The sequence below is a fragment of the Echiichthys vipera genome (assembly GCF_963691815.1).
Source record: "Echiichthys vipera genome assembly, chromosome: 15".
NCBI lineage: Eukaryota > Metazoa > Chordata > Actinopteri > Perciformes > Trachinidae > Echiichthys > Echiichthys vipera.
The window spans coordinates 22,441,705-22,551,408 of NC_139840.1; the positions used below are offsets into that span (position 1 = coordinate 22,441,705).

Consider the following 109,704-nt stretch of genomic DNA (forward strand, 5'->3'; position numbering starts at 1 on the left):
CTGGTTCAGGTTGTAGAGGCCTGCGGTTTGGTCAGCATGTATTAATGTTTTTTTATTCACAGCCGACTGTGAACTTGTACGTGTTGGAGGAGACTTATCACATATCTTTTTTGCCTCATAAACATTATACACGCTCAAAGGCCAACTCTCAAACTCACGTATACACCTCCGTCTTAACCACACGGGTTTTTCCGAGCTTGGCGAAATGCATTGATAAGCAAATACACACACACACACACACACACACACACACACAGCAGTGTGAAATTGGGTCAGCAGTGGAGAGTGGGCTTTAATGCTGAGCACATACGCTCTCCAAAACTGATCTGCATATTCATGTGGGTGGCTATCAAAATGGCACACACTCACACACACACACACAAGTAGACACGCAAAAATACATGCGCACACATAAATAAGTACATGCATATATACACTGGCCAGAACTTAACCATCCCACACACGTGCCCACATGCACACACGCATGCAAATGCACACGCGCAGACAACAAAAGACAGAAAACCCTGAATCTCATGGACATAACAACTGTCGAGGAGCCACAGGGGGCATTTATGTTATACTCATTCTAATTCTGTGGCTAAAAATGAGCTTCTTCCTCTCCCAGCTGTACCATGTCAATCATTTTATTTTTCCTCCTTTCACCTCTCTTCCTCCATTCCCTCTCTTTCTCCCGCTGGCAAGAAATGCTATGACCATCTTTCATAGCACAGCGAAGTCCGGCTGAACAGCTTTCATTACTTCACAAGTTGTGAGTGAGTGGTGAGATTGTCAAAAAGTGCTCACACTTCTCCAAGTAAAATAAAGGATATTTGAGCACCAGAAACAGACGAGAAAAAGGAATCGTTCTGCTGCTGAGTTTGGTAGATGGTTGGAGGAGGAGAGGCAGAGAGTAAGTAAAAAAGAAAAAGTATGAAAAATAGCCGGAAATGGAAGAAAAGGAGGAAGATGGAGGGAGAATGAGCGGTCGCTCCCCACGGATATACTTGTCAAAAAACCCTACTTTGCGTTTCTGACTTTTTCAGCGATGAACAACAGTTTTCTCTGACAAAGCATTTTCCTGCTTATTTGCAGACGGAGGGAGGAGACAGGGCTCAAGTTGGAACGTGAGAAACTGAAAGGATGTAACAAAGGATTCAGAGCCAGTAAGCAGATAGCTCTGAAGGCCGCTAGGGGCCGCGGAGAGGAGGGGGCTGAAGGGAAGAGAGGGAAGGGCTGGTGGTGGTGGTGGTGGTGTCTTTTGAAGAGAGAGATGGTAGGAAAAGAGAAAGGAGGAGACTGAGAGAATGAGACAGAGAGGGAGAGAGAGTGTGTCTCCTGTGTATGTGCTTGGGGACCCACACATTGAGGCCTGAGCATGTGATTTATTTCAGCATACTAATGTCTCTTTGATCTCCTCTGCTTAAAAAACACCCTGCTGGGAGTGTGGGCACACACACACTTATACACACGCACACTCCAATACGTGCACACAAATGCATATGTATTTATATACAAGGCAGCACACACCCGTACATACCTGCGAGCACACACACCACATTAATATTGTTATGTCCCCTCGACTGACTGCTGAGCAGGACTCATTTATGCACACACACATTTACTCCGAGGCGTCTAATCTACTTTAACTATCTTCAAATCCATAGAGATCCAATTACAAAGATAGAGGGATATTTGTTTTTCTCTATGCATCCTAAAAGACTAATTAAATTTTCATGTAAAGATGAAATTATTTGATACAACACAAACGTCTTTTCATTTTCATAATTGTAATGTGATACGTTTTAATTGGGGATCCTGTGACTGTTTCTGACTACCTCAGCCGCATTTTACAGGCCCTTTAATCGTGTACGACGATTAAACCAGTCGCACACACACACACAAAATAAACAGAATAGTGGCTTACTCTACTTACCTTTCTGTCTTGTATCATTTCATCATTATTCCAAGTTGGGGTCATGCAGGCTAGAGCGTATCCCAGAATGCACTGGGCAGAAGGCAGTCAATCAAAGAGCTAACCAACGATTACTCAAATGGAGATTATTCAGACCTGCTGAGTTGTTTGTCTTGTACGTCTCCCCTTGAAAAAGAAAAAGGAAAGTGCCATACATCACTATGTTAATGTCAGAGTGATGCATTTTCAGAGAGCATTACAGATGACAGCGTACAGTAGCTAAAGAAATATAAAAACTTAAAGGTCCAGTGCTGTAAAAAGTGAGATTTCTGCATCTTTTATAATAAAACAGGTGAGATGTTTTATGAATACTTTGAAAGTATCAAAACGCTCAATCCACAGAGAAATGCACACAGCCCGTATTTAGAAACTGTGTCTTTAAACGAGCTGATAGAACTTCCTGTACTGTTGTGATGTCACAATGTGGAAAGTGCTGCTACAGTCATTCTGGCTGCAATGGCGGTGCTAAGACTCCAAGAGCGCATGTGTGAAAATACCCAGAAACACTGACCAATCAGAGCAGACTGGGCTTTTAAATACTGAAGCATGTAAACATGTTCTGGCAGAAACTAAACATACAAGTATGAACCTGAAAATCATCATTATTAATCAGAATATGGGAGCTTAAATGAAGAAGGAGTTTAAATAAATCATAATCACATCTGCAAGTGGTCATTCACCATCAATATGTATTCATACAGAATACAGAAATAGGTCTATTAGGACCACTACGTCAGCCCCACTATAGCAGCTCAGTGAGGCTATACGTAAGTGATGTTTTATTTTCTTGTTATATGATGTGTTGGTTGTGACCTTGCTAGTTTTAACTGCTTTTTCGGAGTAGCTTTACTTCTCCAAAACTGTTTTCCAACTTTTCCATGTGTGACGTAGTTGGTATCTTGCAGAGCTATGATAGAGACTCAAATAATGTGAATCGGTGGCACCATCAAGCTGCTACGTCTGTTTTTAAAGAGGAGGGTTGGAAAACGCAGAAGAGCCGAGCGCCTGCATGCACCGCTGTCCCTAAAGCTGCCGCTGGAGGTGTTCATCAGGGAGAAGAGCTGGAGTTTCTGACAGAATCCATGTATCGACTGAGACGAGGGGCTAGAAGAGGGGTAGGCAATTCTGGTCCTGGAGAGCCACTGTCCTGCATGTTTTAGGTTTCTCCCTGCCCTAACACACCTGAGTCTAACAATAATCAAACTGTGACAAGCTTCAGCTGCTTGATAACAAGCAAATCATTACAATCAGGTGTGTTAGAGCAGAGAGAAACCTAAAACATGCAGGACAGTGGTGCTCCAGGACCAGAATTGCCCACCCCTGGGCTAGCTTAACGTCCTGTTTCAAGCCTGAGCAGTATGGACGCATGCAGAAAGAACCTGTATAACAAGCTACATTATATTATCAAGTAAATGTGTCCTAATTGCAAATTGAAGATATATAAAATCTTAATAAAAATAATATCTAAACAAAATAGGATTTTAGCTCATCCCCAACCTCTAACACTACACTAAAACTTTAAAAGTCTCATGAAGGCCATGGGAAAACCAAAACTTAGTTCTCACTCTGTTTTCTATATTTTGGATCATACCTATTGTTTTTGATGAAATTATTATTATTTTTCTATTGCGCCGTCGCATTTCTGAGGGGCTTAAGATGCACGTAGGCTCAGAGGACATGTCACACAGGTCAGAAGTGGTGAAAATTCCAAAGTTCAAAAGTCATTGGGGTCGGGCGTGGCCAGTGGGCGCCATAGCACCCCCAAACACATGCCATGGTTGGGATAAAGTTCTTTTGATGTTCAGGAAATTCGGTGGGATCATTGCTCTTATCTTAAAGAGCACATGTACATTTTGGAACTTTTGTCCACTGGAGAGGAAGTCGGCCATTTGGGATTTTGTGCGCCAATTTTCATTTTCCGAACAGGTATTTGAGGACTTAAGGATAGCGCAAAAAATGTCGAAATGTTTCACCCACATTCAAACTAGTAATTACTTCAATTTGATGCCACAATTTGCCTTGGGCGTGGCACGTCTGCTCTATAGCGCCCTCTCATTACTTTTAGCCTTTTTGAGGAGCTAATCAAAAAGTTGCTCATGCATCATTAGTGTCTAATGTACTAACGTTACGTAATGCCTGATATCGGTCTTGGGCTTGTGTGTGTTAAATTGGCTCGAGGGCGCCCCTAGAATATTTCAAAGTCACTGCCCCCACCTTTAAATTGGATGCCGACGTACGAAATTTGGTAGGCAGATGTATAGTATGGAGACTTGAAAAAAGTCCAACAGGAAGTCGCCATTTTGGATTTACTGTGGCATTTTTTTCGCAAAGTGAAGCCAGATGGACGTGTTGTACTTTAACAAACTCCTCCAAGAGAATTAACCTGAGTAACAAATGTGGTAGGATGCATCTAAAGACCTTTGTGATGAGGTGACTGGAAATAGGATGTTGTTGTAGCTCAACTTCACATTGTCCAATCTGCCCCAAATTTCCCAAGCTGGATAACAGTCCAGGCCTGAAGACATCTATATGCTAAAATTGAGTCATAGTCATAGCGCCACCTACTGACAACAGGAAGTCAGCTTTATGTGTCAAACTTCATCACATTTTGAGGGGCTTGGGATTCTCAAAAACTCACTAAAACTGGCACACAGGTCAGAAACGGCAAAAAAATTGCAAAGTTCTGCAGTACATTGGGCTTGTGTGTGGCCAGCGGGCTCCATACTGCCCCAAACCCACGCCATGGTTGGGAAAAAGTTATTTTGTTCTTCAAATCAGATCATTGCTCTTATCTTGAAGAACATATGAACATTTTTTCAATTTTTTGGGGCCCAACAGAAAGTCGGCCATCTTGGATTTTGTGCATTAATTTTCATTTTCCTTTTATTTGCCTTTGGGATGCACAAATATGCACGAAACTGTGGACGTATGTTCAAACCAATTATGCTTTTGATTTGATGTTATAATGTGACTGTGGCACATCTGGTCTATAGTGCCCCCTAATTACTCTGAGCACTTGAATACATTTTTTTCATCTTCAGCAGAAGGCTCCCTGCACCCAGATACACCACACCCCTCTCTGTAATACGGACTCACTCATAAGCAATCTGTTCTTTGTACATACCTGTCTATATATATATATATATATATACTGTTTTATATTTCTGTTTTTACAAATATATAGTATATTGTATGTATGCAGTATATTTTTGTTGTTAAATATGTTGTTTGTATAGCTGGAGTTTTGTAAAAACATTTGCACAACAGGAACTGAACCCAGAACACCTGAGTGTGAAGCAGGAGTCCCAACCTCGAGTCCATCTGCAACAGCAGGGTGTGGACATCAAGCTCAGTCGTGAACTGATCCAACTCAGCTGGCAGAAAGACGTCTTTATAAAGATTGATTCTGCAGATTCTTCCAACAGTCTGATCTTCACCAAACGGAATTATCTTCTCATCTAAAATCTCTCAGAAAGTTCTGGTAGCTCTGCTGGATCAGAAGCAGGTTTGGAAACAGAAGGGTTGTGAATTTAAATCTTTTAAAAGAAGAAGAAACAAACTTCCTCCATTCAGAGTTGAACCCAGAGGTCCTGGGTGTATACTAGGAGTCCTGTCCTCTGGACTGTCAGGGACAGCAAGACTACCAGGACCATCAGACCTGGTTCCACCTGTAAATCGTGAGACCAGCAGCTGAAGACACTCAACAACTCAATGACTGCAAAGTCAGAAGTCAGAGTTTTGTCTCTCAGGACTGATGGAGGTGAAGGTTCTGCAGAGTCCTCCTTCAGTCTGATCTGATCGTCTTTCTCTCTCTGGTTGTTAGACTCCATCAGCACAGGAGACGGTTCAGTGGAGGAGGACGCCCCCTTCCAACCAGGAGACACTGCAGCCACGGGTTCAAACTCCACCTGAGGTATATCACACGACCACTCAAACACCAAAGTGTTCAATCCTGTGTTCACAAATGCCTGTGTTGCTATTTCTTGTCGATTTCAGTTTCAACTTGCACCAAAGAAGAGGTAAGCCCAACCCGTAGTAGCGGGGAAATATTAATGTATAAAAACAAACTTTAAATGTAGAATATAACATTACAGGTGAACTCAATATCCTCGTAATGAAGAAGTCAAACTTTATTTAAAAAAATTAATAAAATAATAAATAAAATACACTTATTTCTATATTTTTATTCACCTGTATTTATTTATTTATTCATTTGTGACCATTTATTAATGAGGTAGGAGGTCCTATCTATTCATGCATTTCTTTCATATGTATTTATTGAGACTTCAGTCCTGTTTATTGGAGCTGTGTCCAGACTCCCCCTGAGGACACGCAGGAGCACAGCAGCCTCGTGTTTCCAAGGTAGACAGCGCCATCTTGTGGTTACTATGACGCTGCAGGGAGGGGGCGTGGACAAAGCAGGAGGACTTTAGTCTGGACTTGTTTCTTTGTTTCTTTGAGGTGTCTCACATCAGGAAATCAAAGGCGGACATGGTTCACGAGGAGCTGGCGGCGCGTCTCAACGACAGCGAGTATAAAAACTGGCTGAAGGCCGGGCAGTGTCTGCGCGCTCTGAGGGGGGGTCTGCACCCCTTCATCGCCCAGAGCATGAGAGCTTTCCACGGGGACTTACTCAATCAAAACACGCTGCTGAGGAAACCGTGCGAGACTTCTAGGTGCAGAGCGAGAGGGAACCAGGTCAGTGCGTGACCTGCTTTGGTCTGGTTAGGCATCACTCACTAACTCACTGTGGTGTCTTATAGATTATTTCACAGTAACATCCGACATGTGTCCAAGGTTATTTCCTGTTGAGGGAATGTGAATGTGAGTGATATCAACTAACTGGAAGTTATCATCACCTGCTATGAAAACCAAGAGAAAACAATAAAGTGGATTCATGTTTATTTACTAGTTCTTCAAGGGAAGCATCACATCCATGAAGCTAAATGCTCCAAATCTCCACCAAACTTTAATCCCTTCAAATTTGAATTTCGTAACTATTTTGAGTCTATCCAGATTATCAATAATAAGAAATGTAATTATACCACAGATACATGACTTTTTTTAAAGATTTATAACAGTATAGCCCTCGTCTTAACTGAAGTTCTTTACATGTATCTATTTTGACTTTATTTTTTTCTCTATGCCTTTGTATCTTATTAAGTATTCTTGTGTAATGTCATTATAATTTAATGTGTATTGTTTTCTGAAAGGAGAACTGACTTTGTCTTTACACACATATCTATCTTTGTCAAGTATGATGCCACACTGTTCTGTTTGAACTATATTCGTTCCAATTGCAAATAAAGAAAAAGACCTAACAGGAAGTTAACAAGGACCCAGGCTGTTGCCTAGCAATAAAGTTCCATTTCATTACATTTCAACTTTTTTTTAATTATTTTTGAATATTCAATGTATTTATTACTTATCTTACATGTTCCAGACTTATACACAATACCAAGAGATGGATTTCTAAATGAAGAAATAATAATAACTTAAATTAAAATGTACAAAAACAGTAAAACATAAAAAATAATGAATAATCGTGTTTTCTTTTAAAAGATTCAATATATGCAAAACAACTAAAAGTTGACGTAAGATGACGACAAAGAGAAAGACAATGGCCGCAGAAAACCGTCTAAAAAAAGTGCACAATGACCATGAAGTGACCCAAAATTACTACAAAATGGCCAAAAGTAGACTTTTTTAATTTTGGTGTCTGGTTCCTACGTGGACAGAGTGGGGGGCCTCTAATATGTCTGTAACCAGGGGCCCATTGTCTCATCATCCATCCATGAACAGCTTGAGTCCTTGTTAACTTCCTGTTGGTTGATGTCACTCAAATGAACCCTAACAGGAAATACACTAGGACACATTTTGCATTTGTGAAATGGTCTGTAGATGGGATTACAGAGCGACTGTTACCCAGTTATTATGAGTCTATTGCGGCTGTATTGCATCTTCAGTCATGACAACACTTCCCCACAGTAACTGAATCCTAATTGTGTGTTTGTGTAGCTTTCTTCAGCGTGTCGTGCGTGTTCAGAGTGGCAGGCTGTGATCCTGCAACACCACAGACAGCCAGGTACCACGGTGAACTGGGACAACTGTTTCCCTCCCAACTGGAGGACGGACTTCTGGGAACTGGCCAAGGTAGTCTAGACACTTCACTTAGGGCGCACTCACACTGTCCGTCCGTACCGTGCTTCGTGCTTTAGGGTACCTGTCCCCCCCTCCAGGCCTGTTTGTACTCACACTACCTGGGCCTCGCGAGAATGCTTCTTGCTGCCTAAACGTCATCACGCCGTAACACGTCACACGCATCGATTAATCTTTCCATAGACCTCAGAGTTTTTTTGCGTCTTGTCGACTGTTTTTGAATATTTTCATCCGACCAAATCTGCAGTAAACACTCCACCTCCGCATCACGCCAATGTGAACCTTTCGTCGCCATTATATTCAAAGGCCGCACATGGTCCGTCCTTCTTTTTTCTATGTCTCAACAAGCGCACATAAAATGACCTCAGAACCGCCGTAGGCCTCGTGCGCGTACATGTGCAAATGTGCTTTACAAAAGCCCACCTCTCCCAAACGGGCCGTGAACGGCAAGCGGACCATGCCTCGGCCCGATACTCTTGCACTCACACTGGTCAAACGAACTAGACTCTAGATGTGAAACGTGCTTGAGCCCGGTACGGATGGACAGTGTGAGTGCGCCCTTAAATCTGCTGTGACTGGCATTTATATAGACGTGTGTATTTATATATACAGTTTATATTAGGGCTGGGACTTCAACGCGTTAAGTAAGGTTGATTAATTAATTACAGAAAAAAACACAATAAGAAAACAACTAACTATATACAAGTAATAGAGGAAATAATCAAGAGAATAATTGAAAATGAAAATAATCTTGCTTGCAGGATTAGGTTGTAACAAGTAAAGCTCCATTTGGACGAATTATTGTCTATCATCAAGCATTTTTTTGACTTTTTAGAACAATATGACGGACTGAAGATTCAGCTGAAGGTGTGAGTCTAATGGATTTCTCTCCCTCTGCAGGCCTACATGCCACGGGGTCAGGGGAAAGTGAAGGGGGCGGATCAATGCGACGCCTCTGCTCTGTTGAACCTTATCAACTACTGTGACTGTTTCCGGTCTGTGGATCCGAAATTTGTGAGAGAGGTAAACAGTCACATTGGGCTTTTACTCCTTCCATGAAGATTTTTTGGTTTGCTGATCTGTTAACTCTCTCACATCACCGTCGTATCCACCCAAATCCACCGTCCAACTGTTCAAATACGTGACAATATACACACATACAGAATAATCACACATTTGCATCACACATAATGTAGCGAAACATAAAACATACCTCACTGGTTGCACATAAAGTGTATAATCTTCACAACGGGGTGAAATATATCTTAAAAATCTTAAAGGGGCCCTACTATTCTCTTTTTCAGGTTCATGTTTTGGGTTTCTACTAGAACACATTTGCATGTTTTAAGCTCAGTCTGCTCTGATTGATCAGCACTTCCTGGTCTCCTCCCTGCTGTTCCTTATTACTGCCGCTAGCATGTAGCTACATGTAGTAAACAGTGGACTTTGGGGCAACAAAGCAGAAATTTCCATCATCAGAAATCCCAAATAAGGTTTTATAAAATAAACAAAACACAACCGGACATGTTGTAGCAGGAGTGTGGTCTCAATTCAGGGAGTATTGAGCAACGCAAGCAACAAATATTACAGCTTTCTCTGCTGCTAGCACGTAGCTACATAGCTAGTAAACAGCAGCCTGTAGCTGTACTTTGTGGGCGTGCCCGGCGTGCTGTGCCTGGTGCAGATGACCTTATTTGAAAAACCTTCAGGCATGATGTCAAACCGCTGAGAAAGTAGTCTGTGCATATCTCAAAAATACGTTTTAAGGTTTCATGTTACCAGTTTGACTCTTTATGTAGTCTTTTTGGTCATTCAAACACACGACTCAGCCTGTGAGGTTTACCAAGACCATTGATAAAGAGTCCACTGCTTGATGTCAGCTTGACCTCCACTTCCATTTTTTTAAACTTTACTTGCATCTGTACTAAAATAAGTCCCCTTTAAACTTTAGCAGAGTATAAAAACTTCTAAAGCTTAACTTGAAAATGCAACTAAAAGCGTCCCAGCACAACATAAAATGTAACTCCAGTGCAGTGTTTTTCCAAAACACATCAATATTCATGAAAATAAATCATTGCATATGCAAACTGTTAAGTCTAGTGATCGACCGATATGGGTTTTTCCAACGGGCGATGCAGATATTTAGAGAGCAGGGCGGCCGATGATGATGTATAACGCCCGTATCATGTTGTGTGGTTCCAGGTGATCCGCTTCAGGAACGAGCTGGTGCATTCATGTGAGTTACGTGTGAAGGATGAATGGATGAGGCACTACCAGACTACCATGAGAAAGCTTTTGTGGCACTTCAGCCACGTACCACAAATGGTAAAAGTTGGCCAAGAGATCGAGAAGGTGAGCGTGTGTTTGTGTTTGGAAGTCGCAGCTGCATCCGTGTTGCTTTTTGCGTCACAGCTTGTGTTCATGTGTTCATCCAGATGCTGAGCGTTAACTTGTCAATATGTGTCTCCGGTTTGGACCGAATGGATTCTGCGGACATGGATGGAATAGAAAGTGATTCTGTCAGCCAATGGGAGACCAACGCCGATTTAATCAGCCAATGGGAGGCAGAGTTGCTTCAAGAGAGGCTGCAGGAGTTACTGCATGCTGATGATGATAATACAAAGACACAGGTGAGTAGAACAAATGCTTCCATGTACACTTATAAATAATGCGTAGGAGTGAAATGACCGACTCTGTCTCTTCCTCAGGATACCGAGCAGCTGAAGAGGCTGGGCGTTTTTCTGCAGGCCAACAGAGATCTGGGCGAGAGGTTTTCTGCAGAGCTCCGAGCCATCGACTCACTGGAGGCCAGAGAATAAGGAGGAGGAAGAGGTGAAAAAGAGAACGAGCTGAATACCGTGCACTAGGACTTTATATGTCTTAAGTCAAGGATTAAAGCAGATTGAGGGATTTGCGTCATGGTTATAACAATGGTTATGATGAAAATGACAACAGAGACAGTAATTACACTTTTTCACTTTTTGTGGTTTGTTCCACAACCTTTTACTTACCTTTTTATCAAAATTCACTTGCATAAATTATGTTTGGAACTGTATTTTTATTTTCTATGTCAAGTTTGTGGTAAATGTGCTGCACAGCAATTGATTGTTGATGCCTGTGTTTTATTCCGCGTTGGAAGAGAAGCAGACGGAATAAACTGATGATGGCAAACGTGTCGTGCTTGTGGTTTTTTTCCCTTTTTACTTTTTCATTTTGCGTAACATTCATTCATCTTCAACAGCTTGTCCCTGTCGGGGGGGCGGGGGGGGCTGGAGCTGATCCCAGCTGACATCGGGCGTGAGGCGGGGTACACCCTGGACAGGTCGCCAGTCTATCGCAGTACACATAGAGATGCACAGAGACACACAACCATCCACACTCACATTCACACCTACGGGCAATTTAGGGTCATCAATGAACCTACCACCTGCATGTCTTTGGACTGTGGGAGGAAACCGGAGAACCCGGAGAAAACCTACACAGACACGGGGAGAACATGCAAACTCCACACAGAAGGGCCCCAGCCGGGATTTGAACCAGGAACCCTCTCGCTGTGAGGCGACAGTGCTATCCACCATAATGAAAATGTCAATTAATAAATTGACTAAATCCATCGACTTATTCCTGATTCAGTGGATGATAGATCTATCTTATTTTGGCCTTGAAATGATCATATAGCTATGAAATAATCACTGTTCATAAAAAAGATTAGCAATGACCTAAAAGGTGAACTCTGGTGCTTTATCTTATCTCCACACTGTGAGCAAGCTACAGTCACAATAAGTAAATGTTTATCATGTCTACACACACTCCTCAGTAGAGTAAGCTTATGAGGCTTTCATTTAATCATGTTAATTAGCCTAATATATTTCCAGTAATGACTAGTGCTTTACTGTCTGGATAACAAGCCCTAAAGGTTAGAAAAGCGAGGCAGAAAAGCGTGAGGTCGTCGTAAATCTGGGTGGAGGAAAGTGAAAGAGCCTTCATTAGCACCAATGACCCGTCATAACTCCTCACAGCCGCTCAGTGGAGCTGCTCGGAGGCCGGCAGATCAGACTTGTACTGGGAATTTGATCAGGACATTTCCTGCAAAAAAAGAGGCTTCCACACAGAAACGTCCCTCAGTAAAGAAAGTTCTGAAACTACATATATATATTGTGGGAATTTCGTTTTTGCGTTCAAGGAGCGTTGTGAATTATATGCAATGCTTCTCTTTTCGAACGGGGGTGTTAGGACGAGAGAGAAATGTGGGTGAATTCTGTGGATGGTGGAAATTAAAGTGTAATTCTGGTGTGCAGTCATCCCATTGTCTTTTTCTGCAAATTTGGTCAAATAAGCCATCGAGACAGTTTTTCCGTGTATGAACGGGGCAGCACGGTGAGGGCATTTAAATGCCTTTTTTAACCACTAATACTGCTCAAAATAACAGCAAACCTCTGCAGTAGCATGAAAAGAGTCCTGACACAGAAAACAAAGCACCAATGGGCTCCTTCCTTTTGGACTGACTTTGGTAATTCACTTGAATGGACTACTATGAGAGGAGCTGGTATGTATCTATCTATCTATCTATGTATCTATCTATGTATCTATGTATCTATGTATCTATCTATCTATGTATCTATCTATGTATCTATCTATCTATCTATCTATCTATCTATCTATGTATCTATCTATGTATCTATCTATCTATCTATCTATCTATGTATCTATCTATCTATCTATCTATCTATCTATCTATCTATCTATGTATCTATCTATCTATCTATCTATCTATCTATCTATCTATCTATGTATCTATCTATCTATCTATCTATCTATCTATCTATCTATGTATCTATCTATCTATCTATCGATCTGTCTATCTATGTATCTATCTATCTATCTATCTATCTATGTATCTATCTATCTATCTATCTATCTATGTATCTATCTATCTATCTATCTATCTATGTATCTATCTATCTATCTATGTATCTATCTATGTATTTATCTATCTATCTATCTATCTATCTATCTATGTATCTATCTATCTATCTATCTATATCTATCTATCTATCTATGTATCTATCTATCTATCTATCTATCTATCTATCTATCTATCTATCTATCTATCTATCTATGTATCTATCTATGTATCTATCTATCTATCTATCTATCTATGTATCTATCTATGTATCTATCTATCTATCTATCTATCTATCTATCTATGTATCTATCTATCTATCTATCGATCTGTCTATCTATGTATCTATCTATCTATCTATCTATCTATGTATCTATCTATCTATCTATCTATGTATCTATCTATCTATCTATCTATCTATCTATCTATCTATCTATGTATCTATCTATCTATCTATCTATCTATGTATCTATGTATCTATCTATCTATCTATCTATCTATCTATCTATCTATGTATCTATCTATCTATCTATCTATCTATCTATCTATCTATCTATCTATCTATCTATCTATCTATCTATCTATCTATCTATCTATCTATCTATCTATCTATGTATCTATCTATCTATCTATCTATCTATCTATCTATCTATGTATCTATCTATCTATCTATCTATCTATCTATCTATCTATCTATCTATCTATCTATGTATCTATCTATCTATCTATCTATCTATGTATCTATCTGTCTATCTATCTATCTATCTATCTATCTATCTATGTATCTATCTATCTATCTATCTATCTATCTATGTATCTATCTATCTATCTATCTATCTATCTATCTATCTATCTATCTATCTATCTATCTATCTATCTATCTATCTATCTATCTATCTATCTATCTATCTATCTATCTATGTATCTATCTATCTATCTATCTATCTATCTATCTATCTATCTATGTATCTATCTATCTATCTATCTATCTATCTATCTATCTATCTATCTATCTATCTATCTATCTATCTATGTATCTATCTATCTATCTATCTATGTATCTATCTATCTATCTATCTATCTATCTATCTATGTATCTATGTATCTATCTATCTATCTATGTATCTATCTGTCTATCTATCTATCTATCTATCTATCTATCTATCTATGTATCTATCTATCTATCTATCTATCTATCTATTTATCTATCTATCTATCTATCTATCTTATTCAATTTCAGTTCAAAGGAACTTGAAGCAAGTGAGAAGCAAACAAACCAAAATTTACATATAGACCTATTCAAAGATATAAACATAAACATTCTAAATGTTTCCAAGTTTATTTCCTGTTGCGGTGTATGTGAATGACATCATCCAACAGGAAGTTAACAAGGACCAAGGCTGTTGCCTAGCAATGGAATTCCATTAAAAAGGTCTCTAAAGTACTAAAGTGTAAACCTGAATATGAAAAGTTGTATTCAGTATATATCAAAATATGTGCAGTTTAATTTAATAAAAAATGAACAAAACATTTTATGGATTCATTATCAACGTCTAATTTTATCTTTATACTTTTTTAGATTACATATTTATTGCTAAGGTGACCCGTTCTTTTGTCGAACATTTCTTTGACACTGTGTTAATCTGATATATGACCAATAAAACCGAAACTTAAACATTTTTATTGGACTCTTTCATAGAGATGAAGAACTTCACTTCCAATCGTTGCCAGTTAGCACCCCGCCCGTGCAATGGCGGGTTTGTTTGGTGGAAAGAGAGCAGATTCACGTGCCTCTTTGCACTACAACCCTTTTAGCAAGAAAATCATTTTTTACCCCAGAACGTCTGCCTCCAAATGAGTCCTCATCCAAATACCACTGCCAAGAGTTTACTTCCACATCACAGTGTGGATTGGAAAGGAAGGGGACATGAACTCAGTGGATTGGGAAGAAAAGTGGTGGACAACTGGTTCCTGCCAGTTATATCGTTAAGACGGCTGCCCAGAAAAGCCTCCTGCAGATGAGCCACTGCAACGGTGCAGTTTCAGGACATATGGACTACCACGCATGCCTGCTTGTGGACCATCAAGGTGGGAATTGAGAGAATCACTTTAATTAACCTCTATGGGAGGAAGAGTGTGCTGACTAATGGTAAATCTAGTGTCACTGGTACTCAAACTCTCTCTGGTGGTACTCGAAGGAATCTCCAAAATAAACGTTATAAATGACGTACCACCTCAGAAAATATAAATAAGAAGAAGAAAGAAGAAGAAGAATTCCTTTATTAATCCCACAAGTGGAAATTCATTTTTTTCACACATGCACCAACAGGACCTTTATACATGCAATTAATGGAGAGATGTTAGAGCGAGGGGCTGCCAAATGGATCGGCGCCCCGAGCAGTTGGGGGTTCGGTGCCTTGCTCAACAGCACCTCGCTGCCCAGACCAATCATTTTACCTCTGTTCACTCTCTTCCATCACAGTTAAGCTCGTAATTCGGCTCTAATTACATGACTGAACTATTTGATCAAACATACCAAGAGGTGTCATTGATTTCCTACCTGCCAGTCACCTAGCATTCTTAAAATGTGGTTCAGGCTCTGTAGGTAACCTATCAAAGCTAGGGTTGCAGAGGGGTGGGACATTTCTGGTAAATTGCTGGAAACTTTCCAGCAACAAAAATATGACAAGAAATGCTAGACTTATTTTAAATAACATTTCGAGAATCCTAAAAGTTCCCTTCAAAGATTCCTTGTGTACCACTGGAGGGAGCTTGAGTACCACCAGTGGTACTAGTACCACAGTTTGAGAACCAGTGACTTAAGGGAAATTGTACTTATTTCTCGCATAAATATTATTGTAACCAATTGCTTTAACATATAATTGTACTTGTAATAACTTAACTCTATCATGCAGTTATGTTAATATGAATATTACATGGCCAAAACAGGTCAGGCACCAGTATTCCTGGTCTATGAGGAATACAAAGGAGTAATGGTCATTCTTCAAGGTGGAGGTGACGCAGTTAGCATGCTAATCCTGACAACTAGCTTCCGGGACGAGGTGACGGCCAGAGGCTAGCTGTCACTCAAGAGGACGCGCCCCTAATTATTTATAAACATTAACCTCCAATAAAAGTTTTTGGCACTTCCGTATTGGATCAACCCGCCTTGTGAACTACCTGTTAGTGAAGTCACTCATTCCTTATTGGTTGAGACCTCTCGTTTCATCATGGTTGCGTCAGACCAACTTTTCTTCCGGTTATGTTTTCTTTACTTTACTTTTACGGAGAGAAGAAGCGTCCGCAGCTGGATGGCGTTTCACTGGCGGCATGGAGACCTTTCGGGACTTTGAAAGAGAGAAACACAAGAACTGGTTCAAAGGTGTGGTGGCGCTGAGGTGCCTTCAGAAACCGTTAGAGCGATTAATCGACGCGGAAATTGGACATTTTCACCTGGAGCTGTTCAATAAATGCGACGCGAAGGTGTGTGTGAAAACCTGTGATTTGAAAAGCTGGAAACCACGACCAAACGAGGTATGAACACGAATGGGTCGGTGCTGTGTGACACATGTGGTGAATAAAGTGAATGTGTTGTTACTAGGTTACCAACGTTTCATCAGACAGCAGCCTGTGTCCCTGAAGTTGAGCTAACGTTAAGTGTGTATTTGTTTATTTGTTCCGAACAAGCAAAGACATAAAATAGGAAAACAACAACAAAAATAACATACTTTTTTTTTCTTAACAGCTGAGAAAGGAGTGAGAAGAATAACATATTTATTTATCCATTCCATATTTAATCATTAATTAATTAATTATAATAATTATTATTATTACTATTAATAGAATAATTATTATTATTACTATTAATACCATTGCTTATAATAATAATAATAATAATAATAACTATAATGAAAATGTTTCAAAAGTAATTTAATGTATTATCAACTACACACCATATGAATTAGACCATAGCCACATTTAACCATAAACATTTTTAGACGCATACAGACATATGTATACATACAACTGATAACCCAAAAAATAAATAATAAAGTTTGCTAGGAACAAGAGCAGAGAAGTAACTTTACAGCGTTTATTTTTATTAGGGATCGACCAATACCGATTTTCTTTCATCCTGCAGATTTTCTCGAGCCGATATTTGGAGCCAGTACTCCTTTTGCTCCCTCAATTTACATCATAAAAATGACGCAATGATGAAAACTAATGTTACAAGTCTCAAATTTAAAAAAAATGAACATTTATTGAACTTAAAAAAGGCGTCTCCAGCAACACGGAGCTGCCTGTGGACGCCGTCTGTAAATAACGCCGGGAAAAAACGACCGGCGAACACAGCAGCCCACATCGGCCGGTACTAATACACCTAAAAAGCGCAAATATCGTCCAGCCGATGTATCGGTCTATCATCAATTTTATGTTGGCTATTATCATGTCACGGACTAATTAAATATTTCCTCAAAGATACAAGTGTCAGTGTTCACTTTAACCGTGCTAATGTAGCTTTAACTTGCTAGCCTAGTTAATTTTATTCAGTTCAATTTAATTCAAATCAATTTTATTTACAGTGCCATTTAACAAAAGTTATCTCAATACCCTTACATATTGAGTAGTTCAAGACCACACGGACTTATTCATGCAACAATTCCCCCATGAGCAGCAACAAGTCACTGAATTAGGAGCTGGGCAACGTTCCATTTTTAAATTACGAGTAATATTTGTCCATCCAACAAGCTGCTAAAAAATTGAGATTTGACGTTGATCATAATCACTTTTGTGAAACTGAAATTGAAACTACCCACCTGTTTTTCCATTGCAAAGACTTTTGGGAGGATTTAAAGGAGTGGCTCTCAACCAAAATCCCACTTCTCACTCCTCACAAGAGAAAATATTGTGTTTGTCGTTACTATGAAAGACATTAAGACTGACTGGATTTGTATCAATATGAGACTGATGGCAATGTTTTTCATCCAAGCCTCCAAATGGAGGAAAACAAAGCCCCTTTTTCTGTTTTAACACCAACCCCATCTATTTCCACCTCATTGGTCAAAACAAAATCCCAACTGAAAAGGAAAGACATTACACAACGTGGGTGCAACATATTCACGTACAGTCTTGCAGATGTGCTTTAAACTAATGAAAGGGAAACATGTAAGATCTCTCCTCCATGCATCAATGAGGAGATGAAGGTGTCTTCATCTCTAGTGACCACAGAATACGTCCGATTCACTCTGATTTTATTTAATTATTTTCTTTTATTATTTTTGCATACAATTTCAACTTATCCTTTCTATCCAGTGTGCCTTAAATGTATGTTAAGAGGTGTTAACGTCATGTTTTCTATGTCTTTATATTGTAAATTAATTTTCTCAATAAAAAAAGAATAAAGTTACTTCTTCAATCTTGTATGGTCCATGTTAATATCCATTTTAACAGTACAATTACTATAAGTATTAACCATAAGGCCTACTGTAAGTAAGTAATGGTTAAAGATGTACCCTGTAAGATTTTCATCTATTTAATTGTCTTTTAAGTTCCTATCTATCAAAAGGAGGTAAAACAATGGGGGGGGGGGGGGGGGGGTGTCATGTGACCCACTAATGAAAGCACTTGTTGCCTCTTTGCTGAGTGTCTGTGGAGACGTTCCCTCTCTAAATGGAAATACGCCACCATGTCAGTGACGCTGCTGCAGGGGTAGGTCTGCAGATGGAGCTTGTCACTTCCAGTTATGCTGCCTAGGCTTGTAAAGGGAAATTGGGAACTTCCAACTTCTGCGTCAGGCTTCTAGTAAGAACAGAAGTGTAATAGGAATGTGTGTGTGTGTGTGTGTGTGTGGGGGGGGGGTTAAGAGGGGAACATATAGGGGAAGGACCGGAAGTAGAAAGGTGAATGTGTGTCATTAAAGTTTCAAAACAAGCACAAAAAAAAAAGTCAACATGCATAGCGACCGTGAACATGAGGGAGGCCCTGAAAGAACAGGCTGCAGTAACACCTTATCGCCAAAGAGGCCGCTAGAAACAAGTCATCTCAATTTTTTACGGATTATGATTTTAAAACACTTTGCTTTTTTTGGGAAATGCTCTTGCAGGCAGGCTGGAGATGTGCCTCAGAGAAGTTTTTTGTCTTTAATTTCATGCTTCTGGTTGCAGAGACCTCCTTTCGACTGCGAGGCATGTTGTCTTTGGAGAGACGCCATACTGGACAACCACACCAGTCCGCGGGGGGAAGGTGATGTGGGTGAACAGTAAACCCCACCTGTGGTCCCGAGACAAATGGGAAGTGGCTAAGGTAAGTTTGCAGGCTTCATGACTTTATTATTATTATTATTATTATTACTAAAAATTGGTTTGGTGTTTGGTTATCACACAAATGACACCGTTTTCTGTTTTCAGGTGTACATGCCAGGTGGTCACAAGGACCATTATTTAATCGGGGACTTTGACATTGCTGCACTTCTGTGTGTCATGAAACAATGCAAGCACTTCGAGCACTTTAGGCTTGCCGCAGTGTGTGACAAGGTGAATACTTATTTACACACACACACAAAATGAACCTGCACATAAAAATAAATGTGCTGTAGGACGTCTAACTTTCTCCGCAGTCACTTATTCAAAAGGCCAAAATAGCCAGTTACACAACAGTACAGCTGTATTTATGTTAATGTTGTCGAGTGCATGCAGCTCTGTTTTCTCAGCACGGAAAAAGAGAATGTGAGACGACCCTCTGATTGGTTTAATTGTTCTTGTATTATTATACCATTTCTTTTTATCTTTTTGTTTTATTTATTTGTGCCTTTGTAAAGCTGCATACTTTACAAAGGCATAGAAATAGTTGCTCTCGACAGGAAACATCATGATCTGTGATCAAAGCGCAATTTTATTTGTGTAGTTGTCTGAGAAAATAAAAAAATATGAATTTGAATGAACAAATTTTGGGTTTAGTTTGAAACCCGATGCAGTCATTTCTCGAAACCCTCCTTACCTTTACTAACATCTATAAGGACTACGTCTTTTTTGTATTTTTTAAACTGTGCACAGGTGTCCAACGTCCGAAACGATCTCTACCATGCACCGAGTCCCCAGCTGGAGCAAGAGGTTTTGACTGATTTCCTGAATCGTATCCGAGAACTGGGTGAGGCGCTGGCAATACACGACCCTGAGTTCAGGAGCCTGTCTGAAGACATCACTGAGGTGTGTGTGTGTGTGTGTGACCTTTTTTCTCTCGTACTGTGTATTCCATGCTGTCACAGGAATTACACAAAATCAAATTAAAGGTAGCAAGTGTTACTTTATCATACTCTGAATTCCCCTCATGGGAATGTCATTAGTTTTTTCAGGGATTTGATCATAAACAAAAGCATAATATATAAATAAAAAATGACCTCATGATGGCACGTGACATGTTTCATTTAAAACCACAAATGTCAACCTCATGGGGGTGCTAGAATAAGTCCAAAAAGTTGAATTCCTGCACACTGACTTACTTGCAATAATGGTTTAATAAATAGCAATGTTTCGGTGCTAGAACTTGATCAGGCAAACAGTTATCAGTGAGTAGTAGGTCATCTATTGGCTGCCGGTCTGCAGTCAATCCTAGAAATCACCTCAGGCCTCTAAGGATCATGGATGTCTGTACACATTCCCTGCAAATCCATCCAAATAGTTTTCAAGACATTTCACAAAAAGGCTAAAAAGTTTTTGATGAAAGTTTGACGCTGACAGTCAAAAAGACAGAGGGCGTTCACTGCAGATGCAAGCTGCAGAGACAGTGTTTGTGTAATTACTCTCACTGCCAGAGGGGGGAGACAAAAGTTATCCACTGCAGGAATACAGTAGATTTTGTTGTTGAGTGCAATAAAGAGGGTTATACTCCGCTTTGAACTACTCTGCTTCCAGATTCAGAACCTCGACTATATGCTGATGTTGCCTGAAACACTTCTGAATGAGATACGCTTGGTAAGACGCACGAAACGCACTTGTAAAATGCTGTCTTTTCTTTTTAAAAACACTAATTCTGTATAAATGTTTGATCTCAGACTGCTGTTCATTCCAAAAACGTATTTTTATCTATGGCTTCTTTTCAGCCATGATTTTGTGTGTGTGCGTGCAAGATTCAACTAAACGTTTACACATGAACGCATTGTGCTCTTCAACCTTAGGCTGTTGCTGAGGAGCAAGCTGAACATTGTCTTACCAGGATGAAGCTGGAGAAGATGGAGAGACAGTTCGCTCAGCTCATGTGTTTGGTGAGACATATTTGCAGGATAGGTTCACATTTGTTCTAGTCTGTTTTGAGACAAAACTCACATGCCAATATGTAGTTTTAGATAATTATTGGTTTCAGTGTGTTCACTCCACAGCTAACAACAAGCTTACAAAGCGTATGAACGAAGACGAAAGCACAGCATTTTATTATTGGAACAAATAGAGTTTACTTCCGGACATCTTAGATTACATTTTTCTTGGAGATTTCGGGTAGTGGTGAATAAACCTTGAGTCAGAACACACCTGCTCATGCTATTATTTTATCATGTACAGTACAAAGGTCCCCTGTTTTTATTATTCAAGTAGACCCCTGCACATAACATAACCATTCACACGAACACAAACACTGCTCATTGATTTATTAAAACATTAATGTTTATCATTTGTGGACATGCTTGTGCCTCTTTAGACTGGACCGGATTACTACGCCCTGACTCATAACCCACGTGGTTTATGTGTGGTCTTCAATAATGAGAACTTCCAGGGAACAGAGCTGAAAAAACGAGTAGGGACTCAGGAGGACGCGAGTATGTATCTTTGTTTTTTGTTATCTGATTTGTTTAGGTTTATCTGTTGGTTACCTATCACCAGTCGGGATTAAAGAGGCTCAGAGTTTATACTTATTACACATGATATGATGATCTAAAATATGAAAATCTACCGGTATGTCTCAATTTGTCTCTCTTTTATGTGACACAGGAGCTCTGCACACAGTGTTCACCCGCCTCGGCTTCACCATGGTGGTACATGACGACTTGACTTCAGTACAGATGCAACTTGAACTAAGTGAGCTCGGCACAAGGAACTTTTCAGACGAGGACGCTTTGGTGAGCACTGTCACACCTTCACCACTGTGATATTAGTCACTACTGCATTTGCTTTGGTTTTTGCTCTAAAGAATAGTTAATAGAAACACTCTTGATTTTATTCAGTGAGTTAAAGAAGATCAATATATAAATATTAACATACTTCGTTTTTTAGTCTTTACAGAAAGATCATAACAACTCTCCTGTTTATGCAAAAATATATGAAGCTATACAGTCAGAAGCCCCGCCCAGAAATAGTCTGGTACATAGCCCCCCATAAAACCACATCTTCTCATGTTTTACACTTTGGTTTTTGTACAGCTTAAACAACTGAGATATAACGTGGTAATTAGTGAACTTTAGAGGTACGAGTAGGCAGATTTTATTTCCCTTAGCGAGGCCCAAGGTTCCTCATTTCCAGTCTCTATGCTACTAAGCATAAGAGCTGCTGTTTCAGATGATGTTAAAAAAAGTCTTTAATTTAATGAGCAAAGGTTTTAAATATTCCCTCTGCAGTATTGTTAGTTATAAAATGTTTTTGTAGTTGATTGCAGGCTGTCAGGAGAAGTTTAACACGTAAAATTGTGATATTTGTGACATTAATGCGTGTGCACAGGATACTTCTTTTTGTTTCAGTCAGCACCACTGGACCTAAAGCAAACACTGTCACTACTGCTAGTGAAAATCGTTTTCAGTCGGATGAAACCGTTTTTAAATAAAACATGTCTGCCTCTGATCTCAGGTGGTGTGCGTTCTTTCCCATGGAGAAGAGGGAACCGTCTACGGGACGGATATCCAGCACGTGCCCTTACGAGAACTGACACAACCCTTCACCAGCGGAAGAGCTCCCACCTTGGCAGGAAAGCCCAAACTGTTCTTCATCCAAGCGTGTCAGGGGAGCAGCTTTATCAGAGGATCTTTGCCGTGTCCCCCGAGGCAACGAGTGTTGGAGGCAGACGGAGGGAGCCACCTGCAGGAAGACGCGGGTCCTGTGCACGGTAATACGGTGCCTTGGGAGGCTGACTTCCTGCTGGGCATGGCCACCATGATGGGTTGCAAGTCATTTAGAAACACTTCCACAGGCTCCATCTACATCCAGGAGCTGTGCAGACAGCTGATGAAGTCAGCAGAAAGGTGAGACACGCCTTCACCCGGAATTTAAAATGCTAGTTAGTATATATCGGAACACAATGCTCACATTGCCAAGACATAGACCAGGATTTACTCAAAATATCTCTCTTTACACCTGGGGTGGGGAACCCTGCTTCTGGAGGGCCACTGTCCTGCATCTTTCAGGTTTCTCTCTGCTCCAACACACCTGAGTCTAATGATTTGCTCGTTATCAAGCAGCTGAATCTCGTCAGCGGTTTAATAACCGTTAGTCTCAGGTGCGTTAGAGCAGGGAGAAACCTAAAACATGCAGGACAGTGGCTCTGCCCCCCCACCGCTTTACACTCTCTTTAAAATATATAGTGTCTATTTGAACCCTGATGACAATTGTCACACGGCAGCTATACGACTATTTACAACCGTCGGAGTAGGTTTAAGCTACAAAACAGCGTACAAATTGCATCTGTCATTGAAATATACCCACACTTTCATCACGGTTTATGATTTGTAACATTTTTTCCTCTGTTTTCTGTGCAGCGCGGAGAAAGATGACATACTCACTGTGCTGACCCGTGTGAACAGGGAGGTCAGCAGAGGAGAATTTTTAAGCTACAAACAGATGCCAGAGCCCAAATACACCCTCACCAAGAAGCTTGTCCTCAAATGTGTGTGAGCCGACCGGGGACCAAGTGCAAAAATGCAGAAAATGTGCCAAACTCAGAGAGAGTCACAACGGTTTTCTTGTGTTTTTTTTGTTATTTCATATCTGCATGGTACAGCTGGTTGGATGAATTTGATTGTCAGTGTTGTAGTTAAAGGTATATTATGTAGGAACACACCTGCAGCTCTCCTCCCCGACTTGTTCTCAACCTGTGATAAGTAGCTAATTCTGGGCAAAAGATGAAGGCTTTCTAGCGCGTATTTAGTCAATGAAATGTACACACAGCAGCACATATTTCACCACCAGCAATCGCCACTGGTGGGAATCATGGATGTGTTAAGATACAGCGTTATGTTTATGTAATACATATTTAATTATGTTTTAAGTCATGTGGGAAAGAAAAACACAAGATGTATTTATGCCAAAATACTATTTTAGATGCTAAATTCTATAAATATATTATTTAAAGCCCTTTTATTCTAAAATAAGACACTTCCTCCGGTTTGAATAAGACACACAAATGTTCTGTGAGCTATCTTATTTTATTTGTGCTGCCTTGGACTGCAGAGGACAGACAAGATCATTTTTGCTTTTAAGGTTGTTGTTGGTATTGGTATGTTTTGCTGTATCATGCTCTGCTGTGATCCTCCTCTTTTGTGTGTTTGCACTTGTTCTAGTTGATTGTCAAATTGGAGCTCTTAGAAATGAACTCACTCCACTGCACTCTACACTTTATCGCTTTTGAAAAAAAGCTTCTGTTAAATATGGCATTGTAATGTGAAAGCACTAGTGCGTCACTGCGTCCTGACTTTCCCAACAGCCTCCCTCCTCCAAGGTAAAAAGATTTTTTTTTCCATATTCAAATTACAAGAGTCTGTGTTTTAATTAAACACATTTTATTATACAATTATTTTGTATTGTATTCATTTTATTATTTTGACTGCATGTAACAAAAAAGTAAATGCTCAAGTTCAACACCTCAACAGTGTATTTAAGACATGGATCCTTCAATGTGAAGCATTAACGTGTTGTATTTTTGAGTAGATTTATTGTTAGATTATAGATCCAATGTATTGTTTGACATAGAAAAGCTCAAAGTTTGATGTAGGACTTTGGTTCGAATAACAAGAGCAAGATGTCCCGTCACAATCTACCAATGAATGCAGGCGACCACGTGATTTAGTGAGATTTTCACAGTATTTTTAGACGGTGTGGCTTGGGTGACGCCCCGTCTGCATCAGAAGGACATGAAACCACTTTAATGAAGTATTTGAAATAGGCTCTGGAGAGAGCTCTGGAGAGAGCACCGACTCAAACCGCAGCTAGGTCCGAGTCTTTGGTTGTTGTGCGTATGTGTGGGTGTTTGGGCTGGTGGTGGGCTGGGTGCACATATCTGCTGACATTCATGATCTTTACCACTTTAGCTGTGAATGTTTGCACCACATCCGCTTTCTCAAAGATAGTATTGACTGGTAAAGGTTATACCTGTCTTAAGGTAAATTTGCTGCCATTAGTCTGGACTTTTTAGACTCTTTTAAGCTTTAAAAACTCCACCACCCTGCCCCCGGCTTAACTGTGGACTACCACAGTGTTCATGTGAATTTAAACTTCTATATAAAGTCTGATTAGCAGTTAGATCTAAGCCAAAGCCTGTCTTTGTGAAACCAGCTCCAGATTGTGTAATAAAGCTGCTGCTGAGAACAACAGACAGTATTCTTCATGTCACGCTATAGTGTGACAGAGGTGTGTGCATACGCTGTGGCTGTGTTTGTAACTGCGTGCTTTCACATTGGACAGAGAAAAGCGAGTATTCCGCTCAGACGTGAGCTGCAGCTGCATGACAGAAAAAAAGTGTGAAAACCAGAAAAGCTTTTCCTGCCTCAGCCTTTCACACGCTCCTCTGCTGCTACAGCCTGCTGCACCTCCACCCCTCATTTAAACACACACACACACACACACACACACTGGTGCCTGTCCCAGAGGCAACATGGAGAGGGAGGGGATGCCGGTCCGGTCTATTTACTACGGGAGAATTGGAATCGAGGCCACGGAGAGGCTGCTGGAGAGGTTCGGACACGACGGCAGCTTTCTGCTGAGAGACAGCGAGACCGTGCAGGGGGCCTACTGTCTGTGCGTGAGGTGAGCTGAGGGTGGAGCGGCACAAAGACGCACCAAAGGGGACGTTTTTCATTCAGTGTTCTGGTGCATCGGGTGCACTGAGCATGTGTTATTTCTGTGGATTCATGATATTCCCAGTGGTTTACAGACATACACAGGTTTTTAACGAAAAAATGCACAAAAATTAGTAGAAAATTAGATCAGAATCAATCAAGTAAGTGTGACACATACAAGTAAGTGTGACTCAATTGAATTTACATACGCAGAAATAGACATACAGCTAAAAAACAAGGATAACAGAAATGAACTAGGGTATACATAAACATAAATAAATATTGTGTATAGATATAAGTATATACATACAAATCATAAACATGATAAAAGTGTAATGGTGCCGAGTGCAAAGGGTGCTGTGATAACTATGGGACTATTGACAGATGAGTTTACAGGTAAATAGACTGTCTTATAGTTTTATTTATTTATTTCTGCTGCATTTGTGTGTGTGAACAGTGAAATGATATTTTTCTATAATAATATTTTGAGTGATTATTATGAGATTTGTTCATTTTTAAATGCTTTTCATGGAAATAAGCATTTCATAATCATTCCAGCGGCAGTTTCAGACACAACACATTCCCATTATGTGAGACGAGAGTGAAGAGTAGTATTCCCACAAACGATACTTTTACTTTCACAATACAATCACTGATCTGAAACAAAACTGTCTATTTTGGTCTAAATGTATTTGAAGGTGCTGCAGATGTCTTTTTAAGGTGTTGCCATCAACACATTTTACTACAGTAAAACTCAACGTACAGCAGCACAAATAAAAACAAACAAAATGTGAACAATAAAACTATTTAAAGCACAAACAAATGGAGATGGACAGTGTGTTCACGTTGCTATAGTACGAAGCTAAAAACATGCACAATAATATGGTCACAGTGGTGGAAGAAGAATTAAAATATTTCGTTTTTTCAAAGTAGCAAAAGCCCACGACAACGAGAAAAATAATAAATATATATAAAAGTGCGGCATTCAGAAGATTATACTTAAGTCTTAGAAGCACTAAAAGTACCAAAAGTGAAAGTTCTCATTATACAAAATGGCTCCATTCTAAGTGTTAGAGTTGTAAATTTAATGAATAGGGTTTGTTTCTGATTCATTACGGTCAAAGCAGCATCGTGAATGTTGTCAATATGTCATTTTAACAACTGTATTTACTATTTTCATCTACGTTTGACAATCTTGGTCTGAAAACTAACTGTAGATAAACAGATAAATAGTGAAGTGGAAACAAAAACATCTGACATGTAGTAAAATAAGTAACAAAACGTTGTACTTGATGTACTTAGTTACATTCGTCCCACTGTATACTGGGGACTAATATACAAACTTGCTTCAAGTGGTTCAGCAAAAATACCTAAAAAGTCATTTTGGAATATAGATCATCTAGTAAGGATGAACCCTGGGCGCCTCCCCAGGGAGGTGTTCTAGGCACGTCCAGCTGGGAGGAGGCCTCGGGGAAGACCCAGGACCAGGTGGAGAGATTAGATCTCCACACTGGCCTGGGAACGCCTCAGGATCCCCCAGTTAGAGCTGGTTAATGTGGCCCGGGAAAGGGAAGTTTGGGGTCCTCTGCTAAAGCTGCTGCCCCCGAGACCTGACCCCGGATAAGAGGCTGAAGATGAGATGAGATGAGATGAGATTATAGTATGTTAAACTGATGAGGTAATAAGAATAACAGCCATCAAAGTCTTTGTTATTTCTCAAAATATGAGCAGAACGTGCTTGAAATAGGTGAATTCATTATACCACATTTTGAAAGACAAGCAGAGCGAATAGCTTGTGAAAAAGAGGAAAAAAGGCAAAATTGTGCAGAAAAAAACAAATGATAATATAATGTATCTTTGCTCCAGGGTGTCGAGACACACACAATTCACATTTAATCGTCGCATTGAAACCCGTGTGTTCACTTTCAAAGTTTCAGATTTTCACAGCGAATCATTCAAACTCTTGAAACTTTCTGTTTCGCAGGAAAGCACCGTTTGTGCACACCTACAGAGTTGTACGCTCCACTGACGGCTGGTGCCTTCAGGTGGGTGAACATCTCTGCACCACACACACACACACACACACACACACACACACACACACACACACACACACACACACACACACACACACACTATCACACACAACGCACACTTTCTTTAACGCACACGTTCTTTATTGATTTGTTATTCATTAAGTGTGTGTGTGTGTGTGTGTGTGTGTGTGTGTGTGTGTGTGTGTGTGTGTGTGTGTGTGTGTGTGTGTGTGTGTGTGATTAGCAGGATTCAGGAGTCAGACTGCAGCGTTTTAGGACTCTGGAAACGCTGATAGAGTGCTACAGAAGAGGTGCCCCCTCTGATGTCGGTATAGCCCCCCTCACAGAGCCTCTGGACAAAACACAGCTACAGTACACCAGCTCTGGACAAGGTAATACACACACTTGTTACACTGCAGTTCATACACTCACACGTGCACAAACAGAGTTCCTGTGCAGCGATGACATGTTTCAAGCCTAACACCTTTTCACTGGTGTCCTCCACAGAGTTTGTCTACATGGAAAGGTGCAACAGCAGCAGCTCGGTCTATTGAGGCCGTGCCTTTAGTGTGACATTAATCAGGTGGACACACAAGAATGGCAGAAACATGCAGAACGTGGCACAAGGATCCGTCTAATGTCTAAAAGATTGTTTCAGATTTATTTTCACCAGTATTTGTGGAAGGCCTCAGTATTAAGACTCTGGCCATCTGTGTGTATCATGATGTTTTGTGTCATATAAGAAAGAAATTTTTTACACATTCCTGGTATTGTCATGTTTCTGTCAACACAGACACCGAGCTGATGGGGTTTATATCTGAATGGGGAAGTCACACTTGAGTACAGTGACCTGCTTGACTTGTGTGGTTTGTCTGCATACATTTTATCACATTATCATATTAGGAAGTCACTGCAGCAGAGTCTAACAGTACAGGAATAGTAGCATGTGCATTTTTCTATTAATTCATGTTCTTCTCGGACGATATCTAACCTACAAGCTCATATTCACGTCTTATAATGAACGTATTGATCTCAATCTGATGTCGACAAAAGAAAAATGTGTGTCTGCTGGTTGGTCTTTAGGTTCAACCAGCAGCGTTACAGTCAATTCTCTTTGACTGTAACTGTAACTGTAAATATCTGTTGCAGATGTCTTATTTATCACACTTTGACACAGGCTCCACTTTCTGCAAACTTGAGTCTGAGCTCATATATTTCCGGTCTAAAGTATTCCACTCAACATGTTATGTGCACAAATACACTGCCACGACGGTTATAAACAACTCCGACCCTCGACTGTGGCCTCATAGGAAGCACTATTTGAGTTGACGTGGTTACTGTCAGAGCGCTGCAACAAGCCCCGTTCTCTTTTGCTTTATTAATTGCAACGGCTCTAAAATCTTCCAGTTTTGTCTCAACGTGTCAGTCTGTTTTACTGTGAACTGATGTCTCCTGTGCTTGAAAGTCACTTTGCTTTATGGTTAACTTTCATATCATTGTTTTCACACTTTATTTAATGCTAATTTGAGTCTTTTTTTTTTTAAATAAACGTTTTAACGGTTTTATCCGTATGCTTTATCTGTTATTTTTTCGGGTTATCTTAATGTTGAATTTTCACTTTTGCTGTTGTTTTATCCTTTGTAGTCTCCCATAAAAGCAGTGTGGGCTGCTCTCATTGGACCACCCTGTATGAATAAAGGATGAATACTTCAATTTCAAATGAGAACATGATAATATAGTGTATCAATCCACTTTATTTCACACCAAAAAAGGTTTTGTAGAAGCACTTTACAATTCAGCACCGGCTATAACCAGCTCAGGCAGAGCAACATTTAAAAGTGACTTTGTTTACATTATTATTTAATAAACTCGACAACCAAGCAGAGCATAACATTCCTTTATATGACATCTTTAGCGGCATTTTAGTTTTTTTTTTTTTTACATGTTTTAAAATATATCCACACGTGTTGAACAACCGTTCTGACTGGACTGAGCGACATAAAACCACACACTCTTTGCGCTAGTTGCAGAATGGAAATGTCGTATGAAAATGCGCCTGGCAGTGCACGGCGTAAGATGTCAGGTGTTTTATTTCATTTGAATGTGTCCTTCCCAGATTGCTTTATAATGTCTTTGCAGGCTTTTGCTCTGTGACCTCCACCTCTGAGATCTCCTCCACCGGCTCAGCTGACGGGGCAGAGTGGAAGAGCTGAAAATAACACCAAAATAAAACATACACATAAGTGTTTATGGTTTGGTGAGTGGTAAAATGTGTGTGTGTGTGTGTGTGTGTGTGTGTGTGTGTGTGTGTGTGTGTGTGTGTGTGTGTGTGTGTGTGTGTGTGTGTGAGTGTGTGTGTGTGTGTGTGTGTGTGTGTGTGTGTGTGTGTGTGTGAGGTGTGTGTGTGTGTGTAGGGGATTGCACTTACGTTGAATGTGTCATTTTTTTCAAGAAACTGTTTGTACTTTGCCGGGGGGCGAGGAATCGGAGGAAACAGAATCTTAGTCACCCTGAAACGCACACACACACACACATACACACACATACACACACACACACACACACACACACACACACACACACACACACACACACACACATACACACACACACACACACACACACACACACACATACACAAACACACACACACACACACACACACACACACACACACACACACACACACACATACACAAACACACACACACACACACACACACACACACAAACACACAGCCAAACTCAGCCTTAAGCACAAATGTCAATACACATTTTAAACTCTTTCTGCTGCCATTTCCATTGTATAAAATAATAATAATCCATATGCATTTTGTAGGGATGGGTGTGATTACTCATTATTACGAAGGAACTCGAGATTTTTTTTTCTTTTACGACGCAGAGCTGTGCCGCGCGTTGTTTACTTTCTGAGCTTTGCTTCGACGCTGTTAGCTGTCATACACTTAGTTGATCTGATCGGTTGATTTGACCCGTATGTTCGTGAAAGTCAGATGGTTTATCCAATCAGCAACCAGTGTTTTCGCCCCTTCCCAAAAGATCTCCAAACGAGTTCCCGTCTGAATATGTGAATTCCACTGGTGCACGGGAAATACAGCTGTTTTTTCAGGAGCTTATTATATATTTTATTCGATGTAGATAGAGATCGTTGATATCAAGACACATAAGATGCTTTCTAGAAATAGATTCCCCTCTTCGAGGAATCAATCGCCTGTCAAGTAACTCATGTGACCACTCAATCTAGGGAAATGTTGCTCATAGTCATCCTTTGTTTTAGAACTAATACTTGATCAAAACAAAAGTGAAACTGCCACTGAAAGAAGAAACAAAGCGTATCCTGACTGCACCACTACAAGACTTTTAAAGTGGTCAGTTTGTCGTACTGTTCAAAACAAATCAACTTGCTGTCTTTTGTCGAGCGTCTTGAAGTTTTGGTGTTTTTTCCACGTATTAAAAACAGGAGATGTAAGGTTAGACGGCAGTGGATGGGTCCCAAAACACAGGACTTTCACCTTGGTGAGCAGGGTTAGTTTCCCGTTACCGTTCATGTCGAGGACTTAGCTTAATCTATCCTAACCAAGGCGTTTTAATGCTTAACCCTAACATCACCGTTTGTACGCTAAAACCAGTCATGTAAGGGTAGTTTTGGTGTCTAAACATTACCAACACCTAAAGCAACTGTCGTGGTCGACTTCCGGGTCCGTCGCCATCTGGTGGTCGGCTACGGTTCACCATTTCATAAGATATCACACGAATTTTAGTGAAGAACTTTTCGAAGGGACCTGTTGATGAGAATACATTGTGGATGAAACAGACGTTCAAAAGTGTCGTCGTTGTGCGTCGGTATCAAACTCAGAGGTGGCTTCTCCTCAGGCGGAGCAGCTGAGCTTCGGCTCGCTGCTTCGCCAGGCCTGTCAGCGGTCTCACCTCAGCCCGTATCTCGCTTTGTGTCTCTTATTGTCTTTTATAATAGTAAACAACCTTTTTGAAAAGTTCACACATGGCACTTCAAGCTCCAAGCATCCAGCCAACCCCGATTTGTTTCTGATCTGGGGCTTTTGTTGGACAGCTCCAGAAAGCCATTGGGGTGTGCGGAAAATCATGGCTAAAGTCGAGGGTAGTGGGCGCACTGCATAAGTAATTCAGTTGGAGACAGAACAGTACCTCTGATAGCGCACCAGCAGCAGCAAAGCCAGGAGGATCATGGGTACTCCAAGTGAAATTGAGATGATCACCAGAGTGTTGAACTTGTGAACTGACACTGCTACAAACACACACACCAAAACAAACACACATAAACACAGATGCTGAAAACTGACCATAATTTGTAGATGATTTTAAAAAAGGTCAACCACTACAACACTCACTGACGACGTGACTCCAGTCACTCCACTGAGCAGAAGCTTGACATACATTCATCCTTCTCGACCTCATCCTCACTCTGTAGGTAGTGGCGGGATCTGGATTGGGCTCCGTATAAGACAGCCGGTCTGTAAAGTTTTTGGGTCTTTCCTGTTATTAAAAGATAAGTACTCACATTTATGTAATTTAGATTGTTATTCTTTATGTGCCCCATGAAATAATCCACTAAATCAACATATATATGGAATAATTCACATCCATATCCAAACACAAACCTACTGTACCTGGTCCCCCAAGTCCAGCTGGTATTCAAAGCATGAGGGGTTGGAGTCAATTCGACTGTGGGGCAGATCCCACGTCACCACCAGGCCTTCATCTTTGACTGATGCAGAGATGTTTTGGGGTGGAGACAGGACTTCTGTGGCCAACACAACCACAAAATTAAAATACTGTTTGCTGTTCTGTCCTTTCCCCCGGCCGATATTTGTTTCTGTCGACCGCACCCCGGCCTTTATTTGAGGAACTACAGTAAACGGGGGAAATTTAAATCTAATTTGGTATTCAATCATCAAACACACTCAACGGAATACACTGATAATAAACGTTAAATAAAAAATTCACTACTTTGGTCCAGACGGAAATATCTCAACAACAACTATTAAACGGATTGCCACAGACATTCATGGTGGCCAGAGGATGAATCCTAATGATGGTGGCATTACATGTACAGATATTCATGGATGCAGATCCTGGGGAGATGCGGGGGGGACACCCCCCTCAATCATGACATGAAAGTAGCAGAGGACTTTTTATTTTGAAGCACTTGGATGTGATAAAGTCGAGGGGAAGTATGCAAGAGCAATGGTTTCAATGTGCCAGAAAACAGTAAGAAGAAGTGATGTTGTGAATTTGTTTCAAGAGATGAAATAAATGCAGCAAAAGCTACAAATACATGCACAAATGAATAATAGGGTTGCTCTCATAAAAAACACAATTATCTAAGACTTAAGAGATTAAGATACCTAAGACATTAAGCCTCCTGTTATCCTTGGGGTCAATTACATTAACATTGTCATGATTCTTGTCATGGCAGCCCTCCCTTCTTTTTGTGTTGTGTTGTTTGTCATTCCCTGTCTGTCTGTGTGAGTGTGTGGGAGGAGTTTTGCATTTTTCCCTGATGACCCAGGTGCTGTTCATTTGCCATCAGAGCTCCCTCTGCCCCACCTCGCCACCAGATTGTTTCACCAGTTTGTGGTATACTGGGCTCCTCTGAGATTTTTGCTCTGCCTGTTTTTTTTTACCTTGTGTAGCTAACTCCTTTGTCCTCTCTGCCTGCCTCAGATTGCCCCTTGAGTTTTCTCTTCACCTGTGTATTTTTGCCACGAGGAACTTTGCACTTCCCCCACTTCAGTCAATCAAAGAATATTTGCCGTCTGTGTAAAGCAAATTTACAGTTAAAAGGCACAACTTCAGGTGCCAGGTCCATATTCCAACAGAAGGATCCAAGAGAAAAATCTGTAGCAAGCAGCTTACAGAATTAGGGACTACTGTCTGAAAATGTGTCTAGATCTGGTTGGGTTTACATGCGTTGCTTCCGCTTGCTTGCTTGATAGACTAGAGGAGGAGTTTGCCGTTGGCGTCACACTCAGGGCCTGTTTAGACGAAGTGGATCTAGAAAGGAAACACAAAAGTGGCGTTGCGTTCTCACTTTTTATTCTGTGTTTAGACGAGCGTCTTTGGGGGGAAATCTGCCTGCAAACGGTGATGCAAAAGTGTGTGAAATTCGATGTACTGTGCACGTCAGGTGGAGCTTGTGCATGCGTAGAAACTTCCTTCTAAGTCTCTACCTAATATTGGAGAAGCAGGTCACGTACAGTGTTCTGCAGCATGGTCTACTGCCTCGGCTCCAGCCAGGACACTTGAATGTCCGACTGATGGAAATAGTCAGACATGTTTGTTGTAGTTGTACCTGTACTCTGCACATGGAGGTTACGTAAACATGAACGCAACGTTAGCAGATCAGAGCACACTTTTGCGTTTTTACCCCTTTACACAGAAACACAACAGCTCATCGTTATTACGTTTTCCACTTGAGGGAGGTTTCACTTTTTTTTGCGTTTTTAAGCCCTAAGAACAACGTTGGCGTCTAAACAAAAGGCACAGCTGATAAAATATGTTGTCATTTTCACCAGCGAGCATTGTCTTGTAAACGGGGCCTTGAACTTGCCTCAAAACAAAAGCTGATTGGACGTTCGCTTTGCAAAGACTGATCTGCGAGTAAATTACAATGGAGCTCGCAAGATCAGCACGGTCTCATGAGGCTAGGGTGGGCCCCCACACTCCACTTTCTGCATCCTTGCCGACATGTATGGTTTATTAGACAGCAGCAACAAGAGGTTAACATTTGTAGTTGTAAGTGATTTGTTTCTATTTATCCACTAAGACTCAAGTCGAGAAAATATAAACAAAGGGCTATCTAGTGCATTATTTAAACAGCGGATGCAGCTGAATCCTGTGTTACCTAGCATGTCCACGTCGTATGAGGATGTGTAGACTGTCCACTGGTCGTGCAGGGATATGTTGAAGCGGAGGATAACATTTAACGTCTCATGCTCGTGCAGAATCAAAGACCGTGATCCAACGCTTTCTTCAGGCAAAAAGTTTGGAGAGTGAACTGTTCTATTATCATCACAGATGCTGGGGGAACAGACAGAGAAAGAGATCCCATTCAAAACAATGTATACATTTGTAGAGTTACTATATGCATTATGGGTAAGGTTAAACATTAATACCTGATACTGACAAAGAGCAGAGTATCCTTCTGCAAAGAGAATGACCAGGAGCAGTTGAGGATATTTGTTGGGTGAAGGTAGCACTGAAATCTACCCTCGACCTCGACTGCAGCCTCCTCTACATTATGTTCCTCCTGGATTGCAGGACTCTCTGCAAAGATCTGAAACAGTTCCACAAACATGGAGATAAACTGAATATAGAAATAAGAAACTGCGTCTGCTTTTATTGTGCCTGTGTGGCCTTTGGAAGTTAAACGTTAAAAGTTTGATTCTCACGTCGCCATGGTACTTTTCACCCTGACAGACATCTGGATGGTTGGCCTCCGTCTCTGCTAAAAGAATTGACAGCTTTTCCTTATTTGCTTGAAAACATTTTTCACTCAGAAGTTACGTTTTTAAAACCAGTTCACACACAAACCTAAGCTGAAAGTCCCACATGGAACCAAAGCTAAATGTTTGAATTAAACATAACAACTTTTGGTCAAACTAATATATTCTTTAAATCAATCATTACACACAATGCCTGCTTAAAATACTGTTTTTAAAAAAAGACATTTCACAATTTAACAACTCAAAAAGGATGTTTTTGGATGGAACACAACATCCATATACCAGGTTTGGACCTAGAGTCATGTTTCCATACTTTTAAAACTTAGAAATGCTGAAAACTTTACATGAAAATAAACACATGATCAACCAAAGAAAACGTATGGGTAGAAATATCTACAAACAAAATGAAATACTCAGAACTTCCCATTAAGTGCATTTGATTGTTTGCTTACTGAAGAATTGTGTAAAAGAGTTTCACACACAAATTAGAGATTCATAATTATCAAAGTAATCAGCATTCTGATCACAGGTATTTTCCTTTTTCCTGTTTTCAACACAGTTATCCAGTCTCTAGTCTTTCTATGAGATCTGTGTCAACTGCTTTGAAAAAGGGGAAACTAATGAAAAGGTGTTCAGACGTAAGAAAGTGATGACGATGATCAAGTGGATCTCAGTTTTATTAAGCAATCGAGAAAAACTGTGAAACACTTTGCACAGTCTCTTCTGCAGCACACAACACTTAATTCATCAACATTTTCTGGTATTTCCTCGATTACTGTAAACTGGGGAAGTGGAAACTATGACACCGCCATGATGAAGCAAGATATCCAAACATTTTTTACTCATCAAACTAGAGTCGTTGTGGGACATGTTTTAACTTTAATCTCCATGGATCGTTATTCATTAAGTGTGTGTGTGTGTGTGTGTGTGTGTGTGTGTGTGTGTGTGTGTGTGTGTGTGTGTGTGTGTGTGTGTGTGTGTGTTGTGTGTGTGTGTGTGTGCGTGTCTGTGTGTGTGTGTGTGTGTGTGTGTGTGTGTGGTGTGTGTGTGTGTGTGTGTGTGTGTGTGTGTGTGTGTGTGTGTGTGTGCGTGTGTGCGTGTCTGTGTGTGTGTGTGTGGGTGTGTGTGTGTGTGTGTGTGTGTGTGTGTGTGTGTGTGTGTGTGTGTGAGTCTGTGTGTGTGTGTGTGTGTGTGTGTGTGTGTGTGTGTGTGTGTGTGTGTGTGTGTGTAGTGTCAAAAGTTACCCACCAGTTTGTGAGGCACAAAAAAACAACAAACTGGTCCAAAGTATTGGATGGACAGGAAGCAGTTTCATAGCCAACCTGAGGGATTTATACACACACATGTTTGTTTAGGTCACTTCGGGGGACTATACTTCGACTTAAGCCCTATTTGGACGAATTTTACCTCAGGATATAACAAAACTAACTAAACAGTGATAACAGTGCTTCTTCAAGTGCCTCCATGCTAAAAACCAAACCCACAGTATAAAAAATGCACATAACGTATCCGCAGAGGTCCGTTCTCTGAATTTGATCCAATCGTACTCGCCTCTGGGAGCCGCCATCTTGCCAAACTTTGAGTCCTCCTCATTTCCCTTTTAACAAAAAAGTTTGTTGATGTGATGTTGGGAGGAGGGAGATACGTGTGTGTGGGTGACATTTACAGAATTAGCAACATTGGCACCACTGCCCGGGAGCTAGGCTAACAGAACACGTTTCTAGATAAACAGGACTGGGAGTCAATGTTGAGATTCAGGGAGGGAACTTTTTTTAATTTCTCTTGTCTCTAGCGGAGATTACATCGGCCCTGCCAGTCAAGTGCAGGCAGCGTTTATGATCTATGATTTAATCTGATACAGTACCGAGCTTATAGACTGTAAAACACCGAAACCCTCACAGCCCAAATCTTCCCGCTGCTCCAGATTAGCATCTAGTGTATGTGTCAAAGATAGTGTGCTATATTGCATGTCGTTGTGCATGTGCGGTTATTTAATTAGCATGACAGAGCTAACACATTGTGTTCCTAAACCATTTGTTGGTTCAGTGGACCAAAGAGCAAACCGTCCTCTCACTTACAGTAAAACCCCAGCACAAATGACTGCAGTGCAGGTCGAGATGACGGAGTTAGCATGCTAATCCTGACAACTAGCCTCCGACTAGAAGTGAGGGCCAGAGGCTAACTGTCACTCAAGAGGCTGCGCCCCTAATTATTCATAAACTTTAACCTCCAATAAAATTAAAACTAGCCTGGTACAAAAAAGAATCAATCAAAGTCTAACAAGATGGCGGCTACCAGAGGCGAGTATGATTGGATCAAGTTGAGAGAACAGACCTTGATGAAGATGCTACATCCATTTTTTATACAGTCTATGGGTGATACATAGTTCCTGTGTTTATTTTTAAGCATGGAGGTACTTGAAGAAGCACTGTTATCACTGTTTTTTAGATAATGAATTCCGTTCTTTAGCTTTGTGTTTAGTTAGTTTTGTTATACCCTGAGGTAAATTATTACTGTCAGTGTTGTCATGGAGATATGACCTTAACATAAAGACTCAAATGGATTTTTGTTCCAGACCTGATATGACAGAATATCTACAAACATTTTCCAGAGGGTCGTGTTTGGATGGGATTAGTTTTACCTGAGGTATTTTTCCGGATCATCTTAGAAGGTAAAAATCAACATTAATTTTACTGACATTCTCCGTAATAATTACTGACATGGCCCATTGGACGGGACTAAGATCCCCGATCCGGTGAAAATGACCTTATCCCACATCCCCAAGTAAAACTAATCCCGTCCGAATAGGGCTTTATATTAATTTCTTGGAGCCTTAACCTAACCATAAATACTAATTGTCTTACCCTAACCCTGACCTTAACCTAGCTTTACCCTGCCTACTGAACCCAAACAAAATCAGCTTTCCCACAACTTTTGTCCTGTGTAAGCTGTCCTCTAATAGCTTGTGTTTAGTCTGAACTGTGTCCCCAAAAGTAGCCTAAGTTAGGAATTCACACACACACACACACACACACACACACGCACGCACACACACACACACACACGCACGCACACACACACACACATACACACACACACACACACACACACACACACATTCCACGGAGAAGCTGTCATATCAGTCCCCACTTAGTGATTTCCTGGCTGTTCATACTTCTCCATTTCTTTTAAAATGCTTAAGGTCAGTGACTAACATAAATATGAAATATCAATGGGCGAATAATCAAATACAATCAAGCTTTTCTTCATTAGAGTCTTAACTCTCCTCTCTATCAGCCTACATTTACTGTATTTATGTGTCTTAACAACATACACATTTCCACTGCCTACAAAATCTTTTATATTTTCACCAATAACCATAAAAAAAAGGTACCTTTATTTTTGCTTAAACACGGCTAAACTCTCAAAAATAATAAAGGGATACAGAAGAAATGACATTATAGTACCAAGAAACCCTTACCTCCCGCCGTCCCTCCACCTCTGACTGTCGGTGCTCTCAGTGACTGAAGACTTGAGACATTTCTGGGGAAAGAAGAAGCATGACATCACATACTGTACAAGGTTCAGGAAACAATGGGTTTCTTCCTGTTTTTTAATTTGCATTTCATACACACACTGCAAGATCAAGCGACCTCACACACTCTGCCCTTTTCTCCTTACATCTATATACACTAAAATACTAAGAACAAAGACTCAGTTGAGCTTTTCTTTTAATAAAATTGGTAAATTAAAAGGAAGAGAAGTAACCACATCCAAAAGATCTTAAATATTCTCTTAAAGTGCAAACTCTCTTCTTTTTTTTTTAAAGTAACCGAATAAATAACTTAAATAGATAAAACTTAATGAATCAAACTTAAACTTAAAGGTTGAATATGTAAAATCTTCATGAAAAGCTATATTTTTAGAAAAAATAATACACCCATGGGGCGTTTTGAGGTACAGAATGAAAGTATTGCTTTTCCATTAAAAAATATATATTTAGTCTGAATTAATATTTAAATTTTCTTTTTTACGGGTTTGACAATGACTTTCTGTCAAGTTCTGCCAGGGTTGTCTGTTGTTGGGTGCAGCTACTGTAGGCTGGTACTGGGTGAGTTTTCCAAACCTTTCAGCTGCTTATTTGTCCCAGCAGCTGAGTGACCGGAGACGGGCAAAAAAACAGAGTCAGTATAGGCCAAGCAGTCACTCCATGGACTGAGATAAAGGAGTTCAATGGCATTAAAATGTACGCCGAAATGAGTACCTTTCTCCTTGATCGGTAAGCTAACTTTCATGTTTTCTTAGCTGTAATGGCTAACGCTAACTGTCAGTCAAACTCCTCTGCAATACTGAGCCCCAACCTGGCAACCTGAGGCGTTTTGTTGTTGCGACTACGATCTTGAGACACTAGATGACCGATGTGTCTGCTTATTCTCCGTATTCAACCTTTGAATAAAACTGGTAATATTAAAAGAGGTTGTAGAGTGATTCATTTTTTCTTTTGTAAAGTTAAAGACTTAAAAACACCTTAAATAATCGTGCAGGTGCTGCCCGTCGACTGCTGTGTCACGGACAACAAAACGTAGTTCCCTGACCGGGAATCGAACCCGGGCCGCGGCGGTGAGAGCGCCGAATCCTAACCACTAGACCACCAGGGACTGTTGGCATGTGAAGAAAATACTAGTCTCGGAGTACACTCCTGCACTTCCACTGTCCTTCGCTTCTATTCGCGATCCAATGGGGAAGTACTACACTACCCACAATCCTAAGTATCTCAGCGACGTCTCCGATTGGTGGACCTTGCTGTTACCATGGAAATGGTGATCGTCCTGCGAGCCCGCGAACTGCTACTTCCGCTGAGCTCTGTGTTGTTTGTGTACACGGGCTTGAACCTGTGGCTTTTCTTCAGTTTTCCGAATTTGTTTTTATGCCGAATGAAATGTTTTATGGTCAGAATTCATCTCGTAGCTGGTTGGCTCAGTCCCGGGACTTTAAACTCTTAATATAAGGACTTTCTGAAAAGACAATGGAGTAAATGAATGGGGACTGGGGAGAATTGTTTCCGGGACTTCGAGCTTGAAAGCGAAAGCATTAAAAACTGCTGCGGACGAAGCCAGGGCGAATAACAGACACTGTCCAAGACTTTCCTGACAGTAAGTGACCTCAACTTTATTTAATTACACTCTATTGTTGCAGCTGTGTTTACAAGTATAGTAGCTATTTTGCGGTAAACCTGTGAATATTTTCGTCTGTCCAGGGCTTCGATAGTACTTTTCAGGCCGTTATCCAGTGGTGATAAAAAAAATGTGCTCACCACACTGTAGAAAAACTCAGTCAAGGTCCTGCATTCAGATGTTGCTTAAAAGTAAAAGTACAAAGGTTGATGTACTTAAAGTGCAAAATTGTGCAGAATTGCCTGTATCAGAACAATATTGTATAAGATTATAATTATTGAGAGATTAATGGCATTGCAGTATTTTTATTTACTTTCTGCTGAGTAGCTTAATGGCTCTTGATTGTTAGAGTGCTATTACAATTAGAGCACGACCAATATGGGATTTATGAGAGCAATACCGATACCAATGCTGAGTTTATTTTTAATGATTTTAGAGATAAAATGTCCACATATTATCGATACAGCAGCTGCTACACTACATTTTTGGGCTGGAATGAAAATAGACCTTTTTTTTATGTGGATTGAGCCCGATATGTATATTTAGTATCAGTCAATTGCTGACCATTAAAATAAAAATGAAATATAAACAGAATAAATAGCTATAGGACACCATTTTAATTCACTCCAATCATAGTTTTCTGCATTATATTTTCATATCAGTGCATATTGAAAAACATATATTCCAATACTGTCTGTGATAGGTTAATATATATCTGTATCCAATTCAAATATGTTAGAAAAATCTTTCAGCTTTCACAGTTTGGCTCTATGAACCCAAACCCCCAGTATCGTATACTTGTGTATTTTACAGTACTTAGTTGTTTTTGTCTCTATTTCTCAATGTCAGGTTCAACATGTCAGCCAGAGACACGGTGAGACAAAATAAGATGTCCATTGTGACGATTTTGTGTGGAGACCGCAAGCTAATCCTCAACAAAGTTCATGAGCGTAACCTGATTACTATGCGGGAGTACAACAAGCTTAACAGCATCAACAAAGAAGATGATGAAGGCCACGTCATTGAGATGGTGGATAAGATCATGAACAAAGGAGAGGAGCGCTGCAAAGACTTCCTCAACCTCCTGCAAACTGATGACAGCATTAAAGCAACTTACCCTGAGCTGGAGAATATACTCTCAAATGACACCTGCCTTTTACCTGCGCCTGTCCAAGCTTGTCCCGTAGATGACAGCGGTATGTTCGCTTGGATAGTTTTGGTGCAGAAATGACAAATACCAGCCTAACGTGCATTTCAAATGAAGTTAACCTCAAGACTTCTCTGTTTGGAGGTGTCACTTTGTTTCCCTCTGATTTCCTCAGATGTTCTGCCACCAGAGAGCAAGATGCAAAAGGAGGTGAGGTTTTCACCTAATATTTTAATAGCACACTATGTAACGAGACATGCTTATTATCTTGTATTAACATATAGAATATCAGCTCTGTAATAATGTGATACATCATAAGATTTCAACCACTAAAGAAAAGTAGAGGTACCTGCTAAGTAAAAGTCTTAGCATAAAATCAGGGGGAATTGCACATTCATTTTATTTAATTTTTTTATTTATTAAATACATCTGGACGATGCACATTAACGAACATAAACAACAGTACACATAAATGTTCCAGATTGTAGCCAGGGGGCTAATTTCCACCTGTAGATCATTAGGCACTATTCAGCACCCCTGCCAGGAAATGCACCCCTCGCATTATAGGTGATATTCTGGATCAGAAGGCTGTTGTTTCCACCTAAAGGAGTAGTTTATATACAGCTAACCCACAACGGTCAGAACATTGGTTACTTACAGTCTTTAAACTATTTTTAAAGAGTTTAAAATCACAAACTTGGGTAATAGTGAACACAAAACAACACCTTTTTGTATATTCTGTGCAAATATAATAATTACAAAATGAATGAAATGGATCTTTTGAGCAAGTTGAATGTATTTGACTCAGCGTTTCCTAAATATAATCCCAGCTTTTCTTGCATTTCATAGGTTCAAAAGTGTGTGCTTTTAATTGGGTTACCTGTATATAAGATACAAACAACAGCCTTCTGATCCAGAATATCACCTATAATGTGAGGGGGTGCATTTCACAGCAGGAGTGCTGAATACGGCACAACACCGGCTCTGTTAGGCAGGTTGTTAGGCAAATCAAACAATGTTTCAAATTTGCTATAAAAAGCAGAGAGAGATAGAAAGAGAGAAAAAGACAAACAGAACAAGTCATTAGTAAATGTTCAAGCAAAGACACAATTCATTATGGCAGCATACCATTAGAGGTGGTTGCATGTTTGGTTAGCTTTAAGCCACACCTTTACTCGGCTCTTAAAGGAGCCAGAGTGGGACGTTCCCTAGTAGTTGGGGTAGTGTGTTCAATACCTCCCTACCTTTGAACGATGTATTGTGCATTATTGCTAGGGAGGTTTTTCTGAAAGGAACCTCACAGTCCCTGTTTACAACGGCTCACGTGGTCCAAGTCTGTCTGTATTTAATAAACTCAGGCCATGTGGTACTTTATAAATTAAGCATATAGAGGAAAATTTACAAAAAATGTTAAAACTCAGTAAGTTATATTTCTCTAAGATGTTGTAATTAACATTACTGCAAATGTGCTGTTGTTAGCCAAAAATGCTAGTGTTCAGTTGTCAACTTGGCCAATAAAACAACAGATAACATTCAAAACAAAACACGGACACGTGAACAGGTTAAAAAGCTAGGAAAAAAAAGGGTAAAAGGCATCCAATTAATACTAAACAGTGTTCAGCAGTTAAAACATGACCATTTAAAATCATTACATCACAGAAGAGCCAAGCAAACGAGAGCCATGCCGACAGTTTCAAGGTTATTTTCTAACGTTTGATAAGAGTCTCTATGCCGTTTATTTAACAGAAAGATGTTACAACTGTTGTTTTCAGGACACGCAGTATGAGTTGAACAGCCGGCCAACCGGCCTCTGCGTCATCATAAACAACGAGAATTTCATGTACAACCCTAAAAGAACAGGAACCAACAAAGATGCTGGTATGTTACCGAACAGACAGAATCACAGTTTTGAACTATTGTCCTGCCATTGTCCCAAACGTGGTATAAGCTTAACTATGGTTTGTTTTTATTAAATTTCCTGCAGAAAGTTTGGCAGAGGTGTTCAGCTGGCTGGGGTTCAGAGCGCTGATGTGTAAAGACCAAAGCAAGGACCAGATGGATCGTGCACTGAAATGCTTTGCTTCTGAGAGCGCCCTCTCTCAGCTGCAGGAGTTCAATGTTCAGGAGTGGTCTGACGGCGGATTCACTGATCTTCAAAAGGCTCCTGAGCACGGCGATGCCTTCGTCTGCTGTATTCTGAGTCACGGAGAGAAGGGTACAGTCCTGGGAGCTGATGGTCAGCCCCTCTCCATTAAACAAATAACTAGAACTTTCAAGGCCACCAACAAATCAAGCCTCACCGGTAAACCCAAAGTGTTCCTGATCCAGGCCTGCCAGGGAACACAGATGCAGCGTGGAGTGTTATTCGAAGATCTGGAGGCTGATGGTTCTCACTGGGCATCCATTCCTGAAGAAGCAGATGTTCTGGTGGCCGTTTCCACTGTTGAAGATCATGTGGCATTAAGACACCCACGAGACGGGAGCTGGTTCATCCAATCTGTGTGTCAGCAGCTAAAGGAGCACTGTCCGAGGTAAAGTTAGTCCTTTGGCTTGAAATTAGGGACAGGCGTTTTAAGTCATTTCAATATTCGAATACTCGCATTACATGACAAACGAGTACTCGGGAGGTCTGGTTTGGTCCGTCATGGAAACAATATATATTAATAGTCTTAATATCACAAACTAACCAAATTCTTTAAAGCAAGTGTTTTGGCGCCTTTAACGTCCAGATATGAATGTAAGACAGGTTCCTGTTGATATGAGTCACTAACTCTTATCTTCCTGTGAACACTTGGAAGGGGTCTGTGTTTCTGGTTATGCATCGATTCCGTTTTGTGCTTTTAAAATAATTTCAAGAGTGTTATGGGGAGCGAGCGGAGAGCAGAAACAGTCTCTCACCAGGCATTGGTTCACGGAGATGAGAGAGAGGACACCATCTGCCTTGATGGCCACTAACCTACTGTTTTTCGCTGTGGATAAGTTTTGTGGAAGGCGAAGGCTTCCGCGAGCAGATTACTGTTATCGTGTGCAAGCCGTCACGGCAAACAACAGCAAAAAAGGATGGAGAAAATGTATCTGTGCGGCAACACTAAGGGCTGATTTGGAACATGTCGGAAAAGGCAACAGCAGTGCCTCGCCGCTGTGGAGAGAATTGATCCCCACGTAACATGTTTAGGGGGGCCTCACTCTATTATAGCCGACGCAGCGCGAATAGTGAACCGTTACTCGAATTGTGGCGTCAACAACGAGTACTCCAGTAATCGTGCCCGTCCTTACTTGAAAAATCCACAATATTCTTTATTTTGTAGATATGATGATATGATGATTACCATGTGGTGTATACTGTACACGTGACTTAATAATGTTGTGCCCTGATAATGATAGTAATATGTCCTTTATATTGTTTCAGGAGGGAAAATATTCTCACCATTCTCTCCAGAGTGAACGATGAAGTAAGCCAGAAAGAGGGGGGAAAGAAAAACGGTGAAGTAAAACAGATGCCTGAAGTAAGGTTCACCATGGGGAAGGACCTTGTGTTTTCTCCGCAACACAGATGAAGATGAACGACCAAAAATCATGCAAACACATTATACTTCTCTGTCTTCATTAGGGGTGTATAATTAACTCAGGGGAAGGGTTTTATGAAAATGTACTCTGTCTTTTTTTATTATCATTGTAAACATTATATTTTTAAATCATCATTTGATTTGTGTGACAGAGTATATCTTTTATTGCCTTTTATCTGAAAGTTTTCCTAAAGCAATACCTTTTTTAAAAAAAAAACATTTGTACGGCATACACACAACCACGATACAGCATTAGTACATAATATAAAAAATGTAAAATATGCCAAAAGGATTACTGTATGCTAAAGAGAAAAGACATTTAATTGTGTTGCTTCCTTTTCTTTGTTGTTGTCTTTGTCTCTATAACTCGATGTAAATGAGCGTTGCCCCGAGTATAAATAAAGGTTGAATGCATAAATTAAATTTGTCATTGTAGTTCTCTGCCTATTTATTTAGTTATATATTTTATTTTGAAGTGATCTTTTTTAATTCTTAAAAGAAGCTTTAAAACAACAGATGGAGGATTTTCAAAATGGATTAAACCAACACACATTATGAATATATATATCATAAATAAGTCATAGAGTGTTCTATACCGTGTCCTGAGATAACTTTTGTTATGATTTGGCACTATAAATAAAATTGAATTAAATGGAATTTAATTGAATAAATTAATAGAATTTCTTCGTGCGCATTTGTTTTGGTGGGAATACGGTTGCGCACTTACATCCGCCTTTACGGTACTGCAGCGTCGTTGCCCTGACAACCCCGGTTTGTTCTCTGGGAGAAGAGGCTGTAACAACAAAAGGCTGCTTGCCTTTAAAAAACTACCAAAACAACCTATTAGTCGCAACACACCTCTGTCTTTTAAAGCTGTTTCAACTACGCTGGGACTTTTTTTTTTACTACCGAGACGAACTTCCATTAAATACAGGCAGCTTTAAAGATGGAAGCCCCGCTGGAGGACGAGGCTCTTGCGGGAGCTTCAGCGGGGATTGAGGGACTCGAACTCGGGGAGAAGTTGAGAGCCACAGACGAAGCTGTCAAGTTCATGTCCGGCGTCGGTGAGTTCAGGTGTCTGTTTATGGTGATGGCAGGCGGTTTTTAACATTTAATATCCAGACAATATCAGTTATTTTCTAATTCATTGCTTCCTGGTCAAAAACAGCATTTCAGATATCCACGATGACATCCTTACCAGTACAAATCACCACTTTTGCCATCCATGTGTATTGGGCTTTCACTTCTAGATATCCGCGGTGACATTTTCGATATCTAGAGTAAACATTCTGGATATCTGTAATATAATTATGACTTGCAAAAACTCCTATTTCAGATATATACAATCCAACTGTTACTGGTCGTAATTTTAATTTCAGATCTCCCAAATTAAAAAAACATTCCAGATATCCATAATGTAATTTTGACTATCCAAAATACACTCTGACTGGTAAAAATGTCATTATGGATATATACAACTGCAATTTTACTAGTAAGAATTACATTACAGATATGCAGAATGTTTATTCTAGATATCAAAATGTAATTGTGGATATCTGCAATTAAAACCCCAATACACATGAATGGCAAAAGTGGTGATTTGTACTTGTAAGAATGATGTTGTGGATATCTGAAATGACAATTGTAGATAGAAAGTGTCATTGTGGATATCTTAAATGATCATTCTGACTAGTAAGAATTCCGTTTTGACTGGGAGAAATGTTATCATGGATATCTAAAATGTATTTACAGAGTGGAGTGTGATTAAATGTTAAAACCGTTTGCCGTAGGAGACCAAAACTGCCCTGAGAGTTAGCACCACCTGGTTTTGGCACATCTTGAGCATTGAGCCCAAAATAGAAAATAAGCTCAAGACTCATTTAAAAAGCGTCCACTGAGGCTCATGTTCAAACTTAAATCTGCTCCATTTCTCTCAGAGCCCGCAGAGCTGCTGAAGTGTGTGTTTCCAGACTCTCTGGTGACTGTGTCAGAGGGCGGACGAGACCTGGGGAAGTTCAGTGTGACGGTGGAGTTTACCCGTAGAGTCCAGCGGCCCTGTGTGCTGCTGCACGCTCAGAGCCAAGGAGCCATTGATGACTCCCCCTGTGGCACTACAGTGACAGGTGAGATCAGGCCGGGGCTGGGAGGACAGGGTGAACTCCATCGTTTTGTCTATTTACAGATGTGTCAGAACAGGCTACACATGGACGTATTATGAGCCAACGGGCCCCTGGGCACAGAGATGTAGGAGGGCCCCACACCGTCTACGTAGAAACATGCCACCCAAATTCAAATATTTTTTTAGACAGTTTTTCTTTGTGGTCATTTGATGTCAATATTATTGTTTTGTTTGTCTTTCTAATTACTTTGCATCTATTTTTAGACATTTTACGTTTCTATGTCGTCTTTTGTTTCTGTCTGTGTTCATCTATTTTGAATCATTCTGCGTCTTTGTCATCATTTTTTTGTCTCTATTCAGACATTTTGTGTCTATTTTCAGTCCCTAAGCATTTCTTTGTGATAATTTTTCAGCTGCATTTTATGAGTCAGGGTCACAGACTGTATAAAAAAATGGACGTAGCCTCTCTGCCGAGGTCCGTTCTCTCAACTTGATCCAATCATACTCACCTCTGGGAGTTGCCATTTTATCAGACTTTAACCACCTCATTTCCAAAAAAGGGCATTGATGTGACGTTGGGGGGAAGGAGATACGTCTGTCCGGCTGACGTTTACTGAATTAGCAACATTAGCTTCCTTGGCCGGGAACTAGGCTAACAGCACACGCTGCTAGATAAACGGGAGTGGGAGTTTATTTTGACCGGGGGGGAACGGTGGTCATTTTTTAAATTTCCTGTGTATCTAGCAGAGATTACACAGCCATCATTTATGATCTATGATTTAAACTGATATTCAACACAGTACCATGCCCATAGACTGTAAAACAGTCACCGACACCAACCCTCATGGCCAGACTCTTCCCGCTGCTCCAGATTAGCATCTAGTGTATTTGCCATCAATAGTGTGCTATATTGCAAGTCATTGTGCAAGTGCGGCTATTAAATTAGCATAACAAAGCTAACATGTTGTGTTCCTAATACATCTGTTGTGACCGTAGTCCAGGTGGAGATGACGGAGTCAGCATGCTAATCCCGACAGCTAGTCTCAGAGTAGAAGTGAGGGCCAGAGGCTAACTGTCACTCAAGAGGCCGCGCCCTTAATTATTAATAAACTTTAACCTCCAATAAAATAAAAACTAGCCTGGTCCAGAGAACCCCCCCCCCCCCCCCCCCCCTCAGTGTTGTCATGGAGATACGACTTACACATACAGACTAGAATGTTTTTTTTGTCCCAGGCCTTAAATAGGTTTAATGATGCTGTGAAAATGGTCTGTTTAACATGGGGGTCAATGAGAAACTGCTCTATTGTGCCTGTGAATGTTCTCATTTGTCCAGGTCGTTGTTATCCTCAAAGAAATTTCAGTCAAAAGCAACTGGACTTGGTTATTTGTCTAGGAAGACGTTTCACCTCTCATCCAAGAGGCTTCATCAGTTCATGTACGCATCTGACCAGGCTGGACCTGGACCAGGACCAGGCTGGGACTGGTCCAACTAGCTGGTGTGAGATCCAGGTATTTAACCTCTCAAAAGTCTATGTAAAAGTAGAGAAACCATCGCTAAACAGAGGAGGAGGCCTGAGACACCACTTATCTCCAATTTACAATGCTGCCCTTTCATCCCTTCCCAGGAGATCCAACAATCTAACCTCAAAGAACAACTGTTCACGAAAGGCCTCCTGTGACTCCAACGACGGTCGTTTAGACTCAATAGAGCACTAACGAAGTCGAAACCAACTTCCCACCAACGACTGTCACTCTAACGACACAAAGGGTTCCAGTGACATCATCGGCCTTGTGAGAGGTTAAATACCTGGATCTCCACACCAGTTAGTTGGACCAGTCCCAGTCTGGTCAGATGCGTACATGAACTGATGAAGCCTCTTGGATGAGAGGTGAAACATCTTCCTAGACATATAACCAAGTCCAGTTGCTTTTGACTGAAATTGCTTTGAGGATGCTCTATTGTGCACTACTCCTAGTGGATGCTCTGAGAACTGCAGTTTTTGGCACTTCTGTATTGGATCATCCAGGAGGTCGCTGTGGTGGGGGCTTGGTCAGGGACCCTGGGCCGGAGCCTGGTAGGCGTGTTCAGTAATTCATCCATGAGTAAACCTTATCTTCATGTCCTTTGTCCTGTTTTCACTGTACATTTAAGCTTTCGTAACCACAGACCTGGAGGTGCTGGAGGAAGATTACCATGAGTATGTCAAGGTGGGTGATTGCAGTCTTCCCGTCTTAACACACATGAAAGTGATAACCTGCCTTTTATCCTGCCACACCTGTCTGTTTTTATTTTGTATTCCCCGCCGTTTAACACATCGCATCCCCCTATTCAGCTTGAGGGCCACAGTTTGGACAAGAGACGTCACATGGTGCAGCGTGACGGACAGATGGTGATCGATAAAGTTACCACTGTAGGAGAGGTGAGAGAAGAATCTGTCCATAACTCTGATAAAAACAGCATTTGGGTTCAATCAACCCCAGGCCCTCGAAACACGTTTATGTGAAATAGATGATATTACGATCACATTCGCCACAGATTAAAAATGAAACAGTAAGTACCAAACCACTTTGTGAAATCTAGACCTTAATGTATGTAAATGTCCTGTAAACACTTCAAAACTTCTTTATACAAACATTATACAGATGTGTGATTCTTTTTCTGTTTACAGGAGACGACGAAGGAGAGCGTTTCTTACCCCATGTCTGTCCTAAGAGGGCTGGTCACAGAAGGGTCCAACTTTCTGCTGATGCGCCTGCTCGCTCTGAGGAAGAAGGTGCCAGAACACATGACCTTCATCTCCCTGGACCAGGGATTACACATCATCCACAACACGTTTGTAAGTAACTGTGCCGGTGAGATCTTTTGGTCATTCTGTGTGTTGTTAGTGACCTCTGATGATCTGTTTTTCGCTGAGGTCAGAGCGAGCTGGGTCTGAAGCAGCTGGAGGTTGGGGGTGAGACCGTGGAGGTATTTGGGGTGGAGAGGATTGTTTGCTCTGCGGAGGATAGCTTCACCACCTGGCAGTGCTACTTCCTGGATGATGGGTAAGCTCAAAAATCTTGCTTCTTAAACTTGTTGTTTATCTCCGCTATCTTTTTTTGCAAAGGCACCGTTGCTGCATCCAGAGCATAGAACCGCCCAAGACGATTGCGATTAGTTTGAAGAAATTAAAACAAACCAAAGCGTTTTTTCGCCCTTATCTCAGAATGATAAGCAGATGTAGCCAGATGTACTCCAGTGCTGATGCAGCTCTGTACAATACGGTCAAGAGAAATGGCTGCCCACCATAGAGCTGCATCTGTTCGACGTTCATGCCTGTTAAAGTGAAATTCTGGCATAAAATTATCCCAGAGTCTTTTTTGGCAAACATACTCATCAAATAAGCCATCGAGACAATTTTTATTACTATTAACGGAGAAATCTCGGACAGTCGCTAACAGTCGAATGTAGCTAACAATGATTCGCTCAAGGCGGTGCGGTAAAGGCATTAAAACATCTTTTTTAACCACTAATACTGCTCAAAATAGCACCAAACCTCTGCAGCAGCATGAGAAGAGTCCTTACACATAAAACAAAAGACCAACAACGTAGTTAGTGATCCCAGAGTTTATTAAAAGAGTGTTTTAAATACTTACCAAATGGCCCAGGTATCAGCTCCTCTCATAGTAAAGTCCATTCAAGTGGATTACCAAAGTCAATCCAGAGATTTGGTGTTATTTTGAGCAGTATTAATGGTTAGAAAAAGCTGTTTTAATGCCTTCACTGTACTGCCCCGAGCTAATCAGTGTTAGCCACATCCGGCTGTTAGCGACTATCCAGGATTTCTCCGTTAATAGTTGTTAATAGACGAAAAAACTGTCTAGGCGGCTTATTTGATGAGTGTAAGTTCCGAAAAAGACCATGGGATGATTTTACACCCGAATTTCACTTTAAAAGGTTTTCGTTGCCACTGTGCGCACAAGATTGCTGAATATGTATTGTTTATTATTATTATTATTATTATTATTATTATTATTATTATTATAATATATGTTACAACTTGATGCTCTGTATCATGAATAAGTAATCGTAGGGAGTGTGATCTAGACCTACTCTAAAGTGACCTGAGTTAACTTTTGTTATGATTTAGCACTACAAATAAAATTGAATCGAATACACAACACTGGATCAAAAAGGGTACGACTGCTGTTTGTACAATTCTTTAAGTGTTTGCAGCGACTTAAAGGGCTGTACCATGTTTTTGGGTAAGTTTTAGTGTTTAATCCGTCTAGAACGATTGCAATTATATTTGTGATTTATGAATGATACATGAGTAAATGTGTGTGTGTGTGTGTGTGTGTGTGTGTGTGTGTGTGTGTGTGTGTGTGTGTGTGTGTGTGTGTGTGTGTGTGTGTGTGTGTGCGTGAGAGAGAGAGAGAGAGAGAGAGAGAGAGAGGGGAGGGAAGATCCCAAAAAACGATAACGTAAATGTTCTTTCTGTGCTGCTGTTTTTTGTTGTTGTCGCCTTTCACGTGTGTTTACGGCGTACTGTTCTGCCACCAGTGAATCACACTAGCGTCCTTGACGAGTGCAAGCAGTTCTGACTTTTAAATCACTGAAAAATAATGTTAATATGATGGATGATAGATGACTTTTTGAGCAGTTTATGTATCTTTGATCAGACACTTGGCCAGTAGAGTGCAGCTGGGATCCCCGGTCACCATGAGGCTTCTGCAGCTGCCATCACAGCTAGAAAAAGGTAACCATTCTCTCACACATGCAACTGTTTCTCTACTGAAGCACGTCAATTTTTTTATTTAATGAATGAATGAATGGATTATTATTTTAAAATCCTCACGCACTATTGCTCCTTGTATGATTGAGTTGGATGGTTTGCCCTGTCCACCTGCAGACTCCATCATTGTCATATCCTTATTTATAAGACTTTCCTCGGTGTTCTTCCTTCATACCTGCAGAAATATGTCATTCGAAAAAGAACAGGAACCCGAAAGCTCCGCTGAGGATTTGAAATTACTAACGGCACCTAGAGTCCGTACTGAGCTGGAGAAAAGGGCATTAAGCACGCACTCACACTGTCTATTCGTACCGTGCCCCATCATGTCTCACGGCTAAAGTCTAGTTCGTTTGACCAGTGTGAGCGCAACCATACCACGTCTAGGAGCGGTAGGCTTGCCGGCAATGGTCCATTTGGGAGAGGTGGGCTTTTGTAAAGCACGTTTGCACGTGTACGAGCACGAGCGTGCACACGTGTACGAGGCCTACGGCGGTTCTGACGTCATTTTATGTGCGCCTGTTCGGACATAGAAAAAAGAAGGACGGACCATGCGCGGACATTGGTGGTGTGATGCGGAGGTGGAGTGTTTACTGCAGATTTGGTTGGCTGAAAAGATTCAAAAACAGTCGGACAAGACGCACAAAAACTCAGAGGTCTATGGAACGATTTGTAAACAAAGCCACGCATCGCGATAACATCATCAATGCGTGTGACGTGTTGCGGCGTGATGACGTATAGGCAGCAAGAAGCATTCGCCGAGGCCCAGGTAGTGTGAGTACAAACGGGCCTGGCCTGCGGGGAGAGGGGGGGGCAAGTACCCTAAAGCACAGGGCACGGTACAGACGGACAGTGTGCGTGCGCCCTTAGTTATTCTGCGTCCTCCGCATGGAACCAGCTGCAGAAAGAACTGAAACTGAAGGAGCTGGTTTCTGTATCCCTTCTTAAGTGACTCTATTCATTTGTTCCCTGTTGTTTCTAACTTTTCTCTGGGACTGTGGAACTGTGTTGCTGCCTGTCTTGGCCAGGACTCTCTTGTAAAATAGATGTTTACTCTCAATGAGACATTTTCCTCCTGGTTGAATAAAGGTTAAATTGAAAAGATTTAAATTGAAATGTTTGTGTGCATGTGGTTGCGTGTTAGGTTTTGAGAAGACACCTCTGGTTTGGGAAGAAGACATGCAGATGCGCTCCAAGTTCTTGGACAGAAAGGTAAGAAATAATGTTATTACATGAGACTGTACCTCAATAATGCTGTTTCTTCCCATAAATATTATCCCATACATACTATATATGTACCGTATATCCCATCATTATTGTACCTTATAGATCCTTTGAATAGACCGGAATATGAATGTGTTTTTACGTTTCATTGGGGCAGGAGGAGCTGAAGGCGGACCACGCCTCGTACCTGAGAAAGCATCCAGAAATCCGTGCCCTCATATCTGACTTCCTGCAGTTTTTGCTGCTGAGGAAACTCGATGACGTCTTCCAGGTTGCCAGAGAGTATTTCCTCCCTTTTGCCTCCCGCCACCCTTCAAAATCAAGCCCTAAAGTCCCCTCCCTCTAAACGCACGTGTTATAACAGCCTTTTCATAGCTTTCTGTTCATTCATCCTTTAAACTTTTTAAATTACAATATGCTGTTGGCTTTTCCCCCTGAGGGCACATAACTAGTGATTAAAAAAAGGAAACATGGTGGAGATCAACAATGAGACTTCTCCTGAGTTGTGTGATCTTTCTTTAAAAGAATATTAAAGTGGTTTGTTTCAAACAGTGTTTGTAGTTTTATTTTGGTACATTGTCTCCTATTCATTTTCTATGGAGCAGCTCGAGCATTTATAGTTGGTGAAATCATACGTTTGAGACTTACTTCCCTCAACTCAATTCAATTTGAATTCAAAGGGGCTTTATCGGCATGAAAGAAATAGAAAATAATGTTGCCAAAGCATTAAGGCCGCACTCACACTGTCCTTCCGCACCGTGCCCCGGGCTTTAGGGTACTTGTCCCCCCCTCCCTCTCCCCCCGCGCCCCAGGCCCGTTTGTACTCACACTACCAGGGCCTCGGCCAATGCTTCTTGCTGTCCATACGTCATCACGCTGTAACACGTCACAGGCATTGATTGACATCATCGCGATGCGTCGCTTTGTTTACAAAACTTTCCATAGACCTCAGAGTTTTTGTGCGTCTTGTCGACTGTTTTTGAATATTTTCATCGACCAAATCTGCAGTAGACACTCCACCTCCGCATCACACCAACGTGAACCTTTCGCCGCCATTGTTGTTGTTGTTAAATGTCCGCGCATGGTCCGTCCTTCTATTTTCTATGTCCGAACAGGCGCACATTAAGGACATCAGAACCGCCATAGGCATCGTGCTCGTGCTCGTACACGTGCGCACGCTCGTGCTCGTACATGTGCAAACGCGCTCTACAAAAGCCCACCTCTCTCAGGCGGGCCATGGACGGCTCACTGTCCGCAGTTATGCGCGGAGCGAGCGGGTGCACTCACACTGGTCAAACGCACTAGGCTTTAGCCGAAAAACCGGTTTTGGCCCGGTGCGGAAGGACAGTGTGAGTGCGCCCTAAGAGTCAATATAGGCCAAGCATTCACTTGATGGACTGAGATATAGGAGTTCAACGGCATTAATACCAAGCCCCCACAACAGCGACCTCCTGGTTGATCCAATAAGGAAGTGCCAAGTCTGCAGTTCTCCGAGTGTCCAGTAGGAGTAGTTTGCACAATAGAGCAGTTTCTCATTGACCCCCATGTTAAACAGGCAAATTTCACAGCAAAATAAAACCTGTTTAAGGCCTGGTACAAAAAAACATTCTAGTCTGTATGTTTAGGTCATATCTCCATGACAACACTGAGGGGTTGGATTTTTTTTTATACCAGGCTAGTTTTTATTTTATTGGAGGTTAAAGGTTATGAATAATTGAATAAGGTGACAGTTAGCCTCTGGCCCACGCTTCACCTCTGAGGCTAGTTGTCAGGATTAGCAAGCTAATTCCTTCATCTCAACCTGGACTGTGGTCATTCGTGTGGTGGTGTTACCATAAGTGACAAGATGGTTTGCTCATGGTTTTGGAACACAACCTGTAGGCTCTGTTATGCTAATTAAATAGCCGCACTTGCACCATGACTTGCAATATAAATTAGCCCACTATCCATGGCGCATAAACTAGATGCTAATCTGGAGCACCATCAGTCTTTTTTTTTTGTAAAGAGAACTTACAAACCCCCTAAAAATCATTTAGGTGCTGCTTATCAACATACCGTATGTGTCACTGATAACAGCGCAAAAAGGAGTTCCCTGACCGGGAATCGAACCCGGGCCGCGGCGGTGAGAGCGCCGAATCCTAACCACTAGACCACCAGGGACTGATGTCTTGGCTCCACGAAAGGCTGGTATACATAGACACTACTACTGTATGTTGTATGTTTTTCATGTAAAACAGACATGACTTCTGATAAAGCGTTGACTTCACTCGGTTGAACGATAACGATCCTTGTTCGCTTGAGAAACTAGATGGCGGTTTTCTGCTCATTCTCCTATTCAACCTTTAATATACAATGTGTCCAAATATTTTGACAGGACACAATAAACAATGATAATAAACATTTACATATAACTAAGATTGATTTATCAATTATATATACAATATATCGTGTGTGTGTGTTTGTGTGTCATTCAGGTTGTGGCATGTTGTGGTTGATACATATGTTTGGCAGTCGAATATTCTTCTCTCTCTTTTCAGTTTTAAGCGAGGCTTTATCTTCAAAATAAAATAACCTTACATAATAAAAGGCGTGCAACAAACTTTTTCACATAGATAAACACTAGAAACTGTAGCACACATGTGTAAACTGGCCTTGGGTCACTTCACGTAGGCTAATACGAAGTGAAAATTACTTTTGCGCCCTAAATACCTAAACTGTGCTTTTATTTTGAAGGTGAGAGCGGAAGTTAGCGTTCTGACAAACCAGTTGCTCTTCTGAAAGTGAAACCAGAAAGAGGCGCCCGCCGGAGAAGACGCAGGGAAACCGGTACAACTTATTGAACTTGTGAATGTTTTTGTTTTGAGGAAGTACAGGAGACCAGTCTTTTCTGCTTCTTTGGACGTAAACTGACAACGTAAGTTTTAACGTCGTGAGTTGACTCATCTGTCATTTCTACGGCTTGTAACGCCACTTACGTACACGCTTAATTAGCCGTTAACTGTAACGTATTGACGTTAAAACCGATTTGACGTGACGTAGTTCTTGTTGTTGTGTGACGTAGTCTTGAGTTTAAACTTTTCAAACTTATGATTTTCCTTTCGTGACGTCAAAATAACGTCAGGGGGTTGTTTTTAGTCTTATGACGTCACTTCCGCGCGTCCCTGTGGGTTTTTAGCACAGTGTTAAAAACATGTGAACCTGCAGGTAGGTATAAACAGGTAGAAGGTGTAATAATAAACAAATACACCAGTGTTTTCAAAGGATGAATAGAGATTTACTTACTTACCTTAATATAGGAAATAAACTGGAGAAGAGTTTGGCTTCTACCCTACAGATACTGCCTATATCTAACAAGGTTACAGAAGTACATTTAAAATACTGCCTATATCTAACAAGGTTACAGAAGTACATTTAAATACTGCATATAATATATCTAACAATGTTACAGAAGTACATTTAAAATACTGCATATATCTAACAATGTTACAGAAGTACATTTAAAATACTGCATATATCTAACAAGGTTACAGAAGTACATTTAAAATACTGCATATATCTAACAATGTTACAGAAGTACATTTAAAATACTGCATATATCTAACAAGGTTACAGAAGTACATTTAAAATACTGCATATATCTAACAAGGTTACAGAAGTACATTTAAAATACTGCATATATCTAACAATGTTACAGAAGTACATTTAAAATACTGCATATATCTAACAATGTTACAGAAGTACATTTAAATACTGCATATATCTAACAAGGTTACAGAAGTACATTTAAAATACTGCATATATCTAACAAGGTTACAGAAGTACATTTAAAATACTGCATATATCTAACAAGGTTACAGAAGTACATTTAAAATACTGCATATATCTAACAAGGTTACAGAAGTACATTTAAAATACTGCATATATCTAACAAGGTTACAGAAGTACATTTAAAATACTGCATATATCTAACAATGTTACAGAAGTACATTTAAAATACTGCATATATCTAACAAGGTTACAGAAGTACATTTAAAATACTGCATATATCTAACAAGGCTACAGAAGTACATTTCAAATACTGCATATATCTAACAAGGTTAAAGAAGTACATTTAAAATACTGCATATATCTAACAAGGTTAAAGAAGTACATTTAAAATACTGCATATATCTAACAAGGCTACAGAAGTACATTTAAAATACTGCATATATCTAACAAGGTTAAAGAAGTACATTTAAAATACTGCATATATCTAACAAGGTTAAAGAAGTACATTTAAAATACTGCATATATCTAACAAGGCTACAGAAGTACATTTAAAATACTGCATATATCTAACAAGGTTAAAGAAGTACATTTAAAATACTGCATATATCTAACAAGGTTACAGAAGTACATTTAAAATACTGCATAATATCTAACAAGGTTACAGAAGTACATTTAAAATACTGCATACATCTAACAAGGTTAAAGAAGTACATTTAAAATACTGCATAATATATACCCAGTTAGTATCATTGCTAAGTTTATACTCGGCTGTTAAATTGATACAGAAACGATGTCACATTTGTTTTTTTATTTTTATTGTTTAACCTCAAAATAAGTGCAAATTCATGATGGACGTTTCCTTTTTCCCCCGAGTTTGTCTCTCTTGTTCCTGCCGCTCTGATAGCACCCGGCCTGTGCTGGTGGGAGTGCGTCTGTGATGGATAGGCTGAAGCTGGCCCGCGTAGACGACGAGCTGGTGTCCTCTGAAGTGGCAGCTCTCTGCTTCTTGTGTAGTGATGTTGTCAACAGAAAACGCCTGGAGGGGGTGAGCACCAGCGTCTCCTATCTCATTTGTCTCAACCTCATCTCTGAAGAAAATGTCTCATTGACCAGTAGCTACAGATGGTTTTTATGTTATTTTCTGAGAGTCTGACCAACTGGTATCCTACATTCACCAAAATAAAAGTGTAGTGACCAACTGAACAGAAAGCAATCAAACAAAAAAAGGGGGCATCTAAGAGGTGGCCTCGTGAGACCGTCCTGATCTGGCAAACTCCCATGTATTTTACACGCGGATCAGTCTGGTAACGTGTGGCGGAGAAAATTTGTAGCTGTTTGCCAGGCGGTCGTAAATTGCACGTTGGGAAGTAATTTTCTTCTGCACAAGAGTCGGGCGTAGTTCAAATGGCTGCACGCAATTGGACAATCCTTCAACCAATCAGACCAACGATCCGAATGACGTACTGCATTAGTTTGGCCACCAGCAAACTGGTAAATTAAACTTTTACCAAAACCAGTCGGCAGTAAAGCAAATACGTCCTTTCTTTGGAGGAGTTGTTCCAGTTTCAAGTTTCTGCTCAGTTTTCAAAGAAAAAACTAGAAAAGAAAAGCCCTCGGCGACCGCCATGTGGAATGTAAATTGGGTCTGTCCGACATTCCTGCTGTTAAAGGGAAGGTCCTACGGGGGAATTGTAGGGTCTATGCAAATCATAATTAAGTCATAGAGTGTGGTCTTTACCTACTCAGTAAAGTGTCCTGAGATAACTTTTGTTATGATTTGGGACTGTAAATAACATTTAATTTAATTTAATTTAATTTACTTTAATTTAATTTAATTTAATTAAACAGAAAAACTGCTTGTGACGCTTCTCTGTCGTCATCGTGTTCAACCAGCCACTAGCGCACCAGGTGAAAAAAAGCCAGCTTGGTGATTGGATCCAGAAAAAACAGAAAGGAAACAGAAGGAAGACGGTGGGGATACCCAGTCTAAGGGCGCACTCACACTGTCCTTCCGCACCGCGCCCCGGGCTTTAGGGTACTTTCCCCCCCTCCCCCTCCCCCCACTTGCCAGCCCGTTTGTACTCACACTGCCTGGGCCTCGGCCAATGCTTCTTGCTGCCTATACGTCATCACGTCGTAACACGTCACACGCATTGATGACGTCATCGCAATGTGTCGCTTTTTAAAAAAATCTTTCCATAGACCTCGGAGTTTTTGTGCGTCTTGTCGACTGTTTTTGAATATTTTCATCCGACAAAATCTGCAGTAAACACTCCACCTCCACATCACACCAACGTGAACCTTTCGCCGCCATTGTTGTTGTTGTTAAATGTCCGCGCATGGTCCGTCCTTCTATTTTCTATGTCCGAACAGGCGCACATAAATTACGTCAGAACCGTCGTAGGCCTTGTGCTCGTACACGTGCGCATGCTCGTGCTCGTACATGTGCAAACACGCTCTACAAAAGCCCACCTCTCTCAGACGGGCCGTGGACGGCCAGCTGGCCGCAGCTATGCACGGAGCAGGTGCACTCACACTGGTCAAAGGCACTAGGCTTTTGCCAAAAAACCTGTTTTGGCCCGGTGCGGAAGGACAGTGTGAGTGCGCCCTAAGGCGAACGTCCAATCTGCGTTGGTTTTTAGGCAAGTTTAAGGGTGACGCAACACATGCAAATCCGAACTGATCTAGACACATTTTCAGCTGCTGGTGGCCCAAATTCGGTTATCTGCTCACTAACGTTTTTTCTCTTGGATCCTTCTGTTGGAATATGGATCCGGCACCTGAAATTGTACCTTTTATCCGTAAATTTGCGTAACACAAACGGCGAATATCCTTTACCGACATGTTGTTCACTTTCTGAGTTTTGCCTCAACGTCCTGTTCCTAGTCATAGGCTGCGTTGATCTGATTGTTTGATTTGGCCCGTCTATCATCAGCATAGGTGGTGATAGACAGATGATTTATCCAATCAGCAACCAGTATTTTCGCCCCTTCCCAAAAGATCTCCAAACCAGAGTTCCCAGATGGAAATGCTTAGCAAATACGAATCATGGGAATAAATCCATCTGGTGGAGTCAGGTTAAATATAAAGAGCAAAAGTAGAAAACACACAATATAAAATAGGTAATTCTTAGGAAAACTTGACTTATTTCTCTCCCTCCAAACACCACTTCCTTCCTTCAGGACACCATTTGTCTCCCATCACTTACACTCTCAGCTGTTGCATCTGGTTACCTTTCACTGTTTATCCTTTCAAATGTTTGTGTATCCTTTCTATGTTGCTCTCACACAGATCAAGGATGCAAAAAAGCTTTTCTTAAGACTAGAAGAAAAGGGTTTGCTGGAGAACGATTTGTTCCTTCGTCAGCTGCTCAACACCATCCGTCGAGCAGATCTCCTCAACCTCCTGGAGACGGACAGCAGGAGGCCGGAAGAAACCGACGCAAATCCCATGCTGTCAGAATACAGGTACATGTGAAGACATTTACCCTAACTGGAGGGGATAACAGGTTTTTATTTGTCTGTCCCTGCTCTCTTCCTCATCTCCACTCGTCTGCTGTTTCTGCCAGAGTGATGCTGTACAGAGTATACGAGGACATGACAGAGGAAAACCTTGACAAGATGAAGTTTCTGTTGAACGACAAGCTGGGCAGAAGACAAACGGAGGCATGCGAAGTGAGAACACACTCATCGTTATATAAGAAATGATGTAAAATACGTTGAACTGGTGGAGAAATAATATTGATAGCACTTGACCCGAAGTGTCTGTCAGAGAAATAGAAATAAAATATCCACACATCAGTTTAGCTTTAACAACTTACAATCAATAGATACACTAACACTCAAAATAATAACAATAAAGCATCAAAGTCGAGTCACGCGTCAATAAAGCAGAAACAGTGAGCACCTTTATTCAACTGCTACACATTATATCCATGCACACAAAACAGGATTGAAGAACGTTTAAATGCAATCAGGTGTGTTGACGTAGCTTAGCATATCCTAATGCACAAATAACAGTAGCGATAAATCAGAATTAAAGTGGCAGCTAGCTAAAACTACAGTTTATTAGGGATGCACAATAATACTGCAAGCTATCAGTATCATCAGATGTTGACTTTAAAATGTATTATCGGTAATCGGCTTTGAAGGTTAGTTTAATAAATGCACAGTTTAGTTTGTTCTGTAATTTTCATCACAGGTTTATTAAATCTGAGTATAAACCACTCAGATGATGTTGACACCCTCTGGTGGTCATTTTGGACAATGGCTGGTTGCATGTCAGCCTTCATCTTATCAAATTGACATTAAATAATATTTGTATCTACACATGCGTACATTAACTCAACATGAATACGGGGTCTACCCAGCTTTGTGCACATTTCAAAATGTGTGGATAACTCTTCCAGACCTCTAATGCTCCACCAGAAGTGATTTCTGGATTTGTGCTGCAGATGCAAAACCTCCACGCACCAACACTAACATTCTTCTCTGTCAATTACAGACCGCACTGGATGTGTTTGCTGAAATGGAGAAAACTGGGTTACTGTCAAATACAAATCTGCATGAGCTGCATGAAGCTCTGCTGGAGTTGGATCAACAACTGGCATGGACTCTACAGCAATTCATGGACGGTAATATGCATGGACACACATAAATGTTGTATTACTGAATTTATATACGTATATATACTGTACTTAAAGTGTAATTCCTGCGCAAAATCATCCCATGGTCTTTTTCGGCACTTACACACATCAAATAAGCCATCAAGATAGTTTTTCGTGAATAAACTATTAATGGACGCTGGACGTGGCTAACAGTGATTAGCTCGGGGCAGTACAGTGAAGGCATTCAAACGTCTTTTTTAACCACTAATACTGCTCAAAATAACACCAAACCTCTGCAGTAGCATGAGAAGAGTCCTTACACAGAAAACAAAGCACCAACAACGTAGTTAGTGAACCCAGAGTTTATTAAAAGAGTGTTTTGAAAGACTTACCAACTGGCCCCTGTACCAGCTCCTCTCATAGTAAAGTCCATTCAAGTCGATTACCAAAGTCAATCCCAAAGGAAGGAGCCCATTGGTGCTTCGTTCTGAGCTAATCAGTGTTAGCCATGTCCAGCTGTTAGCGACTCTACCAGATTTCTCCGTTAATGGTTGTTACATAAAAAAAATTGTCTCGATGGTTTATTTGATGTATGTAAGTGCGAAAAAGACCATGGGATGATTTTCCCCCGGAATTACACTTAAAATAAATGATTGTTCTTTTTAGGGGTAACCCAGCGGCCTCAATCCAGATTACCTTCTCACGTCAGCATGGACTACCAGGTGTGTGTGTGTCTGTGTGTTTGTATACAGTTAATCCTGTAATGAGAAAGTTTAATGAGGACTGGAAATGTGTTTTCTTACCGCAGAAGGTCACCAACGCCCCGCAGACAACACAACTGACAGATGTGTCGATATCTGAGACTCAGACCAGTTGTAAGTCTCACTTTCACGGTATTACTCACTGACTCCCTGTTAATTTGTGCACACAGAGATTGAATAATTACCCCTAATGACGTGCACATACAAGGATGTAAGTTTTCTCGTTTTTTGTTCCTCAGATGGAGGAGCGAGCGTTTGCTCCGATGCAGAACCAACGACCAAGCCCTCCTCTCTTCCTGATGACGTAACAATTCACACAAACACCTCTCACTCATGAATTAGAGCATAAATGTTTATGATTTTGCATATGTGGATGTGTTTTTACTCTTTAGGCGGATTACTACGCCCTGACTCATATCCCACGTGGGTTGTGTGTGGTCTTCAATAATGAGAACTTCCAGGGAACAGAGCTGAAAAAACGAGGAGGGACTCAGGAGGACGAGAGTATGTATCTTTGTTTTTGAACTGGGCCGACCAATCTGGGATTTTTGAGACGGATACAGATAATAAAATTGCACCGAATAGCTGAGTAGCAATGTATGTTCAGGATCAGTCAATTACTGATTGATTTCTGCATTATATGTTCTGTAAACAAAGGTTTTCATATCGGCTCATATCCAACTACGTATAGACCAGTACTGATACTAATATGTCTGTGATATTCCGAGTTTGGCCAATAATATTGTCTGGCCGATATATCAGTCCGGCTCTAATTTGATATGAAATGATATGATGTTATAAAATAAAATCAATATATCGGTGTGCTTCAATTTGTCACAGAGGCTCTGCGCACAGTGTTCACCCGCCTCGGCTTCACTGTGGTGGTACATGACGACTTGACTTCAGTACAGATGCGACAACAACTAAGAGAGCTCGGCTCAAGGAACTTTTTGGATGAGGACGCTTTGGTGAGCACTGTCACACCTTCACAACTGATATCAAATACTACCGTATACTGCTTTGGTTTTAACTCTAAAGAAGTAGTTAAAAGAAACACTTTTTGTTTTAGTGAAGGGAGTTAAATAAGATCAATATCACTCCTGTCTGTACTGAAAATATGAAGATACAGCCAGCAGCAAGACCTAGTCCTGCACATCACCGCCTAGAAAACCACAACGTTCATTTTTACACTTTGGTCTTTGTGCAGATTAAACAAGACTAAGATATAATGTTTTAACTGGTGAACTTTTTTCATCAAAAGATCATTTCTGCAATTCCTGAGAGATCTTTAAATGTCTCAGGACTAGCTGTATTTTTTAAACCGAACTTCTATGGCCCCCTGTTAAAAAAAAAATCCCCGTCCACACCACCGTTGTGATAAAAAATATCACCGTCCACATGAAACCGCAAAATCCTCCTCCGTCGGATTGTCACGTCGAGAGTGCCCCACAAGTCTCCATTGAAACAACTTACTGTTTACCGTCACACAATGTGACGTCAAACAATGTCGACAACAAATGGCGCTTTTCGTAGGTTTTCCTGTCCACACACGACTGCAGAAACCGGACTTTTCCAAAAAGTTCACCCTGGACTCGTGTGGATGAAAGGCCGAAACCGTGCAGAGAAACACACGGTTTCAGAAATACCCGCGTTCATGTCGACTTAATATTAATGGAACAGACAAAAACTGCATATTTCCCAAAATATTGAACTGTTTTTTTTAAAACAGTGTGTTTTAAACAAGTCATTTTTCTTTTTTTTTCAGTGTAATTAACCTACAGGTTTATGTAATTCATTGAGATTGCTTACATACAAAATCATCTCATGTTTATCTCCAGCATCGTTATTAAAGTGGTAATCGTATCTAAAATCCAGTTTAAAAACAAACATGCCTCTGATCTCAGGTGGTGTGCGTGCTTTCCCATGGAGAAGAGGGAACCGTCTTTGGGACTGATGGGGTGCAGGTGCCCTTGCGAGAACTGAAACAACCCTTCACCAGCGGGAGAGCTCCCACTTTGGCAGGGAAGCCCAAACTGTTCTTCATCCAAGCGTGTCAGGGAAGCGAATACCAGAGGGGATCCATGCCGTGTCCCCCGAGGCCGAGACAGGAAGAGGGGGACAAACAGAGCCTGGAGGAAGATGCGGGTCCTGTGCGCGCCGAGAAGGTGCCTTGGGAGGCTGACTTCCTGTTGGGCATGGCCACCGTGCCGAACTGCAAGTCATTTAGAAACACTTCCACAGGCTCCATCTACATCCAGGAGCTGTGTAGACAGTTGACGAAGTCAGCAGAAAGGTGAGACACGCCTCAAAGCTTTGACCGACCAAGTCTGTCTATAAAACCACCAACTTTCAGAAAGGATGAGCACTTACTGAGGGGCGCCGCTGCAAAATGTAGGTAGAGGTAACCGTAAGAGCAGTCCTCTTTTCCAAGGTTAGGGACCATAACTATGTTTCTATAGGTCGGCTTGGTGTTTTCAAATGTGTCTGCTGTGCTGTTTATGTCATATAGTATTGAATCGAATAGAATAGATCAACTTTTATTGTGACATTTGGCCAAACTCCATTTTGTGCATCAAAAACAGTTACAAAATTACTTGAATACAACAATAAATAAGGTTTATACATGGGGGACTTGGGGGAATCGAGAGAAGCTATATTCACGGAAAGGAAGAGAATGAGAGAAGTGGTTGTACTGCTACGCATATTAAATAGTAATTATAAATATATTGCACGTGGACATGATATTGCACATTGTAAACAGAATAAATATGACAGATAACAGATTTAACAGTAATGGTATGAGGGACAGATTTTAGGGTTGTGGTTATGTGTGGTTCTTATGTCCTTTGTATGAGCAGCGTTTATGATTTGTAACATTTTTTCCTCTGTTTTCTGTGCAGCGCGAAGAAAGATAGCATCCACACTGTGCTGACCCGTGTGAACAGGGAGGTCAGCAGAGGAGAGTTTTTAAACCAAAAACAGATGCCAGAGCCCACGTACACCCTCACCAAGACACTCGTCCTCACATTTGTGTGAGCTGACCGGGACCAGGTGCAATGCTGAAAATGTGCCAAACTCTCATAGAGTCACGCCTGTTTACTGTGTGTCTGACTGTGATTCTGTGGGTTTTTTAATCTTCTGTCTTTATGGTACAGCTGGTCGAATGAATTTGAATGTCAGCGGGAATCTGAAGTCTCTTAATCTTGCAAACAAAAAACGATCATGGCATTTTATGAAGCCACTTCCATTCACGTGTGGCTGAGGAAAAATAAACAATATGACATCGTTTGAAAAGTTTCTTTGTGTCACAGTGTGATAACACACAGTTGCACAAACAATGAAATAAATATATATTGGATATAATTGTTCTCAACATTGTGTTTTTTTTTTTAATTCTGTCATTAAAGGTTAATTATAGTCTTAGTATTGTTCCTTAAAATGCTATCTTTTAAATAATATACCCCTTATTTACACCTTCTTAAGCTCTGCAGGATAATACAACTTTATTCACAATTTAATTTAAAAACATATATTTACACATAAGAGTAAAATGTTCTAAGTTTAACCATTGATGATTATAAAAGTTGTTTGTAAATGAGGTGCCTTTTCGAAGAATGTCCTTCCTTTGCTAAAGTATATTAGTTGGACTTAAGCCGTGCCGTATGTTTCATTTGTGCTCCATATGATGTGATCGTCACATAAACAAAATGCAATGAAACGATCAGTCGACATGAAGCCTGTTTTCATGCTGAAGCTTGTAACTACTGGATCATAACGTCAAGCTTATCTACTTTTTGAACATCAAATCTTATAATAATAATATATATCTATAGATAGATAGATAATACTATAATTATTTGCAAACCAGAAACTGCTGCCGTCAGAAGAATGCTGCAGAATAAAAACCACACTTGAACTCTAAAATGAAGAAAAATGTTGAGGAAAAAATATTGTTGAATATCACAACAACGATATTACTCCCCCCCAAAAAACAGAAAACGAATCAATTCTAGCTTCCTGTTGCTAAAATACAACAAATAAGTCCAATATGGTCAAAATCTTCTGTCCATATATGTCATTTCATCTTTATAACTATGTATCTTGATATGACATGGTTTCTGCCAAAAGTCTATGAAATAACCACATGTTAAAGCCTATTTTTGTAAAAGTCCTTTATGAGTTTCTGAAATTATTGGGATTTCTTTCAAAATCATCCTGTGCGTGCCGAGACGGTGCCTACGGAGGCTGACTCCCTGCTGGACGTGACCACCATGATGGGTTGCAGAAAGGTGAGACACGCCTCAAAGCTTTGACCAACCAAGTCTGTCTTTAAAACCACAAACTGCCATACAACACATGGTAATGGGTGGCGCCTTTATGTTGAAAAATACAATCAACTCTTAGGTAAATAAATACAGAAAAAACAATAAACTTATTTAAATAAATACAGAAAAAACAATAAACTTATTTAAATAAATACAGAAAAAAGCAATAAACTCTTATTTAAATAAATACAGAAAAAACAATAAACTCTTAGGTAAATAAATACATAAAAAACAATAAACTTAGGTAAATAAATACATAAAAAACAATAAACTCTTATTTAAATAAATACAGAAAATAAACAATAAACTCTTATTTAAATAAATACAGAAATAAACAATAAACTCTTGTGTAAATAAATACAGAAATAAACAATAAACTCTTAGGTAAATAAATACAGAAAAAACTATAAACAAAATAAATAAATACAGAAAAAACAATAAACGAAATAAATAAATACAGAAAAAACAATAAACTCTTAGTTAAATAAATACAGAAAAAACAATAAACTCTTAGTTCAATAAATACAGAAAAAACAATAAACTCTTAGTTAAATAAATACAAAAAAAACAATAAACTCTTAGTTAAATAAATACAGAAAAAACAATAAACTCTTAGTTAAATAAATACAGAAAAAACAATAAACTAAATAAATAAATACAGAAAAAACAATAAACTCTTAGTTAAATAAATACAGAAAAAACAATAAACTAAATAAATAAATACAGAAAAAACAATGAACGAAATAAATAAATACAGAAAAAACAATAAACTAAATAAATAAATACAGAAAAAACAATAAAAGAAATAAATAAATGCAGAAAAAAAATAAACTCTTAGGTGGATAAATACAGAAAAATAATAAACTCTTAGGTAAATAAATACAGAAATAACAATAAACTAAATAAATAAATACAGAAAAATAATAAACTCTTAGGTAAATAAATACAGAAAATAAACAATAAACTCTTATTTAAATAAATACAGAAAAATAAACTCTTAGCTTAATATATATGAAGTAGATGTAACAATACAGGTAAAATCTAATTTAAATAAAAGTTACATTTATAAGATATGTTTGACTGTAAATGACAGAAATGAGCAGTAAGATTAAATGATTGCACTTAAGTGGTGGATAAAGTTATTGCACGGCGTTTCTGTTGAGTAACATGAGAAACGCCTATTAAAAATGAGTCATCACACACACACACACACACACACACACACACACACACCCACACACACACACACACACACACACCCACACCCTCACACACACCCTCCCTGTGTCTGACAGATTCCTCCGGACTCCACCCTCCTCTCCGCAGCTCCAGGAAATGTTCCCCGCTGCTGAATCACATACAGCCAGACAGAGCTGAACACACACACACACACACACACACACACACACACACACACACACACACACACACACACACACACACACACGGGTCTCTTCAGCTTCCTATCAGCCCGTTCACACACACTCTTCAGTTTGGAGATCTCCCATAAACACAGAGGGCGCGGCTGAGAGCGGAACGCTTTCCTACTTTACTAAATCCGCTGTTTGGTGAGTAGAGTTCATTTTAACATGTTTTCATGTTTTCACAGCACTTTGTGGGTGTGTGTGTGTCTGTGTGTGTGTCTGTGTGTGTTTGTGTGTGTGTGTGCGTGCTGCGTTCACTGACCTGAAAAGGCTTTTTGTGAGCTGAGCCTGGTCCTGTGTGAGCAGCAGGGTGGAGTCTGCAGACGTGTTTGAAGCAGGTTTCCCAGTAAATCTTCCACAGTTAAATGTGTTTAAACTCTGCTCAGAATCTGTAAAAGGGGGGAACTGTGCACGCTGCATGTGCTGAATGCAACAACAAGCATTTCTTTTACTTTCACGCCCTTTGTTTGTTTGTTTACTGCATTATTCTCAGCTGCTGCTCAAGAACAGGCTTTTATGATCAGGCACTTTTTTTGACTCCTCCCAGCAGGAAGATCACACAGTTACCAGCACTAATACTGAATTATATTAATTCATTTATTCCACCTGTTTTCTCTCAGGTGCAGTTATTGGTTGTTGTTGTTGTTCAGAATCAGAATCTCTTTGTCATTGCACATACTACAACGGAATTCAAGTGTCATCCAGATGGTGCGAATTACAGCAACACTTATTAAATTTATATTTATAAATACATATATACCAAATAAGGATAAAATATAAAGATGGATTAGAAAAGTGGCTGAGGTAAGAGTTTTGTATTATCCAGATTTTTAGACGTACAAGTTTGTTAAAGTGCTTGGAATTGAAATACAGTTGAAATAAATGTTTGAATCCTTATTGTGTGTTATTTAGTTCAGGTGGCAAAGACGCTGTTCTTGAGTCTATTTGTGCAGGTTTTGAAGGTGGAGCTGAGACTTAAAGCACTTTAGTTTTTCATCTTTTTAGTTTTGCCTTTTATGAAGTGGACGGTCGTGAAAAAATATATTTTACTCAGAAAAAAGTGCAGAATTTGATCAATACATTGAGACACGTGCAGAATTACACCACTCATATTATATATATATATATATATATATATATATATATATATATATATATATATATATATATATATATATATATATATATATATATATATATAACTGGGGGATCCTGAGGTCGTTCCCAGGCCATAGATAGATCTAATCTCTCCACCTGGTCCTGGGTCTTCCCTGAGGCCTCCTCCCAGCTGGACGTGCCTGGAACACCTCCCTAGGGAGGCGCCCAGGGTTCACCCTTACTAGATGATCCTGAACCACCTCAACTGGCTCCTTTCAACGCAAAGGAGCAGCGGCTCTACTCCGAGTTCCTCATGGATGGCTGAACTTCTCCCCCTCTCTCTAAGGGAGACTCCAGCCACCCTCCTGAGAAAAACCCATTTCAGCCGCTTGCACCCGCGACCTCGTTCTTTCGGTCCTGACCCAGCTTTCATGACCATAGGTGAGGGTAGGAACGAAGATTGACCGGTAGATCGAGAGCTTTGCCTTCCTAAGCTCTCTTTTCATCACATCGGTACGGTAGAGCGACTGCAACCCCGTCCCCGCTGCTCCGATTCTCCGGCCAAACTCACGCTCCATCGTCCCCTCACTCGTGAACATGATCCCGAGGTACTTGAACTCCTTCACTTGGGGTAAGGACTCATTCCCTACCTGGAGTAAGCATCCACCGGTTTCCTGCTGAGAGCCATGGCCTCAGATTTAGACGTGCTGATCCTCATCCCAGCCGTTTCACACTCGGCTGCGAAGTGGTGATTTAATTTTCAAAATGTTTTGGGTTTTTTCTTGGGTTTCCTGTCAAAATTGAACTTTTTATTAATATTTGCACGATAAAAAACTGACAATAAGACATAAGCAACATGAATAACAAATACAAAAAAAAAAAGATAAAAGAAACAGATTGTGCCGTGAGATTAAGAAAACCAACAGGGTCGTTAAATGTAAGAAAATAAAATGAATCCAATCGACAAACGTATTCAGAAGATAAAAGAGCAAGAGAATTGGGCCTCATTGAATAGATTTAAGCAAATTATAAACAGATTTGTCATATCGGCCTCTAGTCAGACTTTATTATTTTTGCCCCTTTGGTTTAGATTTGATTATCAGTTGTAAATGATGCAGAATGAAGTTGTTTGGAAAGAAGAAGTGTGAAAAGTCACGATGACAAAGGTCAAACACAGGAAGTTTGTTTCAGTAACAGCAGTAGACTCACCAGTGTTTGATAAAAGACACCTTTTTATTATTATTATAATAATTATTATTATTATAATGGGTTATTTACTCAACAACTGCCTCACTTAAACCAAAATAGACTCAACAAAGCTTTGTCAAACCGGTTCACGCTGTTATTCTCTCGTCCTGTCGCTCGCCCAAATGACACAACCACAAAAGTCCGCGCTGACGCTAACGCAGACGCAGACGCAGACGCAGACGCAGAGTTATTTCAGGAATTGTACTTTACGTAATCGACAGGGACTTGAACACAACACGGTGATGATGAAGATGATGATGGTGATGATGGTGATGATGATGGTGATGATGGTGATGGTGATGGTGATGGTGATAATGATGATGGTGATGATGATGATGATGATGGTGATGATGATGGTGGTGATGATGAAGATGATGGTGGTGATGGTGATGATGATGGTGATGATGGTGATGATGGTGGTGATGATGATGAAGATGATGGTGGTGATGATGATGGTGATAATGATGATGGTGATGATGATGATGATGATGTTGGTGGTGATGAAAATAGTGATGATGAAGATGATGATGATAAAGATGATGTACAATAACGATATCAGACGCCAACTTGAACTTATTTCTCAACCGTCGATCGCTGCGGCAGTTTCTAAAAGTGAACTTTCTTTCTTTCTTTTTATTAGGAACATTCGAATAAATGTAACAAACGCAAAAGATTAAATAAAAAAATAGTAATAAAAATCACACGCAAAACAAAAAATGTAGCAGGGTGAAGTAAACAATAAAACACTGGATTAAATCCTTATCAATCACACAGACGTATACGTGCAACAGACAGCTGCACTTAACTGAGCTTTTACACTGTCACACTCCAGCCAGAGCGCTGAGGTCAGCAGATCAAATGCTGTCACCAGGATCAGACTGAAGCACGTTTCACGGCTAAAGTCTAGTTCGTTTGACCAGTGTGAGCGCAACCGTACCACGCCTAGGAGCGGCGTGCTTGCCGGCCACGGCCCGTTTGGGAGAGGTGGGCTTTTGTAAAGCACGTTTGCACATGTACGAGCACGAGCGTGCGCACGTGTACGAGCATGGGGCCTACAGCGGTTCTGATGCCATTTCCTGTGCGCCTGTTGGGACATAGAAAAAAGAAGGACGGACCATTTGCAGACATTTAAAACAACGGCGCCGAAAGGTTCCATGTTTTCTGCGCTGCTTTCCATTATGTGGCAAAAAGACGGCGCGCTTCTGTAAACAAAGCGACGAATCGCGATGACGTCATCAATGCGTGTGACGTGTTACGGCGTGATGATGTATAGGCAGCAAGAAGCATTCACCGAGGCCCAGGTAGTGTGAGTACAAACGGGCCTTGCCTGCGGGGGACGAGGGAGGGGGGGACAAGTACCCTAAAGCACGGGGCATGGTACGGATGGACAGTGTGAGTGCGCCCTGAGTCCTTATTGAAGACCCACCTGTCCTCTACGGCTTTTAATTCCAGCTGAGCGAGACACCCGTCTACTGTGTTTTCTGTATATTTTTTATTCTAGTTGTGTTGCGTTGTATTGCTGAACTGTACAGCACTTTGGTCGTTTATAAGGTGCTCTATAATTAATGTTTGATTTGATTTTAATGGGATATTGTTGGAATAAATGTGCATAAAGTAATCTCATATTTACTCAAATTGCCTTTGCATTTTAACTAACATTACTTGGTGTGTGTGTATAGCCAAGTTGTGCAGAGGTGCTTTGCAGGTCAAGGAAATCAGATAAGCCTGACTGTTAATGTGCCACCAAAAGGGGGGTCTGTGGAAACACAGACCCTGCTCAGCAGCTATGTGACCCTCACCTTAAGAATGGTAATTCATTGTATACATTGTAACCACCAAAAGCCAATAAAATGAAGGGGTCCGGCAGAGATTACCTCAGATCGGTAGGAGATTTGTAACTGAGCAGATCTCTGTCCGTTCTCCTTGCAAGTAAAATAACTCTTGTCTTTCTCTCTTTTGTTAAGTTTTGGGTGTTTTAGGTTGCTTAAACCTGACAGATATTTAAAGTTTGCCTGATGTTTTTATGTGCCCTGCATGTTTTACATCGACACTTATCCTCTTAAAAGTTTCCTCTCGGCTGTTTTTAGTGGGATTTCTGTATGTTTGAAGTGTATACCTGCTCCTGTATTTAGGCGTGCATGTATTTACATCACTGCTTGGTCCCTGCTTGTGTCAGGTGACCTTGTGAGAGTACTGATAGAAGAGCACCTCCATTTCTTTCTTTCATTTTAAGTCTGAGGAAGGGCGGTGTGTCTGAAACGTCACTGTCGATAAATTTGATAAGGAGCCGCTTACCTTTCAGTCCTGCACCCAGCTTTATTTATTTTTTGGGTTGTGCATCCTTATCACACCTGTTTTTGCACAAATTAAAGGAAAACAACGTTTCATGTTTGGAAATAAGACTTGAAATATAAAAAAGAAACTGAAATACAAAAGTCAGGGTTCCTACACCTTTACCAAAGTCAAATTCAAGCACTTTTCACGCACTTCGATGTGTGTTTTCATGTTTTCCAGCACCTTACAGCTGCAGTGAGCTACATATTTATATACAATACGTACAGTATATTCAGTTTACTTATTATTGCACTTCTATCGCATTCAGTTAGATGTTATTGTCAGTGTCAATTTGCTGTGTTTTGATGTGGATATATTCCCCCTTTTATATCATGATTGAATTTTTTTAAATTATTTTTTTTAACATATCTTTATTGGTTTTTGTATTCATACAACAACATCCAACTATTTAAATGGCAATAATGACAATAATAATGTTAATTATACAGAAAAGGTAAATAAATGTAATGTCCTAATAAAATAAATAATTAAAAAGATAAATTAAACCAACAAATGACGGAGCAATAAATAACAAAATACATAAATCAAAAAACTACTTTGATCATCTGTTAATCATTAAGTCTTTTTTTTTCATGCAAAAACGTTAAAAAAAAGCTGTTTTCAGTCCCTCAAATATCTTCTTTTCCCTGTTTTACCTTAAATGTCACCCCATACAACTTAACATTTCAAGCAGTTTTCAAGCACTTGATTCACCATATTTAAAATTAATGAATTCAAAAGGATTTCCAGCCCTCTACGAAGCCTGAAAAGTGTCTCAGTGACCAAAGAGCAGCTCTGTGGCTCCCTCTGCGACCGTCTGACTGCAGAAACTCTGAAGCACTTTTTTCCGTTCAGTGTTTTCCGTCCTGTTGCCCGGCGCCCTGGGTGTGATGTCATGGCACCCTGAGGTGGAGCCAGCTCTTGAATTCCTTGACTGTGCGTATTCCCCCTAAAAAAAGCCCCAGTGAGTAAACGGGAACCTCCTTAGAAACACACACAGGCCCTTTTTGAACACGGTGGCTTTAGTTATTTTTGTAATATCTAAACGAGGCAGAGATGGGAATCCACTTTTGGACGAATGCATTTAAACTCTAAATGATCCATGCTGTGAAAGGGGGTTTATTTTGATCCAGAAGCACTTAAATCATCCTGTAAGTGTGTGTAGGAACGTCTTTTGTTATAAGACATTTCCCTCACAGACGTCTGCGGTGATGCTCCTGAGCCTGTGGTGGTCTTTTAGGAACCACATTGTTAAGCAGAACCGTGTTTTTCTTTTAACCTGATACGGACCCAAATATACCGTAAAGTCAGACTCAAATAGGATATATACACAGCCATATACGTGTTAGGTAAATACACACACGCACACGCACACGCACACACGCACACGCACACACACCCGACAGTTGCTCAGTACACAGGTCCAAAACCAGTGTTGTGCAGAGCAGAGGGAAACATACGGTGGTACTGATGAACGTGTCATGGCGTTTGTCCCGTACTGTTCCTTTCTGTTTTCAGCTTTTGTACACAGAAATATGAAACCCAGAAATATCCAACCCTAACCCTAACCTCTCCACACAGGTGAAATGTCCGACTACCCTCCACGGTACGACGACTCCCGCCCGCTGTACGCACCTCAGGGCGGGAACTACCCACCTCCTCCTGCGTACGGCTTCCCTGCCTATGGTGGTCCCCAGCCAGGCCAGCCCTCTGCTCCCTACCCCACGGGTCCAAATGCGCCTCTGTATCCAGGCCAGCCGGGGGGCTATCCTCCCGGTCCGTACCCGGGACAGCCGCACCATGGTGGGCCTCCAGGAGCGGGCTACCCCAGTCACCCGCCCATGCCCCCTATCGTGCCACCCACCATATCATCAGATATGCTGAGCTCAGGTGAGACGTGCAAATGTAAATGTGGAACAATGTGTAAAGACAAACAAACAGGATGGTTGACGCAGTTTGATGCCCGGTCTGTGCCTCATTCCGTTGGTGAGCTGTGACGTGTTTCCTGCGGCTCCTTGTGGTCGCTGCTCATGTTTCTGTTCTGCTGACCACACAGGTGATGAGTTTGCGGCGAGCGGCAGCGGGTGGGACAGTCTCAGCATTCGTCACGCCTTCATCAGAAAGGTGAAACACACACAAGCACACAAGCACACACAAACACACAAACCACACAAACCCCAGACTCACGCTGAGTCACAGAGCAAAAAGAGGAACCACAGGATGTGAGTTTTGTCCGTGTGTTTTTCAGGTGTATCTGATTTTGGCGGCTCAGCTCTTCGTCACCACAGCCATCGTGGCCGTATTCACGTTTGTGTGAGTATACCCAGTGTTTGTGTGTCTGTTTGTGTTTTTGTTGGTGTGTGTGTGTGTGTGTGTGTGTGTGTGTGTGTGTGTGTGTGTGTGTGTGTGTGTGTGTGTGTGTGTGTGTGTGTGTGTGTGTGTGTGTGTGTGTGTGTGTGTGTGTGTGTGTGTGTGTGTGTGTGTGTGTGTGTGTGTGTGTGTGTGTGTGTGTGTGTGTGTGTGTGTGTGTGTGTGTGTGTGTGTGTGTGTGTGTGTGTGTGTGTGTGTGTGTGTGTGTGTGTGTGTGTGTGTGTGTGTGTGTGTCTGTTTTGTTTGTTAACTCGGCCTCTGTTGCTCACAGTCAGCCTGTCAGATACTTCGTACAGAGGAACAAAGCGATCTACTGGGCGTCATAGTAAGTTTCCTTTCTTCTATATTTCATTTCAAACATAAACAAGAGAAGTTAAACAGAAAAATGAATGAAATCTATCAGAAAACTACTGTAAATACAACTCAATGAATGAATGTATCATCAACATTAATCAAATTTATAGAAAAAACTCAGTACGTTGAGGGAAGAGAGTAACTGTATAGTATGTTTAAAAAGTCATATTATAGTATGTGTGGCTCTCAGCAGGAAACCGGTGGATTGCTTACTCCAGGTAGGGAATGAGTCCTTACCCCAAGTGAAGGAGTTCAAGTACCTCGAGATCATGTTCACGAGTGAGGGGACGATGGAGCGTGAGTTTGGCCGGGGAATCGGAGCAGCGGGGACGGGGTTGCAGTCGCTCTACCGTACCGATGTGATGAAAAGAGAGCTGAGCCGGAAGGCAAGGCTCTCGATCTACCGGTCAATCTTCGTTCCTACCCTCACCTATGGTCATGAAAGCTGGGTCATGACCGAAAAGAACGATGTCGCGGGTACAAGCGGCTGAAATGTGTTTTCTCAGGAGGGTGGCTGGAGTCTCCCTTAGAGAGAGGGGGAGAAGTTCAGCCATCCGTGAGGAACTCAGAGTAGAGCCGCTGCTCCTTTGTGTTGAAAGGAGCCAGCTGAGGTGGTTCAGGATCATCTAGTAAGGATGAACCCTGGGCGCCTCCCTAGGGAGTTGTTCCAGGCACGTCCAGCTGGGAGGAGGCCTCGGGGAAGACCCAGGACCAGGTGGAGAGATTATATCTCCACACTGGCCTGGGAACGCCTCAGGATCCCCCAGTTAGAGCTGGTTAATGTGGCCCGGGAAAGGGAAGTTTGGGGTCCCCTGCTAGAGCTGCTGCCCCCGCGACCCGACCCCGGATAAGAGGTTGAAGATGAGATGAGATGAGATCATAGTATGTTAAATAAAATGTCATATTATAGTATGTTAATAAAGTAAGGAAAAAAACAGTATGTTTTATAAGAGTAAAACTGAAAAACTTTGAATGTTAATATTATTGTTATTATGATTACTGATGTTTTGTTACAGTGGCGTGTACATCGTCACCCACCTGGTGCTGGTCTGCTGTAAAGGCCCCCGGTGAGTTCCAACATGTGAATATTTGTGAAGAGATTATTTATTATAAAGCTGCGTTTAACCTTCAAACTGCCTCTTTTTACAGGAGGAAGTGCCCGTGGAACGTCATTCTGCTCGCCATCTTTGTAAGTCTCGTGTTTAACTTTTGGGGAATCAGGAAATTCAGACGCTTAATAATTACAACTCATTTTCCTGGACTTGAATCGAACACTGTGGCTTTCTCCGTCTCCACTTTATTTAGTCCTTAGCACAAGAATATATGTTTTATAAATAAAAAGTAATAAATCATTTATTATTATTATTGTTTATTTATTTAAGGGGGCCGTCTCTTTTTTCTGCATGTTTTCCTGTCCAGCCCTTTTATAATTTTTCTTTTTTAGACAAACTATAATTTTTAATTTTTTTTACTTTATTCAACAATCTTTAATTTTACTTTTTTTGAAAACTTTTTTTAACAAACTTTAATTTTACTTTTTTTTTTACTTTTTCAACAAACTGTAATTTTACTTTAGACTCCAACACTGTAAGTTTTCTCCGTGAACATTTCGATGGGCCTGTGCTCGTATTATCTCACTGTTAGACGTTTGAATTTGATACTAAACAGGGAGTCGCTCTGGCTGTTTGCATAGAGCGTGATATATATATATACATATATAGTGATATATGGGACGTTTCTGTGTTTTATCAGCTCCATGCACAAAGTGGCTCCATGTAAACCTCCATGAACTGTTATTATTAAGCTTAGTGGTGGACATTTATATATGATTTCCACATTATTTAGTCTTTAGCACAAGAATATATGTGAAAAGGTTGAAGTAATAAATCATTTATGAACATGTTTTCCTTTCCAGCCCTGTCATAGCTGAAAATCAGAGATAACTTTATGTATTTTGTTGTTTAAACAGACTCTGGCTTTGTCCTACATGACTGGATCCATTTCCAGGTAAAAACAAACGTGTCTGCTGTTATTTAAACACGTGCGGTCTGTTTCCCCTCAGCTCTGACTGTGACGCTCTTCTGTTTTCAGCTTCTACGACACAAAAGCAGTGTTCCTCGCTCTGGGGATCACTGCCGTGGTCTGCATCGCCGTCACCGTCTTCTGCTTCCAAACAAAGGTGTGTGTGTGTGTGTGTGTGTGTGTGTGTGTGTGTGTGTGTGTGTGTGTGTGTGTGTGTGTGTGTGTGTGTGTGTGTGTGTGTGTGTGTGTGTGTGTGTGTGTGTGTGTGTGTGTGTGTGTGTGTGTGTGCGTGTGCGTGTGCGTGTGCGTGTGCGTGTGCGCGCGCGCATCAGGGCTGTTCAATTCATTTGGAATTGGGGCTGGTTGACGAAAATGATCCAAAATGAGGGGCCGGAAAAATATGTGAATCACATTAATGGACATTGTAAAACAATACAGCGACATAGGAGTGCATACAGTATATTGTCTTTATTTTATAAATGTAAATAGTAGTCATGACCTCAAAGTGCAACAAGCTTTTCAAAAAACAATCCTTGTTGAATGAACAAACCTGTGAACCAGAGGTTTACACTCAATTATTGGACTAAAGTACAAGTTTGAGGTTCTTCTCCTTTACTGAGTATTTTATTTACATGCTACTTTATTCTTCAGTGGAAATATTCTGCTTTTTACTCCACTACATTTATCTGATTACTTCAGTTTCTAGTTACTTTACCAGGCTGACAAGTTCATATGAAACATTAGTTTATTCATCAAACACTGGACTGGCACAAATGAACGTAACATAAATGCAGAGTAGCATGATCTCTCTTTCCATGCAGATATGGCTGCAGAGTAAACGCAGGCTTCACAGAGACAGAAACTAAAACTTCTCTGTCCTTTCTCTGGTGAACTGACGGTTTTCTGTGACAACCTTTAGTTTTCAGAGTAGAAAGAGACACTGATGTGGTGATTTAACCACAGAAACGACTGAGAACAACAACAGAGTGGAGCTTAGTGAGCTGTTTGATTCAGAAACCCACGAAGAAGAGCGTAGCGGGAGCGTAGCGGGAGCGTGCGTAGCATTGTTACTGCACGCCCACTGGGAGCAAATGGAGCAAGTCTCCCAGCGCGCCGGGATTTGACCCTTGGAGATTGATAAGACAAAGGACAGCGGTCATGAATGACTTTGTCACACAGGCTTCTACTCAAAGGGCCGGTAACGCCGGCCGCCTGGTGTAAAGAGTGATGCTGCAGGAATGAGTCCTAAACAAGGGAGTTTTTGCACTCTAGGTTCCTTCATTTTCTCAACATACTGACTTTTTAAATTTTTTTCCAACATACTAGGACATTTCTCAACATTTAAAATGTATATATATATATAAATGTATATTAGGTTTTTAACCTGACAATATCATTTTGTGTTAGTTTTCATTCATAAACTGTAATTCCCTGCACACATTTCCACCACTATCCCATTTATTTATTTCTGTTTAGTTTGTTACATGTTTGCCTCCATGTAAAGCATCCTTTGGTCCCCTGAAAGATGCTATAAAATATTTCAAAAAGCCTGCTATTATTATTATTATTATTATTATTCTGAGTATTCGTTTGTGTTTTCTGTCTCCAGGTGGACTTCACCAAGTGTCAGGGTCTTTTCTGCGTCCTGGGGATCGTAATGTTTGTGACTGGCATCATTACAACTATTGTGCTGTCATTCAAATATGTGAGTTAAAGCTAAAAACAAAAGACAGTCTCCTGAAAACAAAGCGTTTCAAGTTTCCATCATTGTGACAAACTCTTTATCTCTGCAGATGCTGTGGCTCCACATGCTTTACGCAGCGCTGGGAGCCATAGCTTTCACAATGGTGAGTGTCTTCTTTTACCCTTGTGGTCTCACTCTCTGCGTCACTCTCTTGTTCCAGTGTTAGTCTGAATGTTTCTCGCTTGTCTCGTAGTTCCTGGCGTACCACACGCAACTGCTGATAGGGAACAGGAAGCACTCCATCAGCCCAGAGGAGTACGTGTTCGCCGCGCTCTCCATCTACGTCGACATCGTCCAGATCTTCCTTTTCCTGCTGCAGATCATCGGTGCTTCGACCAAATGAGTGCAACCGAGCCGGATACACCACCGACTTGGGTCAAGCACCTTTCCAAAACCATTATGTATTTTTTTAAAGAAGCTGTACTCGATATTCAGAACAATAATCGGGCTGTTAACTGTGACTTTACGCCCTTTCAAAATAGGATTTCCGGGTCCAAGTCGCTCTGAGCGTGCCTTTGAACAGATCTGCATTTTTATAAAAAACAACGTAATTGTCATTTTACCTCTTTCTTATCAATGAAAAAGACGTCTAACTGAGGAAAGAGGTGATCCTAATTGTTCATGTCCGGCCGTGTTTTGTTTCAACGGAGCGTTGGACCCGGAAGTTGTGTTTTGAAAGAGCGTTACGTCAGGCTGAACAGCTGTATACAAATATATTTCTATGTAACCATATTTTGTTTCTCTTTTTGAAAACATGTGCATGTGGTCTTCGTATTTCGAGTACAGCTCCTTTTTAAAAACCTTTCTGCTTTTTTCTTTTCAGTCAGAATCAGAAAACACTTCTTAAATCATGATGCACTCCGGTGAAATGTCTAAGGGCTGAATCTGAGATTTCATCATATGTATAAAAGAAACAAATGCACTTTTTCTTGAAATTAATATTTGTCTATATGTGTATTATAAGCGACTTTATCAGTGGTTTCAAAACAATACAAGTAGGAACACATCAGATACATTCATTCGTGCCTCCATCAGGTGGAGCCTTAAAACACAAGGTAAAAAAAACATTTAACACATAAAGCTTTAGAAACATTTAAACAACATTTATTCACTCTTGCTGGACTGAAACTTGAGTAATAACTCTTGATTATGATCCTTTTCTGGATGTATAGGGTACAAATTGACACGGTGTCAGTATAATTTGAGGGTAACAGGAGGGTTAATCTTCATATTTCTCAAATTGAACTATGCTTTAATGATATGCATGTAGAAGATAAAACAGGCTTTAATGGTGAATAGTTACTGAAGTTAATCTTCGTGGGAGTGCACACAGCAGCAGCTAAGAAGCTAATCGTGCTGCTTAAAACGTGATGTAACATTTGTTATCGATGCTCATGGCACTCGTACTTAAAACTGCACTTAATATCAGTAATACAGATACTTTGGTGATCGATCCGCCCACCACTGAAGTACAGCTGCGTGCACCAAACATTAAAACGTTTGCCTGTGGTTTAATTCATGTGTTGCTGTTTTGTAAATGCATAAATTCTACATCACTACAGTGCCTTCACAATGTTTTTTTACTTTCAGAAGTACAGGGTTATACTCCACAGGCTTTTATAGTACTGGTTACATGTGTCTGTTTATATATTCTCCTGTTATAGTCAGATCTGAGTGCCAGCAGGGTGGGGTTTACTTCCACAATCAGTGCCATGGTGTTCAATTACTGCGACATTACTCATGAGTCAGTGAGTTCACTCCGTCACGATGGACCCCACCCAGCTGGTCCTCTGCACACGTTTATAAAGACCCACGTTACAAACAGACGGACATTTTGAATGTGCAGCACAGACGGTCAGTGTGGGATCTGGGTTTCAGCGATGATGAGCACCTTTGTTTGCCTTTTCATATCAAATAAACATTTGTATCTGGGAGTTTCGTGGTGTGGTTCATGTGCGGTTGTTCCCCGTGGTGATTCTTGTCCCGTGTATTTTACACATTTATAAATATTTTTAACATTAGCATCGAGGCTTTTAAGTGTGTGATTCAATGTAGTGGTCGACTTTAATAATATGATACATCTATGTTCATCAAAAATCAATTCTGCAAAGACAAAAAACAAACAGCTTTCCTGATTAAAGGCTCGGTCACGTTCCTTCGCTGATTTCCTGCATCGGCCTCAAGAAGAAAAAGTCTCAAAGAGGTTTTAAACTCTTCTGTCACGAGTCTTTGGGCTTCAGGAGACACATCATCGCTCCAGTTTGACCTCCTCTGCTGCGTGATGCCGGTAGCGACTCCCTTCGTATTCTCCCTCGTTGGACTTGTTCATCCTCTGTCGAATCTTCAGCTGCTTCAGGCGGTTCTTGTCCACTTCTCTCTTGGCCAGGATGAAGCCGATGATGCCTGTGGGGAGGCCAATCATCCTGGAGGAGGGAGATTGATGCGTTATATTGATTATTTTACTCATTAGGTTTCCATTAGCCCTGTAGAGTGGCCTCCCGGAAAGTTTCAGGGCACACCCTCTCAAATGGTTCACTCGCCCCGTTTCCATTACAGACAAAGGCCCCAGAGGGTTTCAACTTATGTACAAGTAACATGGAAGAAAACACTCCACCTTAAAGATTTGAGGCGCTGTAAAAGACAGGCTGTCAGCCCTCTGCAGTACGGTGTGTGTATGTGTGTGTGCATGTGTAAATGGGAGAGAGAGAGAGAGAGAGAGGGGTATGGAGCATGCAGCAAAGGACCATCCAAGGACCAATCCGTGCACAGATCATTTTCTGCGCTGCGTTCTTCTACACCACTGGATAAAAGTGTCGACACTCACTCGCCACTTTATCAGGTACACCTGTCCAACTGCTCGTTAACGCAAATTTCTAATCAGCCAATCACATGGCAGCAACTCAATGCATTTAGGCATATAGACATGATGAAGAGGATCTGCTGCAGTTCAAAGCCAGGATCAGAGCGGGGAAGAAAGGTGATTGAAGTGACTTTGAACGTGGCGTGGTTGTTGGTGCCAGACGGGCTGGTTTGAGTATTTTAGAAACTGCTGATCTAAGGGGGTTTCACGCACAACCATCTCTAGGGTTTACAGAGAATGGTCCCAAAAAGAAAAAAGATCCAGTGAGCGGCAGTTCTGTGGGCCCAAATGCCTTGTTGATGTCAGAGGTCAGAGGAGAATGGCCAGACTGGTTGGAGCTGATAGAAAGGCAACAGGAACTCAAATATCCACTGGTTTGTGAAAACACAACACCACCTACTTTCTAGCAGAGAGGGAACAGCAGCAGAAGACCACACTGACACTTTACTAAGCACCATGTGTGCCTAATAAAGTGGCTGGTTAGCGTAGTTATACCCAAATAGGCTATTAATCATGGTTTATTGGGAGAAACCAAGCATTTATAAGTATAATCAAACCTTCAGCACCCCCAGAGCCAGAATGGGATGATCCATTGTTTCATAACCACATTTTGAAAGGCTCCTCGGAGCGAATCGTCAAATAGTCTACTATCAGTCGACTATTCAGGGTCACCCCTGTTAGACACTAAGAGTGTACAGGAATGAAGAGACCCACCAGGCATAGCCAATCTTAATCATAGGGTTCTTCGCCTTTTTCTTGGGGATGTATTCAGGACCCTCCTCCTCCTCCTCCTCTTCCTCCTTCGTGGCTCTCCTGTCGTCTGTACGGCTGCTCCTCTGCGGCTCCGTCTTGGAGCTGCACAGCGAGGCGGCCGGGGAGACACGCAGCCGCAAACACTGACACACTGCCGGGGTTTGGCTCCTCTGAAGCCACCGGCTGGGAGCAGAGCCTGCACCTGAGAGACACAAAATCATGCACACATTTCAGAACAGAAATAGAAATATTGGATAAAGCCAGGTTCAAAATAAAAACATTCAGAGAGGTGGGTCTGTGGGGATTGTTGTTTTGTTTTTGTCCCCATTGGTCTGGTTGTTTTTGGAAACCATTGTGCTTATTATCTTTATATATTTATTCTGTTAATTATGTATTATTGTTAAGTTTAGTTTCTCTTGTTGGCCTTGAGGTTGTGATGAAGAATATGTGTATTGTTTGTTTCTGTTTGTATTTGTAAAATCAAAATTTCAGATATCTCTTTTTATCACTCCATAAATCAGAACATACTGGCAAAGCCTTCAAAAACATGTTCTATAAATCAGGGTGAGAATGATAAATGAACAAACCACTCAGTAGAAACCTTCAGAATATAAACATGAGTGAAACTGGAAAGTTTGGTGTCTGTAAGTGCTGCTGAAGAGGAGATTTTTGGCTCAAAGTGAGAAAAATATAAATAAAAATCCATACATTTACACTACAGGTGAATGGGGTTTTTAAGTTAACTAACAGATATCCCCATGAAACTTCCCCAGTTGATCACTAACATTAAGACAAATATTTTTTGTATTACAAGTTTCCTGAAATGTTATGTTTAAATGTGAAGTGCAGTGAATTAAACACCTAAATGTGTGTTTTGTTTTCTTTCGGTTTCATTCAGTCTGAAACAAAGAATGTTAAGGAAAGAAAATAACTGAAAACATCTTTAAATTGACCAAATGATCATTTTCCATGAGGAGTTTTCTCTTAATATTGAACGTTAACAAATTAAAAACGTAAAAATCAGCATATTATGGATGAGGATTGAGTCTGTACGTGACATTAAATGGAAAACAATGCACCATAGTCATATAAAGTAAAATTAATGACGTTATTTAGTCAGCTTGGGCGTTAAGTTGACTATGTTCTTATGTATAGCGTTAAAAGTAGCGTGTAAATGTTTGTTTTACCTCTCAGTGCCGTCCTCACTGCTGTCACGTAGGGCGCCGCCATGTTTGTTGAATAAGTCGCGCATGCGCAGTGGTATTCTTGATGTTTCCTGCTGCCACCAAGTGGACATCACTCCAGTCTTCTATAATTCCCTGCAGTACATTTATTAGATTTATTCATTATATATTAAATATGAGACAGCAGCAAAAACACAAAGCCAAGCAGTTCGTTTGTGAACTTTTTTTTATTAAATCAACATTTCCATTCTTTTAATGTCATACAAAAAACCAACACAGCTTATGTTAAACCTGAAAATGCATGCCTTGAATATACAGTTGACAGCAATTACACAATTCAGGCTTCCTTGACTGAGAGAGCAGCATATTTACAAAAATCCTTTTTTTTAATCTTGGTGAGCCTTTTCTGTACAAAACAAGTCAAATAACATCTCCAATGCTTCTGTTATGTATACGTTACATATGAGCATTTGACAAACACAAACATTTACTGCTGAGGTTTAGGCCCTGTTTAGACGGAGACGATCTTGAAAGGAAACGCACAAGGGGTGTTACGTTTCTTGCTTTTTATTCCGCGTTTAGACAAGCGTCTTTGGGGGGAAATGTGCGTGCACGCGGTGACGCAAAAGTGTATGAAATCTCATGTAGTGTGCACGCCAGGTGACTAGGTGGTATAGTAAAGCACTGCCACACACCACCACCACCAAGAGCTCACATGCGTAGAAACTTCCTTCTTCTCTCCCTAGTAGTGGAGAAGCAGGAAGCCGTACAAGGTGACAGGGATCTGCAGCAGACTGATGAAAATAGTCCCGCACGTTTGTTGTTGGATACCTGTACTCTGCGCATGGATGTTTCATAAACAGGTACGCAACGTGGGCCAGCATGAGCAGATCAGAGCACACTTTTGCATTTTTACCTCTTTAGACAGAAACGCAACTGTGGAGGGTTTTTTAACGTTTACTTTAAGCCACAAAAAAGCTGTCGCCGTCCAAACGAACAGCACATCTTATAAAATATTTTGTTGTTTTCACCCCCGGGAGTGTTGTCGTGTAAAAAAAGCCTTAAGTCAACGATGGTGGAAGCTGCAACAGGAGAGGAACTAAACGCAGGGTTGAAGCTTAATCTTCCAGGGTGTAGTTGGGGTTGACGACCAGGACTTCTTCTTCCGTGCTCGCCGGTTCTGAGCCCTTCAGCCCCGCCTGGGACAGCTCGATGAGGATGTGATCCTGAGGACAGAGAGTCAAGTTAGGTGCAAACTTAAAATGATCATTTCTTTCTGGTTTATAGTCAGTGGCTGTGTTAGGTTGTTTGTTTGTTTTTTTGCAGAAGGTGGAGACTCACATAGTGCACCAGCCTGTGGAGGACCTTCTCTATCAGACTCTTCTTCTTGACGAGCTCCTCCTCAGAGTCAATCTCAGACTCGATCTCCTTCAGATACCAGTTCACCACCGCGCTCTTCTTCAGCTCCTCCTCTTCCTCAGCTGCAACACAGACAGAAGTGAAAAGATTAGAATGAATAAGAAGAAATAAGGAAATGATTAGATTAATTTCAGTATATAGAGAAGGCATCTCTTGCCTTCCTCGGCCCGACGCAAATGCAGCACCAGCAGGTTGGAGATGCGTTTGTACTCGGTGAAGGACAGACGGAGAGGCGCTTTGGGCTGGCTGCCAGGGTCAGCGTGGCCGTTCACGCCGTTGCCATGTCCGTTGATTCCATCGACGTGGCCGTTTACGCCATTCACTCCGTTAGGGACGGCGTTTCCTGCAAAGATAAAAGTTTGCGTTAAATAAAACTAGGCTCTTATTTGTGAGTGAGTGAGTGAGTGAGAGAGAAAACAGAAAGACTGTTTAGCAGGAGTTCAAAGATCCTCTGATGAGGGGGAAAAGCTGTGCTCTCACTCATATCTCAGGCCACCTGCCCATCCTCTGAAATAGTGTTTCCCAACTCAGGTCAAAAGCTCAAAAATAGCTAAAGCCGGATCCTACATTTCCCATAGTGCAATGTGTTAGACCCTGCAGACACGATAAATCTACGTCTACATCTTTTAAACTCTGTGCCCCCAGTTTGGAACAGTTGGTTTCTTAAAAATGTTGTAAAATAGTCTCAAAGCTCCAGCAGTGACACCAGTTTGTTCACAGAAGACACACAGGCGGAGTCGTACTCCTCACGATGACTACAGGGACCTTCATGTGTGAAACTGAACACCAAATATGTCTACTTGTAAACTCTCGTCATTCACTGAATGTGACTGAGCCGTGAGAGCAATTTCCTCTGGTTTAGTTTCAATGATTCTTAGATTCCTTTTAGAAATATTTAGATTAGAAAATAAGCTTTTCTTCTAATGGAATCCATGGCATTGCCAATGCCATGGATTCCATTAGAATCCAGTGTGTGTGTGTGTGGGTGTGTCCATACCGTCGTCCTGCTGCTGCTCCTCTTCCTCCAGCTCGTCGTCCTGTTCCAGGTTGACGTCGGGCGTCTCCACTCTGATGATGGATTTGTTCAGGAGTCGGAAGGCTTCCTTCACGTGTTTGGGCTGAACCTGAAGACATTAAGAAAAAGGTTTTGTAACATGTAGAACAGGGGGGGTCACACTGCCATTGTGGCTGCAGGTGTTCATTCCAAGCAAGCAAGAACACACCTGGTCCAACCAAACAACTGTGTGAAGGCAGTTCAGGTGATTGAATCAGTCAGGTGTATTTTATATTCTGTAGTTTATATTTCTGATTGTATTGTACCGCTGCTATGATGAACTAATTTCCCCTCGGGGATAAATATTATCTGTCTCTCACTGTTGCTGGAGGATATTACTTTGCCTTTTTAAAGGATGTGTAGTGGTAATTATGATACAATGATCGGAGCTTTATGCAGAAGCGTCACTTTGTGTCACATTTGTCCTGTATCCAAGAGTTCACTGTTGGCACGCACCTCGTCACAGCAGTGCATGCGCGCCATGCCCTCCGACAGGCGGATCATGCTCTCCAGCTGTCGCACAGTTATCCTCCAGGCGGACTTGGTCACGCCTCCGAAGCCGTCGCGCTGGCGGAGACGCTTGTACTGCTCGACGATGAACTCTTCGGAGTCGCTGGAGATCTACAGACATACACGGGGGGAACGTGAAACGGTCAATACAAAATCACAACCCTGTGTGAATGCGCACAATGAGTGCAGCGGGCGGACGCACACCTTAGGTTTGAACTGCCTCGCGAAGAGCAGGTATCTGCGGATCTCATCCAGAGAGTACAGCCTGTCCACAGATTCCTGTACGCGGGAGTGCAGGTCCACGATGCGCCTGGCAATGGCGTAGTCCGTCACCTGGGATACACACAGACGAGCATGCAGCATTATATTATTATGACATCGCATAAGATGAAATAAATAATTTAAATAACAGAATGAACAAGTATGGAGGATAAACATGACTTAAGTCTTAATAAATAAATAACTGCAAAAATAAATAATTGTACATAAATAAATAAAATAATAAAGAAATGCACAAATAAATCTATAAATAAACGCTTTACATATTCCTGTGTCCATATGTTAACGAGGTCCCAGTTTTTTTGACGCATCTATTGATTCCTGTATTTATTTATTAATTGGGACTTAAGTCATGTTTAGTCCTCCATAAACAAGAGGTCAATAAATCGTACCTCATTACAGTCGTCCACCAGGATGAAGAAGAGGTCGAAGCGGCTCATGATGGGGGCGGTCAGGTTGACGTTCTGCTTCAGACTCTTGCTGCGGTCGTAGCGCCCGCCGACAGGGTTGGCTGCAGCCAGGATGGAGGTGCGAGCATTCAGGGTGGCCTGGAGGACACGGGGACAAAGTCTGGTTATTCCACTGCACCGATGATTCAAAGCTGATCTTTTAATTTTGTCTTTGACAGTTCGTCTTGAAAGAAGGCTGTAAACGGTTTTAGAAATGGTCGTTCCTGATCTTTGAAGCCCAGAATTAAAATTAGCAACGAGATGAAACCATTTAGGAAAGTTGCTATGCCATGGCGTCCCCTGCGACTCAGCTCGTCAACCTTTTATGCCTTTTCATCACTGCTAGAAATGAAACTGTAGCATCACTAAGTTACAGAGCCTGAAGTTGGAGCAGACGTAAACTGTCAGGTTTCAGAACGCTGCAGAGCAGATTTCAACTCGTCTCCAATCTTTTTTTTAATACTTTGTCATGATATCTTGTCACATATTACCCATCTTGTATAAAATTTGTAAAGATGTTAAGATGTAAAGAACGTTTTCATACATAATTTGGGTCGGTGTTAACACCCAGTGATTGCATTTGTCATAATGACAGTCAATGCAGGTTAAAAATAGGTAATAGCAATATTTACCGTATAACTTGTCTCCAATCTTTGGTCTGATCTTGTAAGATATAAAGTGAAACTCGGGCGTAAACTCATCTCAGGGTCTTTTTCTGCGAATTAACTCAAGTTAACTTAACAAATTAACAATAAAATAAGCCACAGGCCATTTTTCCCGTCCCACTATTTACGGAGAAATCCCGGACAGTCGCTAACAGCCGGACGTGGCTAACAGTGATTAGCTCAGGGTAGCACGGTGAAGGCATTAAAACGTATTTTTTAACCACCAATTCTGCTCAAAATAACACCAAACCTCTGCAGCAGCATGAGAAGAGTCCTTACACAGAAAACAAAGCACCAATGGGCTCCTTCCTTTGGGATTGACTTTGGTAATTGACTTGAATGGACTTTACTATGAGAGGAACTGGTACAGGGGCCAGTTCTTTCAAAAACACTCTTAATAAACTCAGGGTTCTCCAACAACATTGTTGGTGGTTTGGTTAATGTGTAAGGAAGACGTTTGGTGTTATTTTGAGCCGTATTAGTGGCCATTAGTGGTTAAAAAAAGCCGTATTAATGCATACACCGAGATAATCAGTGTTTTAGCCGCATTCGGCTGTCAGCGACTCTACCGTATTTCTCTGTTAATAGTTGCTACACGGAAAAAATTGTCTTGATGGCTTATTTGATGAGTGTATTTGCCAAAAAAGGCCCTGAGAGGATTTTACGTCAAAATGACACTTAAATTTCTGTTTGTGAGAAGTGTTTTCATTGAGCTTCATTGTTATTTTGTTTTGTGGTTGTTTAAACGAATGAATGAACTGGGCCTGAGAGACACCAGCTGTGAGTCTTGAATCTTCGCATTACTTCTGTGTTCAGTTGAGTTGATTACCTTGACTCCGGCCTTGGTGATGCTGATTGTCTGCTGTTCCATGGCTTCATGGATGGCCACCTGGTCCTTGATGTCCATCTTGTCAAACTCATCGATGCAGCACACACCCTGTGAGCAAACCACTGCTGTTCACACCACTGAACACATTTAATAATGTCCTACGCTGTCTAACGCAACACTCACGTTGTCAGCCAGCATCAGAGCTCCGGCCTCGATGACAAACTCGTGGGACTCCTCGTCTCTGACCACAGCCGCCGTCAGACCTGCAGCGCTGCTGGCTTTACCGCTAGTGTACACCGCTCTGGGACTGAACTCCTCCACGTGTCTGCACATAATCAAACAACATTCAGATCTGTGCACAAGTCAATACTTTCACTCTGTGAGTTGCAATGCCTCAGTAGTGACTGGAGGTATGTCCATGTTGTGTTACATACTTGAGGAACTGGCTCTTGGCAGTACTGGGGTCTCCGACGATGCAGACGTTGACATCTCCTCTCAGTGACGTCCCCTCCATGGTCGTCTTGGGAACGCCCCCGAACAGCATCAGCAGGATGCCGCGCTTCACCTCGTCATTGCCTGCGAATCACAGACATGCATTTAAATAAAAATCTGCAGCTTTAACACCCTTCAACGAGGCTCCACCGGACAGAGAAGATGTCCGCAGACGTGTTAGAGCACTGACCGTGGATGGTGGGGAAGAGGCTGGTGCACAGGTTGTGGTACAAGTTCTTGTCCTGGCTCATCTCAAACACTTTCTCCCACTCCTTCTCCGTCATCTGGCTCTTGATGCTCTCTGCTGTCTGCTCCTCGTCCCGCAGCTCCTTACCGCCAAACTACAAGAGAAAACACGTGTGAGTGAACACCAGGCACGTGTGGAGCTCTATCTGCATCTCTGGTTTGGGGGAGAAAAATGCTGTAGGCGTGATTACTATTAGCTTGTGTGTGTGTAACTTACTCGTGGGTTAGTCGGGGCCACGTTACAGGCGAGGAAGGCCAGTCTGTATGAAAGCTCTCTGACTCCAAGAGCTTTCAGTCCTCTTAAACCCTCAGCGTCAAAGCCCTGGGGACCCCCGCCTACACGGGTGCTGGTCTCTGTTCGTACACCTGGAGACAGGATGCCACAACAGACAACCGTGAGGAGTCGAATACGATTCGTCCAAGTACTCTACTTTTTTGTGTCACAGTCTTAAGCGAACTGTGGGCTCAGAAATCATACCGGGAGTGCTGAGCTGAGAGACGTCCGGCACGACGATGAGGGTGCCGGTGAAGTCGCAGCGGTCTCCGGCCTGAGCCGTCTCCACGGCCTCGGCCCTCAGGACAATCTCCATGGAGCGGGGGATTGATCCACGGGGCAGCTCCGCCTGAGTCTCCTGGATACGCACCTGAACACACAGTTAGGCTGTTATTTTGATACTTTTCTTGGAGCTTTGAAAAGTTATTTTCCATGTTTTCATATTGTACAGCGTTCGCCGTCCATTCTCTTGTATTTATTTCTTTTACCCAATGTTTTTTTTTGGATACAGAGTCCAAGGAAAAGAAAGAGTTTCATTATATTTCATCAGTACACTTGTTCCCCACAGACACACCCCCTCTCACCTTCTGGAAGTCGATGAATTTGGACTTGTGTGTGTCGAGGTGGAAGCGGGAGCGGTTGTTGCAGACGGGGTTTCTGCAGATGGTCGGCGGGGAGTATTTGAACTGCTGAGGGACATCTTTGATCAACGCCTGGCAGTCCATGCACAGGAAGGTGCCGCTCACCTGAGAAGTCATTGGCAGGAAACACGCTCAACATTACTATATTTTAAAAGCGTGGAGTTATTTTAATTGCACATGTTTGACTGCAGGAAATCTCACCAGTTCAGGGTGAACCGGGTGCGTCCTCACCACCTGACCACTGATCCTCACCAGGGTGCCAATACGCATGGACGACAGCTCACGGATCCTAGATCACACACAAGAAAACACATTAATCAAGTCTGCCTTTACATCTAATCTGAAAGAAAGTATATTAGGTCTTATCATATGCCATTTCACACTAAATGTGTCTTACTTGTGTCTGGTGGGCAGATCCTCGAGGGCGACGTAGAATTCTTTATTGAGAGGAACGTTCCCGTGATCACGAGCAAAGTTGCGCACAGCCCGACAGAGGAACGGGTAAACTCTGCAAATAGAACACTAATTAATATTAATAATTATAATAAAAAAAGACAACAATAAAAAATAAATACAAAAGGGTCAACTACAGTAAACAATAAAATTCAATGTGAAAAAAGAATGAAAACAAAAGTGAAGTTCTCTTTTTACGCTTTAGAAATATATTCGTATATATAAAAATAAAAAACAATTTCAAATAATAAGAAAAAATAAGAAATACAAAAAGATCAAATACAGTAAACAATAGAGTTCAAAGCGAAAAAAAAATTAGTGAAGTTTTTTTAAGCTTGAGAATATATATATATATACAAATTCAAAAATTACAATTGGTAGCGCTGTGGTCCTTTAACTCTTTGTTTTTATTTTATTATTATTAATATGTTGATTGTTGTCCACGTGACTCATGTTGTTGTGTATTCCACCTCTTTTAATTATTATTTTCATGTCATTTGTGTCACTATTTAGCATTTTACTGTTGTGTTTTGCTGCTGCCTGCATTGAAAATTGCCCTCTGGGAACAATAAAGATCTATGTGTGCCCATGGTTGCTGTGCACCCACCGGTAGTACTCCTCCTGGATGGTGGTCGCCAGCTCCTGGTTGAAGCCCTCCAGGTCGGTGAAGCTCACCGCCAGCGTGTTCCTCTCGGGCCGGATCAGCTCCTCGGCCTCCCGGACATACTTCACCTCCCCGTCCCCGGTCTGGTACCTGAAGAGATAAATATTACACATATAATGATCATATAAACCGATAAATATTTTTAAAATATTAAAGTTTGCACCGTGTGATCTGTCTAAGCACAGTTCGGCCTGTTGCTGTGACTCACTCCTCCAAGAAAGCCTGGAACAACTTCTGGCATTTTTCAGCCAACTCGTCCTTCACCATCTCTCCGGCATTCTCCGCGGTTGCTGTGGCAACATCCATGTTAAATTCCGTCAAAAGTGAAATAAGAGATTCAAAAAGTGCAGAAAGAAAGAGACAAAACCGCCGCTCCGCTCCGGAAACACACACGCAGCGAGTTTCAGCCCCGACAACAGAGAAGGACTGCGTTTCGCGCGAAAAGAGGGGCACGTGATGTTTGGCGCGAGGCTTTCGTCCAATCGGTGATGGTAGGCAAATGACTCTGGGTTGGAGCCAATCAGGGGTGAGAATATTGAGTGACGCGGAGTCACTGCCTGCTGCTGGCAGACGCTTCCGGTTTTTAGGACAATAAAGTTCAAAGGAAAACAATAGTGAAAATAAAAGTGAAGTTCTCTTTTTACGCTTTAGAAATGTATATAAAAAAATTACAAATAAAAAAAACAATAAAAATGATTGAGTGATAAAAATGAGACAAAATAAAAATACAAAAAAGATTAAATACAGTTAACAATAACATTTAAAGTAATTTTAAAAAGTATTGTTCACTATTTACGCTTTAGACATATATATATATATATATATATATATATATATATATATATATATATATATATATATGTATATATGTATGTATAATACAAATAATAATAATAACAATAAAAAAGACTAAAAAATTAAACAAAATTAAAAAAATAAAATACAGCAAACAATAAAGTTCAAACTAAAAAAATAGTAAAAGCAAAAGTGAAGTTCTCTTTTTACGGTTAAGAAACAAAAAACAATTACAAATAATAATAAAAACAATACAAATATTGAGTGATAAAAATGAAACAAAATAAAAATACAAAAAAAAAAAAATCAAATACAGTAAACAATAGAGTTCAAAGTGAACAAATAAAAACACTTACAAAAAATAATAATAACAATAAAAAATATTGAGTGATAAAAATTAAACAAAATAAAAAATACAAAAAAAAATAAACTTCAAAGTGAAAAAAATAGTGACGATTCCTGGGGCGCAGAAAAAAATAAAAATACAAATAAAAAGAGTGAACATAGATTAAAATGCAGATATATATAGTCAAATCCATTCAATCCAATGAGATAATATTTATCTACTATAATACTTTTGTAATGAAAATCAGGAACATGGATGCTCTACATTATGAATGTACTGAATTTTCTCAATAAAGTTTTGGGGGACAGTTGTGCATTAATGTGACATAATTAAATGCTTAATTTGCAGTTTTGCAAAATGCTGTGAATTATCAATGTAGCCACTCACATGGTCACTAAAGCTTTCTTTAATCTTTTTGCATGACTACAATCATAGTTGGTGGAGTTAATAATAACCCAGTTTTATTGGGTGTTAATATCATTATAAACATAGTAAACATAGTAATATTATCATTATGTATAAACTGTTAGTTATAAAAAAACATCAAATCAAATCAATCTTAATTTATGTGGCACTTTTCATACTTTTTACAGTAGCACAAAGAAAATAAAAGCAAACAAAAAATGAAACCAAACATGCACAACAAAGAAACGCCATGAAAACGCAAAACTCCCACCCCCGAAGATATACACACAGAGATACACAAAGTCACACACACTCACACACACACACACACACACACACACACACACACACACACACACACACACACACACACACACACACACACACACACACACTAACAAACACTCATAAATGAAGAAACCTTATCATACTAAAAACTTTCACCAATGTAAAAATAAAAATCCTGTTAAATTTGTATAATTCCCACCAGGAATTTAAATTCTACAAATGTATTTGGCAACCCTAAAAATAATAATAATTTACAAAATAATAATAATAATAATAAATCTATATAAAGCCTTTATTAACTGGTTATTTACAGGAACAAACATGGACACCATTGGCATGTTTTAAATGTTTTTAAATGTGTTTAAATCTTAAAAAATGACATGTTGGGTTTGAAGGTTTCAGCTGCATATTTTTATTTAGTTCTCACTGAAAATGAAGAAATGTGGATTAGTTTTTTCTCAGTGACATCAATAAACATGATTATTATTATTATATTTATTGCATGCTGTCATAACCTCCTTTAGCGTGTTGTTTAAATCTATTAAACTAATCTCCAGACTGTGATGAACATGTAAGCATGTAAGTTACTGAGCGACCACCGGAGGAGGCTGTTTGTTAATAAGAAGAAAATCACTGCACCATTTTCCTTCCAGACAACTTCAACACTTAAATTACATTATAAAATCCTACAGTATGAACATGTTGATACATAGACTTCATATAGATATTATTAAATATAGTTAGACACCTTACTGTGCTACATTGTAAATTACATCGCTGCATTTTGGATTTTGTTTGCTCCTGTCTGTTAAAGGGAAGGTTTTCGTTTCCACCGTACTCTACGGAGGAATTGTTGGGTCTATGTAAATCATAACTGAGTGTGGTCTTTACCTACTCTGTAAAGTGTCCTGAGATCACTTTTATTATGATTTGGCACTATAAATAAAATTGAATTGTCGTCAACGCTGAAAACTGTGCAGTTCCTATGGTGGCAAATTGACACATCACAGAAAAGCATAGTATATAATAAACATTTTATATTGTTTTGATGACATATATCTTCATAAAGCCCCAGCAGTAGCAGCCATAAAACCAAAACAATGAGCTGAAAGATGCAGTCGGCCTCTGCAGGGTTCAGTCCCCTCACTCCTCTATTATTGTTACATTTATGTCTATTTCTGCTCCCACTTCGTTCTCACGTCTCCACCTGCTGAGGGCAATGCAAACACCCGCAGCGGACTATTGGTTTCACCTGTCACATTGTATTAATCCACCAGGAACAGAGCAGGAAGTTGTTGCAGGCCATTTGGATGCAGCCCAGTCTTTATTTCTCCTTTTGTCCTGACCTCTGATTTTCCCACGATTGTTCAGCAGCAGGAAACTCAGCTTGTCTGAATATGAGGGAGTCTGACCATCTGTAGCAAACACACACACACACACTTCTATAACATTGTCTACTTTGGTCTGCAAGTTTTAACCCAGTTTAAGCACTAAACGCAATTATGATATTATGACGAATGGTGGAAAAAAAATCAATATTCAAGCTCTGGAAAGTGTTTTGAGCTGAAGTAAATAATGGATGAGTGCGGGTGTCAACATTCATTCATTGTACCACAACAGAGTACACACACACACACACACACACACACACACACACACACACACACACACACACGCACACACACACACACACACACACACACACACACACAGATCAAACACAGTCTCCCAGGGATAAAACCTTGATGTGTCAGATTTGTGACTGTTTTGTGATGAAGCAGAGCAGCAGGATGTGAAAGAGAAGAGATGATTCAAAAGAGTCATTTCCTGCTGCATTTGTATTCAAACGGTGACACACGTTAATAGTTTTGTCCCCTCAGATGAATAAGACACGCACCCCTTTATCGACGTCTGTTCCAACACTGTTCATTATATAAAAGTGTAACTGTTTTCATACAGTTGAACTGTCAGTATTAAGGTCTGTGTGGTCAGAAGGATCAAAAAACAAGCAATTGAGCGATTCAATAAACAAAAAAACAAATAATAAAATAATTTTTGGTACTGTGTGTGTGTGTGTGTGTGTGTGTGTGTGTGTGTGTGTGTGTGTGTGTGTTTATTTTAGTAGAGCTTTACTTGTTGAATTTACATTTTAGTTTCGTTTTCATCTCACTTGCTTTGGTATGAAAATGTCTGTTTCTCTGCTCTGAATGGAATACAATTTAATTGCATGTAATTGAATTTAATGAAACTGAATTTAATTTAATTTAATTTGATTTAATAGAATAAAATGTAATGTAATTGAATTGAATTGTATTGAATGAAACTGAATTTAATTCAATTCTATTTGATTTAATGGAAATTTAATTTAATTGATTGATTTGATTGATTTGAATTGAATTGATTCATACTAAAACAGTTGCGTTTACACGGGGAAACCTGTGTTTGTACGTCGACTTTTATTTTAAATAATTGATGAAGAATCAGACTGATGAGCAGAGTCGACACCAGCATCTGGATCAATAGCATCAATAACATCTTATCCATGAGTGTGTATTGTTTACTAAACCACATATATGAGCTGGTACACCATATTATCATATTTGTGTCGTTCATAAACGACGTCCTGGCACTTTACATGTTCTCACTTCCCCATCACAACGTCCTTCAGGGCCTCTCCTGCCTATTCTGATTTATTCTGTAGCTGCTCCCTGCGTGTTGATGAGCGCAGAGCTGCGGCTGCTGCTGCGGCTGCGTCTGATTGTTTTAGCTGCTTGTTTTTCCTAAAATGAGCCGCAGGAAGTCTTTCCTGTTTTGAAAACACTATGAATAGAAGAGAATTGTGTGTCTTTGTGGATGTGTGAATGGAAAAGAGAGAGAGGGAGAGGGAGAGGGAGGCGGTGGGAAAATATATGCAAAGCTAGGTGTGTTTTCTGTTTATATTGACTGTGAATGAAGTGATTCCACACTTTTATTAATACCTCCATGATGATGATGATGATGATGCCACAGAGTCAACCCTTCACTGTGCTGTTGACAAACTGTATTCATCTCCCTCCTCCAGGAAACAGGACACAGTTAACTTCCAGCTTCTGTTTCTCTCACTTCCAAGTGGAAGTAGGTTTGTGGGAAGCACTTTGTGTGTGTGTGTATGTGTGTGTGTGTATTCAAGTACCGGCCCCCCTGACCCCTTCATGCTCCCTTCTCTCTCACGTAGAAGAAACAAACTGTTTATATCATCACCATAAAACAGCAACACACTCTCTCAGTGACGCGTGTGACTCAGACACACCTGGGTATCACACGTCTCACTCCACCGCGTTCACGCTGCGGATCAGCGGGTTCAGATGGCCGAGTGATCATGAATCAATACAAGAGGGAGACAAGCTGATGATAATAAAGATTAGGACACACGTCACAATACCGACCAATTTCAACACTTTTTTTTTTTTCAAAGAATCTGCATCCGTGAAACAACAACCCCATCCTCGAGCACGCCTTGTTCCTCCAATTCCACCTTTTCCTTTATCTTTTTGTACTTTACGCTTCGCAGACTCTGTTATTTATATCTGTTTCTAAGAAGGAGACTGAGGGTGGCTGTGGTTGAAAGTATAAACCAGGAATTCACAGTTTCGTTCAGGAAGCAAGAATTTTATTTCACATTCGAAGACATTTTCACATATTTGTATATTTTGTTACAAGTACAGCAGCACTGAAAACAGTATTTACAGGAGAAAGCTCACAGTGAGGGGGAGGACGAGTCGTGGACCAGCAGACTGCTCCTCACTCTCTCACACACTTTATACAAACGTCCTTTAACACATATATACACAGTATACACACACACACACACAGATATATATATACAGATCAAGCAAACACTAGCTGGAATGTAAACTGGAGGACTCGGACTCTGTGGTCGTGGAGGCCCCTGGGCGTCTTCGCGGTAAAATCTTCAAACTGGAGGCCCGGCTCAGAGTGAGGGCTCTGCGGGCCGAGCTCTTGAACCCGGCCCCCGAGAAGGCGTACAGCAGCGGGTTCAGGCAGCAGTGTGCGAACGCCATGGGCTCCGCCACCGCCAGCCACACGCCCAGGACGGCCTCCAAGGTGCAGCCACGGGGCAGGACCTCCAGGCGCAGCAGAGCGTCCACGGAGATGCCCGCTCCGTAGGGCAGCCAGCACACGAAGAAACAGAGAACCAACACGATGGTGGTCCTGACCGCTCGCCGCTTCTGTCTCTGGCCCCCAAGCGGGCCTCGGGTCAGCCTGCTGACAATGACGCAGTAACACACCAGGAGGACCAGGCCCGGGATTACCAGACCCACCAGGACCAGCTGGAGGTGGAAGACGGCAACCCAGAGAGGAGCGCTGTCCGCTGGGTAGAAACGCTGGCACAGAGTGGCCCCCTCACCTCCTTCCTGAGTCCGGGCAAACACCAAGTCCGGCACTGCCAGGAGGCCGGCGGGCAGCCAGGCACCTGCAGGGAGAGGAGAGGACAAAAAGAAGTAAGAAAGAGGAAGAGGAACGCGACAAAGAGGTAAAAGAAGTAGAAAGCAAACCAGTCTTTCAACACTCACCGACATAAACCAGTCTGTGTGCCAGCAGCTGCCTCAGCCCCCCCGTGTTGGTGTCTGTGGCCCGCACCACTGCCAGGTAGCGGTCCAGGCTGATGAAAGCCAGGATGAGCACGCTCCCGTACAAGTTGACCGTGTATATAACGTGCACACCGATGCAGGTGGCAGCTCCAAAGCGCCAGTCAGCCAGGGCTGAGTCCACGGCCCAGAACGGCAGCGCCAACACAAAGAGGAGATCAGCAGCGGAGAGATGAAGGCGATATCGGTCCGTGAGGCTGCACTTTGACCTTTGTACACACACACACACACACGCAGGAGAGGAAGTCATTAAGCCTAGTTCTTATTGGTTCAGACATAAAGAGATCCATCACATCAACCCTCGACCCGTCCTCTCACCTGCGTTGGCAGCCCAGCACGATGACCACCAGGCCGTTTCCAGTGATGCCCAGAGTGAAGATGAGGGCGTAGACAACCGGCACGAAGACCTGCTGAATGTTAGCGGTCATCACGTGCTCCACGTCACAGGGCTCCTGCAGATCCGCACCCAGGTCCCCAGAACCAGAACCAGAACCAGAGCCTGTGTCATTGAAGTCGTAGTCGAAGACGATATGCTGGAGAGAAGAGGGTGATGACGGTGATTAAAGGCAAGAGAAAAAGCAACAATGGATCCTAAAGACAGATTTGAAAAGTCACATAAAAGCTCGGACAACACGACTGACGACCTTACCTCATAGTACGACATGACGGAGGCAGGTCCTTCTCTCGACAGAGTGAAGTTGAGTCTCCTGTCTACAGGGGATATATAGATGCATTCACGCTCCTCCCCTAAACACTCCAACACATCTGTGTTCCTGCTGAAACGCTCTTCCTGTTTTCGAGGTGTCAGGTGCTGATAGTGGTTCTATCACAGGATACTGTGTTGTGTGTGTGCGCTGCTTGAATTGTTTTGGCCCTGAGACCTCTGGTTTGTGATAATCAGGGCAATAGGAAAGACCGCCGGTGAGAATCAGACAATGTGTGTGTGTGTGTGTGACAGCATCTCTCCAAACTCCACGCTCCGTTAAATTGGGACAAGAAGCAGCAGTTTGAGCTCTTTCAAGAGTGTGAATGCACTTGTTGTATTTGCGTCAGCGTCTTTTTTGGCGCACGCAAGCATTCATCAACACGCACGAGAGGAAGACGCAGAGAAGGCGTGTGATATTCTGCAAGTGACTGCGAGATGATTATCAGCTGTGTTCTGGTAATGCTGTCAGTGAACCGTGTGTGTGTGTGTGTGTGATGTGATGTTAGTGTGCGTCCTTTCTGAGAGAGAACACCAATGTGAGCAGCACCAGCATACGCCCAAAAAAAAAAAAAAAAAAAGGTTTTTACCAGCCGCTACAGTGACGCTGGTGTTGTTTTCACCTCGTGAGTCTTGTGTTTTTCCTGGAGACACCAACCTACTGTACCAGGAGCTCACACAGAGGGGGCTTTGAGTGTTTATTTGTCTGTGTGTGTGTGCGTGTGTGTGTAAGACGCAGTCACGAAACTTTGCAGGTGTGTCGTTGAGATCAAAATGAAGGTCGCAGTCAAAGATCGATATGGTCCGAATGACGGCGCTGGAAAAAGAAAACAAAAAGGAATTCAATATTTCCTCTTCCTGTCTCTAAATGTATTAAATATAATTGAAGTTTCAAATTAAATAGCAGATTCTTCACATTTTTGTTTCATTTAGTGATGCGCCTGCTTTCATATTACATTTCGCAATTAACTTGCTTCCTTCTCCAGGTCCGTACACCTTTTCTGAGGTCAAATTCAAGCACTTTCAAGGTCCACTTTCAAGCTTTTCCAGCACCTTACAGCTGGGCTAAATTACATATTTATACGAACACATATTAAAATTATTTCCCCTTTTTTTCCAATAAAGTCACATAAACAGAGATGGTATTACGCTATAAACACCAAAAATGTTTCGTTATACCAGACAGATAAGAAATTAAATATTCATATTCTATCGCTATTTGTTGTGAAAGAAATGAGCACTTTATCCAAAATTCAAGCACTTTTCAAACCTTGAAAACACAACGTTAAAATTCAAGCATGTCCAAGGATTTCAAGCACCGAACCCTGCTTCAGAGGTGAAACGGAATCAAAAGAACTGTGAAATGGAATATGAAAGGCACATTAAAGGGAGATGACAAAGTAATATTAAACTACTTATTCACCAATTCATTTAATTTACATTTTGATCATCCTAATGGCATTTCTTTCTAATTATAATGCAAAGTGATGATAAAGAAGCCTCCATGTGTGTTGCAGAGTCGGTCAGCAGACACATGTCCTGGCTTTGCGGCGGCAGCTCTGACTTTAAACCTTCATCCTCTCCCGATACATTAATCCCGTAAGTAAACAGCAACACTGTCAAACCTTCAAGACCCAACTTTAAGTCCCTTATCTCTGTCTCATCTTCCCCTCCCTCCCTCCACCTTCCCTCGTGTGTACGGAACTGTATCAATGCTATGCTGCTGAATAGAAAGCTTGTTTTAAAGCAGACTTTAAGCGTATATATACAGTATATAAATATATATAGAAAACATTAAGCATGGTTTAGTGTCCCGGTAATAACCAGCATGCATAATAACCAGAGTGCTGCAACCAAATGAAACACAGCCTTTATATATATATATATATATATATATATATATATATATATAAATATATATATATAAAAGATGCTTAATGTTATTCATTTTACCTGTGCTTTTCTCTGTGTTGTGTAAAAAGGGCGGATTCTGTCATTAAGTGGCGCCACCATGTGGGCTTTTAGTGAAAAACACCTCTTAAAATACAACAAAACGATCCCTATACCATGTGTACAGGACTATTCGCAATTGAAAAGAGGCCGAGACACCGAAAAAAAAAGAAATATGACGTAATATGGTGCTGTGACTTCTCCTCTTTTCACCCTCTTTGTCCACAACCGGAAAATATCCGTTCATTTAATATTCTTGGTATAAAGAGTTTAATTCATACTGAAGAGAAAAGGATAAAACGTGTCCCATGACGTTGTCTAAAGTATCGATACTTTAATCGTTTTCCAATTCAACATGTACCAAAATGACAATATATCTACATTTGATATTACTGAGAGTACTGAAGACATAAAAAAGCAGATTCTCAACAACAGGGAATCAAAACAGCTGTGTGTTTGTGTTTACTGACCGTTTCTGTACCAGCCTTGTATGCAGGCGTATAATAAAAAAGAAAAGACAATTGTGTGACTTTCTTCTTGCCATGGAATCAGGTATAGTTTTTTTAAAACTAGTATTATTTTGAAGTTTAGAAATCCTGGTATCTTGACAACCTAAGCGTCGCAAATCCACCTACTTAGGTATACAGTGTGGACTTAAATAAATCAATATTCCTTTCTATTGTGTAGTTAGAAGAAATTATGCAGCCCAACGCTGTCGGACGTCAAACTGTGGCTTGTATTGTGGGACAAAAGTACAATAAAAATAACTTAATTTTGTCTCTTTTCTAGTGTGAAGCCAACCACTCACTCACAACCTGAATTAAATTAGTAAATCATATTGAACTGGGACTCATAGGTACAGTAAATACAGCATTAATGTAATAAACATTTATTCACAATCGTCCTGTTGAATGAAACTTTTAAATAAATGCTATTTAAAAATTCATGAAAGAATAAATAACTTGCAACATGCAGAATTCAAAAGGTGTGTGACGCCAGGTTAATGGAAACGAGTATTTACAGATATTAATAATAACCGGGCTAAATGAGGAACCTTTGAGTTAAAGGGCATAAATACTTAACTGACTACCGTAGCCGTTTAAAGAAGACAGAGTCACCTGGCTAACGTGTTTCCCTGACGATAATGCTGCTGTTGCCACGCAACTGGGCCAGCAAGTCTCTGAATCCACTCGTCTTGTTGGGTGCCTTCTTCCTGGGCGGGACCTCTGTTGGCTTGGTGGTGTTCAGGGTGACTTGGGTGTGATTCATCTCAGCGGTCTGATTTGTGTCCGCGTGATCGTCCACTTCCTGATCGCTGCAACACTCGAAACCGGGACTGCCACTGTGGCCGCTGGTCGTGTGAAGACCGCTGTCGTCGGTACTGCTAATGCTTGTGTGTTGGCTGTGATCGTTGCTGAGGAGACGCTGCTGCTTAGCGACGCGAGGACCCTGGGAACCATCTCTTGTCCTCTTCCTCCTCTTCTTCTTCTTCCTCTCCTTTTTCACGAGCTCTCTGACACGTCTAAGGTTCCTGACACAACGACACGCCACATTCAAGTCATGTTTTTTTTTTTTTTTCGTTGACAGGCTTTCTGCCCTGCTTTCCTGCTGTAGGAAATGTGTGTACAGGTGCATTACCTCTGAAGGAAAGTGTGCGGCCTCTCGCAGACTGATTCTCCTCCCTCTTCCGCAGGTCGCTTTGCACCTTTCTGGACCTGAAGTCTTTTCTTAACCAGTTTTATGTGGATCAGAAGCTTCCTGACAAAACAGAGGTGCAGTCATAATGAGCTGATGGCATATGAATTTGCAGGGCTGCACCGTAAAAGGTCCCATACTATAAAAAAAAAGAGACTTCCGTGACTTTTTTGGCTATAAAAATAGTGCTATTTAAACAGTGCTTAAGTGTCAAAACGCTGTTACAGTCATTCCCCGCCTGTAATGGTGCGGCTGAGACGCAGAGAGTGCAAAGTGAAAGAACCAGAAACTCTGACTAATCAGAACAGACCAGGCTTTTCCGGTAGGGTTGGTTAAAAGAGACAGGTGTAAAAGTGCTAAAGAGTGTTTCAGGGTACGTCCACACGATGGAAAACAACCTTTTTCTCCATTTTTTGCACTTGGTGTCCTCAACGAGCAGAGGGTGCTGCTGTGAGCCCCTTTCCCGTCCCAAAGCACTCACAGGCGCCACTTTCTCACTACATTTAGAGACTTTTCACACCTTCTTAGCAACTTTATTTATAAAAAGCAACTAGCGACCAATTTAGCACCTTATTCAGAGCATCAGGGAAAAGGAGAAATATGCCGCCGGCCTAATTCATTCCCATGCATGTGGCTCAGAGTCTAGTTCAGTAAACAGTCCAGACCACAACGCCATGAGGGGTGTTTTCAAATCTTTCCACTCCCGGTTTCAAAGAATACTGTTTTCCGGCTCAGATAACACCGGCTGCGCCCGGATGGTCGGCCAAAACGATACAAAAGTTGTGCGCTTACAGGAAAGCGCGCTTTCGTGTGGATGGGCCCTAAAAGAGACACGAACGCTAAAACGGAGCGTTTCAAACTGAATATACAGATATAGACAGTATGAAAAAAATAAAGTGCTTTTTGAATATTAAATGTTCAAGTTTGTACCTAAAAAGGAATAGAATATGGGACCTTTAAAGCCAGTAACTGCACACAACCACACACACACACGCAGTCTTACCCTTTTGCATTAGGCAGCCTCCTCGGTCTCCAGTTCTTCATCAGGACCCAGTGGTCACATGTCAGGGACTTGGGATCTGAAGACCCAGAAAGAGAGGTGGAAAATGTTAGCATACATCTGTGCACTGAATATGTGAATAGTACAAACAAGAGGATGTTTATATGTGTCGTGTTCTATAGAAGCAATGCAAAACAGAACCCTAAAGGGGCCTTCAAATGATCAGCTTTTTGCGCTGGGCTCACTGTGAGGTTGGGCGCAGATAAATGGTTAATGGTAAATGGTAAATGGACTTGTACTTATATAGCGCCTTTCTAGTCTTCTGACTACTCAAGGCGCTTTCACACTGTTTGTCACATTCACCCATTCACACAGACATTCACACTGATGGCAGTGGACATCTACAGACCATCTAATCTAATCATTCACACCACATTTACACACCCATGCACAGCACGGGGAGCAATTCGGGGTTCAGTGAACCGCCAATCTCTCGAATGGAGGACGACCAACTCTGCCTCTGAGCCACAGTCGCCCTCAATACCCAGTAAACGTCTAAATCAATGTTTTGAATGTTAGTATTAGAAACAGACGTAAACTGCCTCTTCACAAAACTGGTGTGACTGCTGATAAATCTCCAATCATTACGTTTTCTTCTGTGATCACGTAACTACGTAGTGTGTCTGACATAGTACGCCTGACGCAGTCCTCCTACGACAGTGATACGACTTAAATCTAACGTTAAATAGTTCTTGATGACGCTCTCTGGTTGCCTAGGAAACGTAAACGTCACCCTCAAAGCTTTTATCTCATTGGTTGCGTTTTTGAAAGGTCAGTGGCAACACGGTCAAAGTTCAACTGATTTGAACTTTGAGCCCGGCAGCAGAGAGGCAAATCTGAGCGGTGCGGCCCGCTACCATGGGCGCTACAGACTCTTCCATAGGAAATGAATGGAACGGACGCGTTTCTACTGTGTATCATGTGTAGGGGCCTTAAAAAAACAAACTGAACCATTAAAAAAATTAACCCTTCACTACACAAAACCAGTTTTTTTGAGTTCCATTAAGCAATAAAAAATTGTCCGCATGCAGGATTCTCCCATCCCTTTACCCTAACGGAAGCTATGAGGCAAAACACAGTGTGGAGACGGAAATGCGGAGTGGAAAACGTAACATTAGAGGATGCACCATCATCTCTTAAGTCAGGTTTTCGGGTGTGTAAAAAAGTCTGAGCAACACTTTTGCTTTTGATTTCATTCATAATGAAATCTCTGGATGTAAGAATAATTTTTTCCGTGCCAACAGTAAAATATATATTCTTAAAATCACTATCTGGGTGGATGAACAGCATGCCAGGAGGGAGGAAATGTAAGAGAAGAACTGGAATGAGTGCACTCACCGTTGTCTAAGAGTTTGCTTTTAATTGGTGCTTTCATCTTTTTTGCCTTCTGGTAGAGACCGTGACAGGCCGAGCACAAACGGAGTGAGGGCCTCGGCTTCTTGGGAGAAGCGTTGCACAGGACGGAAGGACCAGAAACCATGCTGCTGGAGTCACAGTCTTCATCTGACTCATCCAGTCCTTCATCAGCCACCTCTACAGACTTTACTTCATCCTCCTTGGCATCATGTGTACTGTTGATGATGTCGATGATGTCACGGCTCTGACCTTCATCTGTACTGACTACGCTGTCGCCACCTTCGGTCTCTCTCGGCTCTGTCCTCCATCTCTTACTCCTCAACTTGCGCTGGATCACCTCTTCATCTGGGCTGGGGCTTCTCTTGGGGCCCCTCTTGGAGGCCTTTGGCGGTCTGGAGGAGTGTTGGCGATACATGGGTCTTTTCAACTGCAGACAATACTCAAATGACCTGTGACAGAGAGCAACAGTGACTACCTGGGATATAGCACATGTAAAGTGTGATCCATTAATATGTGGTGGTCCCTGAGCTGCACAGTTTTATCTTATTTTGCAGGCAAAAACTTTTTAGAAAGTTTTCATGTCAACCTACCTATAGCATTTAAATTTTATGGACGATGATTGAATGACCAACTCCTGGCCATATGCGCTGGAATGACAGAAAAGGGGAAACAATGGGAGGGAAGAAATACAGCATATTAGAAAAGTATGATCCTGCACCTGTTTCTGATGAATTAAATGATCGACAGATTAATGGGCGATGAAACAGTGGTTAGTTGCAGCCCTAGGGAGGACAGGACTCAAAAAATGTCCAGAACATAAAATACCAACATTACTGTCTATTAGCTCAGGGCTCTTCAACGGTTTTTAGGCCAATGACCTCCTAACTGGAAGAGAGACGAAGCAAGGACCCCCCACTTCAAATATTGTATTACATTGATTTGCTTTTTTAATTGGGCCCAACCGCTAGAGCGGCCTAAAGCCTATACTCAGATTTTGAATGTTGCAATACTAAGATATTACAATGATAATTATTAACATATTAACATTTTTATACATCATATGTCAATGTGAAACATACATTTGGAAGGCACATTGAGTCTTTCTGCTCAATTGTATCTGTGCATGGCTACCTTAGTGACTAATATAGTGACTACCTCAGTGGCTACCTTAGTGACTATCTTAGTGGCTAATTTAGTGACTACCTCAATGACTATCTTAATGACCACCTTAGTGACTACTTTAGTGACTACCTTAGTGGTTATCTTAATGGCTACCTTAGTGACTACTTTAGTGACTACCTTAGTTGTTATCTTAGTGACTACCTCAGTGACAACTTTAGTGTCTACCTTAGTGACTACCTCAGTAACTACTTTAGTGGCTACCTCAGTGACTACCTCAGAGACTACCTTGCCAGTTAGCCTTTCATCATGGTTGTGTAAATGTATTGATTAAGTGATGCTGCCTTTACGTGCTATGGAAAAGATGGTCCTTTCCATTTGTGAACGGTAAATCACCAGTGCGTTGTGTTCAAGTGTGTTTGTTGTGTTCAAGTGTGTTCATTGTCGTAGTGGAATGAAACATGGCGGACCCACAGATCCTGACCTGTTACTTGGGGAAAACTGCAATTTCCCAGCTTGGGAACGATAGTGTATTTCTATTAGACCGTTCCTCACACAGCGAGAAACGTTTTATAGATCATGAATGGCTGTTTAAAAAAGGACAAAGGAGATCATAAGCTTGGTCTACACTAATCTGAAGCACACAATCTTCACTACAGCCTCAAAAACGGTGCCGTTGTAATAAAGTAGACCCTTAGCATATCTTAGCGTAGCTCGGTGAAGCTAAAATGAAATAAACAACAACAAACTGAGGGCTGACGTCACCAGAACATTGACATCAACAGCACTAGACTAAAACTTCACTTACTGCTTCTCAGCTCGTTCACAATCAACGGGGTTAAACACCTTCATGACTGTTTTTTACCGAAATCTAAACTACAAAACAAACACCGCTTACTTGTTCACATACTGCCTCGAGCCCTCGAGCTCGCGGACTTGTGTGTTGTTGCTCTGGAATCGAAGATGCGCGCGGCGGAAACATGGGACCGGAAGAGGAGCTGCCGATTCTTCTTCTACTGCCGTTTGACCCAAAACAAAGATGGCGCCTTACCGCCACCATCAGTTTGAATGATAGAAACTTTTTTAATTTTTAATTTTAGTGAAAACGGAAGCCCTAAAGGGTCAACCATTATATAGATTGTATTTCCTCCGTTTTCCCGAAATAAATAATAATGAATTAATTTAATAGAAAATGAATGAAACGTAATAGGCCTGAGAGTAAAGTAAGTTAGTAAAGTAAGTACTAAAATACGGAAGCCCTAAAGGGTCATACCTTACATCAATTCATTTGCTCCCTTTTCCGTCATAACGACATAATTAATTAGATAGATAATGGATGAAACGTGATAGCCCTGACATTTCCATCACACCTGACATGTCATGCCTCATACTGGTATTGATGGTGTTGTTATATAATATTGTTGACAGTAAAGTTTGTTTTAAGATAATAATAAAAAACTGTAGTTAATGAGGCACATTCAAAGGCCCTTAGATGACGCAGACTAATGAGAACATTATCTATAATTGATCAGGACGATGGGTGACACGGCCCGGTGGTGTGGTAGTTTGCACTGTTGTTTCTGGTTCAAACCCGGCTGGGGCTCTTCTGTGTGGTGTTTGCTTGTTCTCCCCATGTCTGCGTGGGTTTTCTCTCTGGGTTCTCCGGCTTCCTCCCACAGTCCAAAGACATGCTCGTGTTAGGTTAATTGATGACTCTAAATTGCCCATGAGTGTGAATGGTTGTCTGTCTGTGTTTGTCTCTATGTACCCTGTGATAGACTGGCGTCCTGTCCAGTGTGTAACCTGCTTCACACCCGATGTCAGCTGGGATTAGCTGCAGCCAGTTTTTTACAATGTGCACATACATATACAGATTATAATTTCATAACAGTAAATAATCAACAAAAATCATCGTCAGTGTCATCTATGGTGTTCTTTGACATATGAGAAGTCTTTACAACGCATGACATGGCAGGTGTGATGGAAATCTCTATTACATTTAATTTATTGTCTATCATGAGAAAACAGACGGAAATGATCTTGTTATAATTAATCATTAATAAAATGTATGTAATGTATGACCCTTTAGGGCTTCCGTAGCTGTCGACAACAGAAAGATGAATATTTCGTCACCGAGGCCGCCTGTGTGATTGCTCTTCTTTCAGAACTTCCTCCAGCTCAACGCAAATAAGACAGAAATTATTATCTTTGGTAAAAAAAATACAAGGCTAGAGATTAGTGCTCAACTAGACTCAATCGCAGTAAAAACCACAGAGAAAGCCTGAAACCTTGATGTAGTTATGGACTCTGATCTGAATTTTAACAGCTATATAAAAACCATTACTAAATCTGTACACAAGACACAGATAAACTTACATATTTTCAGCAGGTTAGATTATTGCAATGGCATCTTTACAGGTCGCAGCATAAAATAAACCACACAACTGCAGCTTATCCAGAACGCGGCAGCCAGAGTCTTAACCAACACCAAGAAAACCTGAGGCTTGCACTGATAATCAGCTCTTTTAAATACGGCCTAAAAACTTGCACTTTAGCACGTGTTTTGGCTTCCATGAGGACACTTTAGCACACGTTTTGGCTCCTAGAGGGCACTTTAGCATGCGTTTTGGCTTGCATGAGGGCACTTTAGCACACGTTTTGGCTCCTAGAGAACACACTTTAGCACACGCTTTGGCTACTATAGAGGACACTTTAGCACACGTTTTGGCTCCTATAGAGGACACTTTAGCAAACATATTGGGTCCAAGAGGGCACTTTAGCACACGTTTTGGCTCCTAGAGGGCACTTTAGCACGCGCTTTGGCTCCTATAGAGGACACTTTAGCACACGTATTGGCTCCTAGAGGGCACTTTAGCACACGTTTTGGCTCTGTAGGAATTTTACACAATAC

The 109,704-nt window shown here is 41.0% G+C and overlaps 12 protein-coding genes across 14 annotated transcripts; 7 read left to right on the top strand and 5 right to left on the bottom strand.

Annotated features, from left to right (window-relative positions):
* Positions 1 to 6,463: 6,463 nt before the first annotated feature.
* Positions 6,464 to 11,241, top strand: LOC310957999 (uncharacterized protein CXorf38-like; the record flags this gene model as incomplete). The annotated part of the gene is made up of 6 exons (XM_083928773.1): positions 6,464 to 6,670; positions 7,991 to 8,125; positions 9,032 to 9,154; positions 10,334 to 10,483; positions 10,567 to 10,761; positions 10,840 to 11,241. 6 exons carry the CDS (start codon positions 6,464 to 6,466, stop codon positions 10,948 to 10,950), a joined length of 921 nt encoding a protein of 306 aa, XP_083784899.1. The 3' UTR covers positions 10,951 to 11,241.
* A 5,088-nt stretch (positions 11,242 to 16,329) lies between these two features.
* Positions 16,330 to 24,727, top strand: LOC310957995 (caspase-7-like). The gene is made up of 10 exons (XM_083928769.1): positions 16,330 to 16,568; positions 19,199 to 19,337; positions 19,442 to 19,567; positions 20,087 to 20,239; positions 20,945 to 21,004; positions 21,208 to 21,294; positions 21,723 to 21,840; positions 22,013 to 22,140; positions 22,862 to 23,253; positions 23,767 to 24,727. Exons 2-10 carry the CDS (start codon positions 19,281 to 19,283, stop codon positions 23,900 to 23,902), a joined length of 1,257 nt encoding a protein of 418 aa, XP_083784895.1. The 5' UTR covers positions 16,330 to 16,568; positions 19,199 to 19,280; the 3' UTR covers positions 23,903 to 24,727.
* A 1,060-nt stretch (positions 24,728 to 25,787) lies between these two features.
* LOC310958000 (SH2 domain-containing protein 1A-like) lies at positions 25,788 to 29,496 on the top strand. 2 transcript variants are annotated; one of them, XM_083928774.1, is made up of 4 exons: positions 25,788 to 26,029; positions 28,046 to 28,106; positions 28,342 to 28,489; positions 28,605 to 29,496. In XM_083928774.1, the coding sequence occupies exons 1-4, from the start codon at positions 25,878 to 25,880 to the stop codon at positions 28,649 to 28,651; spliced, it is 408 nt and encodes a 135-aa protein (XP_083784900.1). In that variant the 5' UTR covers positions 25,788 to 25,877; the 3' UTR covers positions 28,652 to 29,496. The 2 variants fall into 2 exon arrangements, with proteins under 2 accessions (XP_083784900.1, XP_083784901.1); XM_083928775.1 differs by having other exon boundaries at positions 28,345 to 28,489.
* A 407-nt stretch (positions 29,497 to 29,903) lies between these two features.
* On the bottom strand, positions 29,904 to 39,104 carry LOC310958001 (interleukin-5 receptor subunit alpha-like). The gene is made up of 9 exons (XM_083928776.1): positions 39,081 to 39,104; positions 35,546 to 35,601; positions 35,270 to 35,430; positions 34,999 to 35,174; positions 32,762 to 32,895; positions 32,483 to 32,627; positions 32,280 to 32,379; positions 30,526 to 30,607; positions 29,904 to 30,306 (listed from the first exon to the last, which is right to left on the bottom strand). The coding sequence occupies exons 4-9, from the start codon at positions 35,003 to 35,005 to the stop codon at positions 30,220 to 30,222; spliced, it is 555 nt and encodes a 184-aa protein (XP_083784902.1). The 5' UTR covers positions 35,006 to 35,174; positions 35,270 to 35,430; positions 35,546 to 35,601; positions 39,081 to 39,104; the 3' UTR covers positions 29,904 to 30,219.
* Positions 39,105 to 40,711: 1,607 nt separating this feature from the next.
* On the top strand, positions 40,712 to 45,477 carry LOC310958211 (caspase-3-like; the record flags this gene model as incomplete). Its single annotated transcript, XM_083929059.1, has 6 exons — positions 40,712 to 40,752; positions 41,623 to 41,969; positions 42,096 to 42,130; positions 43,693 to 43,798; positions 43,905 to 44,451; positions 45,330 to 45,477. The coding sequence occupies exons 2-6, from the start codon at positions 41,630 to 41,632 to the stop codon at positions 45,475 to 45,477; spliced, it is 1,176 nt and encodes a 391-aa protein (XP_083785185.1). The 5' UTR covers positions 40,712 to 40,752; positions 41,623 to 41,629.
* Positions 45,478 to 46,432: 955 nt separating this feature from the next.
* Positions 46,433 to 53,947, top strand: catip (ciliogenesis associated TTC17 interacting protein; the record flags this gene model as incomplete). The annotated part of the gene is made up of 9 exons (XM_083929060.1): positions 46,433 to 46,550; positions 47,424 to 47,609; positions 49,758 to 49,813; positions 49,939 to 50,025; positions 50,275 to 50,442; positions 50,526 to 50,650; positions 52,268 to 52,344; positions 53,522 to 53,589; positions 53,759 to 53,947. 9 exons carry the CDS (start codon positions 46,433 to 46,435, stop codon positions 53,945 to 53,947), a joined length of 1,074 nt encoding a protein of 357 aa, XP_083785186.1.
* Positions 53,948 to 56,394: 2,447 nt separating this feature from the next.
* casp8 (caspase 8, apoptosis-related cysteine peptidase) lies at positions 56,395 to 66,062 on the top strand. 2 transcript variants are annotated; one of them, XM_083928764.1, is made up of 12 exons: positions 56,395 to 56,515; positions 58,243 to 58,414; positions 60,661 to 60,836; positions 60,938 to 61,043; positions 61,873 to 62,002; positions 62,642 to 62,697; positions 62,784 to 62,868; positions 62,976 to 63,040; positions 63,129 to 63,240; positions 63,577 to 63,704; positions 64,641 to 65,029; positions 65,637 to 66,062. In XM_083928764.1, the coding sequence occupies exons 2-12, from the start codon at positions 58,307 to 58,309 to the stop codon at positions 65,770 to 65,772; spliced, it is 1,491 nt and encodes a 496-aa protein (XP_083784890.1). In that variant the 5' UTR covers positions 56,395 to 56,515; positions 58,243 to 58,306; the 3' UTR covers positions 65,773 to 66,062. The 2 variants fall into 2 exon arrangements, with proteins under 2 accessions (XP_083784890.1, XP_083784891.1); XM_083928765.1 differs by having other exon boundaries at positions 62,784 to 62,850.
* Positions 66,063 to 68,403: 2,341 nt separating this feature from the next.
* Positions 68,404 to 81,590, top strand: tmbim1a (transmembrane BAX inhibitor motif containing 1a). Its single transcript, XM_083928772.1, has 12 exons — positions 68,404 to 68,629; positions 74,747 to 75,055; positions 75,222 to 75,289; positions 75,414 to 75,478; positions 75,807 to 75,860; positions 76,906 to 76,956; positions 77,039 to 77,078; positions 77,859 to 77,896; positions 77,981 to 78,068; positions 79,521 to 79,616; positions 79,705 to 79,758; positions 79,849 to 81,590. The coding sequence occupies exons 2-12, from the start codon at positions 74,752 to 74,754 to the stop codon at positions 79,996 to 79,998; spliced, it is 1,008 nt and encodes a 335-aa protein (XP_083784898.1). The 5' UTR covers positions 68,404 to 68,629; positions 74,747 to 74,751; the 3' UTR covers positions 79,999 to 81,590.
* Positions 81,591 to 81,706: 116 nt separating this feature from the next.
* On the bottom strand, positions 81,707 to 84,498 carry LOC310958213 (uncharacterized protein; the record flags this gene model as incomplete). Its single annotated transcript, XM_083929061.1, has 3 exons — positions 81,707 to 82,078; positions 83,230 to 83,470; positions 84,456 to 84,498. 3 exons carry the CDS (start codon positions 84,496 to 84,498, stop codon positions 81,904 to 81,906), a joined length of 459 nt encoding a protein of 152 aa, XP_083785187.1. The 3' UTR covers positions 81,707 to 81,903.
* A 319-nt stretch (positions 84,499 to 84,817) lies between these two features.
* On the bottom strand, positions 84,818 to 92,733 carry mcm6 (minichromosome maintenance complex component 6; the record flags this gene model as incomplete). The annotated part of the gene is made up of 18 exons (XM_083928762.1): positions 84,818 to 85,678; positions 85,794 to 85,933; positions 86,029 to 86,214; positions 86,869 to 86,995; positions 87,382 to 87,546; positions 87,640 to 87,768; positions 88,107 to 88,262; positions 89,658 to 89,765; positions 89,841 to 89,982; positions 90,092 to 90,233; positions 90,340 to 90,490; positions 90,613 to 90,761; positions 90,874 to 91,039; positions 91,254 to 91,415; positions 91,512 to 91,599; positions 91,708 to 91,818; positions 92,371 to 92,517; positions 92,636 to 92,733. The coding sequence occupies 18 exons, from the start codon at positions 92,731 to 92,733 to the stop codon at positions 85,571 to 85,573; spliced, it is 2,475 nt and encodes an 824-aa protein (XP_083784888.1). The 3' UTR covers positions 84,818 to 85,570.
* A 5,401-nt stretch (positions 92,734 to 98,134) lies between these two features.
* On the bottom strand, positions 98,135 to 99,644 carry LOC310957996 (C-X-C chemokine receptor type 4-like). Its single transcript, XM_083928770.1, has 4 exons — positions 99,560 to 99,644; positions 99,229 to 99,443; positions 98,836 to 99,119; positions 98,135 to 98,735 (listed from the first exon to the last, which is right to left on the bottom strand). The coding sequence occupies exons 1-4, from the start codon at positions 99,572 to 99,574 to the stop codon at positions 98,140 to 98,142; spliced, it is 1,110 nt and encodes a 369-aa protein (XP_083784896.1). The 5' UTR covers positions 99,575 to 99,644; the 3' UTR covers positions 98,135 to 98,139.
* A 2,406-nt stretch (positions 99,645 to 102,050) lies between these two features.
* On the bottom strand, positions 102,051 to 107,739 carry LOC310957997 (uncharacterized protein). The gene is made up of 6 exons (XM_083928771.1): positions 107,692 to 107,739; positions 106,265 to 106,321; positions 105,657 to 106,123; positions 104,262 to 104,337; positions 103,202 to 103,321; positions 102,051 to 103,094 (listed from the first exon to the last, which is right to left on the bottom strand). Exons 3-6 carry the CDS (start codon positions 106,087 to 106,089, stop codon positions 102,686 to 102,688), a joined length of 1,038 nt encoding a protein of 345 aa, XP_083784897.1. The 5' UTR covers positions 106,090 to 106,123; positions 106,265 to 106,321; positions 107,692 to 107,739; the 3' UTR covers positions 102,051 to 102,685.
* Between the last annotated feature and the right edge of the window lie 1,965 nt (positions 107,740 to 109,704).

Excerpts from the sequence above, each read along its gene's own strand:
- LOC310958000 (XM_083928774.1), top strand. The coding sequence starts at position 25,878 with ATGGAGAGGGAGGGGATGCCGGTCCGGTCTATTTACTACGGGAGAATT. Across the intron at positions 28,107-28,341 it reads CTGACGGCTGGTGCCTTCAG|CAGGATTCAGGAGTCAGACT; the intron begins GTGGGTGAACAT and ends GTGTGTGATTAG. Across the intron at positions 28,490-28,604 it reads GTACACCAGCTCTGGACAAG|AGTTTGTCTACATGGAAAGG; the intron begins GTAATACACACA and ends TGTCCTCCACAG.
- LOC310957996 (XM_083928770.1), bottom strand. Across the intron at positions 99,120-99,228 it reads GTGCTGGGCTGCCAACGCAG|GTCAAAGTGCAGCCTCACGG; the intron begins GTGAGAGGACGG and ends GTGTGTACAAAG. Across the intron at positions 98,736-98,835 it reads ACACAGACTGGTTTATGTCG|GTGCCTGGCTGCCCGCCGGC; the intron begins GTGAGTGTTGAA and ends CTCTCCCTGCAG.
- tmbim1a (XM_083928772.1), top strand. The coding sequence starts at position 74,752 with ATGTCCGACTACCCTCCACGGTACGACGACTCCCGCCCGCTGTACGCA. Across the intron at positions 75,479-75,806 it reads GTGGCCGTATTCACGTTTGT|TCAGCCTGTCAGATACTTCG; the intron begins GTGAGTATACCC and ends TGTTGCTCACAG. Across the intron at positions 75,861-76,905 it reads GCGATCTACTGGGCGTCATA|TGGCGTGTACATCGTCACCC; the intron begins GTAAGTTTCCTT and ends GTTTTGTTACAG.
- casp8 (XM_083928764.1), top strand. The coding sequence starts at position 58,307 with ATGGATAGGCTGAAGCTGGCCCGCGTAGACGACGAGCTGGTGTCCTCT. Across the intron at positions 62,698-62,783 it reads ACGTCAGCATGGACTACCAG|AAGGTCACCAACGCCCCGCA; the intron begins GTGTGTGTGTGT and ends TTCTTACCGCAG. Across the intron at positions 63,241-63,576 it reads AGGGACTCAGGAGGACGAGA|AGGCTCTGCGCACAGTGTTC; the intron begins GTATGTATCTTT and ends AATTTGTCACAG.
- LOC310957997 (XM_083928771.1), bottom strand. The coding sequence starts at position 106,089 with ATGTATCGCCAACACTCCTCCAGACCGCCAAAGGCCTCCAAGAGGGGC. Across the intron at positions 104,338-105,656 it reads AAGCAAACTCTTAGACAACG|ATCCCAAGTCCCTGACATGT; the intron begins GTGAGTGCACTC and ends CTGGGTCTTCAG. Across the intron at positions 103,322-104,261 it reads AGGCTGCCTAATGCAAAAGG|GAAGCTTCTGATCCACATAA; the intron begins GTAAGACTGCGT and ends CTGTTTTGTCAG.
- LOC310957995 (XM_083928769.1), top strand. The coding sequence starts at position 19,281 with ATGTGGGTGAACAGTAAACCCCACCTGTGGTCCCGAGACAAATGGGAA. Across the intron at positions 20,240-20,944 it reads TGTCTGAAGACATCACTGAG|ATTCAGAACCTCGACTATAT; the intron begins GTGTGTGTGTGT and ends CTCTGCTTCCAG. Across the intron at positions 22,141-22,861 it reads TTTCAGACGAGGACGCTTTG|GTGGTGTGCGTTCTTTCCCA; the intron begins GTGAGCACTGTC and ends CTCTGATCTCAG.
- LOC310958001 (XM_083928776.1), bottom strand. Across the intron at positions 30,608-32,279 it reads CTGCTGGTGCGCTATCAGAG|GGTGACTAAGATTCTGTTTC; the intron begins GTACTGTTCTGT and ends TGTGCGTTTCAG. Across the intron at positions 30,307-30,525 it reads AAAAAAATGACACATTCAAC|CTCTTCCACTCTGCCCCGTC; the intron begins GTAAGTGCAATC and ends TGTTATTTTCAG.